This window comes from Salmo salar, chromosome ssa23 (assembly GCF_905237065.1).
Source record: "Salmo salar chromosome ssa23, Ssal_v3.1, whole genome shotgun sequence".
Classification (NCBI taxonomy): Eukaryota; Metazoa; Chordata; class Actinopteri; order Salmoniformes; family Salmonidae; genus Salmo; species Salmo salar.
This window is the reverse complement of record NC_059464.1, coordinates 2,405,008-2,549,186: the sequence shown is the minus strand read 5'-3', so window position 1 is coordinate 2,549,186 and position 144,179 is coordinate 2,405,008. Positions and strand designations below refer to the sequence as shown.

The window sequence follows — 144,179 nt, the reverse complement described above, 5'->3', positions numbered from 1 at the left end:
GCAGAGGAGCAGAGACGACTCTTCATCCCCCTCTCCACCCCCGAAACACCCGGACACCAGGAAACGGAGGAGCGGAAAGGAGGACAAACCACAAAGACGAGACTCATCTTTGTCTCCATCTCCAGAAAAAGAGGGAGCAAGGAGAGGAAGGAGTGGAGAGGGGGAGCGTGGAAAAGAAAGAAATGTCCCCCCCCGAGCCCCAGCTGACAGAGAGAGGGGGAGAGGGAATGAGAAAGAAGGATCTCTCCCTAGTCGGAAAAGCGATGGAGGGAGGGGTAGAAACTCATCCCACGACTCCACATCCCCTGTCTCTCAATCACCTCTCACTAATGGACGACAGAAAGAAAGGGAGTGTGAGGGAAGGACAGAGAACGAGTGGAAACCGGAGGAGAGGGGTAAAGGGAGGGAGAGAGAATTGAATGAAGAGAGGGAGAAACAAGATGAGCGGAGGAAGCAGGAGAGTGAAAGGGAGAAAGAGAGGGAGCGAGACCGAGATGGAGGGAGAGAGCGCGAGAGATCTGGCAGACTGTCTTCTACTCAACAACATCCGTCTATCTGTTTGTCTGAAGACCTCCCCGTGGAGCGAGAGGGGGAGAGGGGGGCAGTAGAGAGGGAGCGAAAAAGACAAACTGAGGAGGACAACAGGCGGGAGAACAGAGACCGAAGCCTGCCGGAAAAGGAGCAAGAGAAGGAGAAGCCGAAAGCGAAGGAAAGCAGCAGTAGCAGCGGGAGTGATAGCGACAGTTCTTCCTCATCCTCCTCTGGCTCATCATCTTCATCCTCCGACGAGGGAGAGAAGAAAAAGGGAACCATGGCGAAGAGCAGCCCAGCGAAGAAAGCCCTCATCTCTCCTCCCACCGTAGGTGCCGCCTTCCAGAGGTATCTGGCCAATGGGGGCAGAGAGAGCGCTTCAGAGAGTGACGAACAGAGAGCTACAGGGAGAGAGAAGGAACGTGAGAGAACGGGAGGAGGGGACAGGTTCATGCTCTCTGAAAGGCAAAACCCGCCCCCTGCTGCCCAACGCTACCCCTCCACAGACAGAGAGAAGGCGCGAGGGAGGGGACAGGAGAGGTACAGCCCCACGGAGGTAGAGAGCTCCAGCCCTCCACCCTCTCCTCCCAGAAGAGGAGCCCCCCGAGGCGAGAGGTACGCCCCCACTGAAGTGGAAAGAGAGAAGGAGCGGGAGAAGGAGAGAGAGGGAGGGGTGAAGAGCCAGGCCAGGAGGGCAGAGAAGTACAGCCCCTCTGAGCAGGAGTGGGAGAGGAGGAGGGCACCCTCCCCAAAAGCCCCCGCAATAGCAGTTGTCCCACGGCCCTCCCCTCCTCGCCGCACCCCCCCCACGGCAGTACCAGGACCCCCCCCAAACGCTCCCCCAGCCCTCGACGACAAGCCACCACCCGGAGAGCCTCGCCTCCTATCCGCTCCCCGACTCGCGCCTACGTACCACGGCGGAGCCGCAGCCGGGAGCTAAAGCACAACCGAGAGAGGCAGAGAGCGAGGGATAGAGGAGGGAGGGATCGCTCCAGAGACAGAGGAGCCAGGAGGAGCAGGTCGAGGAGCCCCAGAAGACGCAGTCCCCTCTACAGGTAGGACCAGGACCTATTCACAACAAATCAGACGCAACTCAACTATACACACATCAAACATCACACACAGTGCGAACATAAATCAATAATAACTTGATTCAAATCTGCCAAGACCTCAGAATGCCAAACCAGATTCTGAATTGTTTATTTAATTTGTGTATTTACTTTCTCGTCCCTCAGGTCTCGGCGATCCCCCTCACCCATTCGACAAAGTAGAAGCAGCCTCTCGCTATCCAGAGAAAGGCGGAGAGACCAGGAGAGAGAGAAGAATAGAGAGCTGGAGAGAGCGAGGGAAAAAGAGCGGCAACGTGAAAAAGAGCAAGAGAGGCGAGAGCGCCAACCTGTTAAAGACGTCCCCCCACCCCGTCGCGCTTCCTCTTCTGGTTCTTCTTCTTCTTCCTCATCCCCCTCTCCGGCCCGAGAGAGGAAGGAGCTGCCTGTAGAAAAAGTGATGAAACCAACAGTGGAGAAAGACCGAAGAAGTGATAGAGAGGAACGAGAGAAAGGGGTAGACAGAGGAAGGAAGGCTCGTTCCATACCCTCACCGCTCCACTCCAAGGAGACCAGTCCCCTTCCCAGCCAATCAGATATCAGAGCCCACCCCAAAGAAACACGTCACTCTGACCCACCCCGCTTCAGGTCGCCACAGGCCCTCAGCCATTCAGAGACCAGAGTATCTCTACGAGACACCTCGAGGACCCAATCTCCTCTCCCCTCACGCGGCGCTGCCGATCCCTCAGACCGACCAGTCCGGACTGAAAATGGTGTGAGCGAGAAGGGGGCCAAAGAGGGAAAAAAAGGAAAGTTAGGCAGCCCCAGCTCTTCATCTTCTTCTTCCTCCTCCTCATCTTCCTCTTCATCAGACAGTTCTGACTCTGATGCAGAGCAAGGAAAAGCGTAAGGAGGGGTGTTAAATGATTGACATATTTTACATTTGGATCACATTGCGGATAGAAATGCTGTAAATAGAGCTGACATGATTCCTCTCTTTACAATGTCCCCCTCTCTCTCTCTCCCAGAGGTGACAGGATAACGACTGCCCATAGCTCCTCCTCCTCATCCTCTTCTGAAAGTGAGAAGGAAGACAAGAAAAAGTGGTAACCAAAAAGACTAGGACCACCAGAATTGATGTTGACATAATGTTAACTATTTGTTATAGATCTATTATTTCCATTGGTTCTTGACCCAGAACTCATATACTGTAATGTTTCTAGTTATGATGTACATCTAATTGAAGTCATGGAAATGACAATTATTTATTATCTAATGTTATTCAAAAAGTCTGGAATATTTCTGGAACATACAGGAACCAGTAGATATGACACCTCATCTTTTCCAGCCCAGCGCAACCTCAAAGAGTGCCAGCTGACTCGCTGAGAGACTCTCGCTCTCTCAGCTACTCTCCACCCAGACAGAGGCGACCTGCACCTTCTCCACCCACCCGCAGGTCAGTAGTCAACTGGCCAATTTGAAGGCAAACATATTTTTCTGTGTTCCTGTAGGGAAAAACAGACTAATCTTTAAAATGATTGACTCCAACAGAAAGTACAGGTTTCGAGAAATAAGTACATGTTAATGTTTTGCGGGAAAATGTACTTGCAACAACTGATGTGATTCTCACCTTGCCATCTTAAGATGTATGCACTAATTGTCAGTCGCTCTGTATAAGAAGTCTGCTAAATGACTAAAATGTAAACAAACTATTCTAGCAACTACTGTGTATGTCAATCATTATTGTGGAGTTATCTGTACTGATTTATTGGGTTATTCTCCCCCTCTTTTCTAGGAGTGGCAGCAGACGGTCCCCAAGCCGATCACCAAGCAGTAGGAGAAGAAAATGATCCTTCTCTCTGAAGTGTAACTGCCACTTTCCCTCCCCCTTCCTCCATCCAAACACTTCTGGGCTGTTTGAACTGGACTGTACCATTTGGATATTAAAGGGAGGGGAAGTTAAGGACATTTGATCTGTGAATGACTGAGTGAATTAAGCTTTGTTGTTGATTCTGTGGCATGAGGATAGCACCACAGGAAGAAAGCGTTGGCAGAATTTGAAACCCAACAGAGACCAAGAGGTCTGCTTTTAGTCAAGCGTTTTTGTACATTTTGTTTTATGCTGTACTGTAAGGAAGAAATGTAACTGTAAATGGTAGGTGGAGAGTCCATGATAGGAAAGTCAAGCACAGAAGCTTTCCAGACTCAAAACAGTGCACACCCACACAGTCCTATTCAATTATCTCAAAACAACAAACATTCACTGCACATTTTCTTCCCCTCTGTATTTGTGTTGATCTACATGTAGATATGACCCATCTGTGTTTTGGTTATTGCCAATGGATTATGTGCTGTTTCCATGTTGATTAGAAACTGCAACTCATGGTTTGTTTCTCTTTGAAAATAATGAATGATAATAAAAAGTTGTATCATTTTTGTTGGCAGTGATTAATTTTCAACCATTCAATTATTTTTAGGTTATCTCTGCAACATTGAACTAAAATGTTGTGTCATTTTATGTTAAATGCGTCTGTCCACAACGGATTAATTTGTAAGTAAAAACAAGTGCAATTACCAACCAGGTTTCCATCCAACCTTTTTATGCGAGTTAAGTACATGACAGGCCTGATGGAAACAACATTTGTTGGGAAACTTTCCAAATGTCGACAAAACGAAATACGCTAGACAAGGTGCAAGAAATGTAGGGGGAACGCTTTTATGCACAAATATCGATATATCTAAGTACATTTGGGAGTCATGACAACGACTAGTCGCAAGCATCTCGAAGGGTGCAATTCAGGGCATGTGCAGGAAACCCTCTATTTCTATTGGTCAATTTTTTATCTTGGACAGGCGGGGGCAGTACAGTAGGTGGCGTTAATGCACAATAACGTTGGATGCCAGCCACAGCTAAACTCCATAGGAGTGCACTGTTTTCCCGCGGTAGTATGGGGGGTGATGAAGGTCATAAATAATACTCGTGAAGGTACTGATACCTCTCACGAAGTCACCTAACGTCTTCCTAGCGCCATAAAATACCGTCATGAATTAACATGGACTGTCATTAGAGACAAGTTTTTTTCTAAGGCGTCAAACTGCCGACACGTTCACGTCATGTAGACGTTGCTATCACGTCGCGTAACGTGGCACTGACACGTCACGTGTCAGTTTATTTTTTATTTTATAAATGTTATTTTCATTAACAATTCAATACAGAAAGTACATGAGGGAACACAAGTGTATATATAGATTATATACAATGGACAATTGAGCTGGGGGTACAATATCACATTACACAAGGACCTTAAGTGTACAAGGACCTTAAGTGTACATCATTAGTATTAATTTGAGGCAAGTTCTGAAGACACCTAGTAAAAAACTGTGACATAGTGGTAGTAACGTTATATCGTCGAAATCCATAGATGCTATCCGTGTAATAGCTTGATTTCTAAATATATATTTGACGTTACCAGTGAATGCAGTTTTTGTGAACTAGAAACTGAATCTATTGAACACTTATTCTGTAATTGTTTATATAGTGAAGTATTTTGGACTGATGTAAAACTATATCTTAGCCGCAAATTGCATACAACCATTGATATTACTAAGTTTGACATTATTTTACTACACTGATTCCACAATTGAACGTGAGTATGTCATAAATCTCTTTATTTTATTAGGAAAATCTTTCATCCACAAATCAACATTTATGAAGAAAAAGCCCCTTTTCTTAATTTTTTTATCTGATTTGGAACAGTACTTAGAATCTTTAAAACGTATACAAAACAATATGTCAAAAAAATGTATTCGATATATGTCTGTATTTGATTTAATATAATAGTTTTTTTATTTTTCTCTAATTTCTTTGGATTCCCTCTGGCTGTTATGTTATGTTTATGTTTTGCATGTTACTGTTTTGCATGTTACTGTTATTTACAACAAGTTAAATAAAGATCTGTGCAAACTAAAAAAAAAAAAAAAAAAAACGTTATATCGTCGATAACAACTAGACTGACTTCCGTTCTATAGTATGCGCCACAGGAAATTGCCACGCCGGTAGGAAGTGTGTTTAGAACTTCGATCATTTTTTTTTTTTTTCGTGAATACTTCTTTAATATATCCACACGAAAAAATACAAGCACGGTCGGGCAGGGCGTATAAATAAAACGCACCACCCTCTCCAAACATAATGCAGGGACGCAGCCCAATATAAACTCTGCGTAAAACACGGGCAGAGGAAAAACACAGACCCTCAATACCAAACAAGAGCCCTGACAAAAACAATCCCGCACAAAACACAAACCTACCTAGCTAGCCTAAATACCCCCCCTACAATTTTTTTTTTTTTAAGTTTGCACAGATCTTTATTTAACTTGTTGTAAATATCAGTAACATGCAAAACAGTAACATGCAAAACATAAACATAACATAACAGCCAGAGGGAATAGAACTTCGATCATGGAATGTGCATACGGGATATTCCAACTTTTTATTTTTTATTAACAACAAATTAATACAGGAAGTACATGAGGGAACACAAGTATATATGGATAATATACAATGGACAATTGAGCTAGGGGGTACAATATCACATTACACAAGGACCTTAAGGGACATACATATAATTATAATTATAACAGCTCTGTAGTTAGTAGAGTATTTAATTGTCTTAAAATACAGTTCAATTTATTTTTGTAGGGTAAGAAAATGTGTTTTCTTTGTTTGTAAATTTACATTTGTGAATATGAAATTTGGCCAAAAGAATAATGAAATTAATCACATAAAAATGTTTCAGCTTATTCCTATCATAGGTAAAGAATCCAAGCAGTACATCTCTCCACAATAGTGTAAGACCTTCATAAATGTGTTCAATTATAAATCTACTGATGTCTTGCCAAAGTTTTCTTACATGAATACAATGCCAAAAAAGATGCAACACTGTTTCTGGATGGTCATTACAAAAGGAGCAATTTGAGTTGATGTTTTCCTTAAACTTCTTCATATAGTGGTTGGCAGGATAATATTTATGAATATTTTTAAAGGAAACTTCCTTAATTTTGTTAACAAGTAGGTATGTGTGTGGCAACATCCAAACTTTTTTCCAACAGATATTATCAATAAATCCATTCTAATAAGGCATTACAGAAGGTATAGATACAACATCCCGCTGAAACAAGGTTCGTATCGCTCTGTTGTTGAATGGACCAAAAGAGAAACAAATCTTTCCTACCGATGAGTTAACAGGGTCAATAGAAGGTAGGCTCTGAGGGTCAGGTCTTGACACGTTCCGGAATAATAAAGCAACACCTGAGGGAATGGCATCTAAAACAATTGCAAAATCTTTAGGTGTTATTCCATATATAATATCTGTGTGGAGAAAAATTATGTTTATAAATTAAGGACCATGGCAAGAAAACCTGCCGATGAAAAGCAGAACGTTTCACTGGAACTTTGTCAATATTATAATTGCAAAACAACATGAAGTTAAGGCCACCAAAAGTAGAGAAAACATGATGAGGAATAAAATTCCAGATAGAAGTGGGTCTTCTTAGGAATTGTTTTATCCAATTGATCTTAAAAGTATTATTTAAGGTAGTAATATTCCAACTCGGGAACTGCGCTGAAACAACCACACGTCACCAAGTCGGCCACTGGGCTTCCTCTCATCATCATATTTGGTAGTGAACGGAAACGCCAACCGGATGCTTCACATTAATACATCCGGTGAAATATCTGTCTCATTGTATATTTTGGCGACTGTTTGGTTTAAATGGGAAACACGAAATTCGTAAACAGAAGTTGAGCTCAACAATATTTATATTTTCTGACGCTTAAAACTGTATATTTGTCTTCACAATGGGTCCTGTCGAGGTAACAGTGTCTACCATCTATACTGTTTTCTTCTGAGCATATCAGGAATAGTCATGCAATCAACGGCAATCAAGTCGCCTGCTCAGATAACTACATTGCTAGCAATCGTGTTAATTTGCACTAGCTACATGAACGCTTACAGACATGTTATTTGTCATCTAGCTAGCTACATTAGTTAGGTAATGTTACTAACGTTGAACATTTAGCTAGCAATACTTGTATCATGCCCATTCAATATGTTTTAAAATGCTGCTATTGCTTTTATAAATCTGATATCTTAATTACATTAGCTATGTGTCATTGTGTTCTTCGTCCAGCACCTCCACATGTCCGTGTTCTCCCAGAGTTTCTCTCCCTGTGGTCGTTTCCTAGCCGCCGGCAACAACTACGGCGAGATAGCGGTGTTCAGGTGAGACCGAGCTAGGTCGAGGACATGCAGTTTACTGGCTGCTTGCACTTTGAGTAGTGAGAAATATTATGATATGAACAGAGATTATGTAATCAAACTGTCCCTGCAATACAAATGTATCATTTTAATGTTTGAATGGATAAAGCACATTTGAGGTGCCCAAGTCCAATGTATCTTATTTACTTAGTTCTTTATAGTAAAATGCTATTTATATAATTTTCCCCAGTCTCTCCTCAGCGCTTAGCCCAGATGCTACAGATCTGAGCCAGAAACCCATCCTCACATTTACTGGTTAGTCTTTCTTTCCTTTGATATGTTCAAACAGTCTCTACTTGCTACTTTATGGTAGAACACCAGTGTGAAATAGCTTTCAAGACATGCTGTATCTCACCCTTCATCCCTAGATTAAGTGGGACACCTGTCAGTCTACTCCTCTTCTATTTCTTAATTTTCTGTCTTTCTCCCCTTCACACGTTTATTCTCACTCAGCTCACGAGGGGCCCGTCTTCTCTCTCCTTTCCACGGACTCTCACCTCCTGAGTGCCGGCAATGGCGAGATCAGCGCCTGGAGCTGGGCGGAGCTTATCAAGCGGGTACGGCCATTACAAGATAAAGCAAGCCTACCAAAATGAATGGCTGTTTAGTGTGAACAGTATTTCTATACAGTCTATGACAGTATGTGATATCGACCATGTCTCTGTGTCTCTCTCCCAGAATACCAAGGCTGCTTGGACAAAGAGGCCGAATTACAAGTAAGGCACCAATCAGCCCTAACTTTGTTTTTAGAAAACACAAGAAAGTGTGTGTGTGTGTGTAGACTGTGTACATTTGTGTTGGTTATTTTATCTCCAGATGTTTTGTCTTTGCTGTCTGATGTTTGTAGCCAAAAAGTGTTTGTTCATAAATGCCCCTCTTTGCAGATCCAGCCTGGAGATCCCAGAGATCAATGCCATGACTATCAATCCCACTGTGAGTACACAGACACTTGTCAGATTCATTAAGTACCTCACTGTACTGAGACAAGTGTTCTCTTTCTCACTCTCTCAGGAGAACAGTCTAGTGATTGGTGGAGGGGACAATAACATCCACATAATGGATCTGGAAAGTGGCGTCTTTAAGGTTTGAGAAATATTCATTGCTTCGATTCGGTCTCAAGATTCACCCATGTGATGTTGAACATTTTAAATAAATATTCTTCGTTGCTACATCTTTTAATATCTTCTCTCTTCATCCTTTCCTCTCTCGCTATCCCACACTTAACCTTTGTTCTCTCTCCCTTCCCCAGTCAGTTCTGCAGGGTCATACAGACTACATCCACTGTCTGAGTGTGAGAGAGAGGGAGGGGGAGATCCTCTCTGGGAGTGAGGACGGCGCTGTCAGGATATGGGGTGAGTGACGGATGCATCAACCTATCACTGCTTCAGGTTACGCTATCTGTCATTGACACATCTGCAATCAATGCATGGCTGTATTACATTATACTCTAGTGTTGTCATGTATCTCACTCTCTGAACTCCGCCTCCAGACTACAGGACTGGCCAATCCGTACACTGCATTGAGGTCTACAAATATGAGGTAAGATATTGGGATGGGTGGTTGCCTGCCCCTACCCTCCATATGTACAGAAGTTATAATGTAGCATCTTTCTTACATGCAAAAGTATATTTAAGTAATTTTTTGTTTAACCAAAAACATGTTTTATATGTAGGCAGGGCAAACCTGTTTTGGTGATTTCTGGTATATCATCAAAAATAAATCAATCACAGCCTATTTTTGAATTCATCAAGCGGTTGTTACCTGATTTAAGTACAATACCATTGGAAATTGATGTTAAGTTCAATTTATATATTGCTAAAACTAAGTTAAATGATGCTCTTGTTCCTTCCTGTTGCCAAGACATATTGATAAATAGCCCAATCTACATATTCACAACCATATGATTACTTTTGTTGCACATGTATGTGCTGTTGAAACTACCACAGCTCAAAAAACATGTAAACTGGATATATTTTTACATCACTGGTTAAAGGAAAACCTGCAGAACAGTTGGCTACATTTTGGAATGTTGCATTTTGGTACAAGGTTCACCAAAACAGAAAGACAAACTCAACACTGTTTTGTCAATCACTCCGGGGGCGAAAATCTGATATCAACTTTGGAGGGGACAATTACATGAAATTTTCTCAAGAGCAATTCCTGAGGGGGACACCAAAAGTAGTGCTGTAACACATAGCCTACATTGTAATATGGTAAATGTATATTGAGGAACCAAAGAAATAAGGTGTTTGCCGTACTCCTAACTACCGGTACCCAAAACTACACAACTAATCACAACAGCAATACCATTGCCTTTAACAAATCTTAGTTCAGTCACCAGTTTAAGTTGAGAGTGGGGGTATCCATGGCATTTTCCAATTATGTTCCTATTTTACAAGTCAAAAAAATTGAGAACCTTTCATAATGTTGCCAAACAAAGACTCAACAAACTTACCTGAGACTCCCTGTCTCTGCCAGTCTGTCCCTGCATATCTGTCCCCAACTCTGCTGTCTGTGTGCCATCTGTTGCCTGCTCTGCCTAATGACGACATTGTGAAACATTTCCATTGGAATTTCATTTCTTTCTTATGAACATTTTATCAACTAGTCTTTGAGATATTAGGCTACTAGGGTTCTTACTATGCGTTTTGGTGTATAGAAAAATACTCTGATGTCCGTCTTTTATTTTTCAGCCATTTTTCTAGCTGGCTGGCTACACACACAGTGTGTAGGTTATTTACAGTAGGAGATGGGCTTCTATCATCTTCAATCATTCTATTTGGGCTTCGATCAAAAGGGTAGCTAGCAAATGTGAAACGGATTAAAATGACGAGTTGACAGCTGTATGAGTTCACCATTTACACAACATATGCTGCAACCTTTTGTAATTTTAATAGTTTGTTTCATATTGGCTGGCTTCCAACAATAGCTGAATTTGCAAAGCTAGCGAGCACCAATTCAGTTTCAGTGGTGTTTGCTATAATCTTTGCTACCCGGGTTAAATAAAGGTGAAATAAAATAGATAAATAAAAGTTCCCTTGCGACAATTTAGCTTTTGCAACGAGACCATTAAATATATTTAAGACAATGGTAGAAGAGAGTGTAGTTCAGTTTGGATTTCAGTTTATCGCTAACCTTATCACAGGGACTTTGAAGCACTAACTTACATCATCTGCATGCTGATCTTGGAATAAATTGACGATAGCAAAGATTCCATCTTTGACGACGTCACATAAATGGAATAGGTACTAGCTAGCTTAATAGTTAATATTTGCGCGCTAGCTTTGCATATTCAGCTAGTGTGTGTGTGCGCGATTGACTGGATTAACCTCACGTCAGTTACGTGCATTGAGTGCCTTTCAGACAGTAGATACGACCTCTCTGTTACCTAGCAAGCTAAGGAACTGGCAGTGGATCAAACCATTGTGAGGCAAAGGGTGGGGGGGGTCGCAATTTTTTGAAACTTAAAAACGCGCTATTAAGTGTCTATAATCAGCACAATTGCTTTCATTGCGTATTATTAATATTATTTAAATTACATAGTTATGTTTCAGTGATATATTGGGGGGGACAAATCATATTTTTCCCAGGATGGGGGGGTCGTGTCCCCCCCGGGATTTCCGCCCCTGCAATCACTCCTATCGATTATCACGTTGAAATCAATTGTTGCGCAAGAGGAGGGATATGAGGTCTCATGAGGTTGTTGGTAAAGCATGACACTTGCAACGCCAGGGTTGTGGGTTCAATTCCCACAGGGGACCAGTAAGAAAATGTATCCACTCACTACTGTAAGTCATTCTGGATAAGAGCGTCTGCTAAATGACTAAAATGTAATAGTAATGTTGAATGTCCTTTTAAAAGTAACAGCTAAAAAACTACACGCAGTCTGTGAATGATGTGTACATCACTGGTTAGAGGACAATTTGTAGAAGACAGCTAGCTACATTTTGAAGTGGTAATTTGCTTCAAGTGGGTCGCCAACGCAGTAAGTGTACCGCCACACTTTTTGTAAATTCCATCGATTCCGCTGAAAATCAATAGAACAGGGGGCAAACATTTGGCTGTCGCGCTGTTTAAACTAACACTATTCAAAGGCCACATGAAAACTTGGAATAACCTATACATTGTTGTTTAGATGAGAATGTGTAGAAGGCTTATATCTATATTTTGGACTGGCCTATAGTATGGGGGGGGGACTTTCTGTTAACTTCAACTAATCACAACCCTCCATAGGATATCAACAGTGACAACTGTTGGCTGCTATTTAAGTGATCGTTTGACTGTCAAGTTTGTGCATTTGTGAGTGGCTAGTGTCGTTTAAGAACGAACTACCAAATTATCCATGCCATTTCAGAAAGAAAATGATGGCTGCCTTCTAAGTCCTGCGAACCTCAGTGCGTATGACAAAATCAACAGTACAAAACCAAACATATTGATCTGTTTTAAGCAATTAATCTTTTGTCATCGTGTTGACTATAAACTTTTTTATACTAACATCACCAATCTGAGGTAAAACGATGTGTAATTCCCCCAATTCGATCTGGTCAAAACATTAGCTTGTTTAGTTGGGTAATATACATTTTAATTAGATATTGCAAAATAATTATCTTAATTTAGGATGATAGTAAATCAAGCAAACTAAATTATTTTTTTCAACGATCACAGATTTCTCACCAGTTTAATAATTTAGTGTTGACAAAACACTCCTTAACATTATTTAACCGGAAAGGCGGTCTACACTAGAACCTGCATAGGGCCTGTGCAGCAGGCTGAGTGTTTGACATCCCTGTCAAATCAAATTGTATTAGTCACATGCGCCGAATACAAAAGGCGTAGACCATACAGTGAAATGCTTACTTACGAGACCCAAACCAACAATACAGTTTAAAAGAAAATACAGATAAGAAATAAAAGTAACAAGTAATTAAAGAGCAGCAGTAAAATAACAATAACGAGACCTATATACAGGGGGGGAGGGGGGGTACCAGTACAGAGTCAATGTGCAGGGGTACCGGTTAGTTGAGGTAATATGTACAGTGGGGGGGGAAAGTATTTGATCCCCTGCTGATTTTGTACATTTGCCCACTGACAAAGGATCAGTCTATAATTTTAATGGTAGGTTTATTTGAACAGTGAGAGACAGAATAACAACAAAAATATCCAGAAAAACGCATGTCAAAAATGTTATAAAATGATTTTCATTTTAATGAGGGAAATAAGTATTTGACCCCCTCTCAATCAGACAAATTTCTGGCTCCCAGGTGTCTTTTATACAGGTAACGAGGTGAGATTAGGAGCACACTCTTAAAGGGAGTGCTCCTAATCTCAGCTTGTTACCTGTATAAATGACACCTGTCCACCCACAGAAGCAATCAATCAATCAGATTCCAAACTCTCCACCATGGCCAAGACCAAAGAGCTCTCCAAGGATGTCAGGGACAAGATTGTAGACCTACACAAGGCTGGAATGGGCTACAAGACCATCGCCAAGCAGCTTGGTGAGAAGGTGACAACAGTTGGTGCGATTATTCGCAAATGGAAGAAACACAAAAGAACTGTCAATCTCCCTCGGCCTGGGGCTCCATGCAAGATCTCACCTTGTGGAGTTGCAATGATCATGAGAACGGTGAGGAATCAGCCCAGAACTACACGGGAGGATCTTGTCAATGATCTCAAGGCAGCTGGGACCATAGTCACCAAGAAAACAATTGGTAACACACTACGCCGTGAAGGACTGATATCCTGCAGCGCCCGCAAGGTCCCCCTGCTCAAGAAAGCACATATACATGCCCGTCTGAAGTTTGCCAATGAACATCTGAATGATTCAGAGGACAACTGGGTGAAAGTGTTGTGGTCAGATGAGACCAAAATGGAGCTCTTTGGCATCAACTCAACTCGCCGTGTTTGGAGGAGGAGGAATGCTGCCTATGACCCCAGGAACACCATCTCCACCGGGCAAACATGGAGGTGGAAACATTATGCTTTGGGGGTGATTTTCTGCTAAGGGGACAGGACAACTTCACCGCATCAAAGGGACGATGGACGGGGCCATGTACCGTCAAATCTTGGGTGAGAACCTCCTTCCCTCAGCCAGGGCATTGAAAATGGGTCGTGGATGGGGATTCCAGCATGACAATGACCCAAAACACACGGCCAAGGCAACAAAGGAGTGGCTCAAGAAGAAGCACATTAAGATCCTGGAGTGGCCTAGCCAGTCTCCAGACCTTAATCCCATAGAAAATCTGTGGAGGGAGCTGAAGGTTCAAGTTGCCAAACGTCAGCCTCGAAACCTTAGTGACTTGAAGATATGCAAAGAGGAGTAGGACAAAATCCCTCCTGAGATGTGTGCAAACCTGGTGGCCAACTACAAGAAACGTCTGACCTCTGTGATTGCCAACAAGGGTTTTGCCACCAAGTACTAAGTCATGTTTTGCAGAGGGTGTGAAATACTTATTTCCCTCATTAAAATGCAAATCATTTTATAACATTTTAGACATGCGTTTTTCTGGATTGTTTTGTTGTTATTCTGTCTCTCACTGTTCAAATAAACCTACCATTAAAATTATAGACTGATCATTTCTTTGTCAGTGGGCAAACGTACAAAATCAGCAGGGGATCAAATACTTTTTTCCCCCCACTGTACATGTAGGTAGAGTTATGAAAGTGACTATGCATAGATGATAACAACGAGAGTAGCAGCGGTGTAAAAAGGAGGGGGGGGGGGGGGCAATGCAAATAGTCTGGTTAGCCATTTGATTAGATGTTCAGGAGTCTTATGGCTTGGGAGTAGAAGCTGTTTAGAATCCTCTTTGACATAGACTTGGCGCTTCGGTACCGCTTGCTGTGCAGTAGCAGAGAGAACAGTCTGACTAGGGTGGCTGGAGGCTTTGACAATTTTTAGGGCCTTTCTCTGACACCTGCTATAGAGGTCCTGGATGGCAGGAAGCTTGGCCCCGGTGATGTACTGGGCCGTTCGCACTACCCTCTGTAGTGCCTTGCGGTCAGAGGCCGAGCAATTGCCATACCAGGCAGTGATGCAACCAGTCAGGATGCTCTCAATGGTGCAGCTGTAGAACCTTTTGAGGATCTGAGGACCCATGCCAAATCTTTTCAGTCTCCTGAGGGGAATAGGCTTTGACGTGCCCTCTTCACAACTGTCTTAGTGTGTTTGGACTATGATAGTTTGTTGTTGATGTGGACACCAAGGAACTTGAAGCCCCCATCCTGCTCCATTGCATCCTTGTCAATGAGAATTGGGGCCTGCTCAGTCCTCTTTTTCCTGTAGTCCACAATCCTCTCGTTTGTCTTGATCACGTTGAGGGAGAGGTTGTTGTCCTGGCACCACACGGCCAGGTCTCTGACCTCCTCCCTATAGGCTGATCAGGCCTACCACTGTTGTGTCATCGGCAAACTTAATGATGGTGTTGGAGTCGTGCCTGGCCTTGCAGTCATGAGTGAACAGGGAGTGAAGGAGGGGACTGAGCACGCACCCCTGAGGGGCCCCTGTGTTGAGAATCAGCGTGGCGGATGTGTTGTTACCTACCCTTACCGCCTGGGGGCGGCCCGTCAGGAAGTCCAGGATCCATTTACAGAGGGAGGTGTCCCGGGGTCCTTAGCTTATTGATGAGCTTTGAGGGCACTATGGTGTTGAACGCTGAGCTGTAGTCAATGAATAGCATTCTCACATAGGTGTTCCTTTTGTCCAGGTCGGAAAGGGCAGTGTTGCGTGCAATAGCGATTGCATCATCTGTGGATCTGTTGGTGGTATGCAAATTGGAGTGGGTCTAGTGTTTCTGGGCTAATGGTGTTGATATGAGCCATGACCAGCCTTTCAAAGCACTTCATTGCTACAGATGTGAGTGCTACGGGTCGGTAGTTGTTTAGGCAGGTTACCTTAGTGTTCTTGGGCACAGGCACTATGGTGGTCTGCTTAAAGCATGTTGGTATTACAGACTCGGACAGGGAGAGGTTGAAAATGTCAGTGAAGACACTTGCCAATTGGTCAGCGCATGCTCACAGTACATGTCCTGGTAATCCATCTGTCCCTGCAGCCTTGTGAATGTTGACCTGTTTAAAAGTCTTACACACATCGGCTGCAGAGAGCGTGATCAGTCTTCCAGAACAGCTGGTGCTCTCATGCATGTTTCAATGTTATTTGCCTCGAAGCGAGCATAGAAGTAGTTTAGGTCGTCTGATAGGCTCGTGTCACTGGGCAGCTCTCGGCTATGCTTCCCTTTGTAGTCTAATGGTTTGCAAGCCTTGCCACAGCCGACAAGCGTCAGAGCCGGTGTAGTACGATTCGATCTTAGTCCTGTATTGACACTTTACTTGTTTGTCGGAGTGCATAGCGGGATTTTGGGTTAAAGCTTCCGGGTTAGAATCCCGCTCCTTGAATGCGGCAGCTCTAGCCTTTAGCTCAGTGCGGATGTTGCCTGTAATCCATGGCTTCTGGTTGGTGTATGTACGTACGGTCACTGTGGGGACGACGTCATCGATGCACTTATTGTTGAAGCCAATGGCTGATGTGGTGTTCTCCTCAATACCATCGGAGGAATCCCGGAACATATTCCAGTCTGTGCTAGTAAAACAGTCCTGTAGCTTAGCATCTGCTTCATCGGACCACTTTCTTATTGATCTAGTCACTGGTGCTTCCTGCTTTAATTTTTGCTTGTAAGCAGGAATTAGGAGGATAGAATTATGGTCAGATTTGCCAAATGGAGGGCGAGGGAGAGCTTTGTATCCATCTCTGTATGGAATAAACGTGGTTCAGAGTTTTCTTTCCTCTGGTTGCACATTTAACATGCTGATAGAAATTTGCTAAAACTGATTAAATTCCTGCATTAAATTCCCTGGCTATTAGGAGCGCCGCCTCTGGGTGAGCGTTTTCCTGTTTGCTTATGGTGGAATACAGCTCATTCAATGCTGTCTTAGTGCCAGCCTCTGACTGTGGTGGTATGTAAACAACTATGAAAACTCTCTAGGTAGGTAGTGTGGTCTACTGTTTATCATGAGATACTCTACCTCAGGTGAGCAATAGCTCGAGACTTCTTAGATATCGTGCACTAGCTGTTATTTATAAAAATACAAAGTCCGCCGCCCCTTTCTGCAGATTGCGTAACAAAATACACATCATACTACAAACAAAATCATAATGCTTCTACTCTTTCTCTCTTCTCTCACTCCCTCATTCTAGGAATGTGCCCGCCCCCAATATGGCAAGTGGATCAGCTGCCTGACGACCGACTCTGATTGGATGGTGAGGAAAGGGCAGCCCTGGCAATTTAGTTTTTTCCCATAAGTCAACCGTCCCTTCCCCCATAGGATGAGCTCTCTCTTTCTAGAAATTGTCCTGTCTTGTTCTGTACCTCAGTCTGAAATGCGGCACTTATGTTGTTATCAGTGTGGTTGTCGTGGCGATACATTAGAACAGTCGCGAAGGTCGACTCCACCTGTGGAATGTCTCGTGCTGTTATCTTTTAGTCCTTCAGGATGAAAACTCGAGATGCCTGAAATGTTTTTTGCAATGCAGAGACAGTAACATTACTCAGCATTTTCTCCTACAATTTGATCACCTTTTAATGTAATTAAATAATTCTCCCTAACCCCTGTCCCTTATTTTTCCCCACCAGCTCTGTGGAGGAGGCCCATCCCTTTCCCTATGGCACCTCCGCTCCATGTCACCCACCTCCATCTTCCCTCTCTCCGGATGCCAGCGACAAGCCAACTTTTACCAGGACATGGTGAGACGTGTGGGTCAGACTGTGTGTGGGAAGGGAGAAAGAAAGTTTGTTTGTCTTTCTCTAACTGCAGACAGTCCGTGTGTGTGTGATCTCTCCCCCGCCTGTAGATCTTGTCGGTGGGTGAGGGCCAGTGTGTGTCCCACTGTCTCCTCGGGGGAGAGGTAAAGGCTCAGATCCCCTGCACCCCCCACTCCCTCAACACGCTGGCACTGAACCTCAACAGCACTGAACACAGGGTGAGAGTCATTAGACATACCATCTGAACACTCCACATTACTCATCCGACCCCTCAGGTTAAATTTCCTTCTTCGCTTGTCCCGCTTGTTTTCTTCCTGTTCTTGTTCGTAAGTCCTGTGTGGCTCAGTTGGTAGAGCATGTCGCTTACAACGCCATGGCTGTAGGTTCGATTCCCATGGGGTACCAGTACGAGAAAAAAAAAAAGTAAAGTAATTATGCACTCACTACTGAGTCGCTGTGGATAAGAGCATTACTAATGATTAAATGTAATATATTTTGTCCACATCAAAGCTTCAGTACATCTTTTTATTTTTTGTTAAACCTTTATTTAATTATTCAAGTCAGTTAGGAACAAATTCTTATTTACAATGACGCCCTACCCCGGACGACGCTGGGCCAATTGTGCGCCGCCCTATGGAACTCCTAATCACGGCCGGATGTGATACAGCCTGGATGATATTATTGATATTCAGTTTTGATATGGTCTCAGTGTTGATATGGTTGAGTTTTGTTGAGCAGGAACTGTGGTGGTTTTTGGTGTATGAAGGAAGTGGTTGTGATGTCTTTGCTTTTCCAGGTGCTGACAGTAGGTGGAAGCAGTCACCAGATGGACGTATTCACCAACCTGTCCTACAGAACCTTCTCGCTGTCTTTCTGAGGACACACACACAACCCGATTTGAGCTCATAATGTGCTATTTCTTGATTAATTGTACTACACTATTGTGTATATAACTCATGCCTCTCTTGTCCAAAGGACTCCCATTCCAGGATTCATCCTGATGTGTTTTTATGATAATAAAATATTTTGCTCACTTTTCCATATCTGTGCATCAGTCTTGATGATAAATTAACCCCGGCCTTATGCTCTGAAGGAATACATTGTCTGAAAAATCTGTATATCTTGTCTACATAAAGTCTTCGATTATTCCATTTAGATTGCTAGAGTGTTGGGTTCCCTCCCCAGTGTTTCTATTTCATATTTGTAGAGCTAGTGTAAGTAACCCAGCCTACTACTATAATCACATTAAACAAGTATAGTACAAACAGACCAATTTTTTTTGTATGTATTGATGAGACAAGATAAAGCACATTGAGCAAGATGGGGTGAACAGAGAGGAGGGAGAAGCACATGATTTGGATGTGAGTGACTCAACAACACTCATGTGTGGCCTGCAGACGTCGGGCCGTTGACCAGTCTAAGGCTCCGACCTTTCCTGAGTCATTCCCCCGGAACGGTCAACCAGATTCTCGTGGTTCTCCTTCCGACTGACCTGCACAAGTCATCGCTATTGATCATTTTGTAGCACGACGTGTTTGAAATGCGCATATAAACTTAGCTATTCTCGAGGAATTATTCCTCTACCGTTATCTAGCGGAGTTGTGTTTTGCGTTCATTACATTTGTATGACAAAGTAACTTTTAACTTCGTCTGTGGGTGAGCGGCTAACAAATAGCAATCCCCAAAGATCCCGGATACAAACGAATCTAGCCTCAGCTCAGGCAGTCACTGCTGATCCTAGCGGCTGATAATGTCCTCTGGTTACATGGTAGGTAAGTGTGTTAAACCCACATGTCTATGGTTTAAATTAAATCAAACATTGTGGTTTGTGTCATCAACTGTTTTTGAGTAGTTTGCGATTGTAGCTAATTTACGAAGTGCGCTATTGTTGTGACCCAGCCAGCTCGTTTTTCCTCATACAGCTGACGATTGTAGGTTTTGGGAGGGACACTTTCCCAGCGTTTTCAGTAATGTTTTCATTGATAATCACGATGAATTAGAAGCCATAGAAAATATTTTAACTTTGTACGAATGTGTCAGTTCTTGAAAATAAATCCTAACTTTCGCCCAGTGTGCTCTTTTTAATGTGTTTATTATGTGAAAAAAACTCAGTTCTTGCCATTCTTTCGCCCTAAATCGGCGACGCTGTCCCTAAAAATACTTTGGTCACTTAGTGAATATCAAAGAAAAATTATGTTTCTATGATACACCCTTTCTACTATTTAACCCTATAACCTTTCCCCCAACATTTTGTTTTAACCTCTTTCCAATCCATTACGCCTTCAACCATGTATGCAGGCTGTTTCATATAGGTGTGGTTCATATAGGCCTATGTTTAATGTGTGTGGAGAGGGGGCAAACGGTTGGAAACGTTACATTTAGAGACACAGCTGTGCTAGTGAACAGGGAAGGGAGGGTGCATACAGGGACTGGGTTGGCATGTGGTCACAGGGAATTGACAGACTACAGGTTGTCTCCTCACTCTGTCCCTGTATATTGTCATTGATAAATGTGCCATACAGATGTTCTTTTTCAGGTTATGGTCCAAACAAGGGAGCTGAGGAAAGCCTGAAACAAACCAAATACTGTTAAGGTGACCACCATCCCATAGCTCAGAGAGGAAGTGAAACCAAGGGATTGAGACCGAAGCAGTTCAATGGATGAAAACGTTGCATGGACTGTAGATTGAAAGAGGAAGTACTTCACCCTCTCAAATTTTTGCTTTCGGTCTCTGCTTGTCCAGCCCTTCAGGCCCCTCTGCCTGTTATTTTGTTTCTTGTAAGAGGTGCGTGATAACTTGACGCAGAGATGACAGCAACACTGTGGGATAAGTAAGAGTGGTAACTGAGAAGAGCAGTGACGTGAATCCTTACATCCATAGGCTACCCACTGGAATATCTAAGTATTAGCTAATCAAGCAACAACAATCCATCTACCTTGGACACAGACCAACAACTATGAGCACTTTCAGATGCTCATGGAGGAAGTGATTGACTCTGCCAGACCGCAATTTGATGAGGATAGTCTCTTTGCCCTTGTGTAGAGTTTAAAGTGTCAGAAATCCTTCAGCATCTGTCACTGCAGCTCAACTAAGGGGGAAAAACACATTACTGCACTGGACTGGTGGAAAGAAAACTTAGGTGAACCTGTGATGAGTCGGAATGTGGTGCTGCAATGAACTAGGAATCCCCTACTGGAGTTAGTGGGAGGAACTGGAACTGAGGTGGAACCAGAACTAACCGAGGCCTTAGCACGACAACGGAATGCCATGTACTAAACTGGAAATAGGCTTGATTTAACTGGTAATTATTGCACTTTGGAGGTAACAGAAATAGTTTGTAATATTGAATAAGAAGTCTGGAGTGGACTGGAACTGATCTGGGAAATCAACAGGAAATGAAATTTCAATGGAAGTGTTTTGAGGATGTTTTCTGTACATCTTCCATTCTGAACTGGTAGCATAGGGGGAGACTGTTTCATCCTGGGATTTGGGAAGACTGGAAACTGTTCCTGTGGAACTGCATTTATTGGGAGAGGATTACTGAAACCATCAGCACTGTCTGCAGAAATGGCGGGCCCGGGAAAGGACTACAACCATCTCTTCAAACTGCTCATCATTGGAGACTCCAGTCAGTGCATCTTAACTTCCATCTTCATACAAAGTTCCTGTGGTCCCTTAGTGCTTACTCTGTCTGTGTTAAAATAGTAGTGTAATTCAAGTGTAGCTGTGCTGTGACAATGATGTTTAGCGGGCAGGTCATATTTTGTGAGTTGTGATTTAAAGGATTAGGTTACTGTTTAATCTCCTTAGTAACACAGCAAATATCAGTCAATCTGCTTAATCAATGGGTGAGTATGATGAACATGCCTCACTTACTCACCAAGCTTACAGCTCTGATGATTGACGAAGTAGACTTATTTGTCGCTAACTGTTCAGACAATATGATAGATTTTAAAACCTTTACCCATGATGTAGTGATATGGCTTGCTGTATGTTGGCTACTTGTAATGGGACAATAAGTAGCCTGATACTGTATACTCAGAAGTGAATGAAGAAAGGCCTAATCACCTAACCTCTCATACCTGTCTAACCTCTATGTTCAAGATGTAGGGAAAAGCAGTCTACTACTACGATTTGCAGATAACTCCTTCTCTGGTGAGTTGCTGTTCTCTATCTGATCAGTATATACTATTAAACAATGTGAATGTGTGTGGTTAGGAACTGTGCTTTCTATATTTTCCTCAAGATTGTGAATGTGTGCTTAGCATGTGGTGTGTGCGTGCGTGTGTGTTTCTAACCTCTCTGCTTTGGCCTGCAGGCAGCTACATCACTACAATTGGTGTGGACTTTAAGATCCGTACGGTGGACATAGACGGGGAGCGAGTCAAACTGCAGATCTGGGACACGGCGGGCCAGGAACGCTTCAGGACCATCACCTCAACGTAATCTATCATCTATATCAATGATCTATCTACACGTAGAGAAGCTATATATCAATACAAACACTGTTTATCACCTCAGTTGGTTGTGAAACCCACTGTAAGATTTAGGCTCAAAGGGGTACCGGTACAGAGTCATTGTGCGAGGGTACAGGTTGGTTGAGGTAATTTGTACATGTAGGTAGGGGTGAAGTGACTATGCATAGACAATAAACAGTGAGTAGCAGCAGTGTACAAAGCAAATGGTGGAGGGGGGTCAATGTAAATAGTCCGGTGGCCATTTGATTAATTATTCAGCAGTCTTATGGCTTGGGAGTAAAAGCTGTTAAGGAGCCTTTTGGTCCTAGACTTGGCGCTCCGGTACCGCTTGCCGTGCCATAGCAGAGAAAACAGTCTGTGACTGGAGTCTCTGACAATTTTATGGGCTTTCCTCTGACACGCCTATTATATAGGTCCTGGATGGCAGGAAGCTTGGCTCCAGTGATGTACTATAGTGTCTTACTGTCAGATGCCGAGCAGTTGCCATACCAGGCGGTTATGCAACCAGCCAGGATGCTCTCGAGGGTGCAGTTGTATAACTTTTTGAGGATCTGGGGACCCATGCCAAATCTTTTCAGTCTCCTGAGGGGAAAAGGTTTTGTTGTGCCCTCTTCATGACTGTCTTAGTGTGTTTGGACCATGATAGTTTTTGGTGATGTGGACACCAAGGAACTTGAAACTTTCGACCTGCTCTACTACAGCCAAGTTGATGAGAATGGGGGCCTGTTGGGCCCGCCTTTTCCTGTAGTCCACGATCAGCTCCTTTGTCTTGCTCACATGGAGGGAGAGGAGGTTGTCCTGGCACCACACTGTCAGTTCTCTGACCTCCTCCCTATAGGCTGTCTCATCGTTGCCACTGTTGTCGTCAGAGAACTTGATGATGGTGTTGGAGTCGTGTTTGGCCACGCAGTCGTGGGTGAACAGGGAGTACAGGAGGGGTCTAAGTACACACCCCTGAGGGGCCCCAGTGTTGAGGATCAGCGTGACAAACGTGTTGTTGCCTACCCTTACCACCTGGGGGCGGCCTGTCAGGAAGTCCAGGATCCAGTTGCAGAGGGAGGTGTTTAGTCCCAGGGTCTTTAGCTCAGTCATTAACTCAGTTAAGTGCTATTAATATTAGAGGTCGACCGATTAATCGGCATGGCCACTTAATTAGGGCCGCTTTTCGAGTTTTCATAACAATCGGTAATCGGCATTTTTGTTACGCCAATTATGGCCGATTACATTGCATTCCACGAGGAAACTGCATGGCAGGATGACCACCTGTTACGCGAGTGCAGAAAGGTGCCAAGGTAAGTTGCTAGCTAGCATTAAACTTATCTTATAAAAAAGAATCAATCTTAACCTAATCACTAGTTAACTACACATGGTTGATATTACTAGGTTAACTAGCTTGTTCTGCGTTGCATTTAGTCAATGCGGTGCCTGTTAATTTATCATCGGATCACAGCTTGCTTCGCCAAACGGGTTATGTTTTAACAAAAGTGCATTCGCGAAAAAAGCACAATCGTTGCACAAATGTACCTAACCGTAAACATCAATGCCTTTCTTAAAATCAATACACAGAAGTATATATTTTTAAACCTGCATATTTAGTTAAAAGAAATTCATGTTAGCAGGCAGTATTACACTAGGGAAATTGTGTCACTTCTCTTGCGTTCATTGCACGCAGAGTCAGGGTATATGCAACAGTTTGGGCCGCCTGGCTCATTGCAAACTAATTTGCCAGAATTTTACATAATTATGACATAACATTGAAGGTTGTTTAATGTAACAGCAATATTTAGACTTAGGGTTGCCATCTGTTAGATAAAATACAGAACGGTTCCTTATTTCACTGAAATAATAAACCTTTTGTTTTCGAAATGATAGTTTCTGGATTTGACCATATTAATGACCTAAGGCTCGTATTTCTGTGTTTATTATAATTAAGTCTATGATTTGATATTTGATTGAGCGGTGGTAGGTAGCAGCAGGCGCGTAAGCATTCATTCAAACTGTACTGCACTTGACAGCAGCTCTTAGCAATGCTTGAATCACAGCGCTGTTTATGATTTCAAGCCTATCAACTCCTGAGATTAGGCTGGCAATACTAAAGTGCCTATTAGAATATCCAGTAGTCATAGGTATATGAAATACAAATGGTATAGAGAGAAATAGTCGACGCGTCATAATTCCTATAATAACTACAACCTAAAACTTCTTAACTGGGAATATTGAACCACCAGCTTTCATATGTTCTGAGCAAGGAACTTAAACGTTAGCTTTTTTACATGGCACATATTGCACTTTTACTTTATTCTCCAACACTGTTTTTTTGCATTATTTAAACCAAATTGAGCATGTTTCATTATTTATTTGAGACTAGTTAATTAAAAAATGTCATTGTTCATTCAGTATTATTGTATATGTCATTTATTACATGTATCTAAAAATCGGCTGGCTAATCGGTATCAGCTTTTTTTGGTCCTCCAATAATCGGTATCGGTGTTGAAAAATCATAACCGGTCGACCTCTAATTGATACCAGCCTGGGCAGAGTGCCAGCCAACCAATCTCCCACAAAACAATGTAGCGATTTCCTGTGTTATACAGTACTCTTTACAGTCCTTTGCTATTTTCCCCTTTTGTCCCTGTTTCTTCTACCAGGTATTACAGAAATACCCATGGTGTGATTATTGTTTATGACGTCACCAACCCAGAGTCGTTTGTGAATGTGAAGAGGTGGCTTAATGAGATCACTCAGAACTGTGACAACGTCTGTAAGATCCTAGGTGAGTTTGGTGTGCTGAGATGGATGAAGAGTAAAGTAGATGGCAAGATAGAGTAGATGGACGAATGGATAGAAAATTAGTAATGAGGAAAATCACTGAGGAATGACTTTTGACTTCCAGTCCATTGTGTTAATGTTATGGCTGATTTGTGAACTGATAGACACACACTATATATCCAAAAAGTATGTGGACACCCTTTCAAATTAGTGGATTCGGCTATTTCAGCCGTATAACATCGAGCACACAGCCATGCAATCTCCATAGAAAAACCTTGGCACTAGTATGGCCTTACTGAAGTGCTCAGTGACTTTCAATGTGGCACCATCATAGGATGCCACCTTTCCAACAAGTCAGTTCGTCAAATTTCTGCCCTGCTAGAGCTGCCCCGGTCAACAGTAAGTGCTGTTATTGTGAAGTGGAAACGTCTAGGAGCAACAACGGCTCAGCCGCGAAGTGGTAGGCCACACAAGCTCACAGAATGGGACCGCCAAGTTCTGGACCCCGTAAAAATCATCTGTCCTCGGTTGCAACACTCACTACCGAGTTCCAAATTGCCTCTGGAAGCAACGTCAGCAGAATAACTGTTCATCGGGAGCTTCATGAAATGGGTTTCCATGGCCGTGCAGCCACACACAAGCCTAAGATCATGATGCGCAATGCCAAGTGGTGTAAAGCTCGCCACCATTGGACTCTGGAGCAGTTGAAACTCATTCTCTGGAGTGCTGAATCACGCTTCACCATCTGGCAGTCCGACAGACGAATCTGGGTTTGGGGGATGCCAGGATAATGCTACCTGCCCCAATGCATAGTGCAAACTGTAAAGTTTGGTGGAGGAGGAATAATGGTCTGTGGCTGTTTTCCTGGTTTGAGCTAGGCCCCTTAGTTCCAGTGAAATGAGATCTTAATGCTACAGCATATAATGACATTCTAGACGATTCTGTGCTTCCAACTTTGTGGCAACAGTTTGGGGAAGGCCCTTTCCTGTTTCATCATGACAATTCCCCCGTGCACAAAGCTAGGTACATACAGAAATGGTTTGTCGAGATTGGTGTGGAAGAACTTGACTGGCCTGCACAGAGCCCTGACCTCAACCCCATAGAAAACCTTTGAGATTAATTGGAACACCAACTGCGAGCCAGGCCTAATCGCCCAACATCAGTGCCCGACCTCACTAATGCTATTGTGGCTGAATAGAAGCAAGTCCCTGCAGCAATGTTCCAACATTTAGTGGAAAGACTTCCCAGAAGAGTGGAGGCTGTTATAGCAGATTAGGCATGATTTTGTAATGAGATATTTGACGTGCAGGTGTCCACATACTTTTGGTCATGTAGTGTACTGTGCTGTCCAAAACAACATCTTTCATTCATCCCCATTTCTCTCTCTCGCCCTCCCTCAGTGGGGAACAAGAATGACGACCCCTCAAAGAAGCAGGTGGACTCCCATGATGCAATGCGATTCGGGGAGTCGGTGGGTGTCCGGGTATTTGAGACGAGTGCCAAAGAAAATATCAACGTGGAAGAGGTTAGCCTAGCAGCCATGTTCTAAACCCAGGGTGTACCTCATTCACTTCCTCCTAGTAATAATAGTAAAATAAAAATAGTCAGCTCTGTCAAAATAAAACTAAGCCTCAAATATCCCGGATGTCTTTGAGAAAGCTGAGCTTGAGACCTGATATGTCTCTCACAGGGAATTGTGAGTTTGGGCTGTGGTGCGATCAGAAGTGTGACTATGGTCATCTCTCATATCTCTAAAACGGTTATCTTATTTCACCTTAGTCATGGCGGCCACTCCTTCTCCAAGGAATAGCACTTCCGTGTGTACTGGTACAGTTGAAGTCGGAAGTTTGCATACACCTTAGCTAAATACATTTAAACTCAGTTTTTCACAATTCCTGACATTTAATCCTCGTAAAAAATTCCCTGTCTTAGGTCAGTTAGGATCACCACTTTATTTTAAGAATGTGAAATGTCAGAATAATAGTAGAGAGAATTATTTATTTCAGCTTTTATTTCATTCATCACAATCCCAGTGGGTCAGAAGTTTACATACACTCAATTAGTATTTAATAGCATTGCCTTTAAATTGTTTAACTTGGGTCAAACGTTTTCGGGTAGCCTTCCACAACCTTCCCACAATAAATTGGGTGAATTTTGGCCCATTCCTCCTGACAGAGCTGGTGTAACTGAGTCAGGTTTGTAGGCCTCCTTGCTCGCACACGCTTTTTCAGTTCTGCCCACAAATTCTCAATAGGATTGAGGTCAGGGCTTTGTGATGGCCACTCCAATACCTTGACTTTGTTGTCCTTAAGCCATTTTGCCACAACTTTGGAAGTATGCTTGGGGTCATTGTCCATTTGGAAGACCCATTTGCGACCAAGCTTTAACTTCCTGACTGATGTCTTGAGATGTTGCTTCAATATATCCACATAACTTTCCTTCCTCGTGATGCCATCTATTTTGTGAAGCGCACTAGTCCCTCCTGCAGCAAAGCACCGCCACAACATGATGCTGCCACCCCCGTGCTTCACGGTTGGGATGATGTTCTTCGGCTTGCAAGCCTCCCCCTTTTTCTTCCAAACATAACGATGGTCATTATGGCCAAACAGTTCTATTTTTGTTTCATCAGACCAGAGGACATTTCTCCAAAAAGTACAATCTTTGTCCCCATGTGAAGTTGCAAACCGTAGTCTGGCTTTTTTATGGCGGTTTTGGAGCAGTGGCTTCTTCCTTGCTGAGCGACCTTTCAGGTTATGTCGATTATAGGACTCGTTTTACTGTGGATATAGATACTTTTGTACCTGTTTCCTCCAGCATCTTCACAAGGTCCTTTGCTGTTGTTCTGGGATTGATTTGCACTTTTCGCACCAAAGTACGTTCATCTCTAGGAGACATAACGCGTCTCCTTCCTGAGCGGTATGACGGCTGCGTGGTCCCATGGTGTTTATACTTGCGTACTATTGTTTGTACAGGTGAACGTGGTACCTTCAGGCGTTTGGAAATTGCTCCCAAGGATGAACCAGATTTGTGTAGGTCTACAATTTTTTTTCTTGAGGTCTTGGCTGATTTTCTTTTGATTTTCCATGATGTCAAGCAAAGAGGCACTGAGTTTGAAGGTAGGCCTTGAAATACATCCACAGGTACACCTCCAATTGACTCAAATGATGTCAATTAGCTTATTAGATGCTTCTAAAGCCATGACATTATTTTCTGGAATTTTCCAAGCTGTTTAAAGGCACAGTCAATTCAGTGTATGTAAACTTCTGACCCACTGGAATTGTGATACATTGAAATAATCTGTCTCTTAACAATTGTTGGAAAAATGACTTGTGTCATGCACAAAGTAGATGTCCTAACCAACTTGTCAAAACTATAGTTTGTTAACAGGACATTTGTGTAGTGGTTCAAAAACGAGTTTTAATGACTCCAACCTAAGTGTATGTAAACTTCCGACTTCAACTGTATGTATCGGGTGTGTATGTATTTTACAGTCATTGCCCTGTCTTGCTCCTTTGCCTTCTACCTCTCCGCTCCTCCCCTCTATTTCTCCCCCTTTCCTTCCCTCAGATGTTTATGGCTTTCACTCACATGGTCCTTCGGACAAAGAAGCAGAGTCAGAGTCGTGCAGAGAGAGAGCGGGAACGAGAGAAGGAAACGGTTGACATCAACTCTCACAGACACAGAGAGAGGAGGAAGAGGGGGAAGAAGTGTTGCTGAGGGAGAAAGAGAGGAGATTTTCTAAGAACAGGACAGACCAATGGAGAGTCGAGCATCCAAAGTCTGTCTGCGCTCATGTGAAAGAGCCAGGACATTACATGTTGACATTGCACTGAGACAAGATTACAAGAGGTTAAGGACAGAGAACCACTGTTACGTGCCGAATTTTTACCCTAGCAGTTATTTTTTATTGAATGTATATTAATGTCATTTCATCATTAAAAAGGAAACTGGATCCCCAACGTGTCAAACTTATTAAAACCCCTAATTTAGGAAATACACTAATGACTTCAAAAGTGACTAGAGTGTGATGCATATGTCTTATTTGTAATGAAAAAGACTGTCATGTGACAAATATAACGTCTAAATAAACAGTGAGCAATAAAGTCAATCTGTGTGTGCCTTTTATATGCAATATAGCATTGCTAAAACCTATTCAGTATTTCAATGCTGAACCCCATTACACTCTTTTTCTTTTTAGATTTCTTTTTTTTGTGTGGTAAATTAACACAAGATTCCCAAGTGTGTATGATACACATTATCTAGTATATCCATCCCTTAAAGTCAGTTTGTGCCAGTGCTTCAATGTTGACAATTAAGGCACTCTCCTACAGCCAACTTATGGGATAAAAAGTAAAAGGCATAAAACCATGTGAAGACAAACTTGGGTTATGTCCAATATCACAACACCTTAAATTAGTTTTTAAAGGGCCCATATATTGAATATTCCATGAGAGAGGCTTAGCTCCAGAAAGATAAATGTATTATTACTTTGGTATCTCCAAACCTATGCTCCAAACTTAATGTATTTAAGACATTAACATTCACTATACCAGGCCGGCAGATGGCGATATTGAGTCGTTTCATCTCACTGTCCAAAGGGTATGTATGCAGCCGGCTCCTCACTTGTATCCCCCGTGGACCGGTTCATATATAAAACATTCTGCATTCAGGCTGCAAAAGCGTTGATTTCCTCCTTAACTCAATGTAATGGCAACACAGGAAATATGCATACTTTATGAAACACCATTTTCCACCACCATGATAGAGTGGCTAAATGCTAGTCCCGGATGTTGCATATCACGTTCAGCCAATCAAGTTGCAGCAGTCTGTTATTTACTCTTGGTCTGAATGCTGCTGTACACAATGTCAGGAAGTAGCATTAGCCACCCTTGAATGGAGGTTGAACATTTTGTTTCATGAAGAAAGTATGCATATTTTCCTCGTTCTTCCCTTCGCCTTATCACCATTAAATCGAGTTATGGAGGGTAGTCGACACTTTTGCAGCCTGAATACATTCCCTATGGATGGTAAGATGAAACGACTCAATATCACCATCTGCAGGCCTTTGGGCTACTATACCAGTAGTTTATTTGCAAAGCCATAGGTGATGCAAAATAGACAGATCTATTGTAATGCAAGACTATGGTAATTGGTTTCTTTTTTTACACAACTATGCATTTTGTGCCTCTGTAACACCAATGTTCAGTAACTATTTACTCAATTATCTTGAATGCACCCCTGGCTGCTCAAGCGGTTAGAGAAACACTCTTTTCAAACCACTTTGGTACGGAAATGACTTTTATGCAGCAGGTTAGGAGAATTAACATGCAGGTTTGGAGACGGAGGTTAAGGTTAGGAAAAGGGTTTGGGTAAGTGAAAATGCTCTCCTGACCTGCTACAAAGGTTTTGTGAGCATGGAGAGGTCAGAGATAGCTATACTAGTAAATTGGGCTGGGGCGGACTGGCATTTTACCCACACCAGCCCACATAACTGCGAGTGCCGCCAACTCACCCCCCATATACACCCTACTTAGAGACAGGCAGTAGTGCTGACACAACATTGGCAGTACAGTATAGCGTTTCTCAACCATTTCTGTACCAGTGACTGACGAGACATGGTCCTCCTCTTTTTTAACCAGTCCATGTTTAAAACAAATACAATATGTAAAAGCACCACTGGAGATACAACTCACCACTTTAACTGTGCATCTGCTCTAGCCATTTTGTTTGCCTCCCTGTTGTGCTGTCGATATGTCTCAGCATCTTCTCTGCTGTCACTCTGTGCTTCTTCTTGTTCTCTGTCTGTCTGCTTAAGCCTTATACGTTATAAAAGCCAAGCTAATGACTTAGGCTATATTGCAAATTAGTGCCTGCCATATGTGTTCCCCTGAATCGACACCTACTATAAGTGTTCATTACTATTACAGGGCTCTACATTTTCCCCTGCTGTCACTGCTGCCACTAACTTTTACAGTTGGTTGCACCAGCCTATGATTTAGTCAGACTCAAATCATGAGTATTTATCTTAGAAATTAATTTTGGATTGACAATTAGACTATAGTTGCTATTTTACTGTTAAAATAGGACCAGAATTTCCAGATAAATATTTTTTGAATGAAGATGAATTACATACATCTTTATATGGATCTAATATCATAGGCTAATTAATTTGGGGAAGAGGATGTGGAAAACTCAAAACACATTAACTAGATCGTTAACTGTAACTACACTGAACAAAAATATAAACGCAACATGCAACAATTTCAAAGATTTTACTGAGTTACAGTTCATATAAGGAAATCAGTCAATTTAAATAATTGCATTAGGCTATAATCTATGGATTTCACATGACTGGGAATACAGTTTTTTTTTTGCCATCAATAAAATGCAATTGTGTTTGTTGTCCGTAGCTTATGCCTGCCCATACCATAACCCCACTGCCACAATGAGGCACTCTGTTCACAACGTTCTGCCCGGTACAGTTGAAACTGGAATTAATCCGTGAAGAGCACACTTCTCCAGCATGCCAGTGACCATCGAAGGTGAGCATTTTCCCACAGGTAGTCGGTTACGACGCAGAACTCCAGTCAGGTCAAGACCCTGGTGAGGACGATGAGCACACAGATGAGCTTCCCTGAGACATTTTCCTAAAAGTTTGTATAGAAATTCTTTGGTTGTGCAAACCCAGTTTCATCAGCTGTCTGGGTGGCTGGTCTCAAACGATCCCGCACGTGAAGAAGCCGGATGTGGAGGTCCTGGGCTGGTGCAGTTACACATAGTCTGTAGTTGTGAGGCCAGTTGGACGTACTGCCAAACTCTGTAAAACGACATTGGAGGCGGGTTATGGCAACAGCTCTGGTGGACATTCCTGCAGTCACCATGCAAGTTGCAGGCTCCCTCAAAACTTGAGACATCTGTGGTGTTGTGTGACAAAACTGCACATTTTAAAGTGGCCTTTTATTGTCCCCAGCACAAGGTGCACCTGTATCTTGGCAAAGGAGCAATGCTCACTAACAAGGATGTAAACAAATTTGTGCACAAAATTCTAGAGGAATAAGCTTTTTGTGTGTATGGAACATTCTGGGATCTTTTATTTCAGCTCATGAAACATGGGGCCAATACTTTACATTGTTCTTTAATATTTTTTTGCAGTGTATAATACCACCTGCTAGTAGCCATGTCCTGGGCATCAGTAAATGTAAATGTTATGAGCAGTCAATCGAATCTCCTATGCGGAGGTGATTAAAATAATTGAGAAAACAAGTGATGCTAGTGAAGATATGGTAGTGGACGCACCACAGCCTGTAGTAAATGTTTGCTGCCAGTCAAAAGACACCCCGTGTGTTAAAAAATGTGGATTTTGTGGCGTTCATTGCTACAGTTATAAACTGTACGGCACAAGTCTCAAATTTTTGTGGCTGCAAGGGTTTTATTTATTTTTAACAAGAAAGTTGTTTGATTTAGTTTATTTATTTTTTGGTCATTTGGTAGTTTTTTTGGGGGGGGGTATTTAATTACATTTTTGGTAATCCTGTTTCCATCCCGCATAGTAGTTAGCGGGATGCACATTAAATTGTGCGATCGCCAATATAACATAGACGAAGTAGAACAGGCGTTGTGCAGAAAATCCCCCCCTGCTAGAATTCTCCCTTCGCGTTCTTCATTGCTACGACTTACTTGCCAGTTGAGATTTCTGCTCTTCACTCAGTTTTCGGTTTGGCTATTTGTTTCAAGTGTATGTAGCGGTTCTAGCTAGTATGGCGCCCCGTGCCGCTGCCCATGTCGCCCGTACCTAAATCCGCTACTGATTTGTATTAGTCTATAAATACATCTCTTTGCCAAAATTCGTCATCTCTCCCATGTCTTATTCGACTAGTATTTTTGAAAGTGTAAGGATAATAATTCATTCAATAAATGTTTATTGCTTGCCAACATTTTACTCCCTCTATGTTTAATATAACACACATACATGTTGTTCTATAGAAAGTATTTGACTAGCCACAAAATTAAGGAAATTAGAAGGTGGGGAGAATTCTGGCAAGGGGGAGATTTTCGGGCACAACACCGGTCGGTGGAACGAAGATGGCAGCTGAAAGCGAGTGAGTTTGTTGATGAGAGCTTGTAGGTGGAGAAAATGTGTCAAATACCTGTATAATATAATAATTCATATTCATTACCATTTACTTGAAAATGTATCTTCAGATGATATGTACATTGTAGATTGTGGTTAGCTAGCTATGGGTCGCTAGCTTGCTAGCTCCAGCAGCTAGCTTACTAACGGTAGCTACACCCAAGTTAACCAACAACACAGCTGAGTGCAGGGGATGATGCAGCCAGGCATAATCTTGCAAGCAAGCTGTTTGTTCAACATTGTCCTTACTAAAGATATTACATACAGTGCTCGTTAGGAAAATACACAAAGCTTATATCTGCTTGAACCAGAATCTGGCTTTAAAGGAGACGTTGAACGTGGCAGGAGAATTTCCATGTTCAACGTCTCCTGTAAAGCCAGATTGTGGTTCAGTGCTGGGTCGTTCCATGTCATTTCAGCAAGCCATGACACCAACCATCTCAGATTGTTCTGAAATAATTTCCGTACTTAGAAACCTTTAACATTCGCAGTCTTGACACATTATTTTGATGAAATGTAATTTTATCTCTGATAAATTAATAAGCTAATTTGATTACACCCAAATTGGCCATTTTACATTTATAAAATTCATAATATCCAATAAATATAGTACCTAACATCACATTTTGATCAAACGTTTTTCTAACAATGAGTAAGGCATGAAGAATACAAGGAAATGGTCAAACGCCAGCCATGGACCCCTTACACCAAACCCACCACAACAAGGAGTGACAAGTAGTATGGAGCTCACTGAATTTGTAAAAAAAAATTATTCCCCCTGTTTAGAGAAATTAGTAATTGAAGTTGTCAGGTTTATGTCCTATCCTACATTCTGTTAGGTCGCGTCAATTCGAATCTGGTATCAGAACAAAATAGTCAGCACATAGTAACTTCAGATTTCTTTGTACTTTAATTAATGTAAACACTTGAATGGTAAATATGTGGTTCGTATATATGGGGTCGCTGTGTCACCACACAGGGCAGACAGAGAACTGAGTTACACATCCTTTGCTTTTCATTAAATACTCTGACAGAGATAGTTCCCGCTCACTGCTGGCCTGTCCGAGGGAGGATGAGCGTGGTTTAAACTTACTCATCCTATTGTTGGCGTGCAGGTTGGTCCCAACCTCGAGACGCCTCCTGTTGCCGGGCATAGTTATCATCTTTGGCAGTCGATTTATCTTGTGACTGCACAATGCACAGTTCTCTAAAACCCCGACACCCCTCCGCATATACATTTCACCCATATCCTGCCGTTATCTTTTAACAAGCTCTTCCACATCCCTGGTTTACAGCATCTGCATTCTTTCCATATGACTCACCATCCCATGAGCCCCTTCCTCTCACACAGCAGTATGCTCTTATCATATAGAGTATAAACTTTATATTATAGCATAGCTTCTTTGTTATATTATATACGTTATGCAAACAAATAGTTGGTCAAACCCTAACAAATCTGAAATTACAAGGTTCTGATCACGAGATGGTGTTGTTCCTGCTAGGAGGTAATCAAAAAAAGAACAGCCCCTCAATATTAAAGGGATAGTTAACCAAAATCACAAAATTTGTTTCCTTACCCTGTAAGTGGTTTATGGACAAGATATGTCAGCAACCCATGCTTTGGTTTTGTTTACCTGGCCACTGTTTCAAATGCTAACGTTTTAGCATTTGTGACACAAATCCAATGCAAGTCAATGGTACAGTGTCTAATAGAAAGTCTACACCCCCTTTGGTTTCTTCATATTTTATTTTGCTACAAAGTAGGATTAAAATTGTTTAATTGTCATACTCTGTCAAAGCGGAAGAAAAGTAATAATATATTTTTTAAAGATTAATGAAAAATAAAATGGGCGGCAGATAGCCTAGTGGTTAGAGCGTTGGGCCAGTAACCGAAAATTTGCTGTATCGAATCCCTGAGCTGACAAGGTAAAAATATGTTGTTCTACCCACTGTTCCCCGGTAGGCCGTCATTGTAAATAAGAATTTGTTCTTAACTGACTTGCCTAGTTAAATAAAGGTTACATTATTTTTTTTTATTTTTTTTTACCTTGATAGATAGGTATTCACCACCATGAGTCAATGTTAGAAACAACTTTGGCAGCGATTACAGCTGTAAGTCCTCCTTGGTTAGTCTCATAAGAGCTTTGCACACCTCTATTGTGCAACATTTGCCTGTTATTCTTTTCAAAATTGTTCATGCTCTGTCAAGGTGTTGGATCATGGCTTGACAGCAATTTTCAAGTCTTGCCATATATTTTCAAGCAACTACTGAATAAGTCAAAACATTCATTTGGCTTTGTGTGTAGGGTGTTGTCCCGCTGAAAGGTGAATTCCTGTCCTAGTGTCTGGCGTTAAAGCAGACTGAATCATGTTTACCTCTATGATTTTGCCTTTGCTTAGCTCCATTTCTTTTCATCCTGAAAAACTCTCCAGTCTCTGCTGATGTTAAGCATACCCTTACCATGATGCAGCCACCACCATGCTTGACAATAAGGAGGCAGTTACTCAGTGATGTGTTGTGTTGGATTTGCCCCAAACATAAGGCTTTGCATTTAGGCAAGAATGTTTTTTTGCACTATTACTATATTGCCTTGTTGCACACAATGCATGTTTTGGAATATTCTTAGTATTTTTCTTATTTTCACTCTGTCATTTACGTTATTATTGTGTAGTCTAGGGCTGACCTCATTTAGTCAACTGGTTGATTCTTTGGTTGATAGGCTGTTGGTCAACCAAGATTTCTTTAGGTGAGCGCTAGCAATGTTAACCAGTATATTGGTGTTGAGAACAATGCGGCAGAGGCAACAGAGTTGGGAGATTAGAAAACAGACCTTGCCTTAATTGTCTAAGAAAAGTTAGGGGAGAGGAAACCCCAAACTAATTAGGTATATAATTAGGCAAGTCAGTGAAGAACTATTTTTTATTTCCAATAACGGCCTACATCGGCCAAACCAGGATGATGCTGGGCCAATTGTGCGTCGTAGCATCTGTGGTGACGCTGCTAGCACTGAGATGCAGTGCCTTAGATCGCTGCGCCACTCGGGAGCCCAATAATCAATAGCCTAACTATTAAATGTGCCTGGCTTTATAAATCAATCATATATCTACAGAAATAAGACAGATATTACATCTGTTGCCTGTTTAAGTGTTTGGTTGATAGCCTACTGATTCCATGAGCACCAAGTCTCGCTCAACAATTTCACAAATTTGGCTGTTTTAATTTTTGCTGTGCTGTAATAAAGGCTTTACACTTTTTTTTCATTAGACCAGCCTCTGGTATTATTTTTTATTTATTTAGTGTTTACACTTCCAAATTGTCAGAAATTATTTAGAATAATAACCCTCCTTTTTCCCCTAATCTCCTTATTGTTATTATCATCATAATAATGAATGTCATTATCATTAGTAGGCTTAGTATAGCCTTGTATAACCACCATAAAGCTCAACAGCCTAAGAGCGCATCCTGTTTAGTCTTCATACCGTAACTTACATAGGCCAATATTTCAATACTTATCTATCAATCAGTCATTTATTTGTTCATGTCATCAGACAACATACGAGTCATTCATAATGTGAAATGCAATCCAGCATTTTAGTTTAAAAATAAAATAAAGCGACCATTGAATAGTTACCGTAAGCAATAAATAGGCCTAAACCGTTTTATTTTGGAAATTGCATTCACGAATGTGACAGTTTTTAGTAGTGATGCACCGATATCCGATATTTTCCTTGCCAAAAAAAATAATACTGATAACTGATATTTAACATTTTTGTGGCCTTTTAAGCATTCTAGTACAGTTAAATAGTTAACACAGACGCAGCGGTCTAAGGCACTGCATCTCAGTCCAAGAGGCGTCACTACAGTCCCTGGTTCGAATCCAGGCTGTATCACATCCGGCCGTGATTAGGAGTCCCATAGGGCGGCGCACAATTGGCCCCGCGTCATCCGGGTTTGGCCGGGGTAGGCCGTAATTGCAAATAAGAATTTGTTCTTAACTGACTTGCCTAGTTAAATAAAGGTTACACACACCACACTGACCAAAAAGTGATTTTGTTTGCATTTACCTATGTCCCCATTACCAGTAAAACATAATCAAAACCTATTTCTTTCACTTACTTACTGTGCTTTTTCGTTGTTCATTTGTTCAGTCGTTTCATTCTCAACCAGGATTTCTATGGAACTCCGTTTGGGTCTTTGCGTGTCAAAAAAGATACACGTCACATAACACTATTTGACGTGTGAAATAACACAACATAATCTGTTTCTGTAGCTATAGTTAGCTAGGTGTCAACATCTAGTTCAATTTCAATAGGCAAACAACAAGTGGCTACCTAGCTAATACTTACTCACAAGGATTCCTAAATCATTGCTAAGAATAATGAAAATGACTGCAGTTTTTACTGGTCATTGTTTTCAGGCTGGTTGTATTGGTGCTAGCTAGGTGCCAAGCTAAAACTAGCTACCCTAGAAGTTGTGGTCAAACAAATAATGCTTTATTACGAACAGGGTATTGTAAACACATCGTTTGTGGCCGGTTATTGCTTGTTTGCAGACTTTTTTTGTACAGCTTTGACAGTGCTACTGTATCTTTTTTGACACGCAAAGACCCAAACAGCGTTCCATAGTATGTCGTGAAGCTAATAGCAGTGACGCTACTGTGTAACTCTGGTAGGGCAACATCTGAAAAATAGGGCACTTGGTAGTGTGGACCGGTGCCCGACCAGTCGGCGAAAGCCAAAATCACCCACGACAAAGAACAGTTGATTATCAAGGGCAATGAATCCCATTATCTTGGCGTTATCTTTGAGTTGTCTCGCTGCAATTTTCTTACTCTTTCAAATGACTGCTCGACTTGTTGACTGCTCGATCCACACAGCAGACATTGTGTGGGTTAGGAATGCTGTGTTGCACGTGTAGCGCAACATTTTACGCAGCGTTATTACGGCATGCACCTACGTTTTATTGGTATGCACGGTAGCTTAGAAATCGGTTTTTAACATCGGCGTTAAACTAGACATCGGGCCGATACCGATGTTGGCATTTTTAGCTAATATCGTCCGATTCCGATATGTTAACCTATATATCGTGCATCCCTAGTTTTTAGTCTTTACTGTAATAAAGGCATTACAACAGACTCTCTGGTACGCTTATAATTTATTTGGTGTTTACATTGTTCCAAACGGTCAGAAAAATGTATATTGTAATCTAACAGCACCTGTTTGGTCGGAAGTTTACATACACTTAGGTTGGAGTCATTACACCTCGTTTTTCAACCACTCAACAAATTTCTTATTAACAAACTATAGTTTTGGCAAGTCGTTTAGGACATCAACTTTGTGCATGACACAAGTAATTTTTCCAACAATTGTTTACAGACAGATTATTTCACTTATAATTCACTGTATCACAATTCCAGTGGGTCAGAAGTTTACATACACTAAGTTGATTGTGCCTTTAAACAGCTTGGAAAATTCCAGAAAATGATGTCATGGCTTTAGAAGCTTCAGATAGGCAAACTGACATAATTAGAGTCAATTGGAGGTGTACTTGTGGATGTATTTCAAGGCATACATTCAAACTCAGTGCCTCTTTGTTTGACATCATGGGAAAATCAAAAGAAATCAGCCAAGACCTCAGAAAAAAGTTGTAGACCTCCACAAGTCTGGTTCATCCTTTGGAGCAATTTCCACATGCCTGAAGGTACCACGTTCATCTGTACAAACAATAGCACACAAGTATAAACACCATGGGACCACGCAGCCGTCATACCGCGAAGGAGATGCGTTCTGTCTCCTAGAGATGAACGTACTTTGGTCTGAAAAGTGCAAATCAATCCCAGAACAACAGCAAAGGACCTTGTGAAGATGCTGGAGGAAACGGGTACAAAAGTATTTATATCCACAGTAAAACGAGTCCTATATCGACATAACCTGGAAGGCCACTCAGCAAGGAAGAAGCCACTGCTCCAAAACCGCCATAAAAAAGCCAGACTACGGTTTGCAACTGCACATGGGGACAAAGATTGTACTTTTTGGAGAAATGTCCTCTGGTCTGATGAAACAAAAATAGAACTGTTTGGCCATAATGACCATCGTTATGTTTGGAGGAAAAAGGGGGAGGCTTGCAAGCCGAAGAACACCATCCCAACCGTGAAGCACGGGGGTGGCAGCATCATGTTGTGGGGGTGCTTTGCTGCAGGAGGGACTGTGCACTTCACAAAATAGATGGCATCATGAGGAAAGGAAAATTACGTGGATGTATTGAAGCAACATCTCAAGACATCAGTCAGGAAGTTAAAGCTTGGTTGCAAATGGGTCTTCCAAATGGATAGTGACCCCAAGCATACTTCCAAAGTTTTGGCAAAATGGCTTAAGGACAACGAAGTCAAGGTATTGGAATGGCCATCACAAAGCTCTAACCTCAACCCTATAGAACATTTTGTGGGCAGAACTGAAAAAGTGTGTGTGCGAGCAAGGAGGCCTACAAACCTGACTCAGTTACACCAGCTCTGTCAGGAGGAATGAGCCAAAATTCACCCAACTTACTGTTGGAAGCTTGTGGAAGGCTACCTGAAACGTTTTACTCAAGTTAAACAATTTAAAGGCAATGCTACCAAATGCTAATTGAGTGTATGTAAACTTCTGACCCACTGGGAATGTGATGAAAGAAATGAAAGCTGTAATAAATCATTCTCTCTACTATTATTCTGACATTTCACATTCTTAAAGTAAAGTGGTGATCCTAACTGACCTAAGACAGGGAATTTTTACAAGGATTAAATGTCAGGAATTGTGAAAAACTGAGTTTAAATGCATTTGGCTAAGGTGTATGTAAACTTCCGACTTAAAATGCACGCAGTGCTTGCTCCATACATCATTTTTCTTTATCTCCAGTATTTTCCATAACTAGTCAAATTTATTCCACACATCTGACTTCTTCTTTACCGCCTGTGCAACCAACCATAAACATTCCACCGTTTCGAGTTGATTTGCCATGTCCTTTGCAGCTTTTGACCACTTCTTTGGATTCCTCATGTCTAACTCATTGTTGGAAAAAAAAAGTTGGGTCCAAATCAGGTGCTCGGTAATATATTTATTGAATATTATATGAATCCTATAAATGAAAATAGACAATTTGGGTGTAATCAATTAGTTTAGTTTCTCAGAGATCAAATTATATTAAGACAAAATAATTTCTGAAGAATCTAAGATGGTGGGTGTCAATCCTTTCTTGTGCGTTTTGAGGTTGAACGACCCCGCTGTCATTTATAGCTAGCTTGATCATTTGCCACACATTGATCATCTGAGCTATGCAGGCTCTACATTTTACATCTGGTTTAGCTAGCTAATGATCCTGCTCTGCAGTAAGTTAATAAGTTACAGTTCAAGCCATTTCTGCTGTAACATCCAGATTGTTGCATCATTCATTGACATTGGCTACATCTCCTCTCTACAGTGTGCTGTCCGAGATTGAGGTTCTCCAGTCCATCTATCTGGATGAGCTGCAGATTAACAGGAGAGATGATGGGTGAGCCACTCTATTTGATGATAGTGGTGTTCTGGGCCCTGGGCTAAGACCTCACTTTGATGGTAGCAGGATTTTGCTGACTCATGAATCTATATAAATACCAGCTGTGGCCTGATTGCAGATCTGTTTGTGCTGGTGTGGCATAGCAACAAATGACAAAAATAACTTGGTTCACCTTAAGCACATACAGTACAGATCTGTGACCAGACTATAATACTATAGGCACACAAACACCACACACACACCATTGTATCAGGTGCAGTGTGCTAGTTAGCTATGTTTTAGGCCTTCCCTGTAGGTCAGTTGGTAGAACATGGTGTTTGCAACGCCAGGGTTGTGGGTTCGATTCCCACGGGGGGCCAGTACGAAAAAATAAAAATGTATGAAATGTATGCATTCACTACTGTAAGTCGCTCTGGATAAGAGCGTCTGCTAAATGACTAAAATGTAAATGTTTTATGTTGCATCACGAGGATGGGCCAAATAGAGGGATATTGCGGGTCTGTTGCATCATACTCAGCTGATTGTTGCGTTCCCTCTGTATTCAACATCCTGTCCTCCAAACTGCTCTTTGAAGAGGACTATCAGCCTTCACACTTAAACAGACATCTCTTTCTGCTCTCTTTTCTATCCCTGGGTGTTTTACTATAGCGCATGACTGATTAGCCTCCCCCGGACAATAGATAAGACTAAATTAATAGCTGATAGACATTGGGCTTTGAAGTGGGTGCATGTGTTTAATTGACATTCTCTGTTGCTCTCTCTTATAGGGGATGGGAGGTGAGTCTGGTTCTATATCCCTCCACGGGTGAAGATTCCCTCTCTCAGTTTGTGCGACTCACCCTGACTTTGACTCTCGACTTGCAGGTATGCTCATATTCCCTTCTTCCTTGTCCTTTGCAATCCCCCCAAAAATATTCCCCATCCCCTGGCTTAGGGCATGTATTTTTGTTACTTGTGTAATAATTTGTGTACCCGCCTAAATATACTGGCCTTCCCTCCCTGCACCTGGAGAGCTACCTACAGGGTGTGTACACTTTTGTGTATTGGTGCAGGTATGTAACAAAAGTCTGCTTACCCAGTAGGACCAGAGTTGAGGGGTCCCTATGTGAGTTTTGAGACAACCCTCCATGTAGCAACAATACTTCCTGTTATATTGTTTCTGAATCATGTGAAAGTTTTTCCTATGCTTTCAGAATTTCCTGTCCTTAGAACCCTGCCCTGTCCCTTTCATTCTCAGGACATGCCACTTCCAATGTTATACACTGATCTCTCTCTCTTCCTAAGTATCCCTCCTCTCCTCCCTCCATTTCCATCCACAACCCTCGGGGTCTTTCTGATGACAAGCTGTGCAGGTAACTAGAGGAAATCTGTTGTCCTCTATTTTAGGTTCATTGTAGTCTTATCCACTGCTCTGATGAAGAGTAGTTAAAAAATGTTTGTTTCCCCTGTTGCTTGTATTGCTCCCAGATTTCTCTCTCTCTCCCAGTGTGCAGAAATGTCTGCAGACAGAGGCGGAGTCCTGCCTGGGTTCCGCTGTGTTGTACCAGCTCATTGAGGCCAGTTCTCTTTCTCTCCCTTTATTTCCCCCTCTCTCTCTCCCCGTTTCCCTCATTTTCTCTTTATTTGAAATCTCTTAGTTGGAGACCACAGTAATTTAAGTACTGTATATTTGTGATATTAAAATTAGAACTGTGGCTCGAGGATGCCCTTTGACCTGATTTTATTTTATTTAGAAATGTATAAATAGATGAATATCAAGTACCTGACTCAGTCCCTCTTCTCTTTTCTCTGCCTCTCTCAGAAAGCCAAAGAGATCCTGACGGAGAGCAATATTCCCCATGGGAACTGCGTCATCTGCCTTTACGGGTTTAAGGTGAGCTGTTTAATTTGTATTTCCATTAGTCCACACAAGATGAAAGTTTAAACTAGTCTTCCTGTTTGAAACTCTGTAGCCGATGTTTACACCAATCCAATGCTTTTGAAATCTATGAGGGGGAGTGAGCAAGTGGACACAAAATGGGACCGCAGCATTGTGTGTGATGTAAACCTTGTCCTCCCCTGTATCCTTCTGGTTTGTCCCAGGATGGGGAGGCGTTCACCAAGACCAGATGCTACCATTATTTCCACTCCCACTGCCTAGGCCGCTACATCACCCACTCGGAGACTGAGCTCCAGGAGAGGGAGAAGGAGCTGGAGCAGGACAAGACACGGGAGAGGACAGATGAGGTGAGATCAAGTGTCCATATGCAGCGGTGGAATTGAGGGGGAGCGCCTGGGTGTTCCTGAAGTGAAATTGAATTTTTTGGGGAGGGTGATGTCAATGTTGTTTTTTAGCTATATTCCTGGATGATTCACTTTGTGGTCAGTTTGACTGGTGGTTCTTTCTTTCTACCTCCCCGTGTAGGAGCTAACAGTTGTGTGTCCCGTGTGTAGAGAACCTCTGACTTACAACGTTGACCAGCTCCTGTCCAATCCCGCCCCTAGCTTTCCAAAGGTAAAGACACAATTGCACACACTGACAACACACTGCATAGCTATGTAGGTGTTCTTTTTTCTCTACAGCACTGTAATATATATCTTTATTCATGGCTTGCAATTTTAACTACACCACTTGAGGGACACAAAACCCCTTAAATTATAGTGGCTACTATTGCAAATACATCCATGCATTTGTGCTGACCTTTACTTCACTCAGCTGGAGGGAGAGGTGATGGGGGTGGAGTTTCGGCAGAAGTGGGCTGAGCTCCAGAACCTTTTGGAGCGTCAGAAAGCAAAAGGCGGGATTATCGACACAGAGGCGGAGGCTAACCGCTTCCTCATACATATTAATGAGGTAAGGAAGCAAGGAGGGGCTTAGAAAAAATATTTTCTGAAGTGTCTGTGTGTGAGCGAGCACTTTCCTGATAATGTATCTTAATTAAACAACGTTGCGACTTGTTTTTCATAGCCGCCTCCTGACTCAGACAATGTCAGCGCTGACGGGAATGCCTCTCCCAGACAATCACTGCCCTCCCTTCCCCCTGCCTCCACCAATCAGATCACGGCACCAAAGCTGCAGCACGCTGGCCACTCACATCGCAGGGGAGGGCTAGGTCACCAGTTCCGTCACCAAGGGCCGCAGGGCCACTTCAGGGGCCCCAGGAGGGGAGGGAGAGACAGGCCAGAGGCAGGGAGAGGCAGGCCCCACACCCACCCAGGGACACCTGTCCCCCCCACCGACCATCTGGACAAACTCTCTCTGTCCTCAGAGAAACATGACAACTTCTACTGTGCTCCTCCTGACAACTTTCACAACGCACCAATCAAAGCCAGACTTCAGGAGAACTCTAGCCACCCGGACCTGGAACAAGCACAGTTAAGCCAATTGGAGAAGGAAGAAGGAGAGGGACGCACGGAGCTAGGCCAACAAGAGGCTCCAGTTCCTAAAGACGGTCAGCCAATAAGCAAATCAAGCCTGGACACTTCTAAAATAGACATCCCACCTAAGAACGACATGGAAATGGAGCCTGGGCGAGGCCATAGGGAGAGAGGAAGGAGGAGGGGCCCTCGTGCTTCAGTGCAACAGCCTGACCAATGGCAAGAGAGGCATTTCAGAGGAACAGACCAATGGGATGCTCGGGGGAGCGGGTACCATCGCTACTGGGACAGGCGAGGTCAGCGAAGCAGGGGAGTTGCCAACTACCCCCATAGCAGAGAAGGCAGAGCTCACATGGCTGGTGGGAGGGGCTTCCATCAGAGTGTGGTAGAGGGAGATGTGGGGAGAGATGCTGCTGCTCTATGACAAAGGGACAAAGGAGGAACTAAGAACAACTATGTTTGTACCTCCATTTATATTCTCGACACACCTAAAATAAAGCTTTGCACTGTCTGGCACCTAAATAAACCGGTGTGTCCTGCCTTCTTTCCAATTGCTGTTTGAATTGTTGTCAGTGGGCAGTTGTTTAGTTTATGCTGAAGCATTCTTTTTACTGCATAAGATAAAGAAATGACAGGCCACAGTTGTCTGAGGGAACATACAGCATATTTATTATTGACAGAAATCAGCTGAAATTGATCTGCATTGAACATCACACACTTCAACTTATTTTTCCCCACCCTCTTCCTTTTTTCCTCCTGCTTTCACTCCAACCCTTATTTCTGCATACCAACCCCTCCCCCTGGGCGTCCAGCCTCACCTCCAGCCCAGTAGTAGTTGTAGGCCGGACGAGAGCCCCCCTGCTGGAAGTCTGGTCGCTGCAAACGCTGCCCAGTGGGGACACTGACACCCCGGGAAGCGCTGCACTGGCTGGTAGATGTTTCTGTACTTCAGGGTTTTAGGAAACAGCTCCACCTGAGAGTGGGACAGGGGTATGAAAGGATAAGCTTAGGCACTGTACATTACTTATGAGGGATACCTGGAGAAAATCGGACCTCTGAAATAAAAATGTATGGCCCTCCCTTCAGTAAAATATATTTTTACCTGACCCTCCCTGAACGCTTGAAAAAAGTGACCCTCCCCTGTACCCCAAATAATAATTAAAAGGTGCATTATGCAGAAATCGCTCCACCATTTCCTGGTTGCAAAAATGCTAATAGTCGCCTAATTTCAGTAACGAAACAAGCAATGTAGAGAATGAGTACTGTCTAAACCCCTGTGAAATATACACTACATGACCAAAAGTATGTGGACACCTGTTTGTCGAACATCTCATTCCAAAATCATGGGCATTAATATGGAGTTGGTCCCCCCTTTGCTGCTGTAACAACCTCCACTTTTCTAGGAAGGCTTTCCACTAGATCGATGTTGGAACACTGCTGCTTTCATTCAGCCACGTGCATTAGTGAGGTCAGGCACTGATGATTGATGTTGGGGCGATTAGGCCTGGCTTGCAGTCAGTATTCCAATTCATCCCAAAGGTGTTCGATGTGGTTGAGGTCAGGGCTCTGCAGGTCAGTCAAATTTTTCCACACCGATCTCGACAAACCATTTCTGTACGGACCTCACTTTGTGCTTGGGGGCATTGTCATTACAGTTGGCACTACGCATTCGGGCAGGTAGCGTTCTGGCATCCGCCAAACCCAGATTTGTCCATCGGACTGCCAAATGGTGTGATTCATCACACCAGAGAACGCTTTTCCACTGCTCCAGAGTCCAATTGTGGTGAGCTTTACAACAATCCAGCCGACGCTTGGCAATACGCATGGTGATCTTAGGCATGGGTGTGGCTACTCGGCCATGGAAACCCCTTTCATGAAGCTCCCGACGAACAGTTCAGAGGCAGTTTGGAACTAGGTAGTGAGTGTTGCAACTGAAGACAGACAATTTTTACGTGCTATGCGTTTCAGCACTCGGCGGTCCTGTTCTGTGAGTTTGTGTGGCCTACCACTTAGCGGCTGAGCCGTTGTAGCTCTTAGACTTTCTACTTCACAATAACAGCACTTACAGTTGACCCGGGCACTTCTAGCTGGGCAGAAATTTGACGGACTGACTTGTTGGAAAGGTGGCATCCTATGACGGTGCCACGTTGAAAGTCACTAAGCTCTTCAGTAAGGCCATACTACTCCCAATGTTTGTCTATGGAGATTGTATGGCTGTGTGCAACGGGTGATGCTGATATAGCCGAATTCACTCATCTGAATGGGTGTCCACATACTTTTGTGATTATATATAGTGTATTTTCCATACCCAAAAGTATTGTATTTTCAGCTGTTTGAAGCTGGTGTACAAAACCTAATGTTAAAGACCTCAAAAATTAAACTTAAGAACAGGGAGCATAGAAATAGCAAACAGAACAGATCTACCACTTCTTATTCTTGCTTTCACTGAGAATGACAGACCTATAACTCACATTTCTATGTGAATTTGGTCAGTTGCCCAAAAAGTTACATATTGCAGCATTAAAACAAAGTGGATAGCAGAGAACATGCCTACCATTTACCCTCACTCCTAGGACAGACCAGAGCCTTAGATATAGTTTTAGAAACTGTTCTGTAAGCATTACATGGCAAAGTAGCCAGAAGATTGTGGATTCGCAGACTGCAGACGAGGTTGAAAATAACTCCATTATAATAAAAGCACTACATGAATACAGTATATCTCTTTATTTGGGGTCCGATAAAAAAAAATGGCCTTTTAGAAACTTCTACGTTATTTTACATGACTGGAGACACACAGAATCTTTTTAAATTCCACAACCGAGCATGACAACGAATGAATGAATGCATTTACATTTTACATTTAAGTCATTTAGCAGACGCTCTTATCCAGAGCGACTTACAAATTGGTGCATTCACCTTATGATATCCAGTGGAACAACCACTTTACAATAGTGCATCTAAATATTTTAAGGGGGGGGGTTTAGAAGGATTACTTTATCCTATCCTAGGTATTCCTTAAAGAGGTGGGGTTTCAGGTGTCTCCGGAAGGTGGTGATTGACTCCGCTGTCCTGGCGTCGTGAGGGAGCTTGTTCCACCATTGGGGTGCCAGAGCAGCGAACTGTGCTTCCTCAGAGGTAGGGAGGCGAGCAGGCCAGAGGTGGATGAACGCATGCTGCAGCACCTGAGATGTTTAGATTTCTATACAGGCTAAATGTAAAAAAAAATAGGATAGTCTAAGTTTGGAACAGTGCTAACGTTGTTAACAGTAAAAATGTAGCGGAACAGAACCAGTTACAACTGAAGTATCTGATCATCAATGAATAAGAATTACAATTGTGTTTTAACACAGCAGCCGCATATCATCAGGTAGGCCTATACGCACTTGTAACTTAAAGTTCATTTGGGAAAGTATAATTTTCTAACACAGTTTTATTCCATGATATTGTTACAAAATAATTGATAAGGGCATGGGAATATGAGTGTCTGCTAGGCTAAATTAACAAACTAGGCATGCATAGCTCACCGCATGATCAGCCCGGTGCCAGGATAAAGTGACTTTGTTTGAGGGGGTTCTTGCATCAGAATTATAATGAATTCTTCTTACATCATGCTATACCACAAACAAAGTTCAAATGCAGAGACTGAGACCACTGAGTGCTTTTGCAGTGACAGGTTGGTGCGAAATCTGTATCCTAACTCCGCTGCGCTGTATCAGCGTAAAATAGGGGCCTTCTATCAGTAGTAAGGACAAAGATTCAGCAGGAGGCAGACAGTGTTGGATTTATTTACACAGCGCTGGTGTTTCAAAGATGACAGTGATGCAAAATAATGCATTCATGATGCGATCATGCAAAAATACAACATGACAGAAACCAGACAAAGACAATAAAGAAATTGACAGTAAACTGGTAAATGCAATTAAATAAACCAAAAGTTTTTACCACAACAGTTGTGCAGTTTGAGCTCTCCAAACAATGTTTCCACTTGGAGAATGATATGAATGTATATTATATTTAATGAATTATCAACATTTCTGTAACCAAACATTTTAAATTAATGGGGGAATATGTTGGGATTAACAGTAACTAAACTAATCAATATATATTTCACGGGGCATTGATAAACATTGACACAATTAAACAAATAGTGTGCGCGAATTGGCGGGAGTCGTGCATATAGCACGTCTTCGCCACACGCTCCTCCCCTTATTCTGGTCTCGACATTTTAAATTATGCTTGAGACATGTTCCTCACAAATAAGCAGTAACCTCAAACATTTTCAGGACGTAGCAGTGTTCATTTTCCCTTCAACTGAAATCCTTACAGTTCAGTATTTCTGAACACCCCCCTTAAACATACACACTACCCAAACTAATGGACATGTGACAGCAAGTCAGCATGGCACATTCAAAACGAGCACTGGGTACTTGATACATATTGACCAATATGGGTATGTCCATTTGGTGAATGTAGATTGGTGGAGGAAGTAAAGGAACATCATAGCAGTTGCCGCCAGGCAGATAAACACTTTGCCCAGGCCCTCAACTCTGTTCACTAACCTTTTGGCAATGAGGTGGCATAAACAAAAGGCTCCAGCTAGGTCATAATAAATTCAGTGTCAGTCAATGTCGGGATGAAAACCTCACACACTCATCATAGGGCAGACACTCCTGCAGAGCACCCCCCAACCTTCCCATAGGAAGAGCATAAGAGCAGGAAGGAGACAGTTCGGCCTCCAACATGGCGTCGTCACCAGGGGCCGACTGGTAAAATTGACCCCGCCCTTATAAATCAAATCAACTATTACAGACGGAGGCGTTTCACATTATTCACTTAGCCTACCACAGAGATGAGAAGCATTTCCCCCCACTTTTTATGGAAGCCCCAGAAACTTTCCATAGCCCCCCAACATACAGTACTAGTCAAAAGTTTGGACACACCTACTCATTCAAGAGTTTATTTTTACTATTTTCTACATTGTAGAATAATGGTGAATACATCAAAAGTAGGAAATAACACATACGGAATCATGTAGTAACCAAAACGTATTAAACAAATCAAAATATATTTTGTATCACTGCAGAATGCTGTAGTAGCCATGCTGGTTAAGTGTGCCTTGAATTCTAAATAAATCATAGACAGTGTCACCAGCAAAGCAACCCCACACCATCACACATCCTCCTCCAAGCTTCACGGGGGGAACCACACATGCTGAGATCATCCGTTCACCTACTCTGCATCTCACACAGCGGACTCATCAGACCAAAGGACAGATTTCCACCAGTCTAATGTCCATTGCTCGTATTTCTTGGCCCAAGCAAGTCTTCTTCTTATTGGTGTCCTTTAGTAGTGGTTTCTTTGCAGAAATTCGAGTCTGACCACAAGTCAGAGACCACTATGATGACACACCAAATGTGTTTGCTGGATCACATGAAAAGAGCAGGAATAGGCTTTTGCATCCAAAGATTATCCAACTTGAATAAACGCTTGGAAGTAAGGATGACAGTAGTGGTGTAGTCTACAGCGATACAGACATCACTGATTATTGATATCTACATAGCGCACTGTGAATCACAGTGCTGCTCTCTCATTTGAGCTATTTGCGCTTTACAGATTGGGGTTGTTGTGGATGGCTGTTCACAAATCTAAATGTGTATTTGAACCAAATAATGGTTGAATTCAAGAAGTTTAAGCTGCCTATCAATCATTGTTTTTCAAACCAGTGGACAGACAGTGAAAAATGCGCTCTTGCAACAGCTGCATAGTGCAGATCCAAGCCTACGGAATAAAAGTGGGACTTTTATTGCTCAGTCTAATTCATTCTGATAAAATAAATAAATCGATAGGCCTAATGGACACATACTCCATCTTGCACACTTTTGATAGACTTAGGGGGCAATCTGCAGTTTCTACATCCATTTTTGGACTTAGATAGATATATATAAATTAGATAGATATATATCTATATCCATTGATACTTGAAGAATATAACTTATAAATCCCTCATGAGCTTCGTTCAACTGTCACACTCCATGAGAACCCAAAATATACGCTTGTTTTATTCCAATGTTTGTATGACAACAAAAGCCTAAATTACGAAGAGGGGTGGCTAATAAGTCCTTCGTTTTGGGGTCATGCTCAGGTAAAACAATTTGGCAAATCAATACTTCCATATTTCCAAGTCTTATTCTTGAAGATCAAGGGGTATAACATTTAATGGAATGACTGGAATTATGATAGACTTTGGTTTTTAAGGTAAAGATATAATTTAATCGTATTATATGTAGTAGGAAGTGATGGGTTAGAAAAGCCTACATAACTCATAAAGTAACATTTAACATCCATATATGGCCAGCTGTGTAAAATTTTAACATCGATTTATCCTGCAATAGATGACCTTCAATTGGTAACATACATTTTTGTATTCTAATGCCTCTTATGGGGAAAGTAAGAGGCATTACTAACGGAACGTAATCAGATTACGTTACTGAGTTTGGGTAATCCCAAAGTTACGTTACTGTTACTGTGGGTATATAATCTGATCCTAGATCTGTTAGAAGAGCAATTTGTTTAGAAGAGTCGAGAACGCCCCCCTCTGCACTGCGCAAATTCGCATCGTCCGGGGGCAGGCAGTGTTTTGAAATAACACAAGATGTCTGCCGGAACAGCGCTAACGGCGAACGAGCGTCATATTCGAGACAATAACTACAACAACAATCTTCCAGAGGACCGAATGGACGTTGAACTTGACACAGGACACAACGTAACGGACCGGGAAGACTTGGACACTGGAATACAAGCCACTTGTTCATCTAACGGCAGTGGCGGGGAGGAGGATGAGTCGGAGGCCATTGATCGGGAAAGAGAAGCCGGGGGCTCGATTCCTCAGCGCAACGGGGGAGGAGTGTTGTTGGGCAGGGAGCAAGAGGTCTCAGTCGAAATCGGAGAGACGTATTTATGTCAGCGAGCCGACAAGACATGGCGTAAGTATTTGTTTATAAGCCAATAATAGTTAGCTACGTTTGAAAGGCTGTGGGGCAGAACACTATTTATCATCAGTGCGCCCGGACTGGTTCTGCATACATCTTCAGACTGATACTAGGCTGGACACGTGACATTTTTAACAACGCTTTTTTACAACTAAAACGAGTTCATTGCATCCGCCGTGGAGCCCAGTTTCTTAATTTTACCATCTGTCCCAACTGCTTGGCGTAGTTTTGAATTAAAAAAAAAGATCTTAGGGCATTTTTCACCCTGCCAGCTCCTATTCGTTCTACTGAACACAGTGGCACCAACTCGCTTCCCGAACGTTCTATTCTCAGCCTTATTGTTCTAGGTCACAATTCCTGCCTGGCTATTGTTGGCAAAGAGACCTGCCCATATTAAACTCGTAGGCTTACCTCAGTAATTTATTATAATTAACAAGGTTGGGGATACTTGGTGAGCGAACTCGCTGTTCGCCTGGGTACACGTTGTTGTTGACCCACAGAGCTAACGATGGCTGGCGCATAGCCATCAAACGTTAAACATTTTCTGCTCATGGAGGGTGTAAACCTAAAAAACATTTTTTCAAGATGTGGCCGATTTAAACATCCAGAGGACATTTTTTAATTAAGAAATAACCATGTTAATGTAGATCTGTAGAAAAACTACCTCAGATTATTAGCCTAGAAAGTGTCACGAATTAGTTATTTAGTACCCACAGAAGGCCACAGCCTTAAACTCTAACCCTAGGTATAACTGTTTTAGCCCATAACCCTTGGGTAGGGTAGCCTAGAATACTTTTAAAAACGATTTGTGTTATAATATTGTTAGTAAATACCATTATAGTACTAAATAGCATTTTGATTGTTATTTTGTTAATCAAAACCTATGCAAGCATTTAGCTGTTTTTTGTTGTTGTTCTTTTATGATATTTATTATTGTAAGGCAGAACACTTGATAAACAAGCCACATTTTATTTTTCAAATGTGATTTGAACTGGGTGTGACATATGTGAAAGTCCAACAATTGGATGGGATAGGTGGGGCAGGTTTGAGACTGATCTCAGGAATTAATAAGAAAAATACACTATTTCTCAGCTGCCTCACCAGTGACTTTATGTGAATTAATAACTTTTAATTGCTAACTGTTTCCAATAGATGGCAGCATAAAACCACAAAGCATCAATTATAGGCTATAGCAGTAATAAGATTGACATAAAATTGCATGCAACCAAAGACTATATGTCCCATGATTTTCTAAAATGGTCACTCATTACTTTACAGGTAGCTATTTATTTCGTATTAGGCCTGTGTTGCTTTTGGGAGAGCAAAAAAATAGTGAATATAGCAGACATTGAACCCCGGCCAAATAAATCAAATCAAATTTATTTTTATATAGCCCTTCGTACATCAGCTGATATCTCAAAGTGCTGTACAGAAACCCAGCCTAAAACCCCAAACAGCAAGCAAAGCATGTGAAAGAAGCATGGTGGCTAGGAAAAACTCCCTAGAAAGGCCAAAAACCTACGAAGAAACCTAGAGAGGAACCAGGCTATGAGGGGTGGCCAGTCCTCTTCTGGCTGTGCAGGGTGGATATTATAACAGAACATGGTCAAGATGTTAAAATGTTAAAATGTTCATAAATGACCAGCATGGTCAAATAATAATAATCATAGTAGTTGTCGAGGGTGCAACAAGCACGTCCGGTGAACAGGTCAGGGTTCCATAGCCGCAGGCAGAACAGTTGAAACTGGAGCAGCAGCACGGCCAGGTGGACTGGGGACAGCAAGGAGTCATCATACCAGGTAGTCCTGAGGCATGGTCCTAGGGCTCAGGTCCTCCGAGAGAAAGACAGAAAGAGAGAAAGAGAGTAATCACTAGTCAGGTGCGCTAACCTCAACCCTAGTAGACATGCATAATAAAAAGCTCTGTTAACGTATCATATTATGAGTACACAGCCTCGAATAGAAAAGCTGACTGCTTCTTCCAGCCCGCCAACAAATTACATCATCACGGTTAGCAAACTTACCTCCAACATGCCCCTCGCTTGCGCGAGAAGGCAGAGTGCTCGCTGACAGCACAAGTTTTTGGTGGGGCTTGTTGAGTTGGCTACTTTTGCGAGAAGGCAGAGTGGGCCGATGATGGTTGACGAATTTGACAGTGAATGTACTAGGAAAATACGTTTTTGTCGACCAGAGGTGACTGAATTGATGTTCAGGTTTATTGATAATTGTTATGGTAATGAAGTATAATTTCAAAACATGAGCACATGAACAAGTAATAATAAACATGAATCATCATTATATTTCTTCACATCAATCTGTTAAATGCCTCTTGCACTAGCAGTGTGGAAAGGGACAGAAAGTGCGCGCATTAGTTTTCCTGTGAGGGGAGTGGTGTATCCAGGGAGAGAACTAATCTTCTGAAATTTAATTTGTGGTCTTATACTGCCATCTATTGGAATTATTTAGCAACTGCAGTAGTACTGAATAAATTGAATATCCTTATTAAAATAGTAATTACTCACCATTTTCTAGTTAATTTTATCACGTACAACCATAAAATAACTATTTAAACCATAACAAGGAAACTGTCATAAGCATCATACATTTAGGTAATACATTTTTTTTTTTTTTCAAGATGGGTGCCATTATCTGCGAAAGTAACACCCCCTTAAACCCTTAACATATAACTACAGACACTGGACACGGACACTAAAAAATTTGCTTTTTTTAAATTATAAATCTGGTAGCTCTCAAGAGCCTTTGCTTTGCTGAGCAGTTCGTTTTCATGAGTGTGCCGCCTGCCATGTCATCAGAGGAGTAGATCTGTGAATAATGAAATTTAATACATTTTTGCCACGCTTTCACATTGAGGCCAAGTTTACATTTCACATTTTAGTCATTTAGCAGACACTCTTATCCAGAGCAACAAGGTTAAGTGGCCTGCTCAAGGGTACATCGACAGATTTTTCACCTAGTTTGTTTGGGGATTCGAACTAGCCACCTTTCGGTTACTGCCAAACGCTCTTAACTGCTAGATTACAAATCACAAAATCTTAAACACAAAAAGGCAAATGGTAGTAGATAAATGGTAAACTGGTTAAATAAAAGACTGTTCTTAGAACTTTCAGACTGTCGTTGTTTTGGAGAAATAGGGACATGTCTGTCTATTTCGTCAAATATCTCAATGTATGTATTTTAATGGTTTGAAGTTCCACACCATTTTAATCAGGATAACCTATTATTTCTAATGATGCATGTTTTTGCAGCTGTATAATGATGTTACCCGTTGCTGGTAGTTAAAACATCAACAACAAAATTACTCATAGAACTGAGGTCGTCCTACTGTTGTTTTTCAAGTCGTACACCATTTTAATCATGGTCATATCCTCTTTCTAATTATATAAGGCCGGGCAGTGTATTCTGCTGGCATTGATCGATAAAGACCAGAAATAGTCACAAGTTGCCATTTTTTTCCCCTTCTTCCTCGTTATGCAGACATAAGCACACTTGGCACCATTGAGGTGCGGATGTTTACTTTCTACACAAGTTCTTTTTCAGTTTCGTCCTAAGAACAGATTGTAGTGGTAAAATAAAAAAGGTGTACCTTTTTTGGTGCCATTTAAGGAAAATGGAATTCTAAGGATCATTGCAGTCAGAAAAGGCTCAGCGAAGGTTTGTTCCAATTCATTTGCTATGGCCTCACGCTAGTGTTCCAGCTCAACCAACCTTCTTTGGATGTTTTTCAGCCTTGTGTGAATTTTGACTCGTTCTATTGTCCTGATCGAGATAGTCACAATGTTTAACTATGCAGGTTTTTATCGACTTGTTGTTGGTGATCTCAAGATCAAGTTTGCTTTTTGAACATTAGATATGTGAAATTGTGGTTTTGTTTATTGTTTGCATTCAAGGCCATCAAGCTCTATTAGCTGTAAGCGATAGCTAGGCTGGACAATAGAACGAGTAAAAATTCACCCAAGGCTGAAAAATGGCAAAGGAGCGTTGGCTAAGCTGGGAACACTAGCGCGAGCCCATAGCAAATTAATGAAATCGAACGCTCGCAGAGCCTGTTTAGGCTAGAGTGAAGATTAGAATTCCATTTAGCCAAAATGGCACCAACAAAAATCTATCCCTTTTTATTTTACAACTACAATCTGTTCTTAGGATGAAACTGAAAAAAAAAACTTGTGTAGAAAGGAAACATCCGCACCTCAATGGTGCCAGGTGTGCTTATGTCTGCATAACGAGGAAGTAAGGAAACAATTAGGGATGCACGATTTATCGGTGAACATATTGGAATCAGACGATATTAGCTAAAAATGCCAACATCGGCATCGGCCCAATGTCTAGTTTAACGCCGATGTCAAAGCTGACGTGCATACCTACAGTGGCTTGCGAAAGTGTTCACCCCCTTGGCATTTTTAAATTAGCCTATCAGAAGCTTCTAAAGCCATGACATCATTTTCTGGACTTTTCCATGCTGTTTAACTTCTATGGGCTAGGTGGGACGCTAGCGGGACACAGCCAGTGAAATATCAGGGCGGAAAATTCAAAAACAACAAAATGTCATAATTCAACTTTCTCAAACACAACTATTTTACACCATTTTAAAGATAAACTTCTCGTTAATCTAACCACATTGTCCGATTTCAAAAAGGCTTTACAGCGAAAGCAAAACATTAGATTATGTTAGGAGAGTACATAGACAAAAATAATCACACAGCCATTTTCCAAGCAAGGACACGTGTCAATAAAACCCAAAACACAGCTAAATGAAGCACTAACCTTTGACGATCTTCATCAGATGACACTCCTAGGACATTATGTTACACAATACATGTATGTTTTGTTCGATAAAGTTCATATTTATATCCAAAAACAGCATTTTACATTGGCGCGTGATGTTCAGAAAATGTGTTCCCACCAAAACGCCCGGTCAATGTGCACATCAATTTACAAAAATACTCATCATAAACGTTGACAAAATATATAACAAATATTTTAAGAATTATAGATAGACTACCCCTGGATGCAACTGCTGTGTCAGATTTTAAAATAGCTTTACGGAGAAAGCACATTTTTCAATATTCTCAGTACATAGCTCAGCCATCACGGCGAGCTATTCAGACACCCGCCAAGTTCGGGGCAACCTAAACTCAGATTTAGTATTAGAAATATTCTCTTACCTTTGCTAATTATTGTCAGAATGCTACTTCCACAAGAAATGTTGTTTTTGTTCAAAATAATCCATATTTATGTACAAATACCGTACAGATCACTTATCCAAAGGCATAACGCGCGAGCGCGGAATGAGAGACAAAAGTCAAAATGTTCCATTATCGTACTTAGAAGCATGTCAAACGCTGTTTAAAATCAATCTTTATGGTATTTTTAATGTAAAATTGCGATAATATTCCAACCGGACAATAGCATATTCATTCAAGAAGAAAAAGAAGGAACGGCGTGCTCGCGTGACCACGCATATCCAATCCCTTTGTTGCCAGGCAGACCACTCAGTAACTGAGCTCCTATACTCTGCCCAGTGACAGGAGAATGCTCAAACCACTTTCTGAAGGCTTTAGACAGCCAATGGAAGCCTTAGGAAGTGCAACGTCCCCCAGAGACACTGTAGCTTCAATAGAGAATCAAAAGAAGAACTATAATTCTGACTTTTCACTTCCTGCTTGGATTTTTCTCAGGTTTTTGCCTGCCATATGAGTTCTGTTATACTCACAGACACCATTCAAACAGTTTTAGAAACTTCAGTGTTTTCTATCCAAATCTACTAATAATATGCATATTCTAGTTTCTGGGCCAGAGTAGTAACCTGTTTAAATTGGGTACGTTTTTCATCCGGCAGTGAAAATACTGCCCCCTAGCCCAGACAGGTTAAAGGCACAGTCAAGTTAGAATATGTTAACTTCTGACCCACTGGAATTGTGATACAGTGAATTATAAGTGAAATCATCTGTCTGTAAACAATTGTTAGAAAATTACGTGTCATGCACAAAGTAGATGTCCTAACCGACTTGCCAAAACTATAGTTTGTTAACAAAAAATGTGTGGAGTGGTTGAAAAACGAGTTTTAATGACTCCAACCTAAGTGTATGTAAACTTCCGACTTCAACTGTATATTTCCCTATAGTAAACAATGGCATGACCTCAGAGTTCCATGATACATTTTTTATTGTTTCATTCTAACTACCAGCAACGTGGGCAGGTCTCATTACCAACAATAGCAAAGCACAATAAGCTGGGAATAGAACGTTCGGAAAGCGAGTTGGTGCCACGGTGCTCAATAGAACTAATAGGAGCTGGAACGGTGAAAAATTCCCTAAAATAAGGCTGTTTTTTCGTGATTTCTTCAAAACTACAGCTGGGACATATGGTAATATTATGAAACTGGGCTCTGCGGCAGATGCAATGTACTAGTTTTTATCAGAAAAAAAGCATTGTTAAAAATGTAATGTGTCCTGCCCTACTATAGCTAGCTAGATGTGCTTTTTCCAGAGATAGCTACAGTTAAATCAGTAAAACTCAACCTCTTTTTCTTTTCTTCTTTTTTCAGATTCTGCTGAGGTTATCCAGTCCAGGCTGAACGAACAGGAGGGCAGAGAGGAGTTCTACGTACACTATGTTGGATGTGAGTGGGACACACACAGCATTTCCATTCTCCTCCATCTTTTCATACACCTCTCCTTCCTACTTTCCTCCACCTTCCTTTATCATTTCTTCCTTCTCCGCCAACCCTCTCTCTATCTCTCCCCTGGGCCTGTAGTTAACAGACGTCTGGATGAGTGGGTGGGCAAGGCTCGCCTGGCACTGACCAAGACGGCGAAGGACGCAGTGACAAAAATCGCTGAGGGTGGTGGAGGGGGCGAGCTGGGGGAGCAGCCCGAAAGGAAGATCACCCGCAACCAGAAACGCAAACATGATGAGATCAACCACGTGCAGAAGGTAGGCTAGTGCAGGAGGTTCTAGACTACATACCCCAACAGAGGTGGATCATATCCCCATTGTCAATTTCTAAACTGTTCTTCTGTCAGTCAGATTAGTTAGATTCCGATATTAAATGGGCTCCCTGTGTTCTGTTTTCTAACCAAACTCCTCTTTCCCGCCAGACGTACGCAGAGATGGACCCCACCACAGCTGCCCTGGAAAAGGAGCATGAGGCGGTAAGCGTGTGTAGCTATAATGTTATGCACTTTTTGATATACAGTACCAGTCAAAAGTTTGGACACCTATTCATTCCAGGGTATTATTTTGTATTATTTTCTATATTGTACAATAATAGTGAAGATATCAAAACTATGAAATGAAATTGCTAAACAAATGAAAATATATTTTATATTTGAGATTCTTCAAAGTAGCCACCCTATGCCTTGATGACCGCTTTGCTCCCTCTTGGAATTCTCTCAACCAGCTTCATGAGGTAGTCACCTGGAATGCATTTCAATTAACAGTTGTGCCTTGTTAAAAGTTAATTTTGTGTAATTTCTTTCCTCCTTAATGCGTTTGAGCCAATCACTTGTGTTGTGACAAGGTAGGGGTGGTATACAGAATATAGCCCTATTTGGTAAAAGACCAAGTCCATATTATGTCAAGAACAGCTAAAATAAGCAAACAGAAACAACAGTCCATCATTACCTTAAGACATGAAGGTCAGTCAATCTGGTCAGTCAATACGCCATCCCATCTGGTTTGTTTTTAGTGGGACATCATTTGTTTTTCAACAGGACAATTGAAAGTAATAGTGATGTCTTCACTATTATTGTACAATGTAGGAAATAGTAAAAATAAAGAAAAACCCTTAAATAAGTACATGTGCCAAACTTTTGACTCGTACTGTATGTAGTTGTAAGACAATACAATTCGTAGAGAAGGGGGGGAAAGTAAAAATGTGTCCTTGCCTCTCTCTCCCAGATCACTAAAGTGAAGTACGTGGACAAGATCCAGATTGGAAACTTCGAGATTGACGCCTGGTACTTCTCCCCATTCCCAGAGGACTACGGCAAGCAGCCCAAGCTGTGGATCTGCGAGTATTGCCTCAAGTACATGAAGTACGAGAAGACCTTCAGATACCACCTGGTCGGTGACTGTCAGCTTCAACAGTTTAAAAGCACTGTTAGCTTCAGCATTGCTGTTGTCTTTCATTACCATCTACCATTGGAGACTAGCACTTCTATTTTACCAATATACAGTTGAAAAGCTTTGAACCATATACTTATGTTTCATCCTTCTCCACCTCTATTTCTGTTAAGAGAATTTCGTTCTCAATGTTCTTAAACTGAACTTTAATTAAACTACTCAGTCTGCATCCCAGAATTTGTAAGATTCTGGTTGAATGAAACAGACTGAGTCCCAGCTTACAATAGTCAAAATGTTTATTCACGAGGGCTCTGAAGTCCATTATACAAAGACATCCATTTTATAGTTCACTTCATATCCTACGCACACACATACACACAAACAGTAGATATCCTACGCACATACATACACACAAACAGTAGGTGAGTTGTGTGCTTCTCCACAGTTCTCACCACTGTGTATCACTACCCAGCGCTGTCCGTTCCATTCCCCAGAGATTAGAGAAACCTTGAGAAGTACTCCCTGTCCTATCATAAGTTTCTCAGAGTCCTAGTCAGGTCGAGCCAAACACAGTCTCTATTGTTCTCGGTATTTTCTTCGGCACACGCATACACACATTTATCTCCCTCCCAGTCTAACCTAGTTGGACTTATGTTTAATACTTTAATTATTCATTATACATGCTACATAAACAACTAATTAGTTACGTTTCAGGGTAGAATTATTTAATCATTTTCTTTAAACATATAAAATCTTTTATAAATTTCCTCTCTACCTTTCCTTTCCTCCTCACTCTATCTGTTCCTCCAGTCCCAATGTCAGTGGAGGCAGCCTCTTGGGAAAGAGATCTACAGGCGGAGCAACATCTCTGTGTACGAAGTGGACGGACGCGACCACAAGGTAAGAACACAGGAGGCAGGACCAAACCACAGAGAATTACCCCAAACTGCCCTGAAAGCAATTTAAACAGGTCTTAGTTAATTGGGAACAAGAACAACCTAGACCTTTCAACTTAAGTCTTGGGGGTACCCCTAATTTGCATATGTTTGTTCCAGCACTAACATAACTGACTCATCTTCATTGAGCATCTGCAAGGTGTATTAAAATGAACAAACCCACTGACGGTAATACTGACCCTTGTCTCTTTCTGTAGATCTACTGCCAGAACCTGTGTCTACTGGCCAAGCTCTTCCTGGACCACAAGACGCTGTACTTTGACGTGGAGCCTTTTGTCTTTTACATTCTGACTGAAGTCAACAGGCAGGGAGCACACATAGTGGGATACTTCTCCAAAGTAAGTACTGGTCCCAGTACAGGGATGGGGATATCTGTGGCTGCTTGTCCAAAGTAAAAAAAAATGTATAAACTCAGCAAAAAAATAAAGGTCCCCTTTTCAGGACCCTGTCTTTCAAAGATAATTTGAAAAAATCCAAATAACTTCACAGATCTTCATTGTAAAGGGTTTAAACACTGTTTACCATGCTTGTTCAATGAACCATAAACAATTAATTTACATGCACCTGTGGAACGGTCGTTAAGACACTAACAGCTTACAGACGTTTGACAATTAAGGTCACAGTTATGAAAACTTAGAACACTAAAGAGGCCTTTCTACTGACTTTGAAAAACACCAAAAGAAAGATGCCCAGGGTCCCTGCTCATCTGCGTGAACGTGCCTTAGGCATGCTGCAAGGAGGCATGAAGACTGCAGATGTGGCCAGGGCAATAAATTGCAATGTCTTCACTGTGAGACGCCTAAGACAGCGTTACATGGAGACAGGACGGACAGCTGATCGGCCTCGCAGTGGCAGACCACGTGTAAAAACACCTGCACAGGATCGGTACATCCGAACATCACACCTGCGGGAAAGGTACAGGATGGCAACAACACTAGGAACGCACAATCCCTCCATCAGTGCTCAGACTGTCCTCAATAGGCTGAGAGAGGCTGGACTGAGGGCTTGTAGGCCTGTTGTAAGGCAGGTCCTCACCAGACATCACCGGCAACAGCAGGCACAAACCCACCGTCGCTGGACCAGACAGGACTGTCAAAAAGTGCTCTTCACTGACGAATCGCAGTTTTGTCTCACCAGGGGAGATGGTCGGATTCACGTTTATCGTCGAAGGAATGAGCGTTACACCGAGGCCTGTACTCTGGAGCGGGATCGATTTGGAGGTGGAGGGTCCGTCATGGTCTGGGGCAATGTGTCACAGCATCATCGGACTGAGCTTGTTGTCATTGCAGGCCATCTCAACGCTGTGCGTTACAGGGAAGACATCCTCCTCCCTCATGTGGTACCCTTCCTGCAGGCTCATCCTGACATGACCCTCCAGCTTGACAATGCCACCAGCCATACTGCTCATTCTGTGTGTGATTTTGTGCAAGACAGGAATATCAGTGTTCTGCCATGGCCAGCGAAGAGCCCGGATCTCAATCCCATTGAGCATGTCTGGGACCTGTTGGATCGGAGTGTGAGGGCTAGGGCCATTCCCCCCAGAAATGCCCGGGAACTTGCAGGTGCCTTGGTGGAAGAGTGGGGTAACGTCTCACAGCAAGAACTGGCAAATCTGGTGCAGTCCATGAGGAGGAGATGCACTGCAGTACTTAATGCAGCTGGTAGCCACACCAGATACTGACTGTTACTTTTGATTTTGACCCCCCTTTGTTCAGGGACAGATTATTCCATTTCTGTTAGTCACACGTCTGTGGAACTTGTTCAGTTTGTCTCAGTTGTTGAATCTTGTTACGTTCATACAAATATTTACACATGTTAAGTTTGCTGAAAATGAACACAGTTTATTTACAGTGAGAGAACGTTTCCTTTTTTTGCTAAGTTTATCTGTAATGTAGCTGTTTATTTTTTGGGGGGGAGGGGGGTTAGAAACACATTTCATAAATGGTGTAGACCTTAGTGAAATGCTTACTTACAAGCCCTTAACCAACAATACAGTTTTAAGAAAAAAATACATGTAAAGAAAATATTTATTAAATAAACTGAAGTAAAAAAATAAATAAATAGAAAATAAAAATTTAAAGAGCAACAATAAAATAACAGTAACGAAGCTATATACAGGGGGTACCGGTACAGAATCAATGTGCTGGGGCACAGGTTAGTCGAGCTAATTGAGGTAATGTGTACATGTAATGCAAATAGTCCAGGTAGCCATTTGGTTATCTGTTCAGAAGTCTTATGGCTTGAGGGTAGAAGCTGTTAAGAATCCCTTTTGACCTAAAAATGTCTCATGTCTTAAGGAAAGTCCCAAATCTGAAGGAAATTGTTCATTGTTTTAGGTGAATGGATAACTGGTATAGTGTAGGCCTATAAAAGCTGAGCTTGTTGTGTGTTCCACAGGAGAAAGAGTCTCCAGATGGGAATAACGTGGCGTGTATCCTCACCCTCCCACCCTACCAGCGTAGAGGATACGGAAAGTTCCTCATAGCCTTCAGTGAGTGGGATACACACACACTGGAGCTGGGCAATATGGACAAAATATTATGCTAAATTGACAATTATCAGGTTAACGATAAATTGTGCGTTAAGTTAATACAATTATTAAGCACCATTTATTTTATTATACCCCTTAAACTACTACTTTGAATGTTAACAATTTTCCCGCCAGCTTAGGCCTATTCCATTTCAAACTTCACATTTCTAGTAAAGGCTACTTATCATTATTATCAATATCCGTAAAATGTTGTTTATAAATGGCTGGTTTGGTTGGTGACGATCATTTTTGGTTTATCGTCCCAGCTCTAACACACAGTATCACACGTGCTCTCTCTTGTTCTCTCCCCCCCAGGTTATGAGCTGTCTAAATTGGAGAGTACGGTGGGTTCTCCGGAGAAGCCCCTGTCAGACCTGGGCAAGCTGAGCTACAGGAGCTACTGGTCCTGGGTGCTGCTGGAGATCCTCAGGGACTTCAGGGGCACGCTTTCCATCAAGGACCTCAGGTACACACAGACAAGTAACTATTTTCACCTCACCATAAATACATTTTCATGTACAGTACCAGTCAAAAGTTTGGACACACCTACTCATTCCAGGGTTTTTTGTTTTGACTATTTTCTACATTGTAGACTAGCAGTGAAGACATCAAAACTATGAAATAACACATATGGAATCATATGCCTTGTTAAAAGTTATTTTGTGGAATTTCTTTCATTCTTAATGCGTTTGAGCCAATCACTTGTGTTGTGACAAGGTAGGGGTGGTATACAGAAGATAGCCCTATTTGGTAAAAGACCAAGTCCATATTATGGCATGAACGGCTAAAATAAGCAAAGAGAAATGACAGTCCATTACTTTAAGACATGGAAATTCTGAAAATTTCAAGAAGCCATCAAGCGCTTTGATGAAACTGGCTTTCACGAGGACTGCCCCAGGAAAGGAAGATCCAAAGTTACCTCTGCTGCAGAGGATAAGTTCATGAGAGTTATCAGCCTCATAAATTGCAGCCCAAATAAATGCTTCAGTTCAAGTAACAGACACATCTCAACATCAATCAGGCCTTCATGGTCGAATTGCTGCAAAGAAACCACTACTAAAGGAGACCAATAGAAAGAAGAGACTTGCTTGGGCCAAGAAACACGAGCAATGGACATTAGACCGGTAGAAATCTGTCCTTTGGTCTGATGAGTCCAAATTTGAGATTTTTGGTTCCAACCCCCGTGTCTTTGTTAGACGCAGAGTAGGTGAACCGATGATCTCAGCATGTGTGGTTCCCACCGTGAAGCTTGGAGGATGTGTGGGGGTTCTTTGCTGGTGAAACTGTCAGTGATTTATTTTGGATTCAAGGCACAATGAACCAGCATGGCTACAATAGCATTCTGCAGTGATACGCCATCCCATCTGGTTTGCACTTAGTTCCGCTATCATTTGTTTTTCAACAGGACAATGACCGAAATCACACCTCCAGGCTGTGTAAGGGCTATTTGACCAAGAAGGAGAGAGATGGAGTGCTGCATCAGATGACCTGGCCTCCACAATCACCCGACCTCAACTCAATTGAGATGGTTTGGGATGAGTTGGACCGCATAGTGAAGTAAAAGCAGCCAACAAGTGCTCAGCATGCAGTGGTTGCTCCACTAAAAGTTTAGCGATTATGCTGCGGTACTTAGAGGTAATTTGTGGTTTAGTACGGTACCCTACGTCACCACTTCATTGCTCCAGACCAGCGCAAGGAGGAGTTAGAGCGCTGATTATGCTTTTGGGTCCAACTGTGCTTGACAATGAATGGGTGACATAAACCTAAATAGAAACTGTTAATTGTGCACGACTTCAGTATTACTTACTAAAACTGTTGTTACACTAAGGTTTTTATTTTGTTAGGATTATTTTGCTCTTACTGTAGTAGGGTAGGCCACTCCCGACCGGTCACGTTGTACAGTGTCTGAGTGGTGCAACGGTCTAAGATACTGCATAGCAGTGGAAGCTGTGTTGCTACAGATGCTGGTTCAATACCTGTGCCAACCTCGACTGGGAGACCCATGAAATGACTGTAGGTTTTTGGTTTCTCTCCCTCTAAAAACAGAAATAATTCTAAATAACAAACTGGCTTTATTTCCAAATTAGTAACATTGTCACATCCCATGTTCAAGAATTGCCCTTTTCTCGCTCATTTTACAGTATTTGAAAACTAAATCATCTCCAAAAAATTGTTTTACTTTTTTTTTTAAACAAACCGATTATTATTTTATAATTATTTTAAAGCCCCTTGGATATTCTCACAGATATATTATTAACCCTGTTAGTAGTTGGACACTATATATTGTTCATGTCTCCCGAGTGGTGCACAATGGGATTGCCTTGCAGTTCTCCAGCTGTATCCACTGAAAGTTTTCAAGGCACGAGGGCAGGGGGCACGGGATGGGCCACAGAGCCGCACACAGAGACGGACCTAGCCCATGGGGAAGGGAGGAGAAGGGGGAGGGGTGGACCTCCACACTGGGTAGCACAGAGCAACACTTTAAGGGGCATTGCACTATTAATGGCGCTGACTAAGGAAACGTTCCCGCTGTTCTTACTGCCAGTCTGCACGTTCAAACTAAAACAATGTAACTAATAATGACATCTTCATGCTTTCGTTAATAAAATAATGATAAAAATACTCTTTCAAAATGCCAATGATTGTTTAGTTATGGTTTCATAACGAATTACTATGGGAATAAATATCACTGAATTACAGAAATATTGGAACAAAGTTGTCTAATGAAGGTAAACAAATGGTTGCTTACTGGAAAATACTCTTTCAAACACACATGGTCACGTTGTACTATTAGCCCATTAGGGCTATTAGCAGGTAGCTGGACAATAGACTTGCCTAGAAGGTGAGTAGGGGGAGAATTCTATGTATTCTATTCTATGTAATTCTATGTATTCAAATGTATTTCTTAGTTAGGTTGGCTGTATCACAACCGGCCCTGATTGGTTGACAATTTCAGTTTAATCCACCAGAAAAGACAAAACAAATAATACAACAAAAAGTATTATTATTATGTATCACATCCGACCGTGATTGGGAGTCCAATAGGGCAGCGCACAATTGGCCCAGCGTTCTCTCCCTCTGCAAACAGAAATAAATATTTTGGCCTTTACAAACGTTATTTTGGGCATTATTCAGATTACAATCGCTCTTTCATTTAAAAAATAAATAAATAAAAAATATTGTTATATATTATCAAGTTGATGACAGTCATATAGCCGGCACCTACATAAAGCTGAGTGACTCACTCATTCATGGCTTTGGATCAAAATAAATAAGTACCAACATAGTCCTTTAATAAAGAAATGTTGTGGTTATCCTGACCTGGACACCATGTACAGTATTATAATAGCCCATTTTGATACTTTGTGGATGGGGCCTCCCCAGTGGCGCAGCTAAGTCACCGCATCACAATGCAAAATGCGTTGCTACAGATACCCGTGCCAGCCGCCACCGGTAGACCCATGAAGCGGCTTTTGGTTTTAATTTAGAATCCTCTATATGTAATTATTGGCTGAGAGTCAGGTCATCTTTTTTTTATATACTGTAGGTCTACCGTAGGCGATATGAGTCTCACTAGTGTTGAGTAATGTACTGTTTAAAAGTGGTGTAGGTCTTATTTATTTAAAGAGCATATTGAAGTTTGAAGCAATAGGATTTGAAGCAATAGCCTACAACTATTTTAGCACCGTTTCACGCTGCTCTGAGACAAGCATGGTCACTGGTCTTGATAAATCAATGCGATTTTTATTTTGACTGCATCTCCATTTGGGTATTGGTTAGACTACAATTATGGTGTAGAAATGTTATACTCTTAGTGTAACCTTTTATTTAACTAGGCAAGTCAGTTAAGAACAAATTTTTATTTACAAGGACAGCCTACTCCTTCCTCCCCGTTGGGGAATTGAATCCCAGTCTCCCGCGTGCCCGCACGACACGGGATTCTTTAGCTAAATAGCCAAGTACTGTTTTCTACTCCCAACCGTCACGTTGTACAGCGCCATATTTTCCGTTCCATCCTAATGGAAACCCAGGAGGGTTTTTCGTTTTTCTTGGAATAAAAACACCATAATATTAAGCAACATTTCTTAAAATCAGTCCCGTATACTATGTTCTTATAAAAAAGGTTTTAAAATCTCTAGTACAGCCACTACTGAAGGCCATCCAATGCTTGTCAAAGATGCCCTCTGGTGGTCAAACTAGCACTAACTAGCATTAATGGTACAGTGGTTGGCACTTAAATAACATGCCATAGAATTCTGAGGCACCGCGCAAGCTGTGCTGCAGTATGCTGCAACTTTTAAAGGACGAACCACTCTGTGAGAATTCCTTCAAGACTGTTGGAAAAGCATTCCAGGAGACTACCTCGTGAAGCTGGTTGAGAGAATGCCACAGTGTGCAATGCCGTCAAGGCAAAGGGTGGCTACTTTGAAGAATCTCAAGTATAAAATATATTAACACTTTTTTGGTTACTACCTGATTCCGTATGTGTTATTTCATAGTTTGGTGTCTTCACTATTATTCTACAATGTAGAAAATGGTATATATATGAAAAAAAATAAAACTTCAATGAGTAGGTGTCTAAACTTTTGACTGGTACTGTATGTGAATATCCATCCACTTGCACATCCACAACATAGGTACACCTGCATTCGCTTGTACATTTGTCATGTACTCCCACTTCATAACTGTACACATATGACCTCACACACACTCAGCCCCAGATTATCATTGCTCTCCCCCCTCCACAGTCAGATGACCAGTATTACCCAGGGTGACATCATCAGTACGCTGCAGTCCCTCAACATGGTGAAATACTGGAAGGGCCAGCACGTCATCTGTGTCACGCCCAAACTGGTTGAGGAACACCTCAAGAGCGCCCAGTACAAGAAGCCGCCAATCACAGGTAGACATGTTTCCTTTTGACGTCTCATAGGCTCCATCCCAAATGACACCTTATTCCCTACACTACTGTTCAAAAGTTTGGGGTCACTTAGAAATGTCCTTGTTTCTGAAAGAAAAGCAAAAAAAAATGTCCATTTAAAATAACATCAAATTGATCAGAAATACAGTGTAGACATTGTTAATGTTGTAAATGACTATTGTAGCTGGAAACGGCAGATTTTTTTTAATGGATATCTACATAGGTGTACAGAGGCCCATTATCAGCAACCATCACTCGTGTGTTCCAATGGCACGTTATGTTAGCTAATCCAAGTTAATCATTTTAGAAGGCTAATAATTGAACCCACAAATGCTGATGTTCCAGATACTCAACTAGTCTAAAGAAGGCCAGTTTTATTGTTTCTTTAATAAGAACAACAGTTTTCAGCTGTGCTTATATAATTGCAAAAGAGTTTTCTAATGATCAATTAGCCTTTTAAAATGATCAACTTGGATTAGCTAACACAACGTGCCATTGGAACACAGGAGTGATGATTGCTGATAATGGGCCTCTGTACGCCTATGTAGATATTCCATAAAAAATCTGCTGTTTCCAGCTACAATAGTCATTTACAACATTAACAATGTCTACACTGTATTTCTGATCAATTTGATGGTATTTTAATGGACAAAAAAATTGGCTTTTCTTTCAGAAACAAAGATGTTTCTAAGTGACCCCAAACTTTTGAATGGTGGTGTATTAGTGCACTACTTTTGACCAGAGCACTAATGGGCCCCACTCAGGGCAGCAGGTTGAGACAGTAATTGAAAGGTTGCTGGTTTGACTCCCTGATCTGACTACTTGAAAAATCTGACAATGTGCCCTTGAGCAAGGCACTAATTGCTCCAGGGTTGCAGTCAATAATGGCTGGCTCTGACCCCACTCTCCGAGGGTGTTTCAGGGACATGCAGAAAACAAATGTCCAATTAACATGCGTATAATACACAGTACATGTGTAAAATAGAACAAATGTAAGCACCCACTATTAATAATAATAATAATATCATCCCCTATATAGGGAATACTGTGCCATTTGGGACAATCCCCTAGTCTCCTCCTTACTGAGTACTTATCTGAAAGGACTTGATAAGTGAAAGCTAGGAGGAAAACAGATATTGAAGACTTGTGGGTCCCGCCACATCTCTCTCCTTCTTTCTCCCAGTCACACACACTCCTGTTTCTCACAGTTCTCTTTGACTTGGCCCAGCTGGGGGGAGGGTGTGTGTTTGCATTAATGTGTATAAAGTAGTGCGGAGCTAATTGACAGATGTCGGTTCAATTATTTGGGTTTTTGTATGTGCTCTGAATGCGCAGTTTGTCTAGAGATAAATCGGATCAAACCTGAACTGTGCGATGTAGTAGGGGTTTGTAGTTTTCGACAGGCCAATATTCTACATAGTTTAGCGCAGAAAATGTGGAAGGGGGAGGGAAGAAACAGACGGTATTTTCCACTTCATATTAGCTAGAGAATTATTCACTGCAACCCTGGAGAAATTAGTGCCTTGCTCAAGGGCACATTGTCCGATTTTTCTAGAATGAACAATATGCATATTCTAGTGATCTGTTGATAGGATTGGTGCCTGACCAGGAACAAATTGAGCAATGACAGGGAAATGCGGAAGAGGGGAAGCGAGGGAGTTCACTCTCTCCAAAATATGCTCAATGCGTTTCTATGGGCTTATTTTGGAGCTAAGCTTGTCGCATGCCTTCCTGCCTTTGGGACAACCACCCCCATTGTTAGGGCGGAGACATGAGCATCTCGTCATTATTTACAGATCTGCCATTGCAGTCAAATTTCTTTACACAGAGAAGGGAGAAGGCATGATGCTCGTGAATTTGCACGTCCCATGTAATGATGAGTCAATCAACATCGTGGTGCATAGTAGGTTATTGACTATGCATTGATTGACAATTGAAGAGCAAGTGTTGACTAGTTTTTAAAAGGTGTCGAACTGACTGAATAAAGTTGATCTCCTATATCCCTTGGCCATAAATCATGCGACTGTGGTTTATACAGTGCCTTCGGAAAGTATTCAGACCCCTTGACTTTTCCCACATTCTGTTATGTTATAGCCGTATTGTAAAGTGGATTAAATAAATGTAAATCCTCAGCAATCTACACACAATACCCCATAATGATAAAGCAAAAACAGGTTTAGAAATTTTTGCAAATGTATTCAAAATAAAAGCTGATACCTTATTTACAAAAGTATTCAGACCCTTTGCTATAAATGGAAGAAGACTCCTCCTAGAGCTGGCCGCCCGGGCCAAACTGAGCAGTCAGGGGAGAAGGCCATGGTCAGGGAGGTGACAAAGAACAGAGCTCCAAAGTTCCTCAATGGAGATGGTTGTCCTTCTGGAAGGTTCTATCTCTGCAGCACTCCGACAATCAGAACTTTATGGTAGAGTGGCCAGATGGAAGCCACACCTCAGTAAAAGGCACATGACATCCCGCTTTGGGGTTTGCTAAAATGCACCTAAAGACTCTGACCATGAGAAACAACATTCTTTGGTCTGACGAAACCAAGATTGAACTCTGGCCTGAATGCCAAGCGTCATGTCTGAAGGAAACCTGGCACCATCCCTATGGTGAAGCATGGTCGTGGCAGCATCATGCTGTGGGGTGTTTTTCAGCGGAAGGGAGTGGGAGACTAGTAGGATCGAGGTAAAGATGAACGGAGAAAAGTACAGAGATCCTTAATGAGTGCTCAGGACCTCAGACTGGGGTGAAGGTTCACCTTCAAACAGGATAACAACCCTAAGCACACAGCTAAAATAGTGATTTTTGTCAGACCGCATAGGCAGCAGCTCTTTAGAGATAAGATGACGACTTGGAATGAAATGATAAAGTCATAAAACAAATGTAATATTCACAGCTGAAATATTTTATTGAAGTGAAGTAATGTGAATAAATTATGTGTGTGATAAGCAGTAATGGGCCGTCACTACCATCATGGGACTTTTTATTAATTGTTTTATTCTGTTACAGCATTCCACCCACATAATGCATTGTGCATTTTAAAGTTAAAAAAAAGAAGAAAAAAAAGGTATTTTTGGTTGTTGTAATAGTACCGAAACCAAACCGACCTCAAAGCAGTAATCGCTCAGCACTAGTATACAGTTGTCTCTTGAGGATATCATAGTGTTACTCTCTCTCAATGTGTGTGTGTGTGTGTGTGTGTGTGTGTGTGTGTGTGTGTGTGTGTGTGTGTGTGTGTGTGTGTGTGTGTGTGTGTGTGTGTGTGTGTGTGTGTGTGTGTGTGTGTGTGTGGGTGTGGGTGTGGGAGGGAGGGAGAGAGACCCTGACCAGAATGTTTCTGTCTCCTCAGTTGACACCGTGTGTCTGAAGTGGGCCCCGCCCAAACATAAGCAAGCCAAGTTCTCCAAGAAGTGAGGGAAGGTGCTAGTGACATCATGCCAGACCAACCAACCCACACACGCATGGTATTCGTTCTCCAATTCCCTTCTTCCCTCCACTTGTTCTTTGTCCCCAGTTTAAGCTATTTGTTGTGAAGAGGAACCAATATTTACATTACTAGCGTCTTTTTTCACTTTTTTTTTAAATAAACAAGAATATTGATTCACTTGGGTGGTCTTTTTTCTTTCCTTTAACAATTTCTACTCAATAGCAGTGTTTCTCCTAGATATATATTTCCCTTGGTGGGGTGCAAAGGCACCTGAAGCAACTACTATGAAGACTACTCTTATATGCTTTGAAAATACTGGTAATCACAATCAGGGATGCAATAAAAAAAAAACGGTCAGTATTGTTATTGATTGAAAAAAAAAATGACAATGGTATTATATGGCGCACAGTTGTTACTCAATTGTGTAAAGTGATATGACATGAAGTGAGAGAAGGCAGTTGGTATTAGATTTCACATGGCTGCTTTAGGTATTTTCTCAACAAATTTCCATAAGGCTCTTGCCTTGACGACTTTGTCTATATTGTCATGGTGATAATAATCGTTTTAAAGGAATTGAATGGGAAGGCAGGGGTGTACAACAGTCCTCCTAGAGTGTTGTGTTAGAGCAAAAGCCTGCAAACCTACCTGAATACCGGTAGACTTACTTTGCCTGGCTACTCATCCACATCGCTCCGGCCAACTGACACTTCTCCACGATGAGTCTGGATTTGCCTTCTCGGCGATTTCTAGAATGCGAGCACATTCTGATTGGTCTCAGAAACCGATGGGTTTGGCCAAAGCCGGCCTACATGATGACGGTTTCAACTTTGATACTCTTATTGGTTAGATTTGTTAGACCATCCAATAGCTGATAAATTAGTTTTGTACAACGCCCCTCATTTTGAAGTCAGTTTCAGATTGACTGAATGTATTTAGCAATCTATAGAGCAACAGAATTAAAGTCCGGGTGAGTTGTCAGGCAAACACTTACTAGTCAGCTGAGCTGCACTGTTTCAGGACCGTCTTAAAGGAATACTTAGTGATTTTAGCAATGACGCCCTTTAGCAACTTCCCCAGAGTCAAATGAACTCATGGATACCATTTTTATTTCTCTGTGTCCAGTATGAAGGAAGTTAAGAGGTTGTTTCGCGAGCCAATGCTAACTACATTGCCCTCAATTTATTCATACCCCTTGACTTTTTTAATGCATTTATACACTACCTTTTTAATGACAAAGTGAAAACATGATTTTAGAAATGTGTACATTTATTGAAAAATGAAATCCAGAAATATCTAATGTACTTAAGTATACACACCCCTGAGTCAATACATGTTAGAATCACCATTGGCAATTAGTATTTCTGGGTACGTCTGTAAGAGCTTTGCACACGTGGATTGTACAATATTTGCACATTTTATTATGACGTTTTATTCTTCAAGCTCTGTCATGTTGGCTGTTGATCATTGCTAGATAGCCATTTTCAAGTCTTGCCATATATTCACGCTGATTTAAGTCGAAACTGTAACTAGACCACTCGAACATTCAATGTCATCTTAGTTAGCATCTCCAGGGTATATTTGGCTTTGTGTTTTAGGTTATTGTCTTGCTGAAAGGTGAATTTGTCTCCCAGTGTCTGTTGGAAAGCAGACTACACTAGGTTTTCCTCTAGGATTTTGCCTGTGCTTAGCTCTTCCTTTTCTTTTTATCCCTAAAAAAAGAAAAACTCTGTAGTCCTTGCCGATAACAAGCAAACCCATAACATGATGCAGCCACCACCATCCTTGAAAATATGAAGAGTGATACCAAGTGGTGTTGTGTTGGATTTGCCCCAAACAACGCTTTGTATTCAGTACATAAAGTTCATTTATTTTCCTCATTTTTTGCAGTTTTACTTTAGTGCCTTATTGCAAACAAGATGCATGTTTTGGATTATTTATATTCTATACAGGCTTCCTTGTTTTCACTCAGTCATTTAAGGTTAGTATTGTGGAGTAACTACAATGTTGTTGAGACGTTCTCATATCAGACCATTAAACTCGAAGTGTTAAAGTCATGGTGAAATCTGAGTGGTTTCCATCCTCTAAGGTAACATAAGTTAGGAAGGACACCTGTATCTGTTGTAGTGACTGGGTGTATTGATAAAGTGTAATGAATAACTTCACCATGCTCAAAGGGATGTCTGCTTTTTTTCCTATCTACCAATAGGTGCTCTTCTATGCGGGGCATTGGCAAACCTCCCTGATCTTTGTGGTTGAATCTGTTTTTGAAATTCACTGCTCAACTGCAGGACCTTACAATTATCTCTATTGTGTGGGGTACAGAGATTATGTAGTCATTGAAAAATCCTGTTAACCCCTATTATTGCACACGGAGTGAGTCCTGGTTTACTCCTGAACTTTAGGCTTGCCATAAGACGGGGTTGAAGAAATATTGACTCAAGACTTTTTTTTAGATTTAGATTTTTTATTAATTTGACATTATGGAGTATTGTATGTAGGCCAGGGACACAATCTCAATTAATCAATTTTATTTTCAGGCTGTAACAGCAATGTGGGGGGAAAAAAGTTAAGGGGTGTGAATACTTTCTGAAGGCAGTGTTACCCATAGACCAGTCATTGCGCAATCCGAAGTATCCCTTTAACCGGGTGTGGCCTGCTCACAACTCTCCCAGCCTAAAGGAAAAGCACATAATTTAGAAACCTCTAGCACAGAATCAAAGTGAAGATGACACCGGGAGACTAGTTAAATTTCATGACATGTTTCGTTATCCTTAGGCCTGTATTTTGGCCAAGTTTTATTGATAACCTCTGCTCTTAGCTAAGAGGAGAGTAAGCCACAAGTTCTGATTGGCTAACTCCGCTCAGCTAGAATATGCAGGTAATTACACATGCTCCTTCCTTTCCTGCCTCCTGTACTGGTTCAACCACATTCTTCTGAGATTCACCCTGAAACGGACTCAACTAGCGGTCACGGATAGTGCTCAGTTATTCTGAAATAATTCATGTTTTTTGGTATCAACGCATTCCCTCAACAGCTCTTTTCAGTTGGTGCCGGTTATGGACTGTATTGCATTAGTTATAAGAAGCTAAAACATTTTTTTGAGCCCAATATGTTGTTTTTCAGCAGATTTTTCCTTTTATACACTGGATACTACATTCACCCAGCAAAAGGCCAATGCTTTCGTTGCGCTCACTTTGAAGAACAATGACTTGATGTGAACAACACGGAGTTGGGAATTTGAATAGGCTTTTACTCAATTCTATTTTCCGAAAGTTTTTTTCTTAACAATGTAATGATTTTGAAACGGGATAGTGAATCCAGGCAACCAGTTCTAGATTGTTTTGTCACTCACCAGTAAGCCTATTCTTTTTTCACTTCATTTTAAGCTTGTAGATGCTGATAGGCTATTACAGTAGGCTCATATAGGGGTTCCCAAACTTTTCTTGCCTGTGACCCCATTTTGGTATTAAACAAAAAGTGATAAACGCTGGGCTAATACCTTTTATAACACATTGATTTGATGTGCAATAGCAAGGTTGATCCACTATATATCCCCTCGCCTTCAGTTCTAAAACCACATTAAAAAAGATCTAACAAGGTTCTACTTTTTTAATATCTCTCGGTAAAGAAACCCTTTACTACAGAGGTGATCATCAGGAAATTCACATTTCCTTTCTTTCACTTCTCTTCCACAGGTTTGAGGACAGGTAAAGCTCAAAGTAAGGTGAACAGGTTACCCTATGCTTAATGCTGTCTGGGCTTTGCTCTGTTATTACTGTTGAATAATGTATGCAGACTGTGCCATGACTGCAACTGGTGTGTTGTGAGGAGTGAAGTACACCCTCAGCCTGCCCTGATCTGTTTGTAAATTATAGGCTCCTCTTAGCATTTGTGTAAACTGTGTTGAAGGAATATTGGTGTTTGTGTGTGACAAAAGGGGGGCAAGCAGGGAGAAGTATGTTACCCCTAATCCCACCCTACCCCACCTACCCCTTGTACCAAAGTTCTGTCCCCTTCAGCTTGTGGACAGCCTCCCCTGGGGAATTGCATTGTGGGAGGAAACGCAGCTCGAGAAGGAGCATGGCCATAGCAGGTGGACATTCAGATGGGGGGCCAGTGGGCACCTGCTCATCGAACATCTCATTCCAAATTCATGGGCATTAATATGGAGTTGGCCCCCTTTTGCCGCTATAACAGCCTCTACTTGCTTCGATTCAGCTACGCGCATTAGTGAGGTTGGGCACGGATGTTGGGCGATTTAGGTTTGTCGCAGTCGGCGTTCCAATTCATCCCAAAGGTGTTCGATAGGGTTGAGGTCAGGGCTCTGTGCAGGCTAGTTAAGTTCTTCCACACCGATCTCGACAAACCATTTCTGTATGGACCTCGCTTTGTACTTGGGGGCATTGTTATGCTGAAACAGGAAAGGGCTTTCCCCACAAAGTTGGAAGCACAGAATCGTCTAGAATGTAATTGTAGTATTCCCTTCACTAGCGTTCTCCTGGCATCCACCAAACCCAGATTCGTCCGTCGGACTGCCAGATGGTGAAAAGTGATTAATCATTCCAGAGAACGCATTTCCACTGCTCTAGAGTCCAATGGAGGCGAGCTTTACATCACTCCAGCCGATGCTTGGCATTGCGCATGGTGATCTTAGGCTTGTGTGTGTGTGGCTGCTCGGCCATGGAAACCCATTTCATGAAGCTCCTGACGAATAGTTGCTGATGTTGCTTCAAGAGGCAGTTTGGAACTCGGTAGTGAGTGTTGCAACCAAAAACGATTTTTACGCGCTTCAGCCCTCGGCGGTGCCGTTCTGTGAGCTTATGTGGCCTATCACATCGCAGCTGAGCTGTTGTTGCTCCTAAATGTTTCCACTTCACAATAACAGCACTTACAGTTGACCGGGGCAGTTCTAGTCGGGCAGAAATTTGATGAACTGACTTGTTGGAAAGGTGGCATCCTATGACGGTGCCATGTTGAAAGTCACTGAGCTCTTCAGTAAGGCCAATTCTATTGCCAATGTTTCTCTATGGAGATTGCATGGCTGTGTGCTCAATTTTATACACCTGTCAGCAACGGCTGTGGCTGAAATAGCCGAATCCACTATTTTGAAGGGGTGTCTACATACCTTTGTATAGTGTAGTTATATTTGGTTTTAATTTGGTCTTGACTGTACTAGTTAATGGGAAGAATTGATTGAAATCAAAATGCCAAGAGTGTGCAAAGCTGTCATCAAGGCAAAGGGTGGCTATTTGAAGAATCTCAAATATAAAATATATTTTGATTTGTTTAAAACTTTTTTGGTTACATGATTTCATATGTGTTATTTCATAGTTTTGATGTCTTCACTATTATTCTACAATGTAGAAAATAGTAAAAATAAAGAAACCCTTGAATGAGTAGGTGTTCTAAAACTTTTGAGACATGACAAAGTAACAGCGTTCTGGCTGGTTATAGGGGTTATAGGGGTTGTTTGCGAAGTAAAGAGTTTTTGAATCTGATTAGCCTTAGGTTCTCCCAATTATTTGGTTATTAAATAATAATGGAGACACTGTCTCCACTGCACTGTCCAGCCATACTACCAAGTACTTGTATGAGGTGACTACCTCAGCCTCTAAACCTTCAGAGGTAGCAATCACACCTGTGAGGAGAGGGGCATTCTTCTTACCAAACCACATGACCTTTGTTTTGGAGGTGTTCAGAACACGGTTAAGGGCAGAGAAAGCTTGTTGGACACTAAGAAAGCTTTGTTGTAGAGCATTTAACACAAAATCCAGGGAGGGGCCAGCTGAGTACAAGACTGTATCATCTGCATATAAATGGATGAGAGAGTTTCCTTTTGTCTGAGCTATGTTGTTGATGTAAATTGAGAAGAGCATGGGCCCTAGGATCAAGCCTTTTGGTACTCCTTTGGTGACAGGCAGTGGCTGAGGCAGCAGATGTTCTGACTTTATACACTGCACTCTTTGAGAGAGGTTGTTAGCAAACCAGGCCAAAGACCCCTCAGAGACACAAATACTCCTTAGCCGGCCCACAAGAATGGAATGCTCTACCGTATCAAAAGCTTTGGCCAAGTCAATAAAAATAGCAGCACAACATTGCTTAGAATCAAGGGCAATGGTGACATCATTAAGGGCCTTTAAGGTTGCAGTGACACATCCATAACCTGAGTGGAAACCAGATTGCATACCCTCGAAAAACTGACCATCCTACCGATCCTCGACTTCGGCGATGTAATTTACAAAATAGCCTCCAACACTCTACTCAACAAATTGGATGCAGTCTATCACAGTGCCATCCGTTTTGTCACCAAAGACCCATATACTACCCACCACTGCGACCTGTACGCTCTCGTTGGCTTGCATTCGCTTCATACTCGTCACCAAACCCACTGGCTCCAGGCCATCTACAAGTCTCTGCTAGGTAAAGCCCCGCCTTACCTCAGCTCACTGGTCACCATAGCAGCACCCACCCGTAGCACGCGCTCCAGCAGGTATATCTCAATGGTCACCCCCAAAGCCAATTCTTCCTTTGGCCGCCTCTCCTTCCAGTTCTCTGCTGCCAATGACTTGAATGAACTGCAAAAATCACTAAAGCTGAAGACTCTTACCTCCCTCACTAGCTCTAAGCACCAGCTGTCAGAGCAGCTCACAGATCACTGCACCTGTACATAGCCCATCTGTAAATAGCCCATCCAATCTACCTCATCCCCATACTGTATTTATTTATTTATTTATCTTGTTCCTTTGCACCCCAGTATCTCTACTTGCACATTCATCTTCTGCACATTCTACCATTCCTGTGTTTAATTTCTATATTGTAATTACTTCACCACCATGGCCTATTTATTTCCTTACTTCCCTTATCCTACCTCATTTGCACATGCTGTATATAGACTTTACTACTGTATTATTGATTGTATGTTTGTTTATTCCATGTGTAACTCTGTGTTGTTGTATGTGTCGAATTGCTTTGCTTTATCTTGGCCAGGTCGCAGTTGCAAATTAGAACTTGTTCTTAACTAGCCTACCTGGTTAAATAGCAAAATGCTTGTGGTCCTAGATCCAATACTGTAGTAATATCTAACAATACACAACAATACACACAAATCTAAAAAGTACAAGAATGGAATTAAGAAATATTAGGACAAGCAATGTCGAGTCCAGTGTGTGTGCGTGTGTGTGTGTACAGTACCAGTCAAAAGTTTGGACACACCTACTCATTCAAGGGTTTTTACAAGACATCAAAACTATGACGTAACACATATGGAATCATGTAGTAACCCAAAAAGTGTTAAACACATGCAAATATATTTTACATTCTTCAAAGTAGCCACCCTTTGCCTTGATGACAGCTTTGCATTCTTTGCCTTGATGACAGCTTCATGAGGTAGTCACCTGGAATGCTTTTCCAACAGTCTTGAAGGAGTTCTCACATAAGCTGAGCACTTGTTGGCTGCATTTCCTTCAAGCTGCGGTCCAACTCCTCCCAAACCATCTCATTTGGGTTGAAGTCGGGTGATTTATTCAAGTGCTGTTCTATAAACCAATTTTTGTGATCATGCAAGTGACAGAATTTTTTTAAAGATTTTTTTTAAAGAAAATCAAGGTAAGTAATACAACGGTACCCATAGTCTTATAGAGAGAAGACTATTGACTAGTTTTATGAGAAGACTAGAGCGGGGGCGTAACTGTACCATGGAAAGCCCCGCTGACAACTGTCTGTAGGAATTTAGAAGAAATGTCTATGTGGTCTGCAGCCACTACAAAATAACACAAGGCATTTTTGAACACGGGGTGTTATTTATATGTATAGCCAGTAGCAGCAAGAGAACCGTTGATGATACATATTGTACATAGCAAGTAGCGGCAAGAGAATCGTTGACGATGCACATGGGGCAATGAGGAGATTACCGAGTGTGTTTGGGAATAGTACAAAGTGGATGTGAAAGTTGTGAGATATGGGATGTTAAGCTGATTGATTGATATTTGTATTACAAGAGCTGATTGAAATGTGGATAATAAATGGATTTAAATTATTACTATTAAGATTGAAATCTGGTTAACCTGTTAGGGCTAGGGGGCAGTATTTACACCGCCGGATAAAAAACGTACCCAATTTAATCTGGTTACTACTCCTACCCAGTAACTAGAATATGCATATACTTATTAGATATGGATAGAAAACACCCTAAAGTTTCTAAAACTGTTTGAATGGTGTCTGTGAGTATAACAGAACTCATATGGCAGGCAAAAACCTGAGAGATTCCTTTACAGGAAGTGGCCTGTCTGACCATTTATTGGCTTTCTTTGACATCTCTTTCCAAAACAAAGGATCTCTGCGGTAACGTGACACTTCCCACTGCTCCCATAGGCTCTCAGAGCCCGGGAAAAACCTGAATGTCGTCATTCCAGCCCCAGGCTGAAACACATTATCGCCTTTGTCAAGTGGCCGATCAGGGGACAGTGGGCTTAGGCGCGTGCACTGGTCGCCCCCGTCTTTCTTTTTTTCCCTCTATTTACCGAAACGCAGATTCCCGGTCGGAATATGATCGCTTTTTTACGAGATAAATTGCATAAAAATTGATTTTTAAACAGCGGTTGACATGCTTCGAAGTACGGTAATGGAATATTTAGAAATGTTTTGTCACGAAATGCGCCATGCTCGTAACCCTGATTTACCATTTCAGATAGTGTCTACAACGCATGAACAAAACGCCGCTGTTTGGATATAACGATGGATTATTTGGGACCAAACCAACATTTGTTATTGAAGTAGAAGTCCTGGGAGTGCATTCTGACGAAGAACAGCAAAGGTAATAACATTTTTGTTATAGTAAATCTGATTTTGTTGAAGGCTAAACTTGCTGGGTGTCTAAATAGCTAGCCCGTGATGGCTGGGCTATGTACTTAGAATATTGCAAAATGTATTTAAAAAAAAAAAGCTATTTTAAAATCGGACACATCGAGTGCATAGAGGAGTTCTGTATCTATAATTCTTAAAATAATTGTTATGCTTTTTGTGAACGTTTATCATGAGTAATTTAGTAAATTGTTAGTAAATTCCCCGGAAGTTTGCGGGGAATGCTAGTTCTGAACGTCACATGCTAATGTAAAAATCTGTTTTTTGATATAAATATGAACTTGATTGAACAAAACATGCATGTATTGTATAACATAATGTCCTAGGTGTGTCATCTGATGAAGATCATCAAAGGTTAGTGCTGCATTTAGCTGTCTTCTGGGTTTTTGTGACATTATATGCTAGCTTGAAAAATGGGTGTCTGATTATTTCTGGCTGGGTACTCTGCTGACATAATCTAATGTTTTGCTTTTGCTGTAAAGCCTTTTTGAAATCTGACGAGAGTCTTGTCTTTAAATAGCTGTAAAATAGTCATATGTTTGAGAAATTGAAGTAATAGCATTTCTAAGGTATTTGAAAATCGCGCCACAGGATTCAACTGGCTGTTACGTAGGTGGGACGATTTGGTGCCACCTAGCCCAGAGAGGTTAATAAGCTGATTGATTGAAATATGGAAAATACGCTGATTGAAATTTGGATAATTAGAGGATTGAAATCAAGCTATTAGTATTGTGTGAATGAGAGCTGTCAGGGGACAAGCTCCAGTGTGAATATGGAGTGAATTTGAGCTGTGTTTTCCAGTTCTGTGTGAGCTGATCTATAACATTATCTACGCTATCTGCAGTAGAGGATAACATGTGTCACAAATGTTATAAGAGATAACATGTCAAATAAAATCGAATTTTATTTGTCACATCCGCCGTATACAACAGGTGTAGAGCTTACAGTGAAATGCTTACTTACAAGCCCTTAACCAACAATGCAGTTTTAAGAAAGGTGTTAAGTAAAAAATAGATAAGTAAAAAAAAAAAAAGTTAGTAACAAATAATTAAAGAGCAGCAGTAATAGAACAATAGCGAGGCTATAAACAGGGAGTACCGGTACTGAGTCAATGTACGGGGGCACCGGTTAGTCAAGGTAATTGAGGTATTATGTACATGTAGGTAAACAAAGGGGGGTGGGGGGTGTTTAATTTCTGTATTATCAAATGAGGAGAGACAAACAAGTCAGAGTTATACTTAAACTGAATCTTTATTAGTGAGGGCTCTGCAATAGCGATGGCTGGTCAACGAACCACCGTCAGGTAATTAGTTGAGAGCCCCGACAAAAAGGATACAAAGATCTTTTATAGCAAAGATACACCCCCTTAGTCTACATTACAAACAACAGATCTGTGGAATGGGTCACAAGGTGAGACTTGATAAATGAGAAAGAAGTATCACCCAGCCAGATAGCATTTGCTATGAAGACTGGCCCCTAAAACAAGGCTCCAATCTCATCTCTGGTACTTCATAGTATAGTATAGAAACCCCAACTCATTGTATGGCATAAATCAATTGTCAACTCCAGATACCCCTTTCCCAAGTAAAACCCACGTCCTTGACCACTTGCCTAGACAAGCTCACTGAGGGAAGTGAACCTCTAAGTCATACACTATCCCAGGGTAGGTGCAACATCAGAGATGACATACAATGGTTCCAGACACTACCCCACACATCCTGTCTCAGACCTTATCTCCCCCAAAGCCGAAGGAGGGAGTGACTGGGCACAGACATTGTGGAGACAAGTAATTGGTTCCCCATTAATCATGCCATCACTTTACATGGTTTGTAATAGGTAAAGATACATATCCACAAATGAAGACAATGTTCCCTCCTGTCCTCTTCTCTTTCTGACATTCTGCATAGCAACAGGGACATGTGATAGAAAAACCTGACTTCTCCCCTCTCCGGGCCCCAGGTGACTGAGGCCCATATGAGGGAGGAAGTGCATCTGTCAACATCAGAGTCCGAAGGGATATATTCTAATAACAAGAGTTCAACAGTTTTAATCATATAAGCATATTAAACAGATAAGACATCTTAATTATCTACGTTACCAAGCTAATTCTGATTCTCCCGCTACAGGGGGCTATGCTAATAGTCTGAGTTATACTACACTCAAGTTATACTACATCTGGTAGACTCGTGAATGGTTGTTCAGGAGTCATATGGCTTGGGGGTAGAAGCTGTTAAGAAGTATTTTGGACCTAGACTTGGTGCTCCGGTACCTCTTGCCGTGCGGTAGCAGAGAGAACAGTTTATAACTAGGGGGGCTGGAGTCTTTCACCCTTTTTAGGGCCTTCCTCTGACACAGTCTGGTATAGAGGTCCTGGATGGCAGGAAGCTTGGCCCCGGTGATGTACAGGGCCGTACGCACTACCCTCTGTAGTGCCATGCGGTCGGAGGCCGAGCATTTGCCATACCAGGCAGTGATGCAACCAGTCAGGATGCTCTCGATGGTGCAGCTGTAGAATTTTTTGAGGATCTGAGGACCCATGCCGAATATTTTCAGTCTCCTGAGGGGGAATAGGTTTTGTCATGCCCTCTTAACAACTGTCCTGCTCCTTGAAAGCGGCAGCTCTAACCTTTAGCTCAGTGCGGATGTTGTCTCTAATCCATGGCTTCTGGTTGGGGTATGTACGTACAGTCCCTCTGGGGACGACGTCATCGATGTACTTATTGATAACGCCAGTGACTGATATGGTGTACTCCTCAATGCCATCGTAAGAATCCCAGAATATATTCCAGTCTGTGCTAGTAAAACAGTCCTGTAGCTGACCACTTTTTTTAGGGGATGTCTCGATTAGTAATGAGGTTAACATGTTTAGATTACATGTCTCGATTAATAACGAGGATAACATCTGAGGGTAACATGGCTCATTTTGATTATATGATGATAACATGTCTCAACAGTGGAGTTTGATGTATAACGTTATTATGTATAGAGATATCAAAGAAGGGAGAACTATTTCCGAATATGCTGTCAAATAGAACTAGTGTAAATATCTAAACTCCTGTATGAATAGAACACAAGTCTGAAGGAGGAATTTGTGATGTAACACAAATGGATAATGGGTTACTAGAGATAAAGTAACATAATATTGAGTATAATGGGTTATTATGATGATCTGATGAAGTAAGAATAGAAAAATTATAATAATATACAACTTGCACACCCACACGTAGACGTATGTAAGTGGTGTAAAAAGTATTCTGAGAAATGTTCAGAGTGGTTCCTTTATGGATCATTTGAGGTATGTTAAGGTTAGAGCATTGTATGGGACTTGACTTACCCCTAACCAATAAAACTGTAAACCCTTGGAAGATTTCCTCCACGCTGGTAATGCGTTTAGAAATAAACCTCATACCCTGAACTAATGAATGTTGAACAGGATTTTCTGTTAACTAAACATAAAATGCGACAATTTATTGTACTCCCAGTGGAGTTTTTGTTGATATCCCAAACGATGACGTTCTAAACCAATTTGTGAGTAGGCAAAATGGAGACTGCATCTGTTTCCATGTCTATGCTCTCTCAGGTGCCAGTCTTATTATGGACGGAGCGCGCCATCTACTGGGGACTAAGACAATGTCAACCCAGTTAATACGTATCGATCCCTCCAAAGCATTACATATGAAACTTAAAATAGACATTTAATAAATATTATAGTCACCAGGGAACTGCATAACTCTTTCTCCCCCCCTGTATCCATAGGAATCACCTTCCTTGCGGCCCCTACTATTGCTCCTCTTAATTCTTAATTCACTGTTTCTACACTGCTCAAAAAAATAAAGGGAACACTTAAACAACACAATGTAACTCCAAGTCAATCACACTTCTGTGAAATCAAACTGTCCACTTAGGAAGCAACACTGATTGACAATACATTTCACATGCTGTTGTGCAAATGGTATAGACAACAGGTGGAAATGATAGGCAATAAGCAAGACACCCCTCAGTTCCTATGCTTCCTGGCTGAATGCTGACGGTGCTTTCACTCTAGTGGTAGCATGAGACGGAGTCTACAACCCACACAAGTGGTTCAGGTAGTGCAGCTCATCCAGGATGGCACATCAATGCGAGCTGTTGCAAGAAGGTTTGCTGTGTCTGTCAGCGTAGTGTCCAGAGCGTGGAGGCGCTACCAGGAGACAGGCCAGTACATCAGGAGACGTGGAGGAGGCCATAGGAGGGCAACAACCCAGCAGCAGGACCGCTACCTCCACCTTTGTGCAAGGAGGAGCAGGAGGAGCACTGCCAGAGCCCTGCAAAATGACCTCCAGCAGGCCACAAATGTGCATGTGTCTGCTCAAACGGTCAGAAACAGACTCCATGAGGGTGGTATGAGGGCCCGACGACCACACGTGGGGGTTGTGCTTACAGCCCAACACCGTGCAGGACGTTCGGCATTTGCCGGAGAACACCAAGATTGGCAAATTCGCCACTGGCGCTCTTCACAGATGAAAGCAGGTTCACACCGAGCACATGTGACAGAGTCTGGAGACGCCGTGGAGAACGTTCTGCTGCCTGCAACATCCTCCAGCATGACCGGTTTGGCGGTGGGTCAGTCATGGTGTGGGGTGGCATTTCTTTGGGGGGCCGCACAGCCCTCCATGTGCTCGCCAGAGGTAGCCTGACTGCCATTAGGTACCGAGATGAGATCCTCAGACCCCTTGTGAGACCATATGCTGGTGTGGTTGGCCCTGGGTTCTTCCTAATGCAAGACAATGCTAGACCTCATGTGGCTGGAGTGTGTCAGCAGTTCCTGCAAGAGGAAGGCATTGATGCTATGGACTGGCCCTGCCATTCCCCAGACCTGAATCCAATTGAGCACATCTGGGACATCATGTCTTGCTCCATCCACCAACACATGTTGCACCACAGACTGTCCAGGAGTTGGCGGATGCTTTAGTCCAGGTCTCGGAGGAGATCCCTCAGGAGACCATCCGCCACCTCATCAGGAGCATGCCCAGGCGTTGTAGGGAGGTCATACAGGCACGTGGAGGCCACACACACTACTGAGCCTCATTTTGACTTGTTTTAAGGACATTACATCAAAGTTGGATCAGCCTGTAGTGTGGTTTTCCACTTTCATTTTGAGTGTGACTCCAAATCCAGACCTCCATGGGTTGATAAATTGGATTTCCATTGATTATTTTTGTGTGATTTTGTTGTCAGCACATTCAACTATGTAAAGAAAAAAGTATTTAATGAGATTATTTCTTTCATTCAGATCTAGGATGTGTTGTTTAAGTGTTCCCTTTATTTTTTGGAGCAGTGTATATCTGAATTGAGATCAACCTGAGACAGCTCCGGTTCACTCAACTCCTGAAACTGACCCCACTCCGCTTTCCCAAATATCCATCTCCTCAATCAGTTTTCCTACTGAATAGAGATTCCTCCAAAACATACCAACTATATGTGCCTGCCATTGAACATGAGATCAAGTAAGATCCAGAGCAGATCCATTTTCAGTTACTGGTCAATAGCTTTGAGAAACTAACTTTGAGAAACTAACAAGGTTAGCTAGCCAGCTAGCCAGCTGTATTCGTTCGTGCCGTTTTCCAAACGGCATCAACATCACAACACCACAGCCACTGCTAGCTAGCCAACTTTACCAACTAGCGGTACTGTAGAAACTAAATACATTACAACGGAACGATTTGATTAGTGTAACGTTAGCTAGCTACATAGTTGTCTTTGTATCAAAGATAAAGGTAAACGCAGCCACTGCTAGCTAGCCAACTCTACCAGCTACCAGCTAGCAGTACTGTATCATTTTTAGTCAATAAGATTTTTGCAACATAAGCTTTCGAGTTGTGTAGTCCACTTGTGTAGCTAGCAGGACTGACTTTGTGTTAGCTAGCCAACGTTTAATTACTTCTGCGTTGTGAAAGGAACTAGACACGGACACGAATGCTCCATTGGTAGTTTGTTGTAACCAAGTATTGGTGCTAACCATGTGTTACTGGATGCCAGCATGCTAGTTAGCTACGCGTCATAAGACACAGTGCACCGGGTGGGTTTCACGGAAGAATACTGTACCAAGTTATCTAGCTGAATAAACTAAGTTTGAGCCTATTCCTGGAAACATTGAACCACTGTAGTTTACATCAATTATAATTTCTAAGTGGAAGTTGGAATAGTTATATTTGAGTGTTTCAGCGAATGGTTAGTGAGGGAGGCCCTGCTCTCTCGCTTCCCCAGTTGTTTAGTTAATTTTCTTTCCAATCTCCTTTGCATTAGCGTAGCCTCTCCTGTAGCCTGTCAACTATGTGTCTGTCTATCCCTGTTCTCTCCTCTCTGCACAGGCCACACAAACGCTTCACACCGCATGGCCGCTGCCACTCTAACCTGGTGGTCCCAGCGCGCACGACTCACGTGGAGTTCCAGGTCTCCGGCAGCCTCTGGAACTGCCGGTCTGCGGCCAACAAGGCAGAGTTCATCTCAGCCTATGCTACCCTCCAGTCCCGCGACTTCTTGGCGCTGACGGAAACATGGATTACCACAGAAAACACTGCTACTCCTACTGCTCTCTCCTCGTCTGACCACGTGTTCTCGCATACCCCGAGAGCATCTGGTCAGTGGGGTGGCGGGACTGGAATCCTCATCTCTCCCAAGTGGACATTCTCTCTTTCTCCCCTGACCCATCTGTCCATCTCCTCCTTTGAATTCCATGCTGTCACAATCACTAGCCCATTCAAGCTTAACATCCTTATCATTTATCGCCCTCCAGGTTCCCTTGGAGAGTTCATCAATGAGCTTGACGCCCTGATAAGTTCCTTTCCTGAGGATGGCTCACCCCTCACAATTCTGGGTGACTTTAACCTCCCTACGTCTACCTTTGACTCATTTCTCTCTGCCTCCTTCTTTCTCTCCTCTCCTCTTTTGGCCTCACCCTCTCACCGTCCCCCCCTACTCACAAGGCAGGCAATACGCTTGACCTCATCTTTACTAGATGCTGTTCTTCTACCAATCTCACTGCAACTCCCCTCCAAGTCTCCGACCACTACCTTGTATCCTTTTCCCTCTCGCTCTCCTCCAACACTACTCACTCTGCCCCTACTCAGATGGTATTGCGCCGTCGCAACCTTCGCTCTCTCTCTCTCCTGCTACTCTCTCCTCTTCCATCCTATCATCTCTTCCCTCTGCTCAAACCTTCTCCAACCAATCTCCTGATTCTGCCTCCTCAACCCTCCTCTCCTCCCTTTCTGCATCCTTTGACTCTCTATGTCCCCTATCCTCCCGGCCGGCTCGGTTCTCCCCTCCTGCTCCGTGGCTTGACGACTCATTGCGAGCTCACAGAACAGGGCTCCGGGCAGCCGAGCGGAAATGGAGGAAAACTAGCCTACCTGCGGACCTGGCATCTTTTCACTCCCTCCTCTCCACATTTTCTTCCTCTGTTTCTGCTGCTAAAACCACGTTCTACCACTCTAAATTCCAAGCATCTGCCTCTAACCCTAGGAAGCTCTTTGCCACCTTCTCCTCCCTCGTGAATCCTCCTCCCCCTCCCCCCTCCTCCCTCTCTGCGGACGACTTTGTCAACCATTTTGAAAAGAAGGTTGACAACATCCGATCCTCGTTTGTTAAGTCAAACGACACCGCTGGTCCTGCTCACATTTCCCTACCCTATGCTTTGACCTCTTTCTCCCCTCTCTCTCCAGATTAAATCTTGCGACTTGTGACGGCCGGCCGCCCAACAACCTGCCTGCTTGAGCCTATCCCCTCCTCTCTTCTCCAGACCATTTGCGGAAATCTTTTCCCTTACCTCACCTCGCTCATCAACTCATCCTTGACCGCTGGCTACGTCCCTTCCATCTTCAAGAGAGCGAGAGTTGCACCCCTTCTCAAAAAACCTACACTCGATCCCTCCGATGTCAACAACTACAGACCAGTATCCCTTCTTTCTTTCCTCTCCAAAACTCTTGAGCGTGCCATCCTTGGCCAGCTCTCTTGCTATCTCTCTCAGAATGACCTTCTTGATCCAAATCAGTCAGGTTTCAAGACTGGTCATTCAACTGAGACTGCTCTTCTCTGTGTCACGGAGGCTCTCCGCACTGCCAAAGCTAACTCTCTCTCCTCTGCTCTCATCCTTCTAGACCTATCTGCTGCCTTTGATACTGTGAACCATCAGATCCTCCTCTCCACCCTCTCCGAGTTGGGCATCTCCGGCGCGGCTCACTCTTGGATTGCGTCCTACCTGACAGGTCGCTCCTACCAGGTGGCATGGCAAGAATCCGTCTCCGCACCACGTGCTCTCACCACTGGTGTCCCCCAGGGCTCAGTTCTAGGCCCTCTCCTATTCTCGCTATACACCAAGTCACTTGGCTCTGTCATATCCTCACATGGTCTCTCCTATCATTGCTACGCAGACGACACACAATTAATCTTCTCCTTTCCCCCTTCTGATAACCAGGTGGCGAATCACATCTCTGCATGTCTGGCAGACATATCAGTGTGGATGACGGATCACCACCTCAAGCTGAACCTCGGCAAGACGGAGCTGCTCTTCCTCCCGGTGAAGGACTGCCCGTTTCATGATCTTGCCATCACGGTTGACAACTCCATTGTGTCCTCCTCCCAGAGTGCTAAGAGCCTTTGCGTGACCCTGGACAACACCCTGTCGTTCTCCGCTAACATCAAGGCGGTGACCGGTCCTGTAGGTTCATGCTCTACAACATTCGCAGAGTATGACCCTGCCTCACACAGGAAGCGGCGCAGGTCTGGATTACTGCAACTCGCTGTTGGCGGGGCTCCCTGCCTGTGCCATCAAACCCCTACAACTCATCCAGAACGCCGCAGCACGTCTGGTGTTCAACCTTCCCAAGTTCTCTCACATCACCCCGCTCCTCCGCACACTCCACTGGCTTCCAGTTGAAGCTCGCATCTGCTACAAGACCATGGTGCTTGCCTACGGAGCTGTGAAGGGAACGGCACCTCCGTACCTTCAGGCTCTTTATCAGTCCCTACACCCAAAGAAGGGCACTGCGTTCATCCAACTCTGGCCTGCTCGCCTCCCTACCTCCTACCTCAAAACAGTTCGCTGCTCTGGCACCCCAATGGTGGAACAAGCTCCCTCACGATGCCAGGACAGAGGAGTCAATCACCACCTTCCGGAGACACCTGAAACCCCACCTCTTTAAGGAATACCTGGGATAGGATTAAGTAATCCTTCTAACCCCCACCCTTCCCCCCCAAAAAATATATAGATGTACTATTGTAAAGTGGTTGTTCCACTGGATATCATAAGGTGAATGCACCAATTTGTAAGTCGCTCCGGACTCACAAGCCCTTTCTCATTCAGGAGTTCCTCCAACAGTTGTCCATTTACATCAGTCTGTGTCCCTTCCCAGAGCGTACTATGAGCATTACAATCACCCAACAACATTACCTGTCTCCTATCTTGACCATCTACATTCCCAAGGGCCATCAACTCTATTCTCTTACCCAGGTTGCAAAAGTTCCCTATTACTACACCCCCCCCACACACACACACACACACACACACCTATATGGGATTCCCCGCTTTATGGAGGTAGCACACCCTTCCCCTCCCCCTGCCACCCTATCTCTACGGACAGCAACATAACCTTGTAATACAAAATCTAGAGTAAGTTTAAGCTATTTCTCCCGGAGACATATCAAATCAGGTTTGGCTGGTAACTCCTCAAGAAACGGTTTGAACTGTTGCCCATTAGCCATAAAACTTCTGGCATTCAATTGAAGGATTAACACCATAATGAAAATTAACCAATATATGATTCCTGGCTGGACTGATTCTCAATCTTATTGAGGTCATACTGTACATTTTCCTGTAATAACTCCCTTCACCCACTGCCATCCAGTTTGATCCGGCAGGCTACTATCAACCACATGTTTACATACCTACTTGAGTTTGAGCGCCTTCTCATACTGTTTAGCATTGAAACACACCACCACCAAACTTCCATCCCAAAGAACTTTAGCAGACACAACCTCTCCTACTTTACTCTACAAATACGCATTCGGATTCACCGCTGTGACTCCACATTGTTCATTTATTTTCACCAACACCTAGAAATCCACTTCTCTCAGTACAACAATGGGAACCGAACCGAACCTCATCATTACTCTCCTCTGACAAGACCTGCAAAATGATATCTTGATAGAAAAACTGAAACTTGACTACGCTTGTGTCAGCTGTTCTTAGCTACAAATGCACCACCATAGACTTCTGCTCCTTTCCGCCTCCTATTCCTAGTGTGCGTTCCAGAGCACCTAGATTGTAACCTTGTGCTCTTCCGGAACCATTTCCCTGCTAGACTGCTAGGTTTATGGGTATTATGACTCATACTGTGGTACTCTATTACAACAAACCAAACAACTATAGTCTAAATGTATAAAACGTACTACTTCCGTTGACTAAATACCCTTACGAAAAAAGATTGCAGTCAGTGTGGAGTATAACTGCAGTATTACTGTAGTTAGAGTGTAGTATAACTGCAGTATGCTTCAAATACTGCGTCCAAAATTTTTTTTTTTACTGCAGTAATGTTGCAGTGTAACTGCAGTTACAGTGCAGTATAACTGCAGTTCACTGCGTCCAAAATACCACAGTCGACTGCAGTTACTGCACTTTTACTGCATTTTCAAAAAGGCAATATTTTTTGTAAGGGTATAAAGAAATAACTGCTGACACTGATAAAATATAAACACTACCATGCAAATATCTGAAAAAGAACATACTATCCTAAAAGAAAGGTGTTTTAGTTAAAACCTGTTATGGACAGGAGTTCCGCTAGCAGGACCCTTAGCCAACAGCCAATGGAACAGCAGGGCGCGAAATACAAAACAACAAAAATACCATAATTCAATTTTCTCAAACAATCAACTATTTTACACCATTTTAAAGATAAGACTCTCGTTAATCCAACCACATTGTCCGATTTCAAAAAGGCTTCACGGCGAAAGCAAAACATTAGATTATGTTAGGACATCAACTTGACAAGAAAACCACACAGCCATTTTCCAAGCAAGGAGAGGCATCACAAAAACCAGAAATACAGCTAAAATGAATCACTAACCTTTGACGATCTTCATCAGATGACACTCCCAGGACTCAATGTTATACAATACATGTATGTTTTGTTCGATAAAGTTCATATTTATATCCAAAAACCCCATTTTACATTGGTGCGTGATGTTCAGAAAATGTATTGCCTCCCAAAACTTCCGGTGAATGAGCACATCAATTTACAAAAATACTCATCATAAACGTTGATAAACTTTACAACAGTTATTGAAAGAATTATAGATACACTTCTCCTTAATGCTACCGCTGTGTCAGATTTCAAAATAGCTTGATGGCGAAAGCACATTTTTCAATATTCTGAGTACAGAGCTCAGCCATCAAAGCAAGCTATACAGTTACCCACCAAGTTCTGGAGTCAACTAAACTCAGAAAAAGTATTATAAATCTTCACTTACCTTTGCTGAGCTTCGTCGGAATGCACTCCCAGGACTCCCACTTCCACAAGAAATGTTATTTTTGTTTGAAAAACTCCATATTTATGTCCAAATACCTCCTTTTGTTTGCGCATTCAGATCACTATCCAAAGGCAAAATGCGCGAGCGTAAAACCAGAGACAAAAAGTCAAAATGTTCCATTACCGTTTGTAGAAACATGTCAAACGATGTTTACAATCAATCCTTAGGGTCTTTTTAATATAAATCTTCGATAATATTCCAACCGGACAATAGCGTATTCATTACAGAGGAAAAAGAAGGAGAGGCGCGCCTGTGTGCTTGCGCAGTAAACAACTCACTGCTCCCAGGCAGTCCACTGATTGATTGAGCTCCTATTCTCTGCCCAGTAACAGTAGAAGCATAAAACAAGGTTCTAAAGACTGTTGACATCTAGTGGAAGCCTTAGGAAGTGCAATATGACCCCACAGACACTGTAGTTTGAATAGGGATTAGAAAGAAAAACTACAACCCTCAGATTTCCCACTTCCTGGTTTGATTATTCTCAGGTTTTTGCCTGCCATATGAGTTCTGTTATACTCACAGACATCATTCAAACAGTTTTAGAAACTTCAGTGTTTTCTATCCAAATCTCCCGAGTAGCAGGCAGTTTACTCTGGGCACGCTTTTCACCCGAACGTGAAAATACTGCCCCCTATCCCGAACAGGTTTTAAACCATGGGTGTTACTCAATATGTATACAACCATGCTCCACACTCTCATGCTCCGAGTGCATCCTTCTCTTGAGTAAGTTCTTGTGAGGATTAGTGTGGAGAATGCATAAAACTATGAAATTAAGCCTAGGCAACCGTACCACCATGTGGCTGTTGCCTACCATTGAACGTCTAACTGACATGACATGATACCAACGCCTTACTAACGTCTACGTGACGCCTGCGTGTACTAACATGTCGTCATACCAACGCCTACGTGTTAATGAAAGTCATAAGGTGCATAGTTTATATTTATATTAATTAAATCTCAACCATAAGTGTTAGAAATGTACAGTTTTCCCATGCAAGCCGACATTCCAAAGTAGCCCCCTTGAGCTATTGTGTATTTACTGCTATTGCTAATTGCCTAGAAAATATTATTTCCAATCTATAGGTAGTCCCAGGGTAGGGACGTCCCAAGGAATCCGGATAGCAGTGACCGTTCATAGAGTGAGAGACGGGCACGGTATTTGAGAGCTCGGCGGCAACACGGACATTCAGTTGTTCGTTTTTTTTTACTAGCGGCAGATGCAATTTTCGAGAGTGTCTGCCCCAGATAGTCTGTAAGGAAACTATGAAAAGAATGACCAATATGTCCTTGATCCAATTCAGTAGTAGGTAGGCTATATTTACGTTGTGATATCGTTAGGAAATATTTAGGCCTACTGTGTTGATAAGGCAAATTTGATTTATTTGAAAATAATTACTTTTTGTTGATAAGATATTGTCAAAAGCACGTAGGCAATGTTATTTACTGTGTCGATAGGAGAGTAGGCTAGTGTACAATAATAACGTAATTTGATGTGCTAGTATTATTTATTTGATGGATTAATTAAATTGTAAATGAAAATATACACACGTAGTGCTATAGGATATATACATATTTTACATTGTAATACACTATCTCTACATGCCATTGTGTGCTGGAGCTATGGGTTTATTTTTCCATTGTCACTAGGCCTACACATTCGCACTCGAACTGAATTGTAATGGGGGATGCATAACTACTTTTCACCGAAGAAGGGAACGAGGTACAACATGCAACTTCGATCAAAGACCTTAAAATCATGCCTGACAAGACCAACAAAATCATAACGGTGTCCTAATATAGTGTGGATACAGGAGTAGCCTATTCTACAATAATGTAACTGTATGTGCTTGTATCATTTATCTAATTGATAAGTGAAATTGGAAATGTGGATGGGTACGCTACTTAATTTAATGATTACGGATACAGGAGTAACCTATAGTACAAGGTAGATACAGGAGTAACCTATAGTCTACAATAATAATGTCATTGAATGTGCTATAGTATAATTTATTTAATTGATGAATGAAATTGTAAATGGGGATGGGTAGGCTACTTCATTCAGAGAATACTGTATGTCTTGCTATCTCTGCGACTATGTTAATGAAGGCTTTTCAGCTGTTGAACTATGGCAAGGTCTAACTTATTTCTAAATCTATCTTTCTTTTAGTCAAGAAGCGATGAGCCAGAGCAACCAATCAGCGTCACTGTAGCTGTTCTACCCACCACCCACACTGCTCTCCCTCCACAAGCAACCACATCCTCTTCTCCTGTTCAACTAATTTGCCGCCACACTGAAAAGGACTGTACATACCTCTGTGCCCATCTCATTGCAACATGATCCATCCAAGGCTAAAGCTGGACACCTAAAATGTGAAAAATGTAAACAAGATGCTACAGTATTGTGTGTGTCTGTGTGTGTCTGTGTATGGATGGAGTTCCAAGAAAAGACACGAGAAGACGGCAAAGGAGATAGTGATGAGAGTGAGAGCATACAGTATGAAAATAAAGACTCCTTGGGATCTAAAATGTGGGGTGCCCTCTTGTGTCTCCTTTTTGTCCGTTTGAGGATACTACAGTCACCCCTGGTGGAGGTTCTTGGAACACTACTATTTAAGTCTGAGCAGAGGTTGACGAAAACCTTCGAAGGTGGTGGTGCTATGTTGCGTGTTATCTTGAATACCAGGCAGATGTTTGAGTACAGAATGAAATGGTGTATACTTAACAGGCTAAACTTGTTGAGTACACTTTTTGAGAAAGGGGTTCTCCTACGTTCATAAGGAGTTCTCCTATGGCGACAGCAGAATAACCCTCTCAGACGAGGAGACTGTGAGATGAAGGTAGTCATTGAAACACAAGGGGAAGATGGAGTGCAGGCCAGGGGAAGCTCGGGCAGGTTGCAGGAAACCAGGTGCGGAGGCTGAGGCTGGAATGAGAGGGGTTGGGACAGGGTAAGCAGGTCCGGAGGGGAATCCAAGGGAGCAGTAAAGTGGGGAATCCAGGACAGAGTAGTAGGATGAGGAGCCGTGGGACTGGAGACAGGGACCAGAGTCAGAGTGGGCAGAATGAGCAGAGATTACGATCTGGCAGTGTGGAAGTGGCAGGACTGAGTATTTGTAGAGGTCTAGATTATGGAACAGGTTGCAGCTGGTGGGGATCTGCTCTGACTCCAGCACACCTGTCTCCGCCCACACAATCACAGAGAGAGAGGGAGAAGGAGAGGGAGCGAGCACTGGGGGAGTGGCAGCAAGGAGACACAGGATGAGCAGTAGAGGGTGTTGCAGGAGCAGATGAAACAGCTAGGGAAGCTGTGACATCAATGGAGTGCGTTAGTGAGATCGTGAGGTCTTGGAGATTTCTTCTTCAATCTTGGAGAATGACTACTACTGAAAACTAATGTTTTTCTGTCTCATCATTTTACCCTATTAATTCAGGTATGTAATGTGCAAAAGTGGAATTTTACTCAAAATATTGAGATAACATGGTTAATTACATAGTGCATGAGTTTGGTGATGTTTGAAGGCAATTGAAGGGAGTTTTAACCGAGTGAAAAACTGGTTGGTATTTTCCCCATTGTAAGTAATGGAGTTAGGCTAGGTTGCTAATAGTTTACATGTAAGAGAAGGGATTTGTATTTGTATTTATTATGGATCCCCATTAGCTTCTGCCAAAGCAGCCGCTACTCTTCCTGGGGTAAGAGAAGGGATTAAGATGGCGTCCAAACTTTCTGTACTTTTTTTCAACAACGTTTTAGATCCAACTTGTTTTATTTTCTATGAACAAAGGCTCAGTTTACCTTAGGTAATATATGTACATTTGTGATGTCATGATAAAATGTGTTAGTGTTAGTATTGGTACGAAAATAGCGTTTAACTGTTCGCTAGATTTATGTTAACCAAATTTAGCTTGGCTAAGTGCTAGTTATCTCTAGTCTAGTTGATTTTAGTCAATGTCAGCTTACATGTTAGTGGTTCATAATGTAATGGTTGTAGCATTGTTTCACATACAGTAGTTGCTCAACTAAAAGTTTTGCTATTATGCTGCTGGATTTAGAGGTAATTTGTGGTTTAGTACGGTAGCCTGCATCACTACTTCATTGCTCCAGACCAGCGCAAGGGGGAGTTAGAGCACTGGTTATGCTTTTGGGTCCCAAGGCGCTACTCTGTCTCTAACTGACACTTATTTGTTACTACTTGTCAGTATTACTTGTTAAAACTGTTGTTACACTAAGGTTTTTAATCTAAGAGAAACTTAGACTACAATTAGGGTGTGGAAATGTTAGGATTATTTTGCTCCAATCACATTGTACAGTGCCCGAGTGGCGCAGCTACAGATGCTGGTTCAATACCTGTGCCGACCGGGAGACCCATGAGGTGATGGTAGGCTTTTGATTTCTCTCCCTCTAAAAACAGAAATAAAGAAAAGAAGAAAACAGAAACACCTCTCTGACATAGGGTCCAGCATATCTCTTGATGATTTCTTCCTCAAAGAAATCTCGAGCCATAATACCTGAAAAAGAAGGCAACAGTGATTTATTTAAGCATTATTTTTAGCATTATTAGGCCTACTTTACAGTATTGTCGCCTACTGTACCTCTTCCTTTTCCTGTGCTTCGCGTTCGGCATAGCACAGGCATCTGATGATAGTGTTTGCGAATAGTACTCTCTGTGACCAAAATCCACAAGTCTACCAGTATTTTTGAAATGTCTCCAGTAGTTTTTCCGTTCCTCCTGAAAGCCCTAATCTGCTCACTTAACTAAAATAAAGATCCTGGTCATGGTGCTACAGTATGTTGTTACAGCATAATCAAAGTGAGGCCAATCGGCGATCTGCTGTATACTTATGGCCTATTGTAAGCAATTGTGGTTTAATCCAGCAGAAAAGACAGAATAAATAATACAACAAATATTGTGGTTAAACTCAAATATCCTAATTGATAAAAACATTTATCAATTGGAACTTTTAACATGTGGAAGGGAGAAAAGCATTATTATTATTATGTATCACATCCGACCGTGATTGGGAGTCCCATAGGGCGGCACACAATTGGCCCAGCGTTTCTCTCCCTCTAAAAACAGAAATACATGTCTTGGCCTTTACAAATATTATTTTGTTCTTGATTCAGATTACAATCGCTTACTTTCGTTTTTTTTTTAAACAAAATAATCGCAATAATCTCCAAAATATCGTTGGCATTGAGGAGTACACCACACCAGCCATTGGCTTCATCAATAAGTGCATCGATGACGTCGTCCCCACAGTGACTGTACGTACATACCCCAACCAGAAGCCATGGATTACAGGCAACATCCGCACTAAGCTAAAGGCTAGAGCTGCCGCTTTCAAGGAGCGGGACTCTAACCCGGAAGCTTATAAGAAATCCTACTATGCCCTCCGACAAACCATCAAACAGGCAAAGTGTCAGTACAGGACTAAGATCGAATCATACTACACTGGCTCTGATGCTCGTCGGATGTGGCAGGGCTTGCAAACTATTACAGACTACAAAGGGAAGCACAACCGAGAGCGGCCCAGTGACACGAGCCTACCAGACGAGCTAAACTTCTTCAATGCTCGTTTCGAGGCAAATAATACTGAAACATGCATGAGAGCACCAGCTGTTCCGGACGACTGTGTGATCACGCTCTCCACAGCCGATGTGAGTAAGACAGGTCAACAGACATATTACCAGGACGTGTACTGCGAGCATGCACTGACCAACTGGCAAGTGTCTTCACTGACATTTTCAGCCTCTCCCTGTCCGAGTCTGTAATACAAACATGTTTTAAGCAGACCACCATAGTACCTGTACCCAAGAACACTAAGGTAACCTGCCTAAATGACTACCGACCGGTAGCACTCACGTCTGTAGCCATAAAGTGCTTTGAAAGGCTGGTCATGGCTCACATCAATACAATTATACCAGAAACCCTAGAGCCATCTCTGTTGCACTCCACACTGCCCTTTCCCACCTGGACAAAAGGAACACCTATGTCAGAATGCTATTCATTGACTACAGCTCAGCGTTCAACACCATATTGCTCTCAAAGCTCATCAATAAGCTAAGGACCCTGGGACTAAACACCTCCCTCTGCAACTGGATCCGGGACTTTCTGACGGGTCGCCCCCAGGTGGTAAGGGTAGGTAACAACGCATCCTCCACGCTGATCCTCAACATGAGGGCCCCTCAGTGGTGCGTGCTTAGTCCCCTCCTGTACTCCCTGTTCACTCATGACTGTATGGCCAGCACGACTCCAACACCATCATTAAGTTTGCCGATGACATAACAGTCATAGGCCTGATCACCGACAACGACGAGACAGCCTATAGGGAGGAGGTCCGAGACCTAGCCGTGTGGTGCCAGGACAACAACCTCTCCCTCCATGTGATCAAGACAAATGAGATGATTGTGGACTACAGGAAAAGGAGGACCGAGCATGCCCCCATTCTCATCGATGGGGCTGTAGTGGAGCAGGTTGAGAGCTTCAAGTTCCTTGGTGTCCACATCACCGACAAACTAACATGGTCGAAGCACACCAAGACAGTTGTGAAGAGGGCATGACAAAACCTATTCCCCCTCAGGAGACTGAAAAGGTTCTACAGCTGCACCATCGAGAGCATCCTGACAACTGCTCGGCCTCTGACCGCAAGGCGCTACAGAGGGTAGTGCGTATGGCCCAGTACATCACCGGGGCCAAGCTTCCTGCCGTCCAGGACCTTTATACCAGGCGGTGTCAGAGCCCTAAAATGTGTCAAAGACTCCAGCCACCCTAGTCATAGACTGTTCTCTCTGCTACCACACAGTAAGTGGTACCGGAGCGCCAAGTCTAGGTCCAAGAGGCTTCTTAACAGCTTCTACCTCCAAGTCATCTAATAAATGGCTACCCAGACTATTTGTATTGCCCCCACCCCTCTATTACGCCGCTGCTACTCTCTGTTATCTATGCATAGTCACTTTAATAACTCCACATACATGTACATATTACCTCGACTAACTGGTGCCCCCTGTATATAGTTGACTCTGTATCCGGTACCCCCTGTATATAGTCTCGTCATTTATTTTACTGCTGCTCTTTAACTATTTCTTATTCTTATTCATATTTTTTAAACTGCATTGTTGGTTAGGGGCTTGTAAGTAAGCAGTTCACTGTAAGGTTGTTGTATTCGGTGCATGTGATACAATTTGATTTGATATGTTGCTTATCCGGATGTTGTTTTCCAATATTTAGCAACACTTTGCATTTTATTGTGCAAAAAAACATGTACCGGTAGTTACTAAGTATGTTATAAGTACTTTGGTTGCATTAATTAACTTTTAGCTGTTACATGTAATTAAGATATTTCTCCCAAATGGGTTAAAATCCCTTGTTACTATGCAGCATTGAGGCAACTCCATTTAATAGATATGAGATTAAGTTCATGCTGTTACTGAGTCATCCTGATGTGGGACAGGAAAGCTTTCATATGCCACTTGGAATTAAACGTACTGTTGTTTAATCAGGCTTATGGTGTTATCCTATAGACCTAGCAGATATTTGACAAACCACCTGACCTTCCATTGGAACAGTAGAATGTACTAGTAGAACACAGAATGTACACTATGAGGAACTGTCATGTAAGGATTGGACCAAGGCGCAGCGGGTAAAGTGCTCATCTTCTTAATTTATTTAAAGATAACACTTGAACAAAATAAACAATGACAATACCAAATAACCCCTTTTACTGGTCAGGACGTGACAGGAACAGCGATACTTCAAGGATCGCGCTCATTAAATCTGCTATCTTCTGGCCTCTGGTGTTTGACAAACTCCACCTTTCGTCCTCTGTGGAAACGGGAAATACTCTTTTCACAGCACTTCGATTCCGAAGTGAATTTTTCGTATCAGATTAGGAGAATTTACACAGCATGTTAGGAGAATTAACGTACAAGATTAGGAGACTGAGGTTAAGGTAAGGTAAAAAGTTAGGGTTAGCAAAAATGCTCTCATAACCTGCTACAAAAATAACTTCGTCAAAATGCCTTGAAAAGAGTGTGTCCCTTGTGGAACCAGAATCAGTCAGTCTGTGGTCCTCTGGGTTGCACAGTGAGCCACATCACACACAGACTGAATTCAATATTACCAATGCAGTTTCTGAAATTTTTAGGAAACGCTGTTCCAATGTGTAATGATGGTGCTGAATGTGAACCCGTCGCTGTGTTCCAAGTCGTTGCACCAATGGAGGCTAATACGGAACCCAAACCGGCTGCACGCATGCGCCATCGTGCGCTATCGTGCATACATTTATTTTGTCCCCCTACACCAAACGTGATCACGACACGTAGGTTAAAATATCAAAACAAACTCTGAACCAATGACATTAATTTGGGGACAGGTCGAAAAGCATTAAACATGTATGGCAATTTAGCTAGTTAGCTTGCACTTGGTAGATAATTTGTTCTATTTAGCTAGCTTGCTGTTGCTAGCTAATTTGTCCTGGGATATAAACATGGAGTTGTTATTTTACCTGAAATGCACAAGGTCCTCTACTCCGACAATTAATCCACACATAAAACTGCCAACTGAATCGTTTCTAGTCATCTCTCCTCCTTCCGGGCTTTTTCATCTTTGAACTTATGGTGATTGGCATCTACACTTTCATAGTATTACCACGACGACCGGCAAAACATTTCGTCTTTCAATCACCCACGTGGGTATAACCAATGAGGAGATGGGAGAGGCAGGACTTGCAGCGCGATCTGCGTCAGAAATAGGAATGACTTTGTCAAGGTGTGCGCTACTGGTGAAGAAGTCAGGTGCAGGAGAGCAGAGAGTTGTGAATAGGCGCACACTTTATTTAGGCAGAGGCAATAAAACAGACAGACGCCACTGCGTCAAAACCTCCAGCCAAAGGTAAAAGTGCAAGGTGCGAAACAGTCACAAAAATGATTAAATGTTTTCCAATAACATCCTTCGTGGAAAAACCACGGAAATAACTGGGAAAAACCCAGCCTGGTGCGTACACACGAAACACGTAACAAATTTCACAAAGACATGGGGGGGAACAGAGGAATAAATACATGCAGTGTGATTGGAAATGTAAACCAGGTGTGTAGGGAACAAGACAAAACAAATGGAACAATGAAAAATGGAGCGGCGATGGCTAGAAAGCCGGTGACGTCGACCGCCGAACGCAGCCCGAACAAAGAGAGGAGCCGACTTCGGCGGGAGTCGTGACAGACTTCTATTTTAGCCCTTGGCATCGCAGACGCTCGTTGGCACGCGTGAGCAGTGTGGGTGCAATAATTCAATAACATGGATTTCAACATTTATTTTGCGACGCTCGCGCACACGACGTCTGGTCTGGTCATTTACATTTACATTTAAGTCATTTAGCAGACGCTCTTATCCAGAGCGATTTGCAAATTGGTGCATTCACCTTATGATATCCAGGGAACAGCCACTTTACAATAGTGCATCTAAATCTTTTAGGGGGGGGTTAGAAGGATTACTTTATCCTATCCTAGGTATTCCTTAAAGAGGTGGGGTTTCAGGTGTCTCCGGAAGGTGGTGATTGACTCCGCCGTCCTGGCGTCGTGAGGGAGCTTGTTCCACCATAGGGGTGCCAGAGCAGCGAACAGTTTTGACTGGGCTGAGCGGGAACTGTGCTTCCTCAGAGGTAGGGGGGCCAGCAGGCCAGCGGTGGATGAGCGCAGTGCCCTCGTTTGGGTGTAGGGACTGATCAGAGCCTGAAGGTACGGAGGTGCTGTTCCCCTCACGGCTCCGTAGGCAAGCACCAGGGTCTTGTAGCGGATGCGAGCTTCAACTGGAAGCCAGTGGAGAGAGCGGAGGAGCAGGGTGACGTGAGAGAACTTGGGAAGGTTGAACACCAGACGGGCTGCGGCGTTCTGGATGAGTTGTAGGGGTTTAATGGCACAGGCAGGGAGCCCAGCCAACAGCGAGTTGCAGTAATCCAGACGGGAGATGACAAGTGCCTGGATTAGGACCTGCCCCGCTTCCTGTGTGAGGCAGGGTCGTATTCTGCGAATGTTGTAGAGCATGAACCTACAGGATCGGGTCACCGCCTTGATGTTAGTGGAGAACGACAGGGTGTTGTCCAGGGTCACGCAAAGGTTCTTAGCACTCTGGGAGGAGGACACAATGGAGTTGTCAACCGTGATGGCGAGATCATGGAACGGGCAGTCCTTCCCCGGGAGGAAAAGCAGCTCCGTCTTGCCGAGGTTCAGCTTGAGGTGGTGATCCGTCATCCACACTGATATGTCTGCCAGACATGCAGAGATGCGATTCGCCACCTGGTTATCAGAAGGGGGAAAGGAGAAGGTTAATTGAGTGTCGTCTGCATAGCAATGATAGGAGAGACCATGTGAGGATATGACAGAGCCAAGTGACTTGGTGTATAGCGAGAATAGGAGAGGGCCTAGAACAGAGCCCTGGGGGACACCAGTGGTGAGAGCACGTGGTGCGGAGACGGATTCTCGCCACGCCACCTGGTAGGAGCGACCTGTCAGGTAGGACGCAATCCAAGCGTGGCCGCGCCGGAGATGCCCAACTCGGAGAGGGTGGAGAGGAGGATCTGGTGGTTCACAGTATCAAAGGCAGCAGATAGGTCTAGAAGGATGAGAGCAGAGGAGAGAGAGTTAGCTTTAGCAGTGCGGAGAGCCTCCGTGACACAGAGAAGAGCAGTCTCAGTTGAGTGAGATAGCAAGAGAGCTGGCCAAGGACGGCACGTTCAAGAGTTTTGGAGAGAAAAGAAAGAAGGGATACTGGTCTGTAGTTGTTGACATCGGAGGGATCGAGTGTAGGTTTTTTCAGAAGGGGTGCAACTCTCGCTCTCTTGAAGACGGAAGGGACGTAGCCAGCGGTCAAGGATGAGTTGATGAGCGAGGTGAGGTAAGGGAGAAGGTCTCCGGAAATGGTCTGGTGAAGAGAGGAGGGGATAGGGTCAAGCGGGCAGGTTGTTGGGCGGCCAGCCGTCACAAGACGCGAGATTTCATCTGGAGAGAGAGGGGAGAAAGAGGTCAAAGCACAGGGTAGGGCAGTGTGAGCAGGACCAGCGGTGTCGTTTGACTTAACAAACGAGGATCGGATGTCGTCGACCTTCTTTTCAAAATGGTTGACGAAGTCATCCGCAGAGGGGGGGGAGGGGGGGAGGGGGAGGAGGATTCAGGAGGGAGGAGAAGGTGGCAAAGAGCTTCCTAGGGTTAGAGTGGTAGAAAGTGGCTTTAGCAGCAGAAACAGAAGAGGAAAATGTAGAGAGGAGGGAGTGAAAGGATGCCAAGTCCGCAGGGAGGCGAGTTTTCCTCCATTTCCGCTCGGCTGCCCGGAGCCCTGTTCTGTGAGCTCGCAATGAGTCGTCGAGCCACGGAGCAGGAGGGGAGGACCGAGCCGGCCTGGAGGATAGAGGACATAGAGAGTCAAAGGATGCAGAAAGGGAGGAGAGGAGGGTTGAGGAGGCAGAATCAGGAGATAGGTTGGAGAAGGTTTGAGCAGAGGGAAGAGATGATAGGATGGAAGAGGAGAGAGTAGCGGGAGAGAGAGAGTGAAGGTTGCGACGGCGCAATACCATCTGAGTAGGGGCAGAGTGAGAAGTGTTGGAGGAGAGCGAGAGGGAAAAGGATACAAGGTAGTGGTCGGAGACTTGGAGGGGAGTTGCAATGAGATTAGTGGAAGAACAGCATCTAGTAAAGATGAGGTCAAGCGTATTGCCTGCCTTGTGAGTAGGGGGGGAAGGTGAGAGGGTGAGGTCAAAAGAGGAGAGGAGTGGAAAGAAGGAGGCAGAGAGGAATGAGTCAAAGGTAGACGTGGGGAGGTTAAAGTCACCCAGAACTGTGAGAGGTGAGCCATCCTCAGGAAAGGAACTTATCAAGGCGTCAAGCTCATTGATGAACTCTCCAAGGGAACCTGGAGGGCGATAAATGATAAGGATGTTAAGCTTCAAAGGGCTGGTAACTGTGACAGCATGGAATTCAATGGAGGCGATAGACAGATGGGTCAGAGGAGAAAGAGAGAAAGTCCACTTGGGAGAGATGAGGATTCCAGTGCCACCACCCCGCTGGCCAGATGCTCTCGGGGTATGCGAGAACACGTGGGCAGACGAGGAGAGAGCAGTAGGAGTAGCAGTGTTATCTGTGGTAATCCATGTTTCCGTCAGCGCCAAGAAGTCGAGGGACTGGAGGGTAGCATAGGCTGAGATGAACTCTGCCTTGTTGGCCGCAGACCGGCAGTTCCAGAGGCTGCCGGAGACCTGGAACTCCACGTGGGTCGTGCGCGCTGGGACCACCAGGTTAGAGTGGCAGCGGCCACGCGGTGTGAAGCATTTGTATGGCCTGTGCAGAGGGGAGAGAACAGGGATAGACAGACACATAGTTGACAGGCTACAGAAGAGGCTACGCTAATGCAAAGGAGATTGGAATGACAAGTGGACTACACGTCTCGAATGTTCAGAAAGTTAAGCTTACATTGCAAAAACCTTAGACTAAAATGACTAAAATGATACAGTACTGCTGGCTGGTGAAGTAGGCCAGCTAGCAGTGGCTGCGTTGTTGACTTTGTTTGAAAGTGTAGCTGGCTATGTAACCTCGATAGTTTCAGTACTCCACCTTTATCATGGTACAAAGGCAACTATGTAGCTAGCTAACATAACACTAATCAAGACGTTCCTTTGTAATGTATTTCGTTTCTACAATGCTGCTCGTCGGTAATAGTTGGCTATGTTTGGAAAGTGGCGTCGCGGGGGACGAAAATTGCTGGCTAGCTAACCTCGATAATTACTCTAAACTACACAATTATCAAACTATGACAAAGACAACTATGTAGCTAGCTAACACTAGACTAATCAAATCGTTCCGTTGTAATGTATTAGTTTCTACAGTGCTGCTAGTCGATAGAAGTTGGCTAGCTAGCAGTGTTGACTAAGTTTTGGAGAACGACGTCACGGAGGACGAAAATAGCTGGCTAGCTAACCTCGATAATTACTCTAAACTACACAATTATCTTAGATACAAAGACAGCAAAGACAACTATGTAGCTAGCTAACACTACACTAATCAAATCGTTCCGTTGTAATGTATTAGTTTCTACAGTGCTGCTAGTCGGTAGAAGTTAGCTAGCTAGCAGTGTTGACTAGGTTTTGGAGAACGGCGTCACGGAGGACGAAAATAGCTGGCTAGCTAACCTCGTTAATTACCCTAAACTACACAATTATCTTTGATACAAAGACAGCTTTGTAGCTAGCTAAAAAATTGCTCAGATCAAACAAATCAAACCGTTTGTTAGGGTTGAACTGGCTATTTGTATACATAGCTTCCCCGGTATATTATATAAGTTATGTTACAATGCTAAGTACATAAACTACGAGTAAATCAACTGTTGAAGACAAGAAGAACTACAACCGGCAACAGGAAGTGCGTCACGACGCTGGGATCAGCCTGCACGCCGACGACAGGAGGAGCAAGTTTAAACCACGCTCCTCCTCCCTCTGACAGGCCAGCATTGAGCGGGAACTAACTCTGTCAGAGAATAAAAGAGAGAACAAAGGAGGTGTCGCTCTCTTCTCTGTTTTGCCCTGCGAGGTAAAACAGCGAGACCGTATATATACGAACCACACATATACCACGCACGTGTTTGCATTAATTAAAGTACAGCTAAATCAGAAGTTACTATGTGCTGACTATTTTGTTCTGTTACCAGAAACGAACTGTCGCAACATTTACACGTTGTAATGTAATGAAATGTAATATTACCTGCGGATTGAAGTGCAGCACGACTACTCGCTCCAAACCTGGAAGCATTTGACATGTTCAGCTTGTAAGGCTGAACATGGCCAAACCAAACCAGCACATCATGTTCCACACCAGTATCATGGGGGGAGGGATGGGTGAAGGAAGCGAAGGAGAGCAGAGTTAGAAATTAAATTCGAAAGAGGGAGACAATTAAGTAATGAATGGTGACGATGATGATGCAACATTGAGCATTCAGAGAGTTTAGAACTGGCTACAGTAAATCTATAATAGGACGTATTTTGAATAGCTTTGCTGCCAGTAGTCTTCTGTACATCTTGTCATAATCATATTGTATGTATTGTATATAGTAGTTCTAGTAATTCAATTTAATTGATTATTATGACCAAGGTTTATTCTTACGCCACGTAAACTATCATCGTCATGAACAGTCTCAAGCCAAATCTGCAGCAACAGTTGATGTTGATAACGTCCCTGAGGTTTCAATTGAATAGGTTTATTCATAGTATGTCTAGATTGAGGATAAATCCGCATCTATGGTGCAGTCGTGACTCACAGCGGCACCACTGCAATGCCTTTCTGCTGTGGCTGTATATAGGGGCACGTATAGAGCATGCATTATGCACGTGAGATCCGTCACGTACATTATCACTTTTCCACCCCGTTATTCCCAAAACACGCCTTCTTTCTTTTCCTGTACTCAAAATGAAGTGAGCCAACCACTGTCACAGAAAAAAACCGTTTTCTCCGGACTATGGCTAGAATGATATGTCAATCTTTCATTGTGCATTTTGATTGGACAGTCTATGTACGTGGCCTGAGGCAAGGCTCTCTTTTTCGTCACTTGACGTATAACAATACTAGACATCCTCCTTCATTGCCTGATATTGCAACAGAACGCATCGCTTCCTCCTCAGACCCGTACAGCTTTTGCTCTATTATCTATCGCGCAGATAAACTAGTAAGTTCTTTTCCATCAACTAATCCTTAGTTATGATAGATGATGTCATTTTCAGCAGATATTACTGTATTATTGTATTTATAAGCCTCAAGCTGAATAGGTAATACATGTGTGTATGTATAAATATGATGTATGAATGATGTCGTATTTTATGGCTGTAGTTGTTTAAGGATTACACTTACGTGTGACTTCCTATCGGCAACTCCCAATGTATTACAAGGTCATACGGATGCAATGGCAAGAACAGACGCGGAAGTAACGCTTGCTACAAATTCACAGGGGATGTAATAACGCGCATATTATGTAAACTGTTCATAGCGCGCAAATAAATCCAGAAATATCACACAAGCGCTGACCAAAAGACGATCAGAACATCGTGTACACGCCTACATCAATGGATGCCAATAGCGAATCCCTCACGGTACGCACGGCATGTGAAAAATCTAGAGCGCAACGCACTGGCTATAAGGGAAGATTTGGATGTATAATGAGTTTTCAAACGAGTGTCATGTCGTTTTTCACGGTTGAAATGCTCACCAGCATATTTGACATGCTTTTATTTGAGAAATCATACGGTCTCCTCCGATGGCGCACATAGGCAGACCAAGGTTATATTGGAGTCTCATCATGATAACTAGCCTGGGCAGCTGCTAGTGGGTTATATCTACTCTATCGTCTGGGGTAGGTAATACACTCGTGTCCCTCGGCGACAAGTTCGTAGTAGGCCTATTTCACCCTGTTTTTCGCCTTCTCGCCATTAAATTTAGTTAAGGACGAAATTGAAGCCTTTTCAGCCATGTACAAACCGGTCGCGGGGGGAGTGTATTACCGGAAGTGGCTTTATACATGGGGTGGCCAGGGGGTGGCCAAGGCTACAGAAAATGAGTGTGTAACCCTAACCGGGCATCTAAGGAGCCTGAATGAATCCTATGATTGCTGATTAGAGGTAGAAGTGATAATTCACTTAACCCGGAGTTCTTCAATGTGGCAGATAGTGTGGTCCAAAAAGGTTACTTCACTAGAATTCCTTAACTTACTATGAATAGTCGGTGTCTCTACCTCAGAACTGCAGCTCAATATCACTCACACACTCACTCACTCACTCACTCACTCACTCACTCACTCACTCACTCACACACACACACACACACACTGTACTCACATACTGGAGGGACTTTGGTCACTCTGTTTTCATGAATATACAATCTGGGTCTGAACATCCAAAATGTTTTCAGAAGATAAAGAGAACCCTCTTCTCTGGATCTTGAAATGTCTGAAATACACGTTAAATAATGTGTCATATCTCTATGGAAATGTATAATTAAGGGATCCACAAGATTAGATACTAACAGCTGCTAACTAAAATGTGTAGTTTAAAGTATAGGCCTGGCCTACCATTGGTTCCTTTTGGAACAGCATATCTGGTGCTTGATGCAGTTGGGAGGGGCACAATGACATCTCCTGGCAGCTCTGGCTCACTGTCTTGCTCAGAGCCAGAGGTCTCTGTGTCATCCCTTGATACTAGAGGTCGACCGATTATGATTTTTCGATGCCGATTATTGGAGGACCAAAAAAAGCAGATACCGATTAATCGGACGATTTTTATTTGTAATAATGATAATTACAGCAATACTGAATGAACAATGAACACTTTTATTTGAACTTAATATAATACATAAATAAAATCAATTTAGTTTCAAATAAATAATGAAACATGGTCAATTTGGTTTAAATAATGCAAAAAAACAGTGTTGGAGAAGAAAGTAAAAGTGCAATATGTGCCATGTAAAAAAAGCTAACGTTTAAGTTCCTTGCTCAGAACATGAGAACATATGTTAAAAGGAACCACCAGCTTTCATGGGTCTTCAATATTCCCACTTAAGAAGTTTTAGGTTGTAGTGCAAAAAGCAGCGCTTGTCTGTATGGTCCCCTGTCAGTCTGCTCCTCCGCTTATCATAAATGATCCCTACCTCACTGAACACTCTCTCGCTTGGGACCGAAGAAGGTGGGGGACAGAGAAACTTCTTTGCCAGTGGAGTGAGTGTTTGAAGTCTGTCCTCATTCTGCTTCAACCACTCCAAAGGCAAGCTGCTCTTTCTGTCAATGACAGGCTCTGTGAGGTAACGTTCCAACTCAATTTCAAAACTGCACTGGACTTCAGCCCTGCCCTCTTGGCTTCCAAGGATTCTAGCGTAGAGGCTGTCCACCAGACTGGGTGGCTGATCTGCCCGGACTCTTTGCCTTTTTGCACCTGGATCTGGGTCCTCCTCTTCATTCGTCCAATCTGCTGTGGCTCTGGGATTTGGTTTCCTTAGTAGGTCAGACTCCTCCTTCAGCCACTCTTTTGCTTTCTCTATTGCTGTCCCTGAGATGAAGGCATAGCTTTTGTAACGTGGATCCAGGACAATTGCCAGCACCAGGCACTTTGTCTCCTCGGCCTTGGAGAACCTCCTTGTCAGACTGTCCAACATGGTCTTCTGTAAAGTTTTGATGCCTTGAGTAGAAGAACCCTCCAGCTGCAGCATCAGCTTCAGCACTGACACACTGGGGATGATGCATGCGGCTGTAGAGTTGGAGTGGCTCATCTCCAGTGTCACCTCCTCCAAAGGTACCAGAGTCTCAATTAGTTTAGAGACAATGTGCCACTGTGCAGCAGACAAACTGCTGATGTGTCCGTATTCACCTGCATACACGTTCAGTGCACGCCTCTGTTCAAACATCCTTTCCAACATGTGTAGTGTTGAGTTCCAGTGAGTTTGAACTGCTTGCATTATGCTGTGTTTGGAAAGGCCAAGTTCTTCCTGAATGGCCCTCAGCCTCTGTTTGGCCAGTACAGAGTGGTCAAAGTAAGTTGCACAGCTCTCCAACATGGCAATAATGTCTAGCTAGCTCTCTGTCTGGATAGGCATTGATTACAAGCTGTATGGTGTGTTCACTGCAGCTGAAGTCTGGAAGCTCTGCCAGTCTCATACCTTTCACCATGTTTGCCCCACTGTCCCTGAGGACCAGCACTACACGTTCTGTGTGTAATTCCCAGTATTCCAACATGGTCAAAAACATCTCTCTGATGTAGTTTCCTGTGTGTGATCCAGTCATAGTCTTGACATTCAGTACAAACTGCTTTCTTGTCCAGACATTGCCAATGAAATGTCCAGTAAGGCTCATCAGGGACTCTGTGGTGCCTGACCAACAGTCAGTTGTGAATGCCATGTGTGGAGCGTTCACTGGTGCCACCAGATTCTTCACTTTCATCACAACTCTTTCATGTGTTTTGTCTATCATTTCTGTGCAAAATCATTTTTCATCTTTGATCCTGTACCGGGGTTCAGCAAGAATAATCAGCCGCTGAAAACCAATGTCAGACACCACTGTGAATGGCTGGTTGTCAGTGGCAATCATCTCAGTAATTGCTTCATCCGTCTTCTTGGCCCTTGGGTCTTTGTCCTGCCATTTTGCTTGTTTATTAAAAAGTTGAAAGATTGTAGCCTGCGATGTCTGTGAACTGTCTGTTTCACTTTTTCCTTGTGAAGAATTTGCGTTTGCTTTTTTCATCATTGCTTCCTTATGGGCTTTTGGATGGGTGTTCTTAAGGTGATTCCTTGTGGGCTTTTGGGTGGGTGTTCTTAAGGTGATTCCACAGGTTGGTGGTATTTTATGATTTAGCAGTTGCTGACCCCATGCTTACATCTTTATCACAAATAAGACACCTTGCTTTCCCTGGAGCCAATTCAATGTAAAAGTCCTACACTGGTGCTCTGCTTTTCTCTGCCATCTGTGAAATTAATATAATCGTACGCACGCACACACACAGCTCTCTGAAGTGACAAGGATACTGAAGAGTCTGCTTAGGAGACACAAATACTCTCAACTGTTTGAATAATAAAAATAGAGTTTAAATTACCTGTGATGAATGTTGAAAACAGAAACTGTAATTTCTATATGCAGGAAATCCTATTTTAATAATGAGCATGGTACGAATTGACTACCAAAGTGTGAGTTATAATCCCCATGACACCTTCCAGCAAAATCTGAAAAGCGGTTCCTTCATTCATTTATTCCATAGGATATTTTTAGATTTACTTCAAATAAGGTCTGTGTTTCGTGTAGGCTTACACTACCTTGCCAATTTGATAACTGTGTAGATATCCATAGGACAAGGTAACACTGATCAATATTGGCTAAATATTAAGCGAAGATAAAACAAATTGTAGAGTGGATTTATGAAAATATGTTGACAAACGTTACCTTATCCTAGTGAGATTTACATGAGTATCAAAACGCAGAGGCGGTTTAAGCCTGCACAAAACACAGACCTTATTTGAAGTAGATCAAGACATTCTCTATGGAAGACATGAACAGTAAAATAACGAAGGAACCCCTTTCAAGTTCAGCCGCAAGTTATTACAGGAATTATGACGCGTCGCCTATTTCTCTCTATACCATTTGTGTTTCATATACCTTTGACTATTGGATGTTCTTATAGGCACTATAGTATTGCCAGCCTAATCTCGGGAGTTGATAGGCTTGAAGTCATAAACAGCGCTGTGCTTCAAGCATTGCGAAGAGCAGCTGGCAAACGCAGGAAAGTGTTGTTTGAATGAATGCTTATGAGCGTGCTACTGCCTACCACCGCTCAGTCAGAGTGCTCTATCAAATATCAAATCATAGACTTAATTATAATATAATAAACAGACAGAAAAACGAGCCTTTAGGCCATTTATTCTTTCAGTGAAATACGGAACCGTTCCATATTTTATCTAAATATTGCTGTTACATTGCACAACCTTCAATGTTATGTCATAATTATGTAAATTTCTGGCAAATTACTTCACAACGAGCCAGGTGGCCCAAACTTGCATATACCCTGACTCTGCATGCAATGAAGGCAAGAGATGTGACACAATTTCCCTAGTTAATATTGCCCGCTAACATGAATTTATTTTAACTAAATATGCAGGTTTAAAAAAATATATTTCTGTGTATTGATTATAAGAAAGGCATTGATGTTTATGGTTAGGTACATTCGTGCAACGATTGTGCTTTTGTTAAATCATCACCTGTTTGGCAAAGTAGGCTGTGATTCGATGATAACTTAACAGGCACCACATTGATTATATGCAACGCAGGACAAGCTAGTTAACCTAGTAATATCATCAACCATGTGTAGTTAACTAGTGATTATGTGAAGATTGATTGTTTTTTCTAAGATACATTTCATGCTAGCTAACAGCTTACCTTGGCTCCTTGCTGCAGTCGCGTAACAGGTGGTCAGCCTGCCACGCAGTTTCCTCGTGGAATGCAATGTAATCGGCTGCAATCGGTGCCGATTACCACTTGGTAGGAAAACTTGAAATCGGCCACAATTAATCGGCCATGCCGATTAATCGGTCGACCTCTACTTGATACATCTAATACATTAAAATAACACAAGAACCATTAGTGTATAATCAAAATAAAAATTCCACAGCCATCAAAATAAGAACACACATGAATTAACAACCAACATTTTAAAGTGAGGCTTAATCTGACAAAATCATCGATTGCAAGCTGAAAATAAACTGGGCATGTGACTGACTGCCTGATAGATGCTCTGACTTGGTGGTGGAAGACTGGGTCCTTGTGAAGTCTGACCATACTGACTCTGACTAGCCTCAGGTAGGGAGCTGCTCTGGGATCCGGTGGGGATGCAAGGGCTGGGGTCTGTTTGCACCTGATCTGCCTGTTTGTGCTTCTTTAAAAAGAAGTCTGATATCTCTTCCTTTCTTTTCATGTTTAATTGACCCTATGCACAAATAAGACAGTCTACATCTAAGCATCCAATTACCCACATTTTATTCCAATCTCAATCTTAATTACAAATGCCCATTATCATAACTGTACCTTAAAATCAACTGCCAGCCTAAGTTACTAGTCAGATCATGGCTAGCCCTACTCTGCAGTAAGTAATTTAGCTAGCTATAATTTCGTACACCTTTACGATAGCAAACAGGCTATCTGCAAATTGTGGTGATCTTTTAAGTAACGTTAACAGATTTATAATAACAATTGTTCATTTTGAGTTCAAGTATGAAAATCTGAGTTAATGGATTTCAAATTGCTGAATGTTAACTTGCTGAACACTGACAGCTGTAGCCTACTAGTTACCCCACATTAGCTAAACATTCATATACTGTAACTTACAACACTGCACTGTATATGCGTGTATTACTAGCACAGATGTAAACATAATGTTTGGCTAAATTGGGAACCGATCTCTCTTATCTGATTAACTGTCTGTTAATGGAGCCAACGATCTAACGTTAACTTACACAGCAACTCGACTTTCGTAAAAGTTGTTCAGGAAACCTAAACCTGATGCTAAACTTTAAAACTTACTTCAAATATAATGCTTTCGCCAATCTCGAATAAAGCTTGTGGAGCTGTGGAAATATTCTCTCTTCTTCTTCTGTATGTTCTTCTTCTTATTCTTCTGTATCTCGCAACCAACGTTAATATTCTCTCTTCCTCGATTTGAAAAAGTCAAAATAAATGCTTCTTTCATCAAGAGGTGAAATGAAATGTCAATCAGCATCAAACTGCCAGTAGCGAATGAAATTTTGGGGTGGCACCCGGGGGGCCAATCAGATGTCAGGGGTGTCCAGTGCCACCCCGGACACCCCTCTGGCTCCGCATGTGATTACCGGCTATGCACGTCAAGCTCAGAGATAGTGGAGATCTATAAAGCGCACTAGTGGCTGCCATGCTACATGATAACCGCTTGGAATAGACACTAAGCTAGCGAGGGCTGTCAAGAATGCCAGTATGGTTATGATTACCAATGTTAATCTATTTATTCAACATAATACACATAGGTAATTTATTAGCATAGGCCCAGGCCTTTACCTTATGATGCTGCTATGACAGTTGATTGAGTCAGTGGCGATAAACCATCCATGCTACAAACACTGAATCTATAATCCTTTCAACAGAATGATTTATAACAATGATTTCTCTCCCTCCATGTCTCCCTCATTCATCCCCCTCTCTCCTTCACCCCCCCTCAATCCCACCTCCCCTCTCGCTTTTGCACTCTCTCGCTCTCTCTCTCAGAAACACAATGCCTCACTCATTCCCATTCCTCTCTACGGAGCAGAAGAAGGAGCTCAGTGATATTGCTCAGAAGATCGTCGCTCCTGGCAAAGGAATCCTTGCTGCCGATGAGTCCACAGGTAGGGGACTGCCGATGAGTTCACACACACGGATCAGATCACCCGCTAAACACACTCCTACATGGCATATCCTACATATATATCATATCCTACATAGATACTCCTACATAGATACATGGCATATCAAAGATGTCATGTAGAATGGCGTGTAGATTGGCGCTGGAGGGGATGACTGACGTTTTACATGCTCCTAACCAACTGTGCTATTTTGTTCGTTTTTTCCCCGTTGTTTGTAACTTATTTTTGTACTTATTTTGTACATAATGTTGCTACTACCGTCTCTTAGGACCGAAAATAACGTCTGGACATCAGAACAGCGATTACTCAACTCGAACTGGAAGAGTCCAACGCGAAGGATATACTGCTGTCTCGGGAATGGGCCCAAATTTGCGTGAAGAAAAGACGGACAAAAAGGGAGCGCAGGTCGGGCTGCCTTCTGAGAATTCGTAGGCGAGTGAGTAAACTCACACTGCCATCCGTTCTATTGGCCAACGTGCAATCATTGGAAAATAAAATGGATGACCTACGATCAAGATTATACTACTAACGACACATTAAAAACTGTAATATCGTATGTTTCACTGAGTCGTGGCTGAACGACGACATGGATAATATAGAGCTGGCGGGATTTTCCATGCACCAGCAGGACAGAGAAGCTACGTCTGGTAAGACGAGGGGCGGGGTGTGTGTCTATTTGTCAATAATAGCTGGTGCGCGATGTCTAATATTAAAGAAGTCCCGAAGTATTGCTTGCCTGAGATAGAGTACCTTATGATAAGCTGTAGACCACACTATCTACCAAGAGGGTTCTCATCTATATTATTCGCAGCCGTCTATTTACTACCACAAACTGATACTGGCACTCCGCAATCAACCAGCTGTATAAGGCCATAAGCAAACAAGAAAATGTTTGTCCAGAAGCGGCACTCCTAGTGGCCGGGGGACTTTAACGCAGGCAAACTTAAATCCATTTTACCTAATTTCTACCAGCATATCACATGTACAACCAGAGGAAAAAAAACTAGACCACCTTTACTCCACACACAGAGATGCATACAAAGCTCTCCCCCAGGTCAACATTCATAAAGCCGCGGGGCCAGATGGATTACCAGGACGTGGACTCAAAGAATGCACGGACCAACTGGCTAGTGTCTTCACTGACATTTTCAACCTCTCCCTGACCGAATCTGTAATACCTACATGTTTCAAGCAGACCACCATAGTCCCTGTGCCCAAGGAAGCGAAGGTAACTTGCCTAAATGATTACCGCCCCGTAGCACTCACATCGGTAGCCATGAAGTGCTTTGAAAGGCTGGTCATGGCTCACATCAACAGCATCCTCCCGGATACCCTAGACCCACTCCAATTCGCATACCGCCCCAACAGATCCACAGATGACGCAATCTCAGGACCCTGGGACTAAACACCTCCCTCTGCAACTGGATCCTGGACTTCCTGACGGGCCCCAGATCCTCAAAAAGTTCTACAGTTGCACCATTGAGAACATCCTGACCGGTTGCATCACCACCTGGTATTGTAACTGCTTGGCATCTGACCGTAAGGCACTACAGAGGTTAGTGCGTATGGCCCAGTACCAGGACATGAGGTCGAAGGAATTGTCCGTAGAGCTCCGAGACAGGACTGTGTCGCGGCACAGATCTGGGGAAGGGTACCAAAAAATGTCTGCAGCATTGAAGGTCCCCAAGAACACAGTGGCCTCCATCATCAAAAAGTTTGGAACCACCAAGACTCTTCCTAGAGCTGGCCACCCGGCCAAACTGAGCAATCGGGGGAGAAGGGCCTTGGTCAGGGAGATGACCAAAAACCCGATGGTCACTCTGACAGAGCTCCAGAGTTCCTCTGTGGAGATGGGAGAACCTTCCAGGAGGACAACCATCTCTGCAGCACTCCACCAATCAGGCGGAGTTTGCCAAAATGCACCTAAAGGATTCTCATCTATGAGATACAAGATTCTCTGGTCTGATGAAACCAAGATTGCGTGCCTTTCCAAATAATGTCCAATCAATTGAATTTACCACCGGTGGACTCCAATCAAGTTGTAGAAACATCTCAAGGATGATCAATGGAAACTGGATGCACCTGAGCTCAATTTCGAGTCTCATAGCAAAGGGTCTATTTATGTAAATAAGGTATTTCTAAAAACCTGTTTTTGCTTTGTCGTTGTGGAGTATTGTGTGTAGTTTGATGAATAAAAAAAAAAAATCTATTTTAGAAGAAGGCTGTAACGTAACAAAATGTGGAAAAAGGGAAGGGGTCTGAATATATAAATATTTTACATTTATATATATTAATATTTAACCCCATTCCAACCCACCTGTAGGCAGCGTGGCCAAGCGCTTCCAAAGCATCAACGCTGAGAACACTGAGGAGAACCGCCGTCTTTACCGCCAGCTCCTCTTCACGGCCGACCGCGTAGAGCCATGCATCGGCGGAGTCATCTTCTTCCATGAGACCCTGTACCAGAAGACAGACGACGGCAAGCTGTTCCCTCAGCTCATCAAGGAGAGGGACATGGTGGTGGGCATCAAGGTGGACAAAGGTGTCGTCCCCCTGGCCGGGACCAACGGAGAGACCACCACTCAGGGTGAGAGACAACAGTGGGCCGGGGCTAAGTAACCTTTGATCTGTAGTATTGAGCTCAACTTTGCTACGAATGCAGATTTTATTCAGGGGATTGTTTGAAGAAAAACTGGAACAAAGTGTCGAGTCATGTTTATTTCATAATGTTACACATATCCATCCCCTCTCTTTCCCTCCTCTCTCTCTCTCTGCCTGTCTGTCTCGCTCTCTCTGTATGTCTCTCTGTCTCTCTCCCTCAGGTCTGGATGGGCTGTACGAGCGGTGTGCCCAGTACAAAAAGGACGGAGCTGACTTTGCTAAGTGGCGTTGTGTGCTGAAGATTACTGACACCACCCCCTCAGAGCTGGCCATCAAGGAGAATGCCAATGTGCTGGCCCGCTACGCCAGTATCTGCCAGATGGTGAGACACACACACACACACACACACACACATAAAGAGCAAGAAACATACATTGAACATGTGTGAACATATTGCACACATAAAATTAGTTGGCACACACTTGGCCATTCCCCACTCAATCTCCACACTTTTAATTTTTTTATTATAAATGTTTCACATCTCTGCTTCAAAAACCAATATCACCACTATAATTACTTATCAAGGAGTTGTAGTTATTTTAGCCATATTAGCTCGAGTGCCAAGTAGCCAAATCCGGTGCCATTGATATGCCGGGCATAGGCACCCCGGCCAATAAGGTTTTATTGTCTGTTCTGTAGTCATGACGCTGGTTGCCATGCTTCTGTGCCCTTCCCTAGCATGGCATCGTGCCCATCGTGGAGCCCGAGATCCTGCCAGACGGAGACCATGACCTGAAGCGCTGCCAGTATGTCACTGAGAAGGTGAGGGATTGCTCCGATTAACAGAAAAACAATGGCTACCTTCCAATGGCTATTCTAGCATGCCACTTAAAATGCATGTCTGCTTCCTTCTAAGTAGGCTGTGTTTACAAAGGCAGCCCAATTCGGATCTTTATCCCACAAATTGGTCGTTTGACCAATCACATCAGATCTTTTCACATTAGATCTTGTTCAGATCTGATCTGATTGGTCAAAAGACCAATTAGTGAAAAAAAGATCAGAATTGGGCTGTCTGTGTAAACGCAACTTTAGTGCGCTAGTGTGGGTGTTGGATTAGAGCGTACTTAGTCTAGGCAGGATAGGAACACTCATTAGATCAATCAGTCATTCAATCAATCAATTTCAACATCTCTAACTATTTCTGTCTGTCTCATCCCTATTTCTTCTATTTCCTTTCTTTGTCTCTCTCTTTCTCTCTCTGTCCCCTTGTCTCTCTCACTCTCTCTCTCTCTCTCTCTCTCTCGCTCTCTGTCCCCTGTCTTTCCCTCTCTCTTTCTCTCTCCCCCTCCTCCCCCACAGGTTCTGGCTGCAGTGTATAAGGCTTTGTCTGACCACCATGTGTACCTGGAGGGCACCCTGCTGAAGCCCAACATGGTCACCCCAGGACACTCCTGCTCCCAAAAGTACAGCAACCAGGAGATAGCCATGGCAACTGTCACCGCCCTGCGCCGCACCGTGCCCCCGGCTGTGCCTGGTGAGAAGGAGAAATGTATAGAAATATGGACACATGCGTGCACGCACATGTAGCACATGGAGATGTGTTAAACTTACTGCTCATCTAGCTTTTGAGTGGCGCAACCCGTAGAGATGCTTGAGGGAGAACGCTCACGTATGATTGTGTAGCAGAAGTCCCGGTTTCGAGCCAGGTATGTGCCGAATCGGGAGGAACTGGTACTCACTAAGCAAGCAGCATGACGTCCTTTACACACGCACAGACACACTCACTCAATCCACTTTCCACACACATACACACACACACACACACAAAACCCTCCTCCCACACACACATCCACTCCCCCTCTATTATCTTACCCTTCCTCTCCCTGTCTCCCTGCCTCCGTCCTTCCCCAGGCATCACCTTCCTGTCTGGCGGCCAGTCTGAGGAGGAGGCCTCCATCAACCTGAATGCCATGAACCAGTGTCCCCTTCACCGGCCCTGGGCCATCACCTTCTCCTACGGCCGCGCCCTGCAGGCCTCCGCCCTCAAGGCCTGGGGAGGCAAGCCAGAGAATGGCAAGGCCTGCCAGGAGGAGTTCATCAAGAGAGCCCTGGTATGACCCACACAGAGAGAAGAACACGAGGGAGGGAGGGAGGGAGGGAGATACGATGGGTGGCATTGAGACCTGGGTACAAATAGTAGTATTTGTTTTCTTTCAAATACTTTGATTGAGCGTGAGTGCCCAGGGTTTGCACTTTCGGAATTATTACTTTTGTTCCATTGCACCAGGCTAGCAATGTGTTCCTAGATTCACTTTTAACCATGATAACTCCCCAAAGATATTACTAATCTATCAAGTGACCCTAATGCAGCACAGCTGTCAACATTCTCAGAGTCAGGTGAAGGCATTTATATAGTAAGCCTGATGATACCTTGTGCATAGTTCAACAGTTCAACAGTAGCAGTGAATACAAACTGAAATACATGGGCATTACGTCACAAGCTTCTTATAATTATTGCGACCCTATGTGATAACGAACTACAGCAGGGCTATTCAACTAGCAGCTGGTTTATACTTTTATAATGAGCCTTTGATCAATTATTTTAATGTTTTTTTTAAGGGGTTAGAGACAGTAAGAGAAAGACAGGAAAGATTGTAAAGAGGTTTGTGCCACAAGGGCGTGGGCCGGATTTGGATCCACGCCAACACAGTATATATGTGGCCCTAACCGCTAGACCACCTCAGGTCCTTTGATAAATTCTGAACATTAATTTAAAACATCCAAAAGAATATATGACGTTTAGTGCCAAAATGAGCCCTCTGTCAATATCCTCCAGTAGGAGAATCTGTTTTCCTGTAGTCCCGCCCATTAAGTGCTGTCAATTAATATCCCCCAACATATAGCCAATCAGAGCTGCTAACATCAGCCAATCGCAGCTGCGAACATCTGGCAGTGCCACCGCACGAACATCGCTTGTTTTGTAGTCATCATGATATACTTTTACATAATGCTGTTAGGTGGCTAAGCAAGGGTAATGCTCTCAAGAGAGTATGTGAGCTTAGGGAGGAGATAAGCCAACACAAATCTAGCAAAAATGCTTGATAGGGGGTTCGTAGCAAAGGTTTGTTTTTTGAGTGATCTGCAATCACTTGAATGGACTTAATTTGGTACTACAGAGGAGGGATAAAACAGTTAATGACATGATTGAAAAAAATTACTGCTTTTCAAAATAAATGTGTTATTTTCTCCTCTGATTTGAGCCCAGACAAAATGCTCCATTTCCCTACACTCAGTGTTCAAATTGAGCAGAATGTCATCTGTCGGGCAGCAAGAGCATGCAGCTCAAACAACTGGTTGTCCCATGAAGCAGCTTACAGGTGAACAACAGCGGTAGAGTAGTTCAATTCAAACTCGTTTTTCATAATTCATAAAAAGAATGCATCACTGATTTGTATTTCCTGCGACTTGCTGAAGAAGTAACGCCTGTTTGTAACACCTGTTTGTGTGCGTCCGTGTGTTGTGTAGCCAGTTAGAATGCCAAAACAGTCATTTTTATGGCTTTTCCCAAAAACCTTCCCAATTAAATGTTGACTCCAAAGTAGGCCTACCTGACAGAATGATATCATGATGGTTTGTAGCCTATAAATCTGGTGGTCATTTGTTTTTGCAAACTCTGCCATCACATGTACAGGCTAGTTGAATAGCCCTCGACTACAGACTTTAGGATAAGGTGAAAGGTCCTAGACAGTACTACATACACCATATAAACCTAATAAAGTAAGGCCATGTGGTGTGTACCTAATGGTCCTATCACAATGAGATAGCAAGAGGAAGTGGAGCTAAGGCTCCATGTGTAGGGAGACAGAGGGTCTGTACTAATCGTTGCCTTTTATCTCTTTCTTCCGCTTTCTCTCTCACACCATCTCTTTCTCCATCTTACTTTCTTCTCTCTCTCCCATATCCTCTCTCACTCTTTCTTTCCCTCTCTCCTTCTCTGTCTCTCGTTTACAGAACAACAGCAAGGCTTGTCAGGGCAAGTACGTTTCCTCTGGAGACAAGGGCGCCGCCGGTGGAGAATCCCTCTATGTGGCCAACCACGCCTATTAAGTATGGACCCACCCCTTTCAATATCAAACCACACCCACACATCCCACACTATCCACTCAGCTGATACAGTTCTGTCCCGACCCGCCCCCTTCGTGGGCCTATTCCTGTTACTCTTTTCTTCCCAAAACTCTTTCCTTCTTCCACTTTTTTTGTTGTTGCTTTGGGCTTGTGATGTCACTGTTATGTTATTGTGTAGTGCAGGAAAGTTAAGTGTGTTTTGACACTTTTTTTTATTTTAGCACTCAAACACCTCCCACGAGAGAAGAATCTGTGATCCTCTGCCCCTAGTCATTCCTCATTCACTGCTGAGCTTGAGAGCTCCAGCTCTTTGTCCCCACCCCCTCTCTGCTTACATGCTCCTCCCCCCAGACTATCCCTCCTGATTCAGTGTTGTCATCTTGATGATTCCTAAGTACATGTGCCTTCTTCTCTCGACTGAGGAAGACCTTTTAGAGTATATTATTAATGTATGATAGTTCTATACACTGGAAATAGAAATAAAGACTCATATTCACTAAATGCACTTTTGTGATATCCTGTTTTGGGTTCGGGCAGACTGCCTGCTCTAAAGAGACTGCTAGGTGGGGGTGTAACTACCATTATATGTGACAGCAGGGTCAGAAAATGCTTGGGGATTCACAGCATGTCATGCTGTAGCCATAATAACATGAAAAAGAATGATGTACATTCGTCTAAGGAATACAGTAATATTGTAGATGCCAACCGACCGGCAATGAATGACACATTTGAACAGTCACAAAATATCAGCCTCACACTGACAGCAGTTAAAACAACAGACTCACACACAGGTTGATTCTTTCAGAGTTGACACAATCAGTACCAATATGCGGCCTTTAAACGAACATCGATTCATGATTTCAAGGGATAGTTCACCTAAATTCCAAAATTACATATTGGTTGGTTTTGTTTACCTGGCACTGTAAATCCAAGTCAATAGTCCCGATATCATGACTCAGTAACTTCTTTGAGCTACACAAGGTAAACAAAAACAAAGCATGGCTTGCTGTCATACCTTGTCCATATACTGCGTACAGGGTAAGGAAACCATTGTCAATTTGTATTTGTGAATTTGGGTGAACTATTCCTTTAAACAAAAGTCACAAGTCACAGAGATTTTGGTTCAGCTGAGATAAAGAAGAATATAAAAAGAGGAATGGACTACTGTCCTATTATAAACAGTCAGGATGACCTAGGCCTCAGCAGAAGCCTGGTGTCGGAGTTAATAATCTCCTGGATGAAAACCATGTAGCGGGCCACCCGGGTGTAGACTGCAGTGAAGACTTTTCCACCGCAGCTTTTCCCGAAACTCGTGATTCCCACCTGGACAAACTGACCAGTAGAGAGACATACCAACAGCCCACCAGAGTCCCCCTGAAAAGTGGACAAGATAAACCACAAGTAAGACTGTGTGTTTTCCTTAAAGTGATGCAGTACCTGACAGGTGTCCTTTCCACCCTCCCAGAACCCAGCACACATGTTGGAGGTGAGAACAGGATACGCTTCCAGGCAAGCACGCTACTTAATGAGGGGCACTCTCAGCTGCTGCAGGATCTTATCGCCAAGCAACGGTCCTGGAGAGCATGAGAGAGTGACCGAGAGAGCGAGAGAGGGGGACAGAGAGGGTAAACATTGGGTTAAATGATAAAGTACGAGATCTAGAGTACAAAAAATGAAGGAGAGAGAGTGGGAGGAGAAGAAGAATAGGGGGATGAAGAAAAGCTAGCAGCACCTGGGCATAACATCAACTGGTTATCCAATAGATTAGTAAGAATGGCTCACTCCTTGCCTTTTTCCCTTTATCCAGATTACAACCTCTCACTTTTGGTTAATTGAAAATGGAACCATTTTCAAAATATCGCCCTTTATAAAACATAAAGGTTGCAATTCCAGTTTCATCCCCCAGAAAAGACAGAACAAATATTACAACAAATATTATTATTAAAGTCAAATATACTAAAAAATATATTTTTATTTTAGGGAATTATCTTTGTTAATGATATTAGGAATGGTGGAGTTATGTCACACGTGCAGTTAACAAAGATATATGGAAATGTTTGTGCTATCAAGAATTACAACCAACTTATTGCAGCATTACTGCGAAAACGGAAGGAGGCAAGTGGAAGAAGATGGGCAGACAAATAAATTCCCTAACATTTCCAAAAAATATTTTTGTCATAAATCGACAAATATAATATAAATGTTGACAGCGGCGCCGTACAGGTTGCAAAAGAAACATGGTTTATGAACTGATACACAAAACAATGCTTAATTCAAAACTTGTTTTTTCAATTTAAATTATTATACAAAATTCTTGCAACCAACAGAATGTTATGTATATGGGGCATACAACCAACCCCCTCTGCTCTGCAGATTTTGCTGCGATGAGACAGAATCATTAGATCACTTATTTTTATATTGCCCCTATGATTTATGTTTCTGTTCAGGAATGGCTGAAAAATCACAACATTTACCTAAAAGTAAATGTTTTTGGAACACTTCACATTTGACATTTCACATGTGAAAAAGTGTTTTTGGAACACATCACATATGACATTTTACATGTGAAAACGTGTTTTTGGAAAACTTCACATGATATTTCACATGTAAAACGTGTTTTTGGAACACATCACATATTACATTTTACATGTGAAAACATGTGAAAACGGGTTTTTGGAAAACTTCATGATATTTCACATGTAAAACGTGTTTTTGGAACACTTCACATTTGACATGTGAAAACATGTTTTTGGAACACTTCACATGCGCTTACATGTTATCACGTGTAGTTTCATATTTGCATCCCTATGTGTCACATTTATTTCACAATATCATATTTCACGTGTGCTCACATGTTGTAACTTGTAGTTTCATGTTATCACATTTTATCACATTAACTTCACATAAGAACACGTGAGCAAGTAAAATTGATGTGCTTTTTCCGTAAGGCTGAGGACCATGTTAGAAGACATTTGTTTTACCAGTCGTCAGGACGTCACGTGATGGTCCCAGATTGTCCCAAACCATTATAAGTAAAGTAATTAAATGCTATGGTGGTTTTAAGGTAAGTGGTAGGCTGTTCAGCTAAAACATGACCCAACCTGGGATTAGAACTCACAACCTCTGGATTTGAGGTGCGCTGATCTTTCTGCTCTGCCACAAAGTCTGTAGCATTCAATTTCACATTCATTACCTGTAATACATCTCTGCACTTAGCAAAAGAGTGCCATCTACACTGCTATTTTACTCATCAGTTAATCTTCTCTCACCATTGATTCCATTTACTTATTTCAGTAATTTGAGGGTTTTCTGTATAGTTGTCTAATGTTGGTGGGGCATATTATTCTGTTTCAATGTTACTCCTGAATAACTAGGATAAATATAATCACTTTTTTGTGTATTTATAACAAAGCTGAGATTCACCTTCGAAGTCCAAAGTGTTGGAAAACAATGGAAATCAGTTATTGACATAGACATAATGGCATAGCAAAAATATCGGAATGCCATGAACTATGAAGTTCTGAGTTCATATCCCTGATGAGGACAAGTTGAATAATAATTACTGTATCAATAAACATACACAATGTAGTCATGTATATGTGTCAGCTATGTAAGTTGGAAACACTGTATGTTAAAAGCACTGTGTGTGTGTGTGTGTGTAGCATAATGACCATTTTTTCACGAGTTCACATGTGAACTCGTGATTTTTCACATAAAAAAGCATGTGGTTATTCCTAAAGGGTAGTTTACAACCATAGTTAATGTATTTATCCACTATACAGACGAACCAGGCAAGGCTGTCCATTGTCTCCTCTTATTTTATTTCTCATAAAAACCATTAACCTGGAATTCTATTGAAGAACTGTATGTTAACCTTCTATCCTTATGATATATTATTGACGGTTGAAAATCCAGAAACCTATTTGAAGGCTGTGATAAACAGACAGAGTTTCAGGGCTACCTAGAGCTCAGCAGGAGCCTGGGTGTTGGAGTGAATTGTCTGCTGGATGAAGTCCATGTAGTGGGCCATCCAAGTGTAGACTCCAGGGAAGCCTTCCAAAGCACAAGCATTGCAATGCCTTAAAACTCACAAAGTTTAGTTTAGTTAGTTTATTTATTTAGCACATAAAAAAGAAAACAGTGCAGGGAGAGGGGAATAAACTCAAGATCAAACTAAATAATGAATACAGAAAATCGATTAACAAGATATTCCATGAAAAACAAACAGAAAGGTAAGATGTGAAGAGAGAGGGAAGAGTAAAATTATAAAAATAGGGATGGGTACTGCTGTGAGAGGTAGTTGTGAGGACTGGCCTTGGGCCAAAAGGTATTGTTTTAATAGTTGTGTTTTTTTAACAGTTAATGGACATGTGATTCGTCAGATGTCCAGGTTGGTCATTTCAAAAGAGTGGTCCTCGTGTATTAGTGAGAATTGTCCTTGGGTTGTCCAGTAAAAAGCAGCATGACGATGATTAGCGGGATCTGGTCACATGGCAGCTGCCGCCATAAACAACATGCCAGGAAATGAATCACTCGTCAAGTGCATAAACAGAATGAGACTGAGTGTAAGGGCTCCAGTAAACTAAGTTTGAAATTGCCCTCCAGCCCATGGTATAAGAGCCGTAAGACACGCTCTCGGGTCAACATTGTGCAAAAATTATAAAAATAAACATTTATTATATAATGAAACTGAGAATTACATAGCACAAGCCTCTTTGTTCTCTAACAGCTATTTGTCTTTTAAGGTCCAAAAACAAAGCAATTGGGTAGCAAACGCATAAACTGCGGGTGTATGTCACCTCTGGCTGCATAGCAAATGGCCCAAGACAATGCCTAACACAGGCGGTTGGTGGCACCTCAATTGGGGAGGACAAGCTTGTGGTAATGGCTGGAGCGGAATAAAGGGAATGGTATCAAATACATTGAACACATGGTTTACATATGTTTGATTCCATTCCATTTGCTCTGTTCCAGCCATTATTATGAGCCGTCCTCCCATCAGCAACCTCCTGTGATGCCCAAGAACCAGAGGTGTGGACTCTAGTCACATGACTTGGACTCGAGTCAGACTCGAGTCACAAATATGATGACTTGCAACTCGACTTTGACTTTAACACCAATGACTCGTGACTTGACTTGGACTTGAGCCTTATGACTCGACCTGACTTGATACTCTCCCCAAGCCCAAATATTAAAAATTATGCTATTAAAAAAGTGTGCAGCGCATCAACTCTTCATGTAACGGATTACATTTTGAACCGGACAGCAGCCAATCAAATTGTGCCAGCTGAGAAAAAGTTGTGCGTGGCAGTGCAGAGGAACGTCGACGGGTGAATTCAGATGGAGCCCTTGGAAAGATGATACCCCAAAGTATTATTTTTGGATATAAAGACGACACTGTATCAACAAAAAACGGATTGCAACTTGCAAAACATGCGGGGTGAAAATTACAGACGGAGGCGCAACAATTTCCAACTTTGTTCAACATTTGAAGCTGCATAAAGAACGGTAAGTCGTGGCTAATATAGCAGACAGCTATATATACTGCTCAAAAAAATAAAGGGAACACTTAAACAACACAATGTAACTCCAAGTCAATCACACTTCTGTGAAATCAAACTGTCCACTTAGGAAGCAACACTGATTGACAATAAATTTCACATGCTGTTGTGCAAATGGAATAGACAACAGGTGGAAATTATAGGCAATTAGCAAGACACCCCCAATAAAGGAGTGGTTCTGCAGGTGGTAACCACAGACCACTTCTCAGTTCCTATGCTTCCTGGCTGATGTTTTGGTCACTTTTGAATGCTGGCGGTGCTTTCACTCTAGTGGTAGCATGAGACGGAGTCTACAACCCACACAAGTGGCTCAGGTAGTGCAGCTCATCCAGGGTTGCACATCAATGCGAGCTGTGGCAAGAAGGTTTGCTGTGTCTGTCAGCGTAGTGTCCAGAGCATGGAGGCGCTACCAGGAGACAGGCCAGTACATCAGGAGACGTGGAGGAGGCCGTAGGAGGGCAACAACCCAGCAGCAGGACCGCTACCTCCGCCTTTGTGCAAGGAGGAGCAGGAGGAGCACTGCCAGAGCCCTGCAAAATGACCTCCAGCAGGCCACAAATGTGCATGTGTCTGCTCAAACGGTCAGAAACAGACTCCATGAGGGTGGTATGAGGGCCCGACGTCCATAGGTGGGGGTTGTGCTTACAGCCCAACACCGTGCAGGACGTTTGGCATTTGCCAGAGAACACCAAGATTGGCAAATTCGCCACTGGCGCCCTGTGCTCTTCACAGATGAAAGCAGGTTCACACTGAGCACATGTGACAGACGTGACAGTCTGGAGATGCCGTGGAGAACGTTCTTCTGCCTGCAACATCCTCCAGCATGACCGGTTTGGCGGTGGGTCAGTCATGGTGTGGGGTGGCATTTCTTTGGGGGGCCGCACAGTCCTCCATGTACTCGCCAGAGGTAGCCTGACTGCCATTAGGTACCGAGATGAGATCCTCAGACCCCTTGTGAGACCATATGCTGGTGCGGTTGGCCCTGGGTTCCTCCTAATGCAAGACAATGCTAGACCTCATGTGGCTGGAGTGTGTCAACAGTTCCTGCAAGAGGAAGGCATTGATGCTATAGACTGGCCCGCCCGTTCCCCAGACCTGAATCCAATTGAGCACATCTGGGACATCATGTCTCACTCCATCCACCAACGCCACGTTGCACCACAGACTGTCCAGGAGTTGGCGAATGCTTTAGTCCAGGTCTGGGAGGAGATCCCTCAGGAGACCATCCGCCACCTCATCAGGAGCATGCCCAGGCGTTGTAGGGAGGTCATACAGGCACGTGGAGGCCACACACACTACTGAGCCTTATTTTGACTTGTTTTAAGGACATTACATCAAAGTTGGATCAGCCTGTAGTGTGGTTTTCCACTTTAATTTTGAGTGTGACTCCAAATCCAGACCTCCATGGGTTGATAAATTGGATTTCCATTGATTATTTTTGCGTGATTTTGTTGTCAGCACATTCAACTATGTAAAGAAAGAAGTATTTAATAAGATTATTTCATTCATTCAGATCTAGGATGTGTTATTTTAGTGTTCCCTTTATTTTTTTGAGCAGTGTATTTTATTACTTTACTGGTGTATCATGTAGGCGTTACGTAACGTTAAATCAATGAGCCTTCACAGTCAGTCAATGTGGGAACGTGATCATTGCACCCAAGATTGAGCTATACAACAGGCTAGGCAGTTGATAGCCTAAATCCTGCCTGATGTTACCGCTGTTCCTAAAACCACCGACATACATTAGCCTACTGTAACAACACAGAGAGAGTGTGTGTGTGTGTGTGTGTGTGTGTTAAGGTTGGGCGATTGTGTACAAGCCTACATCGCCCAATTGCACCCTATAGCGATCCTCGATCACTATTGGTGGGGGGGGGTCTTTCTCATGGCTACCCATGTATTTCCATGGAAATATAATATTAATAGAACATCAATCAAATGTATTTGTAAAGCCCTTTTTACATCAGCCGATGTCACAAAGTGCTATACAGAAACCCAGCCTAAAACCCCAAACAGCAAGCAATGCAGATGTAGAAGCATGGTGGCTAGGAAAAACTCGGAAGAACGGCAGGAACCTAGGAAGAAACCTAGAGAGGAACCAGGCTCTGAGGGGTGGCCGGTCCTCTTCTGGCTGTGCCGGGTGGAGATTATAACAGTACATGGCCAAGATGTTCAAACGTTCATAGAACGTTCAACGTTCAACTGCACATGGGGACAAAGATCATACTTTTTGTATGATGTCCTATGGTTTGATGAAACAAAAATAGAACTGTTTGGCCATAATGACCATCGTTATGTTTGGAGGAAAAAGGGGGAAGCTTGCAAGCCAAAGAACACTGTCCCAACCGTGAAGCATGGTGATGGCAGCATCATGTTGGGGGCATCATGAGGAAGGGAAATTATGTGGATATATTGAAGCAACATCTCAAGACATCAGTCAGGAAGTTAAAGCTTGGTCACAAGCATACTTCCAAAGTTGTGGCAAAATGGCTTAAGGACAACAAAATCAAGGTATTGGAGTGGCCATCACAAAGCCCTGACCTCAATCCTATAGAACATTTGTGGGCAGAACTGAAAAAGTGTGTGTGAGCAAGGAGGCCTACAAACCTGACTCAGTTACACCAGCTCTGTTAGGAGGAACGGGCCAAAATTCACCCAACTTATTGTGGGAAGCTTGTGGATGGCTACCCAAAATGTCTGACCCAAGTTAAACAATTTAAAGGCAATGCTACCAAATACTAATTGAGTGTATGTAAACTTCTGACTCACTGGGAATATGATGAAAGAAATAAAAGCTGAAATAAATATTTATCTCTACTATTATTCTGATATTTCACATTCTTAAAATAAAGTGGTGATCCTAACTGACCTAAGACTGGGAATTTTTACGAGGATTAAATGTCAGAGATTATGAAAAACTGAGTTTAAATGTATTTGGCTAAGATGTATGTAAACTTCCGACTTCAACTGTATTTAGCTGTTGTTGTTGTCTGTTTTGCATGTTATTTTGCCATTAATACGTGTCACATATCAGTTTGCAAACAATGTAAAAAACAACAACATTGAGTTAATAAAGCAGCATACAAACATGGTCTCTTTTTTGCTTGAGTTAAGGCAGCTCCAAAATGCAGGTGTTTCAGCCTAGCTTAGTGCTTTCTGTGGTGGTGGGGGAGCCAGCGGAAAATACAGAGCATAGGGGTTGGTAATGTTCTCTAGTTGTGCTGTGATTGGCTCAGTGTTCTGTCACTCATGGGGATGCTACGTCACCGCAAAATCTACGGGTCGAGATCTAAAATTCAAGCCCCCTGGGTGCCGACATAGATGTACATTAGAAGTGCCCATCCAAGAAGGCTCAAGGTCATTGGCCACAGATAAAATGACGTCAAATCACGTTATATCTACCGTAGCTTTGATTGGACTGATCATGTCAACATCATACTTTCAAAATCTTAGCTAGAATGCTAGCAGTCATCATTATGAATCAAGTCGACAATCTAGCAGAAAATATGCCTTCTGGATGATAGCAGAGTGAACAGGCCGTGGCTCGGGTGGTTGATGTCCTTGATGATCTTTTTGGCCTTCCTGTGACATCGGGTGCTGTAGGGGTCCTGGAGGGAAGGCAGTGTGCCCTCGGTGATGCGTTGGGCAGACCGTACCACCCTCTGGATAGCCCTGCAGTTGCGGGCGGCGCAATTGTCGTATCAGGTGGTGATACAGCCCGACAGGATGCTCTCAATTGTGCATCTATAAAAGTTTGTGATGGTTTTAAGTGACAAGACAAATTTCTTCAGCCTCCTGAGGTTGAAGAGGTGAAGTTGCGCCTTCTTCACCACAATGTCTGTGTGGGTGGACCATTTCAGATTGTCAGTGATGTGTACACCAAGGAACTTGAAGGTTTCCACCTTCTCCACTGCGGTCCCATCGATGTGGGTAGGGGTGTGCTCCTTCTGCTGTTTCCTGAAGTCCACGATCAGCTCCTTCGTTTTGTTGACGTCGAAGGACAGGTTATTTTCCTGGCACCACTCCACCAGGGCCCTCACTTCCTCCCTGTAGGCTGTCTCATCATTGTTGGTAATATAACCTGTTTTACTGTTGCGTCACCTGCATACTTGATGATTGAGTTGGAGCCATGCAGTCATGGATGAACAGGAGGGGACTGAGCACGCACTTAGCCTACTGTTCTGACTTGGTGGTGAACATGTAGCCTATAGCCTACTTTAGAGAAATGTCATCATTGAATATTGTTAGAGCTTTCATTGTTCCCTTACAGTGCATTCGGAAAGTATTCAGAACCCTTGACTTTCTTCACATTTTCTTACATTACAGCCTTATTCTAGAATGGATTCAATAGTTTTTTTTCTTCTCATCAATCAATACACAATACCCCATAATGACAAAGCAAAAACAGGTTTTTAGAAATTTTAGCAAAAAAGAAAATGACTGAAATATCACATTTACATAAGTATTTTGACCCTTTACTCAGTACTTTGCTGAAGCACGTTTGGCAGCGATTACAGTCTAGAGTATTCTTCGGTATGACGCTACATGCTTGGGACGCCTGTATTTGTAGATTTCTCCCATACTTCTCTGCAGATCCTCTCTAGGTCTGTCCGGTTGGATTTTAAGCGTCACTCTACAGCTATTTCCATTTCTCTCCAGAGATATTAGATTGGGTTCAAGTCCGGACTCTGGCTGGACCACTCAAGGACATTCAGAGACTTGTCCCGAAGCCACTCTTGCATTGTTTTGGGTGTTTGCTCAGGGTCTGTTGGAAGGTGAACCTTCACCCCCGTCTGAGGTCATGAGCACTCTGGAGCAGGTTTTCATTAAGGAGCTCTCTGTACTTTGCTCTGTTCATCTTTCCCTCTGTCCTGACTAGTCTCCCAGTCCCTGCCGCTGAAAAACATCCCCATAGCATGATGCTGCCACCACAATGCTTCACCGTAGGGATGGTGCCAGGTTACCTCAAGATGTGACACTTGGCATTCAGACCAAAGAGTTCAATCTTGGATTCATCAGACCGGAGAATCGTGTATCTCATGCTCTGAGAGTCCTTTAGGTGCCTTTTGGCAAACACCAAGCGGGCTGTCATGTGCCTTTTACTGAGGAGTGGCTTCCGTCTGGCCACTCTACCATAAAGGCCTGATTGGTGGAGTGCTGCAGAGATGGTTGTCTTTCTGGAAAGTTCTCCCATCTCCACAGAGGAACTCTGAGCTCTGTCAGAGTCACCATTGGGTTCTTGGTCACTTCCCTGACCCAGGCCCTTCTCCCCCGATTGCTTAGTTTGGCTGGGCGGCCAGCTCTAGGAAGAGTCTTGGTGGTTCCAAACTTCTTCCATTTAAGAATGATAGAGGTCACTGTGTTCTTGGGGACCTTCAATGCTGCAGACATTTTTTGGTACCCTTCCCCAGATCTGTGCCTCGACACAATCCTGTCTCGGAGCTCTACGGATAATTCCTTCGACCTCATGGCTTGGTTTTTGCTCTGACATGCATTGTCAACTGTGGGACCTTCCAAATCATGTCCAATCAAATGAATTTACCACAGGTGGACTCCAATCAAGTTGTAGAAACATCTCAAGGATGATCAATGAAAACAGGATGAACCTGAGATCAATGTTGAGTCTCAAAACAAAGGGTCTGAATATTTATGTAAATAAGGTATTTCGTTTTTTGTTGTTTTTTTTGCCAAAAGAAATCTAAAAACCTGTTTTTGCTTTGTTATTATGGTGTACTGTGTGTAGATTGATGAGGCGAAAAAAAAAAAAAATTTAATAAGGCTGTAACGTAACAAAATGTGGAATACTTTCTGGATGTACTGTATATGCCCTCTTTATTTATCCTACAGTTTTGACTTGGTGTACAGGGAGAATACTGTAAGAACGGCCCAAGTTCTGAATTCTGTTGCTGTACATTTCAAAAGTGCTGAACAAATAGTTATATTGACTACATCCATCCTAGCTCGCTCATGTCTTATTTTAAATTACGCATTGCCTCTTATTATGCCTTATTTGTACATCTCAATAGAAACCACATTTGTTTAAACAAGTCAGCCATATCAGCTATGCAGTAGATGACGACGAATTAACTGTTTCGCTTACAAACAAGGGTCCGCTGATAGCCAGGTGTAACAGTGATAAGGTGTTGGGACTCTGCTGTTGGGACAGCTATATGTAGGCCCTAACAGTTTGTGGGTACAGTTTGTCACCGTTATAGTCCAATTCATGTATTGTTTAGTGTTGTGTTGTGTAGTGGCTTTGATGGCATGCATCTAAAACCTTTTTTTGAGTTTGCCCCACCAAGATTTACATGCTAGAATCGCCACTGCGTGAGAATAGCCAATATGTAGAAAAATACTGAGGGCCAGAATGCACATCATTCATCAAGAGATCGCTTCCAGAGTGGTCTCCAGAGCTGGCTGGAACCAAAATCGAAGTGATGAGAGATCAAGGCATAGGCCGGCACATTGGCAATTCAGCCAGATCCCAAACCTTGATTTTCCAGGCGCTCCAATTCCCTGACCGTGAAGGAAGAATGCACTCACTCTGGCCTAGCGGGAGATCCAAATCACTGCCGAATACAGCAACTACACCAATGCAAAGCGTTGGGCCTTTTCACAGGCAATGGCCTTGACTGAGAAACCCAGATTCCAAGAATTTCTGCTGTATCCTGCCACACTCAAACTTCCTAGTGGTGCAGAAAATGTGACCACAACTTATTGTGAACACAACTTACACGGTATGTTCTATTAGAATCCTTGACAGAGTCTGAGGATTGAACTTTTGAAAGTTAACGTGTTATAATATTGTTCAGGTTAACTCAGAAAGGTGCTCTATAACCTAATCTTGATACAGTGGGGATGTGATGGGGGGATTTTGCGCGGCTAGCTTTCCCAGTGTCAGGTTTGTAGGAAAAGAGTTTACCATTGTAGAGCAGCTGTGCGTGTTTTGTTTGTATGTTTGTTTAGGTGTTTCGTTTAACTACTCTCAGGTTCTTATGAGAGTGGGCTTCAGGGATGGGGGTCTGGCGACCAGAGTAGGGGATGGATTTGATCTCCGATTTCATGCACAAGATTATTTTTGAATATATCACATGATGACACTACAGCTAACAAGTTGGAATGTTAATGGGATAAATGGCCAAAATAAACGAGTGGTTTGCTTCGATTACTTTTGTAGACATAACATTGATGTTATATCTCATGCCCAAAGATTTCGAAACAGGCATTATTATGTTGCAGCGTCATCTTCTGTAGATTCCAAAACTCGTACCTCCCTCGTCAGAAGACATAGTTTAACATGGACTGTTCTGTAAAAATATGGTAGTGATGACGGTAGGATATCATATATCAAAACTGTAATCTCAGGTAAGAAAATTGCTTTCATATCAGTATACGCGCCAACCTAGTATGATCCTACATTTTTATGAGAATCTAATGGACTTGCTGGCAAATATTACAGATTTTTCTCTGATCCAATGAATGCCATTTTATCAGCTTTGGACCGCTCTGGCTACCAATCTCAAACAGCTCCCACACCTGTGTCAGTGGTATTTAACAACCTGGTCAAGGATTTTAATCGCACTGATATCTTGAGATTTGTCAATCCGACGTCTAGACAATTTAGTTTTTACTCTGCTAGACATAAATTCTACTCCAGAATAGATTATGTTCTAGTTTCCGGCACTGCATATGCAGATATTCATAATGCAACAATATGGCCACGTCCATTTCTGATCATAGTTTCAATATAATATTATTAAAGAACAAACAATTTTTTACTTTATTTGAAAAATAACTAGATGTTTATCTAACACAGAATGTTTGGTCTGTTGAAGATATCCTATGGAACTCTATAACGGAATTTATTAGGAACTTCTCAGTGTCATTTACATCTCACCTTAATAAAACCAGAATGAGACCAATTAACAAACTAGAAACATATTTGGCTAATCAGGAACGAGAACAACAAAACTCTTACTCTGATGGCAAAAAGAAAAGGATAGATGTAGTCAAGTTAGAACTTCATTCTTTGCTCAGACATAAGGCAGAATTCTTAATTCATCGAACCAGACAGAACTATTACTTTAATGGAGCAAAAAGGTATATCCTCTGGTTTGGATGGGATACACCCAGATTTCTACCTTGCCTTTTGGGATAAATTAGGCCAATTTTTACATAATATGATTTGGACTTCTGTTGAAAAGGAATCTTTTCATAATAATGTAAACTCTGCAATGATTGCGGTACGTCCGAAGCCCAATAAAGATCACACTCTAACTGGTAACTATAGACCTTTGTCGTTGTTGTGCTTTGAGGTTAAATTGTATGCTAAAGTTCTCTCAGCCTGTTTAGAATCTTATATGACTACACTAGTGCATCACGACCAGACAGGGTTTTTTAACCCTTGTGTGGTGTTCATGGTTTTGTTATTCACCAAATGTAACAATTTCCGTGAAAATACTTAATACTTAGATGTTGACTTATATCAATTACAAGCAATATAGACAGCATACATGGTTAATATTTGCCATTTACCTCTGCTAGATCACATTGCTTGTAATTGTAAACAAAACTCACTTATAATCAAGACATGGTTGGACAAACATCGCAGCGCTTCTTCCTGTTGCTACCGGCTGCAATCTAGAACGATGAAAACACTTAGTTCAGGAATTTTACTAACATCTCACTCACTCACTCACTCACTCACTCACTCACTCACTCACTCACTCACTCACCACATAGATAGTTACAGCAGGCCAAGGTAGGAGAGTCAAACACACACACATGCAACACACACACATGCAACAACATCACTTACTTCCGGTATTGGAGTTGTTGGTTCTGTGTTTCGGGCGGATGGGGCACCAGCATCCTCCTCCTGAATCCTCCTCACAATGACTGCAGAAGCTGAGGTCCTTGGAATATGTTCCCTCCTCTGGATTTGAGGTCTTACCAATGCCTGATGTTCCTGGCCACAGATTCTCCCATCCCTATACCACATCGTTTGCCTTTCTTTGGCACATAGGATACTAGGGACCTGTCGGCCGTGAACACAAACTTAGAGGAATTGATAGGCCTGTTCCGTGCATTCAAGAGCTGAGGTGGGAACTCTGGCTTGTTTTTTTCATACTGTTCCTACCATCATCAGCTTCCTCTTGAGGAGCTCCTGTCCCAGCTTGTGTGAAGTAAGAAAGTTATAGTATGTGATGTTGTGGCCACGTCCAGGACATCCCGCATCCCTTGTATTATTTTTCTTTCAGTAAACATTGAAAATGGGTCGCACAGACCCGAACACCACACAAGGGTTAAAATTCAACTATCCTCAGATAATGTGTGTCATTTATTACATGTTGATCATGCTACTAATGGCATTAAAACTCCTTAGAGTAAGCATTTGATAGGTTAGAGTGGGATTTTCTATGTTCAGTATTAGAGCACCTTCATTTAGGAGAGGAGTTTATCAGCATGATTAAAGTTTTATATCCAAATCCTTCTGCCATGGGGACCACATGGGGTAATTGCTCTACGCAATTCCCAGTATCCAGAGGCTGTTGACAACGATGCCTCATCTCGCCTTTGCTCTTCGTTCATTCCATCGAACCGCTAACACAGAAAATCAGAAGGCACCCTCTAGTTAGTGGCTACTGTGATATTCACGGTCAATTTGAGCTGCGGACCAAGAATGTTGAGTTGCCAGCCAAAAGGAAAGGTAAGGCAAGGATGTAATGTGAATTGAAAAGTATACATTTATTTCGCCACTCCGCTCCTCACACTCTCCTTCACTAGTGGGAATAAGGCCAATGACAGAGGTTGGGCTTAAAATGCATGCGCAGATGCCCCGATTTAAAAACGATTAGGAGGCACAGTTGAAAAGTTCACGGACTGACTATACAATGGACTAATATATTTTTTTTTATGTACTTTTCAATGCTTGAGATATGAGGTTTTTCGTTTAATTTATTTTACTATTTTAATCACAATTAACTTTTTCTCTGCAATGATTAAACTAGCTCCACCTAAGAAAACCCACTATGCAGCGTGACAAGGGGGAGGGTGGGCTGTCTCTGCTTAACTTTAAGTTTTACTTTTGTGCTTTTGTGCTACACCCCCTCAACATGGTTTGATCCAAATGCTTTAGTCTCCCGGAGACCTATAGAAGATAATTTGGCATTACCACAAAGACTTCAGGATCTAGTCTATTCAGCATTACCATTAAAACGTGATAAGTTAAGTTGGACCACTAATTACTTACTCACAACATGGCGCTTAGTAGAAAAGGAATCGATCACAATACAGCAGTGGCATGCTCAGTCACCAATTTTCCACAATCATTCCATTATTTCTGGAGGTATCCCCTTTTCATTCACTCAGTGGGAGGATAAGGGGGTCATATTTTGGACGATTTTTTTTTAGAGATTAAGTTTTGCAAGCTTTTAATGATCTTAGGGCTAAATTTCAATTACCTGATAAGTCTTTTTTCTTTTATCTACATTTAAAATCAGCATGCAGGCATATGGTGTCCCTTAGGGCTCATCCATCCCACAACATAAATGACAGAATAATAGATAGACATGGTAACTCTAGTAAGCACAAACTATTATTCTAAAACATATAACACTATTGAATAATGCAACAATTCACAAACATGTGCAGATAATTAAAGGGTTTATTTTATCATCTGTAGGCTACACTTAGTACTAAGGTGACGTATTGCTGCCACTCAGATAAATATATTTTTTATTTCATTAATTATGAGATAAGATCACGTTATTACGAAATAATTCAATAACTCATTATAAAGAAATAATCCATTATCTCGTTATTACGAGAAAGATAACGTTATAACAAGAAAGCTCTAGTTATTATGAGAAAGATCACGTTATAAAGAGAAAGACGTTATTTTTACATACAAATCCGGTTGCATGTTATGAGAAATAGCCTTTATTATGCCGAAACATTAGCATAGGCTACTTGGCAAGCTTGGTTTCCTCTAATGCACAGGTTGACATTATGGCCAGTTTGCTTGAGTTGATCAACTTTTCTTTTTTTCCTCGGTTTGTGTCCTTGAGCAAAATAGATGGTGTTGTCATTAGTTTACGTAAGGCCTTTACAGACGGAAAAAACAGTTGGACCTCCTTGACAAAGCGTAAGACCTAGATCAACTGGGGCGACATGGCAGCTTCATGGATACAAACTAATGCATCTTAAATGCATCCAAGTGGGATATTCGGTGACCCAAAACAGTCAGGTGTTTATTTCATATTTTAGAGCCCCATGGAGTACGCATTTGTGCTAAAGTCTCTGGGAACAAGATTAGGTAAGTGTCCTTTTTGTCTTGTAATTTCACATTTGGAATGTGCATAGAAACAATTAGCGAACATGATTATGATTATGTCATTTCTAGCACAGCCAACTAGCTAGCTAGTAAGCTATATGAATGATGCACTGAAATGAGCTACTCTCGAGGGGATCACTAAGGTAGCAAGCAAGCCCCTATCTGAGAAGCATGTCCGATTGATCAAGAATTTTACTCAATGTGTGAGGATAGATGCTGGAGACAGGAAGCAAGTACAGGGAGAGAACATTTAATGAAACACGGACAGGAACAGAATACAGACAGCGTCTGGACAGGGGAAAACAAAACGACAATAATGCTGACACAGGGATCTAACCGAGGAACAGACAGATATAAGAGGGGCAATCAACAAGGTAATGGAGTCCAGCGAGCACTGATGCGAGTAATGATATTGACAGGTATGCGTAATGATGGGCAGCCTGGTGCCCTCGTGCACCAGAGAGGAGGAGCGGGAGCAGGAGTGACAGTACCTCCACTCCCACCTGGGCGAGCCTGATGGGCCAGCCGAGGCATGGGTGCTGGACATGCCGGCTGAGGCGTAGAAGCCCGATGAGCCGGCTGAGGCATGGGAGCCCGATGAGCCTGCTGAGGCATGGGAGCCCGACAATCCGGCTGAGGCGTGAAAGCCTGACGATCCCGCTGAGGCGTGGGAGCCTGAGGAGCCGGCTGAAGCGTGGGAGCCTGATGAGCCGGCTGAGGCATGACGTGGGAAGTGAGCCTGATGAGCTGTAATGATGGGCAGCCTGGTGCCCTCGAGCGCCAGAGAGGAGCGGGAGCAGGCGTGACACAATGCAATGTCAATGAGCATTGATTTCATCAAAATTGCATTACAGTGGCTTGAAATAGAATGCAAAAGGAGGCAAATAATTAGTAGGAAGACTTTTGTCATAATTATGTTATCGCCAGATTGACTTGAGATGCAGTATTATGTTAGTTAGCTAGCTATCTAAGAATGAGTGGAAACCACCGGATTTTAGCTAGCTAACGTTAGCATTGCTAGCTCGCTATTTTTGACAAACTTTACTAGCTACTGAGAATGTTCAAAACAATGGCATGACGTGACACAGTGACAGAGGTGCAACCTATGAATGACAACATTTGTTTTACATTTGTCTATTTTGCTATGCTCTCAGCAACATGTGTGTGTCTTCCAGCCTGTCTGTCTGTCTTGGAGTTCCAGATGTGGCTTGAGGAGTGGTGGTGGCCACTGGAGGGCAACTTTAAGGTACAGTTGAAGTTGGAAGTGTAACCGATGTGAAATGGCTAGCTAGTTAGCGGTGGTGCGCGCTAATAGCGTTTCAATCGGTGACGTCACTCGCTCTGAGACCTGAAGTAGTTGTTCCCCATGCTCTGCAAGGGCCGTGGTTTTTGTGGCGCGATGGGTAACGATGCTTCGTGGGTGTCAGTTGTTGATGTGTGCAGAGGGTCCCTGGTTCAAGCCCAGGTTGGGGCGAGGAGAGGGACGGAAGCTATACTGTTACATTGATGCTGTTGACCCGGATCACTGGTTGCTGCGGAAAAGGAGGAGGTCAAAAGGGGGGTGAGTGTAACCGATGTGAAATGGCTAACGGTGGTGCGCGCTAATAGCGTTTCAATCGGTGACGTCACTCGCTCTGAGACCTGAAGTAGTTGTTCCCCTTGCTCTGCAAGGCCGTGGCTTTTGTGGCACGATGCTTCGTGGGTGTCAGTTGTTGATGTGTGCAGAGGGTCTCTGGTTCAAGCCCAAGTTGGGGCGAGAAGAGGGACGGAAGCCATACTGTTACAGAAGCTTACATACACCTTAGCCAAATACATTTAAACTCAGTTTTTCACAATTCCTGACATTTAATCCTAGTAAATATTCCCTGTCTTAGGTCAGTTAGGATCACCACTTTATTTTAAGAATGTGAAATGTCAGAATAATAGTAGAGAGAATTATTTATTTCAGCTTTTATTTATTTCATCAAATTCCCAGTGGGTCAGAAGCTTACATACTCAATTAGTCTTTGCCTTTAAATTGTTTAACTTGGGTCAAACGTTTTGGGTAGCCTTCCACAAGCTTCCCACAATAAGTTGGGTGAATTTTGGCCCATTTCTCCTAACAGAGCTGGTGTAACTGAGTCAGGTTTGTAGGCCTCCTTACTTGCACATGCTTTTTCAGTTCTGCCCACAATTTTTCTATGGGTTTGAGGTCAGGGCTTTGTGATGGCCACTCCAATACCTTGACTTTGTTGCCCTTAAGCCATTTTGCCACAACTTTGGAAGTATGCTTGGGTTCATTGTCCATTTGGAAGACCCATTTGTGACCAAGCTTTAACTTCCTGACTGATGTCTTCAGATGTTGCTGCAATATATCTACATAATTGTCCTCCCTCATGAAGCCATCTATTTTGTGAAGTGCACCAATCCCTCCTGCAGCAAAGCACCCCCATAACATGATGCTGCCACCCCTGTGCTTCACGGTTTGGATGGTGTTCTTCAGCTTGCAAGCCTCCCTCTTTTTCCTCCAAACATAACGATGGTCATTATGGCCAAACAGTTTTTGTTTCATCAGACCAGAGGACATTTCTCCAAAAAGTACCATCTTTGTCCCCATGTGCAGTTGCAAACCGTAGTCTGGATTTTTAATGGCGGTTTTGAAGCAGTGGCTTCTTCCTTACTGAGCGGCCTTTCAGGTTATGTCAATATAGGACGCGTTTTACTGTGGATATAGATACTTTTGTACCCGTTTCCTCCAGCACTTTCTCAAGGTCCTTTGCTGTTGTTCTGGGATTGATTTGCACTTTTCGCACCAAAGTAAGTTCATCTCTAGGAGACAGAACGCGTCTCCTTCCTGAGCGGTATGACGGCTGCGTGGTCCCATGGTGTTTATACATACGTACTATTGTTTGTACAGATGAACGTGGTACCTTCAGGCGTTTGGAAATTGCTCCCAAGGATAAACCAGACTTGTGGAGGTCTACTGTATTCTCAGTCGTGGAATCCATAGATTAGGGCCTAATTTATTTATTGACTGATTTCCTTAAACGCAACATGCAACAATTCCATTAAATTGTCTTAGGTCAGTTAGGATGGCTTAAGGACAACAAAGTCAAGGTATTGGAGTGGACATCGCAAACATTTTCCTTAAAGTATATATTTTTTAAAGTACTAATTTTAGTGTCCCCACTACAACAACAAAAAATACTTCAATACATATAATATTTTCCTTGAAACATTCAATTGAAATACTGTAGAATTCCATTCATTTTATAGAGAGGACTGCCCCTTCTGGGGAGTGCAAATGGATTCAAAGCCTCTCTTTGGCCAATACATAGCATTAGCAATTTAGGGTTTGTGTACATCAATGGGGATACAATTATTTGTGCATAGTAAATGAATATTGTTATTATTTGACATTTTCAGGATGGGAAAAACGCTTTCATTGTAAACGCTTCGACAGCATCATTGCATTTTGGTACACAAGAATATCATAAGGTGAATGCACCAATTTGTAAGTCGCTCTGGATAAGAGCGTCTGCTAAATGACGTAAATGTAAATGTAAGAATTAGATACATTTCAAACGAAACGCTGCGTTTGCCTTACAGCGTTGAGTTGCAGAGACAGTTGCAGTGCGTTTGGTGGGGTGCATACCTTGGATTTATCGAACGTATGCGTCAAACTGTATGCGTAGACGGCTTGACAGAAATGGTAGCAGAAGTTGAATGTTCAACTTTTGTTACATACATATCCAGATGATGCTGCATATTATTTTGCGCAATGACGCTGTTGTAGAAAAGATATGTAAACAGTCAGGCCCCCATTGATTTTGTTATAATGTTTGAGCATAAGAAGACAGCATTAGCCATGTCAAAATGTAGAAATGTAGAATATTTGCTTAAAAACTGAAAATTCCCCTCCTGTTTCATGACTACGAAATGCGCGTCAGCGGAAGTTGCAGACAGAGCCCGTCCGGCGGTGGTTATGTGGACCGGTGAAAAAAGAAATACCGTGGAATAAAACAGCTATATGTCTGTATTTCGAGTTCTTCTTCCCCAATATTCAAAGGTATTTGTTTTAGCTTGGATTACGCCATTTTCGCCTACAAAACATAGGTAACAGATAGCTAGCAAGCTAAATTAGCTAATTTAGCTAAGTTAGCATTTCGTACTACTTGATGAACGGGCCGAGATTGTTAGCTAACTAGTTAGCTAATGCTAACAACGCAGTGTGTGGTAGAGAAGATAACTATCTGGGTATTAAATATTAACACAAATATACCCATAATACCAATCTGAATGAAAGGACCAACCAACCGACTGGACGAACGTTACCAATTAACTAACGTTATGTTAGTGTTGAACTCACTTCATGCTAACTAACTCGCTAACTTCGCTATTAACATTAGCTAGCTATAAGCTAGTTAGTTTATTGGGCTTTCCACTATTTGAAGCCCTCAGACTGAACAGAACGGACATATAACAATGTGTTAATGTAGCCATGCTCTAAAACATGTCATATATTACTCTTTCATAGATCCCTCTCTATTGCACCAATCTGCCGCTCTCTCTTTGTGACTAGAACTGCCTGAACAGCTAGAGAGAGTGTGTTTGTGTGTTCCCGGACCAGGGTGACTGTGTGTGAAGTATACACACCCTGTGTTTGCGAGGCTCTGTAGGAGACTCCTCCGGACCCCAGAGTGAGGATTGTGTGTGAGCCTCTCGCTCCATATGTGTGTGACAATGGGGGACATCAGTGATCTGGACAGACAGATAGAACAACTTAGGCGCTGTGAACTCATCAAGGAAAATGAAGTCAAAGCACTGTGCGCCAAGGCCAGGTAATTAAACACACACAGGCCATATTTCTTTAACATTTCTGATACTACCTAAATCTTCATCACTAAGCCTGTCGTCTGCTTGTGTTTGTGCTACAGGGAGATTCTGGTAGAGGAGAGTAACGTACAGAGGGTGGACTCTCCAGTTACAGTGAGTATTTTCAGAATAGAAGACATCTTGATTACTTCGTAGATCTGCCTAGACTGCCATTATTTGCACTTCCCAATCTGATCCCTCTTGTTACATGTGTAATGTTGGATGGCTGAATACATTAGGGGAATGGAAACGCTAGGCTTTAGAACACCAGCTAACTGTAAAGGCCAGTTTATACTTGGTCTAATAACATGTTTGTAGGCAATTATGCAACAACTGTCGCTGGTCAAAACGTTTAATTTATACTTCGGTGGAATGTCTGTAGTCCGTCACTGCGACTGTCAGTTTCCTTGTTATGCAGACATTAAAAAAGTTTACTCCTCTGCGACTGTCGTAAAGTCCGTTGTCGGGTTACCGTACTGTCACAGCAACCAGACCAAATCCTCCTGTGACAAGATGATGCAGTTCTAAAATTCTCAGATAGAATGACCTACTTTTATTTCTTCACACTGTGGCAGTAAGCTATTTTCTGTAAGCTCGCCATTACCTTGTAAATAATTGTTGTTGTGGGTTTACTTTTCTGTAATAATGAATAAGAAGTAACTCAAGTTTAGACGTTGTCTGATCATTATTTGAACTGGCTAGACAACGAACCAAAGCATTGTTTAGAAAATTGCTTTTAGTTGCCTGGCTTGCTAGGTTGACATTTACTGAATTCATTTTTAAACAGAATGATATATTGGTGTTAAAATAGAGAAAGTATGCTATTTGGAGCACCGGGCTGCTGTTGTCATGCAGAGGCTGTTTTGTGTTAATACTTTTTCATAAGTATAAAGTTCGATGTCGGATGACAATAGAATGTTCATGATGTCCCTAAGACAATTGTCTACAGACATGTAGATAGACAGACTGTAAACCAGCCTTAATTGTAAATCGCCATATTGGCATTGTTGCATCCTCAGTAGGAGAGTTTTGAAACTCCAGAATTTACTGAGATCATGGCTAGGGCTTTGCGGGGAACGCATTACCGCCATACCGGCAGTCAAATTCCACATGACCGTTTAGTCACGGTAATTAGGCTTCTCCAATCTCTGATGCTGCTGGTCATTTAGTAGCCCACCAAACTTGCTAACTGCCTGGTACTCAGCACTCTTGTCCCTCTAATCGCTCTGACATCAATGCAAATGTTTTCGAAAATCGAATCTAACACATAAGAGCCGATGAGCTCATGTTGCGCAACATTTATATAGGCTATGCAATTGCGGGAGAAAACATGTTGATGACCGCTAATAAAAAGAGGATCCATCAGCTTTCTATAGGCTAGGCCTACTATATTTATTATTACACTTTCCTAATATTAACCCTTGTGCTTTACTGAAAATAAATTACGTTCATTGTGGTATGGGTCAGATTGACCCTGACAGTTTAAACACACTCAAGACAGTAAAAGAATCAAGTTAAAACAGCCAAAACTTGATTTAGTCTTGTCAGACCTTTCAGAAAGAAGAAATACAAGAACATTTGATTTAAAAATATTTAAGAACTATTTGTTTGACATATTTCCTTTCTCACAGCAAGCATTTTCTGTTTCCCCAAGTGTACATTTTTTGTTGTATTTTCCAGTAACACTTGGGTGTGATTTGACCCTTTTGGTCAAAATGATCCCTTCAGTCTTTCTCTCTAAATGTTGAACACAATATACGTGTGCTTTCTGCAGATGTATTTATTGCATTCTACACAAGTGGTGCTGGTTTTACTGTCTTGGCGAGGGGGGCAGGGCAAATTGTGTAGGCCCTAGAACAATTTTGATTACATTGGAAGCTGACAGTCCTACCTTGACTTCGTTGTGGTGACAGTGACCATTCTATATTACCATCTTTAGACTTCCATGTCCTCTCTGTTCTGGATGATGGTTGTTGCAAGCTCTCTCTCACATCTGATGGAGGGGATGGTATAGCAGACTTCTCCTCTTCACCAAAGAAAAATTCACAATCTGGATCATCAACAGCAGTGTCCTCTATCTCTGAAATGTCCTCTGTCTCTGAAACCTCATATTCTATTTCACTGTCACAGTCCAGAATTTGTGATAAGGCTTCATTGACTGAAAATCTTTTGGAGATAATTTTTGAGTGTCTGTGTTAGAGATCTGCTGCTCTCGCACTGAGAAGGATAACCTTGGGAAACTCCTTTTCACCCAAACATGGTTATAAAAGTGCAACCAGAACCAGTAAAAACAAAATACCAAGACACTTGTTTATTTTGGACCTGTGCCAATATCTATACACATGAAAGCCTCTGGATCAAAAGGACCCACAGCATCATGTTTGTATACAAAATCTACACAGACATTCCACAACACATCAGTGTATCCAAATTTTGAAGTTATGTTCATGGCCCTAAATGAGGAAAAGTCCTTTAATTTCATGGAGAAAAGGGGAGGTTAACTAGTATTTTAGACAACTCAAAAGTGGAA

At 42.6% G+C, this 144,179-nt stretch overlaps 7 protein-coding genes and 1 pseudogene across 19 annotated transcripts in view; 7 read left to right on the top strand and 1 right to left on the bottom strand.

The window, feature by feature from the left end:
* Window positions 1-4,011, top strand: part of LOC106583906 (serine/arginine repetitive matrix protein 2) — a 14,180-nt gene extending 10,169 nt beyond the window's left edge. The window contains 7 exon segments of the mRNA XM_014168559.2: window positions 1-1,330; window positions 1,332-1,366; window positions 1,368-1,586; window positions 1,767-2,483; window positions 2,606-2,683; window positions 2,926-3,033; window positions 3,373-4,011. The exon segment at window positions 1-1,330 is cut by the window's left edge and continues 239 nt beyond it. Coding sequence (XP_014024034.2) covers window positions 1-1,330; window positions 1,332-1,366; window positions 1,368-1,586; window positions 1,767-2,483; window positions 2,606-2,683; window positions 2,926-3,033; window positions 3,373-3,427 — 2,542 coding nt within the window. The 3' untranslated portion in view covers window positions 3,428-4,011.
* A 3,315-nt stretch (window positions 4,012-7,326) lies between these two features.
* thoc6 (THO complex 6 homolog (Drosophila)) lies at window positions 7,327-18,694 on the top strand. 2 transcript variants are annotated; one of them, NM_001141442.1, is given in 13 exon segments: window positions 7,327-7,448; window positions 7,766-7,857; window positions 8,084-8,148; window positions 8,347-8,450; window positions 8,572-8,609; window positions 8,778-8,826; window positions 8,905-8,976; window positions 9,143-9,245; window positions 9,383-9,432; window positions 17,087-17,149; window positions 17,523-17,633; window positions 17,741-17,869; window positions 18,448-18,653. In NM_001141442.1, coding segments are annotated over 13 exon segments (972 nt in total). In that variant the 5' UTR covers window positions 7,327-7,433; the 3' UTR covers window positions 18,529-18,653.
* A 295-nt stretch (window positions 18,695-18,989) lies between these two features.
* LOC123723737 (ras-related protein Rab-35) lies at window positions 18,990-29,007 on the top strand. Of its 3 annotated transcripts, XM_014168527.2 has the most exons (8): window positions 18,990-19,419; window positions 20,188-20,953; window positions 21,111-21,280; window positions 21,757-21,807; window positions 21,971-22,094; window positions 24,779-24,903; window positions 26,300-26,424; window positions 28,467-29,007. In XM_014168527.2, the coding sequence occupies exons 3-8, from the start codon at window positions 21,220-21,222 to the stop codon at window positions 28,614-28,616; spliced, it is 636 nt and encodes a 211-aa protein (XP_014024002.1). In that variant the 5' UTR covers window positions 18,990-19,419; window positions 20,188-20,953; window positions 21,111-21,219; the 3' UTR covers window positions 28,617-29,007. The 3 variants fall into 3 exon arrangements, with proteins under 3 accessions (XP_014024002.1, XP_014024001.1, XP_045561956.1); XM_014168526.2 differs by having other exon boundaries at window positions 20,188-21,280; XM_045706000.1 differs by lacking the exons at window positions 20,188-20,953; window positions 21,111-21,280 and having other exon boundaries at window positions 18,990-19,423.
* A 3,481-nt stretch (window positions 29,008-32,488) lies between these two features.
* On the top strand, window positions 32,489-44,444 carry rnf25 (ring finger protein 25). 9 transcript variants are annotated; one of them, XM_014168520.2, is made up of 11 exons: window positions 32,489-32,788; window positions 32,883-32,998; window positions 40,487-40,558; window positions 41,329-41,425; window positions 41,846-41,913; window positions 42,048-42,117; window positions 42,363-42,434; window positions 42,644-42,787; window positions 42,966-43,055; window positions 43,257-43,394; window positions 43,509-44,444. In XM_014168520.2, exons 2-11 carry the CDS (start codon window positions 32,982-32,984, stop codon window positions 44,340-44,342), a joined length of 1,602 nt encoding a protein of 533 aa, XP_014023995.2. In that variant the 5' UTR covers window positions 32,489-32,788; window positions 32,883-32,981; the 3' UTR covers window positions 44,343-44,444.
* Window positions 44,445-50,495: 6,051 nt separating this feature from the next.
* LOC106583907 (histone acetyltransferase KAT8) lies at window positions 50,496-71,003 on the top strand. 2 transcript variants are annotated; one of them, XM_014168561.2, is made up of 11 exons: window positions 50,500-50,901; window positions 57,472-57,546; window positions 57,682-57,860; window positions 58,025-58,078; window positions 58,827-58,991; window positions 59,802-59,891; window positions 60,145-60,285; window positions 62,345-62,438; window positions 62,793-62,943; window positions 67,226-67,380; window positions 70,749-71,003. In XM_014168561.2, exons 1-11 carry the CDS (start codon window positions 50,571-50,573, stop codon window positions 70,811-70,813), a joined length of 1,500 nt encoding a protein of 499 aa, XP_014024036.1. In that variant the 5' UTR covers window positions 50,500-50,570; the 3' UTR covers window positions 70,814-71,003. The 2 variants fall into 2 exon arrangements, with proteins under 2 accessions (XP_045561945.1, XP_014024036.1); XM_045705989.1 differs by lacking the exons at window positions 67,226-67,380; window positions 70,749-71,003 and adding an exon at window positions 63,883-65,099 and having other exon boundaries at window positions 50,496-50,901.
* Window positions 71,004-105,810: 34,807 nt separating this feature from the next.
* On the top strand, window positions 105,811-120,400 carry LOC106583908 (fructose-bisphosphate aldolase A-like). The gene is made up of 8 exons (XM_014168562.2): window positions 105,811-105,947; window positions 113,037-113,155; window positions 115,497-115,760; window positions 115,996-116,156; window positions 116,513-116,596; window positions 117,134-117,308; window positions 117,686-117,885; window positions 119,786-120,400. Exons 2-8 carry the CDS (start codon window positions 113,044-113,046, stop codon window positions 119,879-119,881), a joined length of 1,092 nt encoding a protein of 363 aa, XP_014024037.1. The 5' UTR covers window positions 105,811-105,947; window positions 113,037-113,043; the 3' UTR covers window positions 119,882-120,400.
* On the bottom strand, window positions 107,245-109,499 carry LOC106583910 (zinc finger BED domain-containing protein 4-like; annotated as a pseudogene).
* A 20,304-nt stretch (window positions 120,401-140,704) lies between the features above and the next one.
* Window positions 140,705-144,179, top strand: part of LOC106583911 (serine/threonine-protein phosphatase 4 catalytic subunit B) — a 19,351-nt gene continuing 15,876 nt past the window's right edge. Inside the window, exons 1-3 of the mRNA XM_014168564.2 lie at window positions 140,705-140,843; window positions 141,312-141,615; window positions 141,712-141,763. Of these exons, the coding sequence (XP_014024039.1) occupies window positions 141,506-141,615; window positions 141,712-141,763 (162 nt within the window). The 5' untranslated portion in view covers window positions 140,705-140,843; window positions 141,312-141,505. The remainder of the gene's footprint in view (window positions 140,844-141,311; window positions 141,616-141,711; window positions 141,764-144,179) is intronic.

Excerpts from the sequence above, each read along its gene's own strand:
- LOC106583908 (XM_014168562.2), top strand. The coding sequence starts at position 113,044 with ATGCCTCACTCATTCCCATTCCTCTCTACGGAGCAGAAGAAGGAGCTC. Across the intron at positions 115,761-115,995 it reads CGGAGAGACCACCACTCAGG|GTCTGGATGGGCTGTACGAG; the intron begins GTGAGAGACAAC and ends TCTCTCCCTCAG. Across the intron at positions 117,309-117,685 it reads CGTGCCCCCGGCTGTGCCTG|GCATCACCTTCCTGTCTGGC; the intron begins GTGAGAAGGAGA and ends GTCCTTCCCCAG.
- LOC106583907 (XM_014168561.2), top strand. The coding sequence starts at position 50,571 with ATGTCTGCCGGAACAGCGCTAACGGCGAACGAGCGTCATATTCGAGAC. Across the intron at positions 50,902-57,471 it reads GCGAGCCGACAAGACATGGC|ATTCTGCTGAGGTTATCCAG; the intron begins GTAAGTATTTGT and ends TTCTTTTTTCAG. Across the intron at positions 58,992-59,801 it reads AGACCTTCAGATACCACCTG|TCCCAATGTCAGTGGAGGCA; the intron begins GTCGGTGACTGT and ends CTGTTCCTCCAG.
- rnf25 (XM_014168520.2), top strand. Across the intron at positions 41,426-41,845 it reads CTTTGACTCTCGACTTGCAG|TATCCCTCCTCTCCTCCCTC; the intron begins GTATGCTCATAT and ends TCTCTTCCTAAG. Across the intron at positions 42,435-42,643 it reads TCTGCCTTTACGGGTTTAAG|GATGGGGAGGCGTTCACCAA; the intron begins GTGAGCTGTTTA and ends GGTTTGTCCCAG.
- LOC123723737 (XM_014168527.2), top strand. The coding sequence starts at position 21,220 with ATGGCGGGCCCGGGAAAGGACTACAACCATCTCTTCAAACTGCTCATC. Across the intron at positions 21,808-21,970 it reads TGCAGATAACTCCTTCTCTG|GCAGCTACATCACTACAATT; the intron begins GTGAGTTGCTGT and ends TTTGGCCTGCAG. Across the intron at positions 24,904-26,299 it reads CAACGTCTGTAAGATCCTAG|TGGGGAACAAGAATGACGAC; the intron begins GTGAGTTTGGTG and ends GCCCTCCCTCAG.
- thoc6 (XM_014168525.2), top strand. The coding sequence starts at position 7,775 with ATGTCCGTGTTCTCCCAGAGTTTCTCTCCCTGTGGTCGTTTCCTAGCC. Across the intron at positions 17,150-17,522 it reads CGACCGACTCTGATTGGATG|CTCTGTGGAGGAGGCCCATC; the intron begins GTGAGGAAAGGG and ends TTTCCCCACCAG. Across the intron at positions 17,634-17,740 it reads CCAACTTTTACCAGGACATG|ATCTTGTCGGTGGGTGAGGG; the intron begins GTGAGACGTGTG and ends CCCCGCCTGTAG.